Source organism: Lytechinus variegatus, chromosome 15 (genome assembly GCF_018143015.1).
Source record: "Lytechinus variegatus isolate NC3 chromosome 15, Lvar_3.0, whole genome shotgun sequence".
NCBI classification, from domain to species: Eukaryota; Metazoa; Echinodermata; class Echinoidea; order Temnopleuroida; family Toxopneustidae; genus Lytechinus; species Lytechinus variegatus.
Window position 1 is genome coordinate 8,630,071 of NC_054754.1, and position 117,426 is coordinate 8,747,496.

Sequence of the window (117,426 nt, forward strand, 5' to 3'; positions counted from 1 at the left end):
CGAAATAAGGTCCATTGTTCCGAAGGTTCTTTAGTCCGAAAACGAAATAAGGTTCTTTAATCATTACGTTTTTCGGACTAACGAACCTTCGGAATTACGAACCTCATTTCGTTTTCGGACTTACGAACCTTCAGAATTACGAACCTCCAGAATTACGAACATTCAGAAATACGAACCTTTGGAATAATGAAGCTTCGGAATTACGAATGTATGCGGTACAAATAATCCATAAGCCTACCCGTTTTTATTTCTTTAAGGTCAGCTTGCCCAAATCTCCTTCCCCGGCCAGTCTCCTACCCTATTCATGCTATGTCTCACTTGTCGACCCTCTGCCACAGACAGATTCTCATTAGCAGAGTATGGATTTTATTGTGTAATTTCAATCTACAATCACTGTAGCTTTTCTTGTCTACTGACCTACATTTATTTACTAACATTACTACTATAAATGTAAACACTTTCGTTGGTTAATGTCACCAAGCCAATGCAATGAAAGATTATAAATTAGTTTTACTTTCTTTTTTTTTATTGGTAAACTCACCATCAACACTAACAGTAATGATTATGAAATTGAATTGAATAACTTTATTGTCCATAAAGAAAATTCCTTTTCACTGGTTTACACACATGTAGTTACACTGTATATACACAGAACAAAACAAAAGATGATGAATACAACTCGGGTATCCATGGCTCACACAAAATTTACAATACACAAGTATTTGAAATACAAGTCAAAGTTAAAGTCAGGTTTAAGAATAAATTCATATTCTAGAATAATCATGTTTGGTTATACATATACTGTAGTTATCGGTAAGATAAGTAATGGATCGGATTTGATGCAAGTGTAATTGTAATTGAGAGTAAGAGAAGTGCAAGATTGTGTGTTTGATTCAACAAAAATCTCTAACAAATATATATGAAATGTCAAAGTTATCTATCGTGATTATTACAATCAGTCAAAAGAGTAGGGCACTAATTACGGGCCATGATACACCGACCTTCGGACTTGAGCGTTAAAGTGATGAATAGCATTAGTCCAGGATAGAAGAGGCATAACCTTGTTTTTTTATATATACAATATTTTTTGATGGTTTCTTGTCAATTCGAGGGTGCTGATTACGAATCTGAATGATGCCACTCGTGTAACCTTGAGCATTTTCCGCAAATTGGCAAAATCCAATATGGCCGCCAAAATATGCAAATTACCCATGAAAATCATAAAATTGTCCGCACATTGGCTGTGAAATGCATGAAATCGTGTGGCAGGAGTGAAATACAATCTTAAAAAATAATTTTTGACAAAATATTTATCTTCCTGATATTCAAAATGGCCGCCATAGGCCATTGTTTACACTATCATGTACAATATGAATAGGGAAAACTAATTTTCACAAAAATGAGCACTAAACTGCAAAAATCGCGATGTATGAAGAAGTAATATATGCATATTACCATTACTTATGAGATACATTACTTATTATGTCAAATATGGGAAAATTGCAGTATTTTGATATCTAAAATAGCCGCCGCTGGCCCAAACAGTATTGCGTACAATGGCAATGGGGGCCAAAAAATTCTCAAGAGTGATCACTTAAATGCTTATTATGAAGATTAAACAGTTGGAATACTGACTATAAACATAATCATTAACGGAATATATTACTAATATGCCATGTATGTGGTGAATGTTGTATTCTGATATTCAAAATGGCTGCCAAAGGCCCTAAAAGTATTATACAGAAATGAGAAATGGGAGAAAAGAAATCACAAGAGTGAGCGCTAAAATGCATATATATGTGATAAATTAATTGGATACTGTCTAAAAACTTATTTTCTTACGAAATATATCATTCAGGTTTTAAGTTTGTGTTAAATATTGTATTTCGACTTTCAAAATGGCCGCCATCGACATTAACCGTATTATGTACAATGCAAAGTGGGAATCCAATATTCACAGGAGTGAGTACCATAAATGCACGTAATAGTGATCTATGAGTAAAATATTGTCTGAAAGCATAATTTCTATTAAGATATATCATTTATTCTGCCAGTTAGGTGATAAATACGGTTATTTTTAAGTTAAAATGGCCGCTACAGTCCCTTACAGTATTGTACACAATATGAATGGGAACAAATCATTTGAACAGAATTTGGCTTTGCTTGGTCAAATGGTGATGTATGAGTGGAATGTTGTCTGAAAACATGATTTATAACAAAATATATCATATCTTATGTAATTTAGGTGATAAATACTGTATTTCAACATTCAAAATGGCTGCCATATGCCCTTTTTGTGAACATGATTTGTCTCCACCCAAAATGTATATTATACGATAAGTGCCTATGGTGGCCATTTTCAATTTAAAAATGCAGCATTTATCACCTTAATTACACAACATTATGATATATCTAGTTAGAAACAATGGTTTTAGACAATTATTCACCTTTACATCACAATTCACAATTATATGCAATATTTAGAGTCAAGCAAAGCCAAATTCTGTCAAAATTATATGTCCCATGTTACAATGTACACAATACTTTTAGGACCTATGGCAGCCATTTTGGATTTCAAAGTACACCATTTATTACCTCCACCATGTCCACGACCAATATGTGATGTATTTAGTTAGAAATAATGTTTAAGACAATATCTTTACCCATACATCACAGTTCAAACAACGTTTTACTCATACAACAGGATTATATGGATGTCATAGTCAAGCAAATCCAAATTCGTACAAAATTATATGTCCCAATTCACATTGTAGATAATACTGTTAGGGCCTATAGGGGCCATTTTGAATTTCATAATACAGTATTTATCTCATGCATGACAAAAGAAATGATATGTCTTGCTATAAAACATGTTGTCAGACAATATTATACTCATAGATCACAATTACATGCATTTTATGTTTCTTACACGTGTTAAAATTAGTTTCTCTATTCGCATTGTACATGATTAATATAGGGGCTATGGCGGCCATTTTGAATTTCAAAATACAGCATTTACCACATAAATGGCATATTTACAACTATGTTTTTAGTCAGTATTCCACTCGTTTATCTTAATAATATGCATTTTTAATGCTCAATCTTCTCATTTTTTGGCCCCGGCCATTGCCATTGTACATAATACTCTTTGGGCCAGTGGCGGCTATTTTAGATATCGAAATACAGCAATGTTCCCATATTTGACATAATAAGTAATATATCTCATTAGTAATGATGATTTGCATATATTACTTCGTTCATACATCGCGATTTTTGCAGTTTAGTGCTCATTTTTGTGAAAAATAGTTTTCCCTATTCATATTGTACATGATAGTGTATACAATGGCCTATGGCGGCCATTTTGAATATCAGGAAGATAAATATTTTGTCAAAAATTATTTTTTAAGATTGTATTTCACTCCTGCCACACAATTTCATGCATTTCACAGCCAATGTGCGGACAATTTTATGAATTTCATGGGTAATTTGCATATTTTGGCGGCCATATTGGATTTTGCCAATTTGCGGAAAATGCTCAAGGTTACACGAGTGGCATCATTCAGATTCGTAATCAGCACCCTCGAATTGACAAGAAACCATCAAAAAATATTGTATATATAAAAAAACAAGGTTTGGTCAATTTCCTATGGGGCCTATCCTGGACTACATTGGGGACATATGATTGTCTGAAACGTGTTTTAAGTAGGGGAAGGCGGGGTAAGTTGAGCATAGGGGCAAGTTGAGCCACCAGCCCCAGGCCAATAATGAATGAGTCAGACATTGTGGTGGTGTCATGTGTTGATGACCCATAGCATAACCCCTAACCCCACCATATTGTTTTCAACTTTGAAACAAAAAGTAGTTTTTTAGAGGGAAAAATATGAATTTCAGCCAAAAAAGTAAAAAAGAGTGTGAAATAGATAAGTGCTTTATAAACACACACGTCTTTAAATATAATAAAGACATGATAACAACATTATTAGTCCAGGTATGGATTTTCATTCTTGGCATAGTCTTTTATATGATGGATGCATAATAAATGTGTGGATACAAAATTATCGCACTAAGTTCGGACTGGGGTAAGTTGAGCCAAACGGCATGGGGCAAGTTGAGCCATGGTAATTCCTATGGTAATGTATCTTAAAAAACAAACAAACCATAAAAATCGCTTGAAATGCTGGCTGAAAGGAGCAAATTTACATGACTGCTCTTTTCCTTTTAAAGGATGTTAGTATTTATAGAGAATTAGCAAGTGAAAAGACTTTAAACAAAAAATTGACATGCTGGTTCCCCCTCATACATTTTGTACATAGTTTTTGTGGCTCAACTTACCCCAGAAGGTGGCTCAAACTTACCCCATATATGGGGCAAGTTGAGCCATTTGACATCGTTTTTTTCAAAGGTCACGATGACTTTCAGTGTGGGGATAGAAAGTTATATATAAGTGGAAAATATTTCAGAAGAATTAAATTTCAAGGCAAGGTACTTATTTCGACAAGATTATTAATCATATCAATTCTAACATGCAAAAAGTAAAAACTGTCACAACTTACCCCGCCTTCCCCTATGCATGGTGTACATAGACGAATGCCTGAACAGTTGAAAGTAAAATCATCGCAGAGTGCGGAGCAAAAAAAAAAGAAAAGGGGGGGGGGAGAAAGAAAAAGAAGCGAAAAGGGAGGAGAAAAAAGAAGGGGAAACATAAGAGGAGGAAGAGGAGTGAATAAAATAAGATGAGGGGAAGACTGAAAATAATTTAAAATCTTTCATGTCACTCTACAGTAGAAGATTTTCGCTCGCGCTCGCATTACCTGTTAGGTGATCTTGCTGAATATGGAGCTTAAATATCAAATTTTGTAATCAATAAACAAAACATATTTCATCTCGGATATTCGAACTTTCATTATTTTGTTTCATTTACAAACTGAGTTTCAAAAAGTGCTCTGTAAGAATTTCTGTTTTATCTTCTGAATATAAACATTTTCTGCTCGCGCTGCGCGCTCGCAAACTTTGATTTGTCAGGTACCTATTATTTTCCTGTATTCCATATAAAGTTTTAAAATATCCCTATTCAAGTCAAATTGTCAAAATGTAATAGCTAGCGCTGCACGCTCGCATTTTGATTGGTGATTTGATATGTATATCTTAATATTAATTCTATAACAACAATACCAATTTCATGACATTTTATCAAAAATTTCGGCTCGCGATTTGCGCTCGCATTGAATGATGAAAATATATTAACTCATGCATCTTGTTTTATAATTACAAAAGTGCTTGGGGTCCAGTTTTCAGGTCATAATAAATTAACAGATTTCACGCTCTCAATAGGCTTACTGAATTGATAAATAAGATATTAATATAATAAAGAAAATTTCTCCTTTTTCAAATTGGAATATCGACAAGTTTCATCTCCCGCTTAGGAAGAGAAATAGGAAGATAGTCCTATGTCAAAACTCAAAGTAATAATAATGAAACATATCAGATCCTCTTTTAACTGTGATTCATATCCACATAATTTTCCTAAAAAGTGCTTGAAATACAGAGCTTAAATTGACCCTTTTTTCAGATTGAAATATCAAATATTTTAAGCTCGAGCTTGGCGCTCGCTTTATTGATTTTCATGATGAAAAAAGGGTATTTAGAATGCCCAGATTCTTGGTCGAAATCTGTGACCCGCGCAAGCATGTTTATTCAGATACGCAGCTTGTTCTCTATTTCAATCATTATGAGCCTATATATCCAGTTTTAGATCAGAATATCACCATATATGTGCATTTGATTTTCATTAGCTTCAATTTGATACCAAACATGACATGTTTATTTCGTAAAATATGAAAGTCATATATAAGATAAGAGGTATGTGAAAAAGTGGGCGTGGTCTATGACGTCAATTAAAAAAAATGCACAAGGGTGCCCAAGTGGCACTCGTCGGATTCTTGAAGTAGATACCCTATACTTCAACTTTCAGTCAAAAACTTGCATAAATACCCAACTTGACGGTCGTTGTGGTTCTACTTGATTATCAGGAGTTGTGAATTAAGCAAGAAAAGTGTTCGACGTCACCATACAGCTCTTTGCTACAATTTCACTGTTTGCGATCCCTTTTCATCGTCGGGCTTCGCATGGACGGACAAAAAGTATTATGCAATCAAACAAAACCATTTCAAAGCTGAATGTAGCTCTCACAACGTTTCGAGAATCGAGAGGGAGAATAACAATACATACCCTCGCACCCCTCCCCCCGACCGTAACAAAAATCTCATGAAATCACGCACACACGTAAATGACAGTATGTACGCAACGAATGGATTATAGATTTTTATGCTCAAACTCTTCGCATGATGCTACCCGACGAGTGCTGTTCATGTAGGCTCGAGACAACCATCTAAAAAAATGCAGCAATGACTATGTATTGAAGCACCTGCGCCAAGGTAAGTTGAATAGTCAATTTGTTCCTTTCGATGAGCATTATTTCCTGGTTTATACATTCATTTTGGTTAATTATTTCTTTCATTCATTCTTGTTGCTGATTTTCTTCTCCTGATGATGATGATGATCAGGGGCCGATCCAGGATTTTCCGAAAGGGCCGGGGCACATTTTTCTAAAGAAAAATTTGACAAGCAAAAAGTCTTTACTTTTATAAGGAGGGGGGGGGGGGCACACTTCTGTTTTAACGGCATTTTTACATTACAATTTTAATTTTGCTTCTCAATTGGGGGGGGGGCGCACGGGCTGGCTTTGTCCCCCCCCCCTTGGATCCGCCAGTGAGGAGGAGGAGGATATATGATGATGATTTCCTAACTAGCTCCTACGCTGTCAAGTTATTAATGTTCAGGTCATCCTTGTGGCAATATCTTTTTTTAAAATCCTTTTCCCCTCCACAGGGATTTTATTGGCAATCAAAAATCAATAGATACAGAGTACAATGAATGATACAATCACTGATAAACAATGAACTGACAAGTGTAACAAAATAATTTTCCATGTGGAAGTCAAACCATAGAGATTTTTCAATCGACACCATTTTTTGTCAAATCTGTGTTGATTGAAATCCAGTTGGGCAATGTATTTCTCATGTTGGTAAAAATTGATTATTGAGGATTTAACGATATTGAAAAGAGGAATTGTATTGTTTATATTTTACAATCATATACAGTTTTTCTTACTATAATGAAAACACAATTAAGTGCACAATTGTTTGTTTTTCCAATAAATCCGAATATTTTATTTTCATATGAAAAATCACACTGGTTCTGTTCCAGTCATCTAACTCTTTCCAAATGTGATTAACATGCCTGCAGTCCGAGTATAGATGCAAAACCGTTTCAATTTCTTTTCGAAAGAAGGTGCATTAGTTTACTGAAACTAATTTCAATTTGAAAAGCAAATCATTTGTAAATAATATACGTTGCACAACCTTATATGAAACCAACACAATGTTACATCAATGGTACACTGAAATCCCATTGAGCAATAAGATTCCCACCTTTTATCGTTCAGATTGACTTCCATTTAAGTTCAGAAAGCTTTTGTCTTCTGTTTTTCGTTGTTTCAATAAAATGGAATAAATATGCGAGCATCCTTTTTTATGTTTAGTAACAAATGATAGCACATCTGGAATTAATGGTTAGGGATTCTATTGAATGTGGACCTTTTGTAGGCATTCTTGATAGCAACACACAGTGAATGATAAAAAAAGAAAATTTTATTTGACATCATAAAGATTCAGAATCTTTTAAAGATAAAAAAATGCCCTCCATCTAAAATATTAATTAAACGAATACCCCTTTCACTCAATTTCTTCATATAAATCGACAAATTTCTTATTATTATTCCATAAAGGATGAGAAGATACATTAACATGATTATTATAATAGATAGTTAAGAAATTACTATAAGCAAACAAAATTTCACTTCTGAAATATAGGTCTCTTTTGATGATTCTCGAAAGTAGTGACTACCCATATTATGTCAATGTCATATACAAAAGAACATCTTGTTGTCTTGGCAAGGATGACGTAAGAAAGCATAGAATGTAACTATCAATTGATCCGTTTACAATTCTAATCCAAGAAATCTTTGATGATTGACAGTGTGAATAAATGTGTGTGGGAAAGTTCATTTCAGTTTGTACACACACATAATTGGCCTTCTTTCTGAAAAACGAGCGTCACTACTAACATGCAAAGTGTAAAAAAGTGCCACCTGTAACTAGAATTTAAAAGGCTTGGTTTTAACACGTAGAAAATGAACTAAATTAAGGTTTTATTGAAGCAGTGGCCTTTATCAAATGAGGCAAATAACATAGAGGGTGCTGAATTTGATAACGAAGATTTTTTTAAATAATTTACGAGCGAGTATTAATTTAGAGAGTGCATATGACTCGATCATATAGCATATCTTGTATATTCTGTCAGAGGAATATGTTCCTCCTTTGTTTGTTTTTTAAGATATACATGACTAATGTTATCTTATGAATTTCAAAGTTGCACTTATGGATATTTTGAAATTAGAGTTTTATCCAAGTGGGTAATTGTTTGCCAAACCTTTAGAAACAGGGCAGTACCATGCAGGCCTGGTACCATGTCAATTTAATAGGGAAGGGAAATTTAAAGATGACGTTATTTTTCTCATTAATAGGATTATAGTCCGAGCGTATCTTTGTGATTTTTTCCCGACCTTTTTTCCCTATAGGTGACACGAAATTTGCTCCGGCGACAACTGCTCAGGGCTTAATTTACTTTACCTTTACCCGAAATTCTGGAAGAGTGCTGTGGATCCCAGCAGTCGGGCTTCCAGTTCTGTGCCATTTTCATTCATCTCAATGATTTGTGTGGTGACTGCTCAGTGTCATTTTGGCTCAGATTTGGCTCTTCTATAAGGGGTTTCCTACTCGATGCAGAACCGCTGGTCTGCCCACATCTTGTCCAGTCTGATCTTGATGGTATTCACAGTCTGAGCTGTAACTATCACAGGGGGGGGGGCGCGATCCCCCACCAATAAAAATATTGGGGGGAACAAACATATTGTTTTGCCCCCCCCCCCAATAATTCCGCATGTGCAAAAAAAGATTGTAATGTTACACAGAAATCAGCAAGTGAGCAAACTTGCTCATAATATCCACTTTTCCAATTGAAATGTAAAATATTTCAGCTCGCGCTTCGCGCTCGCATGATTTCTTGAACGAAAACCCATACTTTCATGATTAAATAGGTGAATAGAATGTCCCGTTTTCAGTTCTAAACCTCAAAAGAACTCAAGCTTCAATTTGCAATCATATTTTGTTGGATATATATCTTGTTCTTTTATTAAAAACTTCCATTAATTTCTTGTCATTTTTTTGAGATCGAAATATCAAAATTTTCAGCTCGCGCTTCGCGCTCGCATCTATTGTTCTTTTATATACCTGTCTTAATCATTGGTACCATAAATGCTTATAATATCAAGCTTTCAGATCAGAATATAAAGAAATTCAAGATCGCTCTCAGCACTCGCATTATCTATGTAGAGAGATATGTATGGTCCTCATGAGTTAATACAATCAGTCTTAAACAAGTACCTTTTATTTCCTGTTTGCAGGATAGTATACTAAAAAATTTTAGCTCGCGCTTCGCGCTCGCATTAATTAGTTGGTTAGATATGTGTCTCTTTCTCATGAGTCATATATATATATATATAGGCCAATGTGTGTGTGGGGGGTGTTTGTTTTGTGTAATCGAGCGCCTTTGGAACGTTGATTCATTGATTCAGATTGCCCCCCCCCCCCCATCTGAAAAATGGATCGACGCCCCTGGTAACTACTTCTTCAGGGAGCGAGTTCCAATCATTCACGTTCAGACTAAATGAATCTTGCCTCACTTTGGTCAAGCATCTGGGTTTAGAAAGCTTCAGACTCTGACCTCTTGTGTTGCCTGCTGCAAATTCAAAGAAGACATCACTCGTCCAAGACATATAGGTTTAGGGTTGCAACGTACAGGGTTTTATGTTAGGTTTAGGGTAGGGAATATAGTGTTAAATCCAGGGTCGAAGTAATTGGTCAAACAAATAGTGCGTGGAATTTACAGCGGAGCAAATGTAATGAAACCTTATCCATATTCCCCTATTTTCTTTTTTTTTTCAATACCAAGAATTCGGAGGACTAGCCGTCCCTTAATGTGTAGCCCTCGGCTGTATGTCGTAGAGGCACTTGGTAGTAAAGTTGGTGAACGCAATAATATTCAGTTGCAATCAATTGCCGCGCGGCTCAGAACGCAGCATTCAATATATCTCTAACATCAACATTTGTATTTTAGAAAGTTACCTGGTTCGGTGATCTCCTTGCCATACCTGAACAATAGCACCATGACCGACCACGAATGCGATGACGACGGTAACCTTGAAATAAAGCTCAGCAGGCCACCAAATGACAGTGAAGACGATACCACTGTTGTTGGTTTAGGAGCGAGAGTATATGCATTGACCGTCCTGACAGTACTTACAATTACAAGGAGTATCCAAGAGTAAGTATTCGAGTAAGATTAGTGTATTCGAATATTAAATTTATTCTTAACAAGTCCATCCCAACAAAAAACTGATTTGAATAGAAAAAGAAAAATAAAACAAGCATATAACACTGAAAATTTCATCAAAATCGGATGTAAAATAAGAAAGTTATAACATTTTAAAATTTCGCTTATTTTCTCAAAACAGTTATTATGCATGCACATCCTATTTGGTGTGCAAATGAGGGGACCGATTACATCACCCACTCACTATTTCTTTTGTATTTTATTTATGAAATATGAAATATTTTCATTTTCTCGTCATTGTCATGTGAAACAAAGTTTCATTCCTAACTGAACACGTACAATTCCATTATTTTAACATTTTGTGGTTCCAGCAAAGGGTTCCTAATTGTCAAATTCGTAAAAATCGAAATATTGTATAATTCAAACAATAAAAAAACAAAAGAAATAGTGAGTGAGTGACATCATTGACTCTCTCAGTTGAGCATAGAACCGTTTTGTGAAAAAAGCGAAACTTTCAAATGTCATATCTTTCTTATTTTACACCCGATTTTGATGAAGTATTCGACGTTATTCATTTTTGTCTCACCTGTGAAGCAAAGTTAGACTATAGGCGCCGCTTTTCCGACGGCGACGGCGGCGGCGGCGTCAACATCAAATCTTAACCTGAGGTTAAGTTTTTGAAATGACGTCATAACTTAGAAAGTTTATGGACCTAGTTAATAAAACTTGGCCATAAGGTTAATCAAGTATTACTGAACATCCTATTAGAGTTTCATGTCACATAACCAAGGTCAAAGGTCATTTAGGGTCAATGAACTTAGACCATGTTGGAAGAATCAACATCGAAATCTTAACCTGAGGTTAAGTTTTTGAAATGTCATCATAACTTAGAAAATATATGTACCTAGTTCATGAAACTTGGACATAAGCTTAATCAAGTATCACTGAACATCCTGCATGAGTTTCACGTCACATGACCAAGGTCAAAGGTCATTTAGGGTCAATGAACTTTGGCCAAATTGGGGTATCTGTTGAATTCCCATCATAACTTTGAAAGTTTATGGATCTGATTCATGAAACTTGGACATAATAGTAATCAAGCATCACTGAAAATTTTGTACAAGTTTCAGGTCTCATGATTAAGGTCAAAGGTCATTTAGGGTCAATGAACTTTGGCCGAATCGGGGTATTTGTTGAATTACCATCATAACTTTGAAAGTTTATTGGTCTAGTTCATTAAACTTGGACATTAGAGTAATCAAGTATCACTGAACATCCTGTGCGCGTTTCAGGTCACATGACCAAGGTCAAAGGTCAATGAACTTTGGCCGAATTGGGTGTATCTGTTGAATTACCATCATAACTTTGAAAGGTTATGGATCTGATTCATGAAACTTGTACATAAGAGTAATCAAGTATCACTGAACATCCTGTTCGAGTTTCAGGTCACATGATCAAGGTCAAAGGTCATGTAAGGTCAATGAACTTTGGCCATGTTGGGGTTTTTTGGTGAATCTCTGTAAGTTTATTGGTCTAGTTCATAAAAAGTGGACATAAGAGTAACCATGTATCACTGATCATCTTGTGCGAGTTAGAGTAGTATTCAAAGTCAGCACTGCTGCTATATTGAACCGCGTGATGCAGGTGAGACGGCCAGAGGCATTCCACTTGTTTATTTTTCTATATTTAAATCATCTTTTTTCGGGGGTGGACTTGACCTTTATTAAGTTTCTTAATTATCTGCTTCCATCAAGGGTGGTGGCAAGATATTTTCATAAAATGTCAAGATCGACAACCTAAATGAGATGTCAAATTTCTCGTCACTATTTGAAAAATCAGAGGGTAGCCAAAAAGAATAGTGCCGCCCTGATCTCCAAATCTAGTTAAATCTGAATTTTGTTATTTCCATAGACTTTTGTACAAGGACCAACTTAAGCTTGTTCCGCTTGGAGATGAGCTAATACTGAGTTCCTATTAAATACATTTTATCACGAATCTGAGAACACATGAATCCAATGTCACTACCTAGTTGAGGTCAAGTTCATTCCTGATCGATATGTTTGGAACTTGAAGGAGTTTATATATATACACTGTTGGTCATAAAGGTGGAATAAAATATTTTTGAATAAAAGTCGACAGTTTTGTTGGTATTTGAAAGGCTACGCGTAGACAAAATGGTAATTGAGTGATTACATAATGTTTCCCCATTACACAGGTGACATTATAACATGAGAAATTTGGATTACGTAATGAATTCTTTTGTTGTAGACTATAAAAGCCTATGCATGTGATATTCTATCTCTTTCCCTGATTTGGCACTGTGTATAAGAAGGTTGCATTTTTTCGAGTTCCTTGCACCGTTTGAAATGAAAATCGGTAGAGACGTTCCCTGGACTATGCCTGGTCCAACGGCAACAGCAACACGCGAGAGAGTGGTAGCACTGCGACAGGAGGGCTACAAGCAGACTGATATCGCAGAAGTCCTAGGGATATCACAATGTGCAGTCTCTAAGATCCTGAAACGTCAACGTGAGGAGGGGAATGTGCGGCCACGGAAATCTCCAGGACGTCCCAGATTGACCACAAGAAGAGATGATCGCCAACTGTTGAATTTCAGTCGCAGAAACCGGAAATTGGCCACGAGTCGTCTTCGTCGATTGTGGAGGAAGTATCATGGGATCAACGTTTCCCGGTCAACCGTTAATGGCAGATTGCTCCAACATGGCTACCGAGCACGACGGTTGACCCAATGTCCACGCTTGTCTGTTCGCCACAGTGTAGCTCGTCTTCTTTGGGCTAGGGAGAACAGAAGGCTTCATCCAGGACATTGGCAACATGTGGTCTTCATGCATGCACGGACGAGAGCCGGTTCATCCTTGACCGAAAGGATGGGAGACAACGAGTTCGTCGATGAGCCGGGGAAAACCTTCGCGATGAATGTATCCACGAGACGACTCAAGGCGGAGGCGGCTCAGTGATGATATGGGCCGGCATCCATTATGGAGGGAAAACGCCACTGGTGGTTCCGGACGGAAACGCCGCCGCCTACAGGGATATCCTGGAGTTCCACTGTCTTCCATATGCAAGACGAGCTTATGGGCCCAATTTCCGACTGCAGGATGACAACGCTAGACCGCACAGGGCCGCTGCAGTAAGGGAATTCCTGGAGGCAGAGGGCGTCGTACAGTTGCCATGGCCAGCTTGTTCGCCGGATATGAACCCCATAGAGCATGCATGGGATGCCCTAGGCCGAGCCATCAATGACAGAGAGGTCATTCCTCAAAATCTGCAGGAGTTGGCAGATGCTCTGAGGGAATGGGACGCTATGCCTGTTGACGTCATCAACAAACTTGTGGACAGCATGCCACGACGTCTGCATGCGCTGGTTCGTGCCAGGGGTGGACATACCCGATACTAGCGACTGAGTAATAACAATGACTCAAGTTTGATGCAAATTTGTCCATGAAATCACAAAAAAGAAGTCATCTGGAAAACTGAGAGAGATTGAAAATAAATATTCATGATCCTTTAATTTACTGTATATTGTCGTCATTGTTGTTCTATGCTCATGACATCCATCCGGCTTAGGACATAAACTTGTCAAATATCACTGTCAAACGTGTGTAAAAGGTAGAATAATAAAGTAAAGTGGTTATCATGCACCATAAATGCCATATTCAAATCATGTTGTAGTAATTACGCTGTGAAAATTTGGTGAAAAAAAGTATTCCACCTTTATGACCAACAGTGTATATATATATATATATATATATATATATATATATATATATATATATATATATATATATATTTTTTTTTTCAAAAATATGTTTTATTACAAAGAAATTTCTGCAAAATATTCATCCAGTACCATAATATATCTCCAGGTTAAAATGTCATGAATGCTAAAGTGCTACAAAATGAATTGCGCAAAGTACCCAGGGTCCATATTCTAGATTTGTACGCAATTCCACCTTGGGTTTTGGCGCCCTTTTTAAATTCACCAGTAAATGATTGCTCTTATACGTTTTATCTATTATTTTTGAAGGGTTTGAGGGAAAGTAGATTCTACTAATTATGTGTAAAAATAAAATGACAAAAATATGAATTTCTACGGTCATTTAGCTCACTTCTTATTATTCTTAATATCACCGAATGGTGTCCTGACAGTACTTACAATTACAAGGAGTATCCAAGAGTAATACCATGGTCACATTTGTTCTACGGCGGCCGTACTGCGAGTCAAAAACAGCCGTTTTAACATTTTTGTGCCAGCTTAATATAGGTGGTTTGAATAAAAATGAATAAAACGGCTGTTTTCGACTCGCCGTACGGCCGCCGTAGAGCAAATGTGACCATGGTATTAGCGAGTAAGATTAGAGTATATTCGAATATTAATTCTTAAAGGACAAGTCAACCCAACACTTTATCATTTGGGTTGATTTTTTTTAATTATACTAATTTCATGTTCCAATACGTAATTAGATACCTCCTCATCGTCACAATATCTGGAATGGCAGATGAGTTGAAATTCGGGAAAACACAATGTCAGGTGATCAACGAAACAGCATCACGTGACTACCTTCGTGATCTCAACATGACCGGGGAAGAATTGTGCTCGGAACAAGGGAGGTAAGATGGGAATTATCTTCAATGGGTACTCCTATTTTTGTTACCTCTGGTTGCACCAAACGAATGGTTAACTTTTAAAAGAGTGAAATGAGAGTTTGAAAGCAACAAAATGAGCCCCTCCCCCAAAAAAAAAGAGAGAGAGAGAAAGGTCTGTAAAATCGGTTGAGAAAATACTGCATTTTAAAGGAATTGAGTGATTAATGTTACAAGATATCACTTCATTTAACTGCTCTGTTACTTGGTGAAATATCACACGTTTCCATTATGCATATATACAGTGGCGTAACTACGGGGGGGCACGTGCCCCCCCCCCCCATCGGCTGGCCCAAAAAAAATAACCGGGAAAAGGAGGAAAAGAGGGAGAAAAGAAGAGAAACGTAGTGGGAATGAATAAATTATGTTCATTATAAATGTTATATTGCATTATAATATATGTTATGTTATATTACATAAGACGCATTTTTCATACCTTTATGAAACATTATTTGCTCAGGGCCTATGTCTTTATTGATTCTGGTGCTCGCATAGACTGTTTAACGAGATATATAATCCTGTTGTACTAAAACCTTCCCTTTTCAAATCAATATACTGTACACCAAATATATTTCCTCGCTATTCGAGTTATTATTATTTCATGTAGTGACATTTGCTTCTTTTTCATGACTACTTAAAGTGATTGCCCTATTTAAGGTCTTGATATAAAACATTTCCCGTCCGTGCTAACGTTCGCATTAGTTGATTGGTAAGATGTCTGCTCTTCATGAATTCCTAAAATCAGTCCTTTCAATGTCCATTTTTCTGATCTCAATATCAAAAGTTTTCAGCTCGAGCTTCGCGCTCGCATCATTTGGTTAGTGAAATACGTACGATCTTAGTGAATTCCTGCAAACGAGCCATATAATGCCCCTCTTCAGGACTGAATTTCCTAAATTTTCAGCTCGCGCTCGCAATATTGCATTAGAGATGCGTATGATAATCATGATTACCATGTCTACAAAAAGTGCTAAATATGTTTGGATGTAATTCTGACAAAATCAGCAAAGGATGGTACTAGCATTAGATGAGGCTGAGATATGTATACTCTTAATGGATTCCTAAAATATATTCCCCGTTTGGGGTCAATATATAAAAATTTCAGCTCGCGCTTCGCGCTCGCATCGTCTGTTTAGCGAGGCATTATTATTACAAATCATATCATTACAAAAATTTTGCTTATAATGCCCCTATTGAGGTTTGAATATAAACAAAATTCAGTTCGCGCGCTCGCATCATTTAATCAGTGAGATACATATCCGTTTAATGGCACTGCATATCCTTAAAATGTCTCTATTAGGTCAGTAGTATACCTGGCAGCTAAAGTATTTCTCAACTCAACACCATAATTTCATTGTGTTTTATTTTTTTCTTATCTCACCCATCCCCTGCCATGTTTTAACGAGAAGATGCTCTGAAAACAGCACATTTTTCTTGCCTGATGTGTGTGGAATTCGATACACAGGACGAGGTACAACTTATGACGTATTAGCCGGACCAATCTATCTCACCGTTCAGGGTATTGTCACGGTGCCACTCATAGGCTTGGTTCAAGGCTTTTCCATGAGCCAGCCCATATCAATTTCGATGTTTACTATGCTTTCGACACTTTTCATCCTGCTGACAGCCTTCGTCCACGACTACTGGGCAGTGGTCTTACTCCGGTTTCTTTTTGGCATATTGTAAGAAGAAAACCTCTTTGTTTAATCCCTTTATTGTCTTTATAAATGTGGAATGTTTGAACAAGTAATGTGTGTAGACCATAGAGATATATACTAAGTATATATCTCTATGGTGTAGACCTATTTATTCTAATGTCAAAGCAAATTTATAAGTTTCACATGCTTTATAAGCTAGTGATGTGGATCTAACTTTTGATTATTATTATTATTACCTGCCCTCATCTCAAGGACATGAACGGTGTATTTTATAAGTCAGTAAGCTTAAATTATATACCCTCTTTAATACCATTTTAAATTAATACAATTTACGGAAACTCCAGGCGTAAATGGCCCTTAAAAACAATCTTTTAAAATAACACAAAATGTGACGTATATTGCCTTTGTTTTTGTCATTTTCAGCTCTGGTCCCATCGGTCCGCTTAAATTGGCTTACCTCACTCGAATATTCCCGAAGGTGAGTCTATATCAGCGCGGGAGGGGGTTGTCATCATGATGTGAACATGATCTAGGACCACCTTCAATAAATAAATCAAGGAATGGTGATAAATAGATATAATGGTAAAAATGAATAAATAAGTATCAAACAATACATAGTAATACAAACCGATTGATTAAAAAAGAATAATAATAATGATAAAACCAAAATAAAATTTGGAATCGCTTTTTAGTGAACATTGGCATCTTTTGTCCAGATCGAGTGTCGACTGTGCCAAAATGCAGGAAGTTGGAACAAAGCAATTACAGCATTGGAATTGTGTGTCGATTCATCATGGTCAACATGATTGCAGGGGCGGAAATCTCTCCCAAAAGGTAGGGGGGACAAGGGTCTGGAATATGTGACAAGCCAAAAAAAAAGGGATTACCTATAATTTAAGGTCATTTCGACGAAAATATATTTGACAAGCAAAAAAAAAGGTAATCTCGTCCCAAAACGCACGTTTTATTCTCATTTTCAGTGATATATTTCTTAGCATCACCAAAGACCCAAAATAGTAGGGGGGACATTTGATATTGTGTCCCCCCTACTATTTTGAGTAGGGGGGACACGACCCCCCTGTCCCCCCTGGGATTTCCGCCCATGCATGATTGTAATCACTGGCGTTGAGATCTTAGGACCGATGCCCCCCTCCAAAAAAAGGGCTCCACGACCGAAAAAGCTTAAGAAGGCGTTAAAGAAAATGGAAACAAAAAGGACAAAATGTAATTATTTCCTAGAAATTATGTCAAAAAAGCTATGTCGTCACAAAGTTAATTTTCATTTTTCAACAGGTAAAACATTTTGCTCACCAGCTTTACTTCGAGTGCTGTTTTTTGTCAGGAATTAATTATTATCATACTGCATTTTTAATCTCTACCATATCCGCTTGCATTCTGAAGTTCTCTGAACCTATATCGTTTCTGACCCATTACCTCTACAGGAAGTTCACACCATTGTCTTGGGGTTGGCAACCTACGGCGTAACCTTAGGTTACGGCGCCACTCTCCTATTCGCCTATGTGACAGAAAGCATCGGCTGGAGATTATGTTATGTAACCACTGGATCAGCAGGCATAGTCCTAGCCATACTCTGCTTTTTTATGGCTGATCCAAAAAGACCAGACTCCCATGGCAAGGTATGTTCATGAAAGTATATGGCTATAACGTGGACAGCGAGGAAGGGATAGGGGGTGGGTAAGAAGCCAGGGGGCACTTCCATTGACGAGTGGTTATCATGCGTGGACATGGGGTTTTGAAAAGCACTTTTAACAAGTATTTTCCATGTTCTGAAAATGCACCCCTTGACAGGTATTGGCGTGTGAAACCCCCCTTAATTGGAAACAAAGCGGTACCCTTGACAAGCATTCCCTAAATTTGACCACCTTAACAAGTACAGCGATAGTTAACAATCCTTTTCTAGTATGTGTATGCACATTTGAGTTACATTTACATTCAACAAACAACTAATAGAGTGATGAGTAAGTTTGCTATTAACTTTGTATTTGATTTGATTCCGTGAGGATCTGATGACATATCAACTAAGTTAATAACTTCAAGAAATTTCAAGATCACGTACGTCGCGTCGCAGACCGGCGCGACCGGACGTACGTCGGCGTTACCTTTTTACGTGTTTCTTTTGGTCTTGCATATTATCCACTCGTCAGAAGATGATCAGTCGAGGTACTTCTCCGCTTAAGAAAATACAATCCCATGTTGTTGATATATACATATATGTGGGAGTGAATATTACACGGAAATTATAAAGTACTTGATGAACAACAGTGCCGTAGCCTTTCTCAAAGTTCGCCCGGCAGAGCTGTAATTCCTCTTTAGCATTTTCTGTCAAGCAAAGGTTGAAGAACACTGGCATGTGGCTTTGAACTTTTATGGCTTGTAACCATAAAAAAATTAACATATCCCCAACCTTTGCCAAATTATTAGATGATTCTGCAAAGAAATTTGGTTGATGTCTGTTGATATTGAACAGTTTTATTGGTAGGAACCCGGGGGGGCCACTTCCATTCACGAGTGGATACCATGCGCGACCATGGGGTCTCGAAAAGCACCCTAAACACGTAATTTCCATATTCTGAAAATGCACCCCTTAACAAGCATTGGCGTGTGAAACCCTACCCTTAACAAGTATAGGAAACAAATCGATACTCTTGGCAAATATTCCTGAAATGAACCCCTAAACAAGTACAGGAATGTTTTATTGTTACGGGTCCTTTGGTCGTCGGCTTTACCTTACTTGGTTTAGTACGACCCCACCTTCTACACCTCACGCAAATCGGACTCTAAACACGAAGTGTTGGGGCAAAAAGGACATCCTTTATAAAACATTTTAATTATGTTTAATCATCCCCCCAAATTCGACCCTAAACACGTAATTTTCCTAGCGAAATAATACCCTTTTTTCATAATTTTCGTGTTTTTGACACCCTTATCACGTTACGTACGTAACGTGCCCTATCGTGAAAAAGACATCCTTTTTACGTGTTTTTTTGGTCGCGCATGGGATCCACTCGTCAATGTAAGTGGCCCCCCGGGGGTAGGAAATATATTATGCATATTCAACAACAGAACTTTACTTTGACCAATCCTGTACCTGTATTTATATTAGCGACGAATCAAGTTTGACTGTTCAGAAATGGCAAACCAATTCATTGCACCATTAAAATAATTCGAAACGATATCAGTTTTTATTCTTCCAGTTAATCGTAACAACTTAAATAAGATCATGTCAATATCATAACGAAGGATTACCGTTTACACGATTAAATATTTGTGTAGACTTGGTGAAACAATGTTTGTTTTGATAATTTTCTCTCAGAAACAATACGTTAACTCGTCGTTTCGGTGGAATCACTCCAGTTTACGTCAAATAGCATGGCCGTGCCTGATATGCATACTCCTGGCCAGCATCGGACGTTTGTCAGCAACTCGCATCAGCTCATACAATCTTCCAGTCTACCTGACAGAATATTTTCCAGAATCTGATTCCGCTGCTGCCATAGGTTTAATCACCATTGTCTTAGGCGCGGTTGCCACAATCGTCGGAGGCTGGACGGGTGATCGAATGCGGAAAGTTTTTGGTTTACGTGCGAGGCTTGGCTTCTGTCTTTTTCTGCAGGTAATGACCACTTCCGGTAAATGTCTTCTTTCCCTGTCACCATCTTCCCCCTTTAATGACCTCTTCATAGCGATCAAGTTAATGCTAGCCTGTGGTGTTTCATAAAGCTCTTTCATAAAGCTGTTACGAGTGACTTTACGAAAGATGAACATCTTTTTGAAGCGTTAAATCAATTAACATTAATGAACATATGGTGTATCATTTATCAAATTTAAAAGTCACCAGTCGCTCGTAAAGTCATTAGGATCATACTAAAAAAAAAAGCTTTATGAAACCCATCTGGGTTTTTTCTGTCTTTGAAAACGGTTTAAAACTGAACCTACATATATGAAAATATTTTAGAATACAATTAGGACATTTGACGAACGAAGCTTGAGAAATAAATTATGCATTAGTGGATATATAAATCTGATAAAGTGATAAATTAATCAACTGATAAGCCGCCAATAGTTTCCATGAATAACTAATCATCATTTACTCCAGTCGGCGACTTTAATTTTATTTAGATGTCAGATCGGACACTTATCAGATGATAATGTAGATGAAACGATCTCCCGATAGTTTTATCTTCGTTAGATATGAAAACACATTCCTACCATATTGGAGAATATTGATACAAACAGTCAGTCTTGTGGTTTTATCTTTGTTATGATATATTATTCAGCCACTCCAGCTCTCAGCTGATCTTCAGACTGGCCCTGCATAAAAATAGGTTGTTGTTATTACCCTTCATTATAATACGGCGAGCGCCTGAGAAAAATTTGAGCGGAGATAATGATTAAGTCTTATTATTATTCCGGGGATGGAACCCACAACGTCCGGTAGGCAGATGCTTTGACTGCACTCATGTCATTTTGTAATGCATGATCAGATTAAAGATGCTGTGTATTCCGCGGTATCACATCACCTTGGGTGTGCTGAAGTCGTGTACCAAAGAATTTACGCAATCATGATGCTTTGGCATTATAAGCTATACCGTATAGAACTTAAAAATCCACTACCGGCCGCACTGAATATTCTTAGCACTTATAATGTGCCAATTACAGGGGATCTGTTACAACGGGTAGGCCTAATGTCGTAGAGCGTCATAGCGATGCTTGATATTACAAACAAGACGTTTATTAACATCTTTGATCAACGTTTGACATCACAATCTTAAAGATAGCACTGGACAAATAACTGTCAGTGGTTTTTTTTTCACTATTAACGTTTCTGAGCGACCGCTACAGGTTGATGGAAGTTAAATCTTATACTATGTTATTCGGCGCGAAATCTAGAATTAACATCGCATGATCTTACAAACGTGTTACAAAATAGACTTCCTCGCAAAATGTAACTAAAACACCTATCTTTCTTTGATGTTATCATTATCCATTGTTAGGTCGTCATGGTGACGTTTTGGGCGGCGATGTACCAATGTTCCTTTATAGCTCTGCTGATCCTACTAAGTCTCACTCTATTCGTTGGTGATTGGATTTCAATCCTTATTCTGGCTATCGTCTCCGATCTGACGCCAGTCGACTCCAAGGCCCTCATCTTCGCCATTAACTCCTTCCTGAGCCATTCTTTAATCGGACCTGTCAATTTGGTCGTTACCCCAGTCGCCACCGCGACAGGTCTTCGAACAGCGCTCACATTACTGATTGGCTTGTTTGCAGGTTCCAGCGTCTTCTTTTTCTTCATCCCCTTGGCATGTTCACTTGTCCCAGGGATGAAACAGAGACATCATGAGGCAGAGCGAGTCGAAGAACAAGGAGACGTCATAGTCAGGGGGATGGACGAAACAACTCCTCTGTTATGACCGAAATTAAAGGGTCGTGATAATGCTAAAAAAAACTATTGAATTATTGTGACAATCATCTAAAAAGTTTACTTTCCCTGCTCTTTCTATGTGCTTTTTTAAATTGTATAATCTGTACAATATTCATGTTCAATATAACTTCTTAACTATGTGTGATAGGGGAAATTAATATTTTCTCCTCGGGGAAGTTATCTTAGTTTGGTTCATACAAAAATTACATCTAAAACCATTCGCAATTTATGGGTGCATTGAGTTACGGTACATTCATTCCATTTTTATTTCATTTTATCTATTCTTTAACTAAATTTAATTGATATTCATTTGGAATTTATTCAGCCGTGAACATGTTTTTTAATATCTATTCGTGTTTTCTATCGTTTTAATTTGTTGTTGTTTGGCATCATTGAGAAATATACCTTCTTGTTATGATTCCTGTGTTAAATTTTGGTTATAATTCGAAATATGCTTCAAAACGGTTGCGGAGCGGTTTTGAAAGTGAAGGGGGGGGGGGCTGAGAAAAAAGCGTGGGTTGGGTGGCTGTTCATGCCAAATACCACGACCAGGTTTCCATTTTTACGTTTTTGGACAAGACGGGGGGATGGGAGGGGCTGAAGTCCACCCAGTCCACTCGCCCCGTTTCCGTGGCCCCTGTTTTTTTTCTATATCTGATACTTAGTCGTCCCTCCACCCCTCAGTCTCCCCTTTTCTCTCTCCCACCCTCTCTGATCCATCAATCCATTTCTACCCTCTCTCACTCCCTCACTTTTAGTCACTCCCCCTCCTATTTTTCTATTCTGTATAATCATCTCCATCTCGTTCTCCCTTTCTACCCCCCCCCCCTCTGTCTCTTTCTCTCTACCATTTTCTCACCGCCTCGTTTTCCCGATCTTGGCTTACATCACACTCTTGTAATAAATCTGTAACGAAGATAAGCCTCTAAAATTCGAGATTATTTTGAAAGGTTTTATTGGTCGTTCCTTCGGTTTGTTATCGTTTTTGTTGTTCCGGCAAAACCAGTGTTTTCCGTCGATTTCACGAGAATGCGCCTTTATTGTCGTTTGTCCTCGCTCAACAACATAACTCAAGAATATTTGACTCATAATAAGTGATTCCTATCTTCCAGTTTATCAACGGTTGATATTTACCTTTCGCGATATGATACATTTCTCCATATCAGTTCATTCTAAGTAGATCCTAAACACAACGTAAGAATCTTCTCCACCATTTCCGTCTCCACCTCCCTCCCTTAAAGTCCCTGGATACCCCTTTCTCTGTTTCAGTCTTCCTTTCCTTGACTTTCTCCTCTACCAGGAATATGATCTTCACCCGCTCTTCCTCCTTTTCCATATGCTTTTCATTTTTTAGTACACCCTGCTCCAATCTTGACTCACTCTCCATTAGCACAAGTTTGTCCTTGTCCTCACCCTCCTCCTTGCTCTGCATTCCCTCCAGGAATTCCCATATTTCTTCCTCCTTTGCAAGTTTGTCCATCAGTCCAAACTTGTCTTTGTCCTCACCTTCCTCCTTGCACTGCATTCCCTCCTGGAATTCCCATATTTCTTCCTCCTTCTTTGCCACTTTGTCCATCAATTCAAACTTGTCTTTGTCCATATCCTCCTCCTTGCACTGCATTCCCTCAAGGAATTCCCATAATTCTTCCTCCTTCTTTGCCGGCTTTTCCATCAGAACAAATCTGTCTTTATACTCAACTTCCTCCTTGCTCTGCATTCCCTCAAGGAATTCCCATATTTCTTCCTCCATCTTTGCCGGTTTGTCCATCAGCCCAAACTTGTCTTTGACCTCACCTTCCTCCTTGCACTGCATTCCCTCCAGGAATTCCCATATTTCTTCCTCCTTCTTCGCAGGTTTGTCTATCATTTCAAACTTGTCTTTGTCCTCACCCTCCTCCTTGCACTGCATTCCCTCCAGGAATTCCCATATTTCTTCCTCCTTCTTTGCCGGCTTTTCCATCAGCACAAATCTGTCTTTGTCCTCGCTCTCCTCATTGCACTGCATTCCCTCCAGGAATTCCCATATTTCTTCCTCGTTCTTTGCAGGTTTGTCCATCAGCCCAAACACGTCTTTGTCCTCACCTTCCTCCTTGCTCTGCATTCCTTCCAGGAGTTCCCATATTTCTTCCTCCTTCTTCGCAGGTTTGTCCATCATTTCAAACTTGTCTTTGTCCTCACCCTCCTCATTGCACTGCATTCCCTCCAGGAATTCCCATATTTCTTCCTCCTTCTTTGCTGGCTTTTCCATCAGCACAAATCTGTCTTTGTCCTCAACCTCCTCCTTGCACTGCATTCCCTCCAGGAATTCCCATATTTCTTCCTCCTTCTTTGCCGGCTTTTCCATCAGCACAAATCTGTCTTTGTCCTCACCCTCCTCATTGCTCTGTATTCCCTCCAAGAATTCCCATATTTCTTCCTCCTTTGCAGGTTTGTCCATCAGCCCAAACTTGTCTTTGTCCAGAATCACAACCTTGTCATCCGCCTCGCCCACCGGGACCTCATCTCTGTCTGGCTCCTTCTTTTCCTCCTCCTCCATCTTCTTGCTGTATGTTTCCTGCTCCTGCTCCTCCTGCTGTTTATCCTCCTCCCCCTTCTGTTCATCCTCATCCCCCTCCTGCTCCTCCGGCACACCAGATATTAAGGTTGATGTTATAAGTGTTGCCTGGTCTCTGAGCAGTTTGAGGAATGCGTCAATTTGCTCGACGTTGATGTCATTGAGGTAAACGTACTTATCGAACTCGATGACATCTGACAAGCGATGCTCAAATATTGGTAACGCTCGATTTGCTGGAATAAGAATGAGAAAAATAAAGGAGACAATCTGATAGGAATATTGAGAATTGATTGAATGAATGAATGAAAGAATGAATGTGTGAAATGAAATGAATGAATATTCATATCGTTTCAATGCCGATAACAACATCAACAGTAAATCATACAAGTAACAAAGAACAAAAACTAAATAATTCATATTGCTAATAATTACAACTTTTTTCACAGTCGGAATATTACACCAGATAGAACTAACATGTTAAAGAGAACTTACATTATAATGGAAATGAGAAGAGTCTGAAATCAACCGTGTGATATTGATTATATGTATGTATAGTAAATATTTACATGAAGGAAATACATTTTGAATTTGACCAAAGTTACGTCGTATCGTATCATGCAGTTTAAAATAAACATAATTATTATGCAGTGGAACTCAAGTATAAAAGTATTGAGGTAACCATGCGACAAAACCCAACATAAACTATTTGGTAAACAATAGAAGGGGGTAGATGCTACACGTTTCTCAAAACAATGACAATGCCTTTAATTACCGAGTTTAACAATTGCACTGATTGGGGTGTTGGTGATTACTGATATTTCTTTGTTCTAGTCCGAGGTATATAAAGACGATGTGCAATTCTCAAGAGTCCAGTTCTTTTTAAAGATTTCAACCCCCCCCCCTTCCGTCCACTGCCTTTGCTGGCCGCCTCACTTTCAACGCCTGAAATACACCTACTTAGTCAATTAACAATGTAAATGAAATTATACAATATAATTTTCATGATAAATTCCAATATTCTTTTCAGTTACCCTGGTTACAGCAGTAAAAACTTACGTTCGTCACTCATAATGAATTTATATCGACTCAAACTGAAAAAAATCAGTAGAAAGATTGTGAACGTAGCTGCAGTAGGCCTGTGCGCACTCAATCAATAATTGATATGAATATGATGATGTTGAATGGAAATTCTAACATTTGTAACCAAGCGCATGTGCGCGTGCGCAAAACTGTCCCTCTGTTACGTCACAATCTCCCTGAAGTCAAGTACGCAATCAGACATAATTTTCTTGTATTTTCATTATTTACTCTCTAGACTATCACTGTAAATATTTTTCATCTCATTCTTGCTGTAATGTTCTGTATAAGGGGCCCCTCTCACAAGCTCTGCTTCTATGTGGTCCTAAACCTATCATGTATTCGCATTTTGTGTTAAACTATGTAATGTCTCTTGTTTTGATTGGTTTAGATAAACTTGAACTTGAAAAATTTGGATCAAATCTGCAAATCTGGGGAGTGTTTCATGAAAGGACTTGTCGGGTGTTTTATCCGACAAGTCCTATTTTATCGGACAGTTACCATAGTGACAGTGCTTCTTTGCCAATCAAAATCAAGCAACGTTATCAGATCTGGCAACTTTTCTCTGATAGAAATTTTTATAAAACGCTCCCCAGGTCGGGGGAAAGAGTTGAAAGGATTGGGTCGCACATTTTCAAGCCCCCCCTGGCAAAAAAAAAAATCGCACCCGGAATTTATCAGAAAAAAAGGGGCCTTCCTTTTTTGCAAATAACCCGACATGAGAATTTGGACAGCTCCGATCTGTTGGTATGAAAACCCCGAGTTTCCCCTTCCCACTGAATCTGTCTCTCCTTCTGTTTTTCTATTCTCTTTATCTCCCCTCTCTTTTTATCTCTCCTTCCCTATCAGTCTTTTTTTATCTCTCCTTCCCTATCACCCTTTTTTTCTCTCACACCATCTTCCTTCTTTTTCAACTTCCCCTCCCCCTCTCTCTCAGTTATCATTGTAACTTGTAAATCTATATAATCTAGGTCTACATAGCAAACTGGACTATATTTATCTCACTCATGTTACATCACAGATTTTATAATTGAGGCCAAAATTCCATTCAACAATCACTACGATCTCGTTTGAATTTATAAAAGAAATATTCACTTTACATGCAATCAAAATTTATATATATAATTTTTATTGATTTCATGTAGTACATCCATGTATTTATAGAAATGTAAAATTTCCAACAAAAAATACAATAAAATATAGAATTTATGATACATTGGCATAAATAAAATATCATCCCAAAAAGTAAGTTCTTAAATGGAACAATTTAATAAATTCTCATGATTGACTGGATCTGTCAAAGTGAAGTTGATTTTTTTTGCATCAAAATATATTATCATTTTTATGTTTTATAACAATGTTCCCTTATATGCAAAAAGGGTATTAAAAAATCCTCAATGAAATATGAAACCCAAAATGGAAAAAAAACAAGATAAAAAATTAGTTCACTCATAGTCCCTTAACATAATACATGTATAGTTATATTCCTTGAAAACGGTCCCAAATACAGTACAGCAATACAAAGCTAGTAACAGCTAAATAGCATCAAAACACACACAAATTTCCAAGGCATAATCTCCCATTAAGTTGGTGTGAATATAAATATATATATTTAACACATCATATAATACCTTGTGACCTCTTTAAGTAGATACATTTCCTTAAAAATAATTTCATTATGACATTTCAAAAGAGTAAAACGAATGGAAAAAACATCAAAAGTGATGTCATCACATCAACATTTTTTATACCATATTTTGGTAAAGCATTATGACATTTCAAAAGAGTAAAACAAATGAAAAAAAAACATATCTAAGTGATGACATCACATCAGCATTTTTGATACCATATTTTGGTAGAGCATGACCCAAACTCCGAACCACCACGATTTGGTGGGTATAGGTCCATGGGGCGTTCGATATAACCTCATAAATACATAATTAGCCCCACTGAGGACAATGTATTATTGGCCTGGTCCTAATGTCGTGGACCAGGCCAATAATACATTGTCTTCAATGGGGCTAATTGTATTCATGAGGTCATATCTTGGGGCTCCGTGGACCGATTCCTAACAAATTTGGGTTGTGGAGGACTTTCATCATGCTCTTCCAAAATATGGTATCAAAAACGCTGACATGCAAAAAGGGAACATTTATGACATCACACATCAGTACTCTATAGAATAAGAAACTGGAGAAGTATCATTCTGAAAAAAGATTATCAAATTGTAACAGATTAAAAAAGAATGACGCACACAAAATTGACAAGGCAAGCTCATGCATATTATTTCCCTATACGGCTGGTACACAAAATTATTATCGCTTTTAAACTAGAATGTCAATTAAAAAGCAATAATAAATTTGTGTTAAACATTGAGTGAAACTAAATATTTAGATCAGCATGAAAGTTAATCTAGAAAAATGAAAAAGGCGATATTCATCACCTATGCACAAACTAGACAATAATGGCCCTTTTTAAAAATTCACAATGTATCATCCTTTCCTTTATCCTTTCTTTTCTTTATTTCTTCTTCACTCTTTGGTCATTACTTAGTTCCTGGATATTCCATTCTGGCATATATTTATATTTGGTTTAAAATTTTTACAGCACCAAAAGTATCATCAGACATTTGTTACAGATCAAGGGGGGGGGGGGTTGCAAGAAAGTATTAACATTTGATTGCAAATTTCAGTTGTACATTTTAATACAGCAGAGTTGGGATTGATCCAATCAACCACAATTATGGAAAGCCAGAAATGTCAACATCTATTATGCAGGTTTGTTCAAAACAGTTTCTATGATGTATATCCATACATTCAACATTTTCTTGACAATGCAGTGCGATCCTCATTTTTCAAATTTCCTGTAGGAAATATTATGACATTGATGGATTTCCATAGTTACGATTGATTGGATCAATTGTAACTTGATGGATTTCCATAGAGTTACCATTGATTGGATCAATTGTAACTTGATGGATTTCCACAGTTACGGTTGATTGGATCAATTGTAACTTGATGGATTTCCATAGAGTTACGATTGATTGGATCAATTGTAACTTGGTGGATTTCCATAGAGTTACGATTGATGGGATCAATTGTAACTTGATGGATTTCCATAGAGTTACGATTGATTGGATCAATTGTAACTTGATGGATTTCCATAGAGTTATTGTAACTTGATGGATTTCCATAGAGTTATTGTAACTTGATGGATTTCCATAGAGTTACGATTGATTGGATCAATTGTAACTTGGTGGATTTCCATAGAGTTATGATTGATTGGATCAATCGTAACTCTTTGTAAGACGGGACCCTGATGTATCAATCAAAACTATTTCAAATAGCTTTTTACTTCTTTTTGCAAGAAGTAGAGACTTTCAATCAAGTACACATTGCAATCAATTGCCAGGCTTATGATTGATTTGGGTATATAAAATTAATGTGCAATTGATTAAAAGTTTCATGTAATGTCCCCAGCGTCAATAAGTCCAATATGCCATAGTTTCTCCTTTCTTTATTGTCTTCATTATTTTGCCAATGCTAAGCTACTGAATGTTCTATATCTTATTTTTGGTATATAATATTTACCTTTGGTTTTAATTCAAAAAGCACCAAAATATACTTTGGTTTCATCGATCTTCTGTAAATGTGTATGTGCTTACAAAAACCTTGCAACAACAACTAATGCATGTCCAATTTTACTGATTTATGTCTCAAATCAAGTTCTTCATATAAAGTGATATAAAATACAATGAACATTACAAAAAAGTACTACATTAAAAACATAATAATTACAATTACTATCACATCTAGTAGATTCTATTCATCATTTTTCCTATGATTATAGGACGGGTGTTTACCACATTTTGAAAAGAGTTAAAATCTGTTACATGTGACCTAATTAACATAACATTCATAAAATGATTAAGTAGAATGTACAATACATGTAAGTATGTTTGGATATACAACCACATTTTCTTGAGGCATAGCAATGGTTTAACAACATCAGAGCTACCAAGTTTCACGCATTATGCGTGAGACTCAAGCATTTTGGACTCTTGTTCATCCCCTCAAATCTCTGTCTCACGCAACTATCACAGCCTATCCTCATATACATTGTACACAATGTCTGTGATCTCACTCAGATTCACAGAAAATCTCACGCATAGCTGGTCTTTGAACTTGGCATCTCTGCAACATACATGTAGATGTATGGGTCTTGAACTTATGGAAGTATTTCATACAGTCCGAAAGGACCTGATACATAGTAATATATGAATCGTGTGAGACCTTGCCTATTAAAATGAGGTAAGAGATTTATATTTGGAATGTACATGGTGTTGTGGAATGTAGAGTATTCATATTGACTCTATTGCAATTTGAACACACTGATGGCAATTTGTACACACTGATGTTAATTTCAAAATGAAGATTAACTCAAGTTACCAATTTGAGATCATGAAAAACATTATCCTGTTATCCTTCCGAGTGAAGGGTACAACTGAAAACTTGCTACTTTTATCAACAGAGACAAGTTGGCCCGAATTCACAAAGATGGTTTTGAAAACCCACGGTTGAGTCCATGGTTTATGCAGATTTCCTGTCTAAATTACGCTTAATTTAGCGCGTATCAGGTGGGTGTCTAAAACATGTCCAATGCTGATGCGCGCTTTTGTCACAGTGCGTTACATTGACGCCTTTTACCATGGTTAGATACACTATTTTATTCATGAGTCCTCTCTTCAAACAGTGGTCTCATGAATAAAATAGCAACAGGTGTCAATTTGGTACACTGTAACAAAAGCGCCTCAGCATTGGAAATTTTTAATATACGCAGTAAAAAAGCGTAATTTAGACAGGAAATCTGCATAAGCCATGGACTCGACCGTGGGTTTTAAAACCATCTTTGCAAATTCGGGCCGTTGAGTCTGGCATTTTAATGAAGGAGTTATGCTGTTTATACGGTTGCTTTATTAATACATGATAAAGAAAAATTAAACAACTGTGGTATGTTTCTACTCAACTAGATATGACTGCATATAACTTCTATCAAGTAAAATATTTAGCATAACAATAATACCAAAGTTAGCAACAGGTGTGTGAACAATATGTAATGAACTCCATTGCAGTAAAATGGTAGAGAAAGCTCTATCATTCTTAAGTACAGAAATATATATATGGTATATAAATAATCATTTATTTTTTCTCAAACACATCTCTTATATTTCTTTTAAAGTAATATTTCCCTTACCAATAGAAAATATATTACAAAATCAGAATGAAGGCCATATTTCCTCTGCTTTTGCACAAATATTTCACACTTATGTACCTACATATTTTTATATTCATTAAAAAAATCATAATCATTGACTGCAGTATATTGATGACAGTCACTCCAACCTGAATATATTTTATTCATTGGGGGAAGCACTAACCTTTGGAAGCATTTAGGGTACTTAAGTACAAAAATATTCATCATTATTGCATCATATAAATAATACTGACTTATATCTTGGAGCTTTTTACCACTCATTGGTTTAACTAAATGTATAATAACCCCAAAACACAGGATTCAATTGTGACAATGGTTATTCTAGGGAGCATTTCATCATTGTCTGTCATCCATCCGACATATCAGATTTGATAACTTTCCTTGGATTTGATTGGCTGAGAAACACCGTTACTATGGTAATTACTGAATACAATGGACTTTGTCGGACACAACGTCTAACAAGTCCTGTCATGAAACGCTCCTTAGAAAAGGCAATAAATGTTTTGCTGGTGGACAAGAAGTCTAGGAGGGGAGGCAAAGGCAGCTCCTGCCTCTGTGCACACCTCCTACATCTGGACAAAGTGCCCCAGAGATTGTCCTCCTAAAGTACTTAGGAAAGCGTGCTACACCATCGTCTCACTCTAACGAGACAGATTGATGCCATCACTGCCGACAGTAGGTTTACCTAATGTCCTATGGAGCAGTCTAGCCAAAGGCTACCTACCACATACAAATTGAAAAAAAACAATGAAGTTCACTCCCTAAGGAATACCAAGTAGTTTGTCTTGCTCAAGGACTTAATTCACAATGCCAAAGCCCAATGCAATACATCTAAAGATGGATGATATACATACATGATTCCATATGTACAATACAAATGACATATAAATAATTTTATTCATGCATAAAAAGGCTCTTAAAGATTTGGTAAACGTGAGTTTTTTTCTGGAAGAATGAGTAATTCATAAACAGAATGAAAGATTTCTTCTTTGCAGTGGTGTAAAGCACCACATCTGGAACAGCCTCCAAATAAATCACAATAATTCTTGTGATTCCCATCGCTATTAAGCAATGTGTGCACCATCCCCACTTCCTTGAATGAATTTTATCTGGAGCTCCTTGCAAACTTCACACAGATCAAGCTGTAACATCTACACCAATAGCTGAGGCATCCTCTCTCCTGAGGTTTGTTCCGTCTCTTGTCCAAGTGGGCTCAATTCCATGCTATCGAGATTGTTATTTGCTACCTCCTGGCTGCGTGTAAATCCTATTCCCTCATCCGATTGGGTGAAGACCTCTTGGTTGTTATTCAAGGAGTCTGGCTCTGTCCGAGATGTCAATTGCTGTACAAATAAACAAAACAGAGTCAGAAGTTACAAAGGGATACTGGAAATAGGCCTCCATTACACTCATTGCAGTGGCTGTGAATTGTAGAGCACAGGTCGTCACCAATAGTGAGACAGATGATCATGAAATTCACTCGAACACTACTGGAAGCTTGCTCTCTGTTTCATATTTGTACTTACCCCCCCCCCCCCTCCACACACACTCCAACCACCCTCACACACAAAATCCCAATTATTTATCATCTGAGATAACAGATTATACAGCCAAATGTGATATTGCAATGGCGCCAATACTTTCGACATTAGATATTATCAAAATTTATACAATTTACATAAATATCCTACAAATCTATTACACTGGAGGGAGGGACGAACATCACAAATTACATTCACATGTTACAATAACACTGAATATATGGACAAGTTGCTCAAACAGGGAAAACAGTATTACACATCAGGTGAAATGTAAAAATAAACAAGTGGAATGCCTCTGGCCGTCTCACCTGCATCACGCGGTTCAATATAGCAGCAGTGCTGACTTTGAATACTACTCTAACTCGCACAAGATGTTCAATGATAGATGGTTACTCTTATGTCCACTTTTTATGAACTAGACCAATAAACTTACAGAGATATGATGGTTATTCAACAAAAAACCCAACATGGCCAAAGTTCATTGACCTTACATGACCTTTGACCTTGATCATGTGACCTGAAGCTCGAACAGGATGTTCAGTGATACTTGATTACTCTTATGTACAAGTTTCATGAATCACATCCATAAACTTTCAAAGTTATGATGGTAATTCAACAGATACACCCAATTCGGCCAAAGTTCATTGACCTTTGACCTTGGTCATGTGACCTGAAACGCGCACAGGATGTTCAGTGATACTTGATTACTCTAATGTCCAAGTTTAATGAACTAGACCAATAAACTTTCAAAGTTATGATGGTAATTCAACAGATACCCCCAATTCGGCCAAAGTTCATTGACCCTAAATGACCTTTGACCTTAATCATGAGACCTGAAACTTGCACAAAATTTTCAGTGATGCTTGATTACTATTATGTCCAAGTTTCATGAATCAGATCCATAAACTTTCAAAGTTATGATGGGAATTCAACAGATATCCCCAATTCGGCCAAAGTTCATTGACCCTAAATGACCTTTGACCTTGGTCATGTGACGTGAAACTCATGCAGGATGTTCAGTGATACTTGATTAACCTTATGTCCAAGTTTCATGAACTAGGTCCATATATTTTCTAAGTTATGATGACATTTCAAAAACTTAACCTCAGGTTAAGATTTCGATGCTGATTCCTCCAACATGGTCTAAGTTCATTGACCCTAAATGACCTTTGACCTTGGTCATGTGACATGAAACTCTAATAGGATGTTCAGTAATACTTGATTAACCTTATGGCCAAGTTTCATTAACTAGGTCCATATACTTTCTAAGTTATGACATCATTTCAAAAACTTAACCTCAGGTTAAGATTTGATGTTGACGCCGCCGCCGCCGCCGCCGCCGTCGCCGCCGCCGTCGGAAAAGCGGCGCCTATAGTCTCACTTTGCTTCGCAGGTGAGACAAAAACACACATTTTATCAAAGAGGGAGGAAAATCATATTGTATGAAATGCTTAGAGAGGTCATTCATTTCCCTCCAAACTAAAAAAAATTAACAAGATTAGAGTCCTGACCCACAGGAATACTAGTACTCTTGAAACATAAAGCTTGAGAATACTAATCTTATTTTAAAGTACATGTAGCACAAAATAAAAGATCTAGAGAACTTGCCCATGTTTTAACATATCAGCATGAGCTTCACTACAGTTCTTTTTTTCATAAAATAATCTTACAACTACAAGCTATATCAGTCTTAAAATTTGAGTCTATCCAATCATCACCCGGATAGCAATGAAGTCGTTTCCTCTTGCGACAGACTTCCATCAGAGCGATACCCTTTAGAAGGGCGATGCAAAGCTCGTTTCAAGAAACCTCCTGGCCCTCTACTGGCAGTCTTGGAAGACGACGACAGACGGGCAGCTTTAGACATAGCCGTGCTCAGGAGGCTCTGTACTGCTTTCATAGCAAAAAAGGTTTAGCAAGGAAATGTATCTTATGACTGTATTTTATTCTAAAAGTTGTTCCGTTAATTGGGTTTTAATGTGTGTTTAAATAAAGGACAACGTATTATAGCTAAAATAGTATTCAAAACCAATAAAGCATAAAGAAATGGAATGCTCCATTCCACTGCCGGTCCATCTTTTTTTTTCAGCTTTACACTGCACAACTGTGAAGCAAAATCAAACTTATGACATTTTGGGATAAATTTTGAATTGAAAGGCCTTTGAATATTGTGACATCATATACATTTGTACATTGGTATTGGTATTGTTCATGTGCACAATAATTGAAGATTTAATATGATTTTTTTTAATTGTATTGGTGGCATAAAGATTAAAAATGTGATTCTTGAAGTACACAAGAATGATTTTAATTTATCTAGCCCATAAACTTGCTTTAAATACATTGTTTTTATAAAGAATATAAATGTAATTAGTAAAATATGATATAAATAATGATGATGTGCCACAGTGAAATTGCTTAAAAGCCATTGTTGACATATAGATTCCAATATGAAATTTATAAGCAAAATATATTGCAGAGATAATGATTTCTAATCAAGCCCATTGAAGTTGCTTAAACATAATTGTTTGCATACCATTCAATATGTAATTAGCAAAATATAACATAAATATAAGGATTTTTTTATCTAGCCCATCAAAATTGTTGAAATACATGTATATTGACATAGGAGTAAATATGTAATTACCAAAATAAAACATTAAAAAAGCAAATTTCTAATCTAGCCCATTGAAACTGCTCAAAATCTATTATTGACAAATGATTCAATTTATGAAATAGCAAAATATAACAAATATTTTTTAAAATCCACCCTATTTGAATTGCTTAGAATTCTATTGTTGGCATACAATCCAAGCCCAATACAACTATGTCATTAGCCAAATAAGGTAATAATAATTTCTAATGTAGCCCACTTAAATTGCTTGAAATCTGTGGTTGACATATATATATGATTATAATTCAAAGCAAATAAAATGAAGATCTCTAATCTAGGCTATTGAAAACTGCTCAGATCTTGAATGTGAAATATTTCATGCATGTGTTTGATAGGTCAATCAATCATATATTATTTTGATGATGTGTTACGCTACTGGAGTGCCTAGTACACAAGGACCATGAACCTGAGGGTTGCAGCCCCCCACCTTTTTTTTTTCAATAAACATGAACAAAACTGTGAAAATCTCCTTGTACTTTTTAATGGTGAAAAGCAACTGAAAAATACCCCATAAGTATGCTATGCAAATGACACATTTATTACTTGATACACATACAGCAATTTTGAATTATCTTCTACCAATGCTACCATCAATTTAAAGTAATGCTTCTGACTCTCAACAGGCAATTATACCCAGAAGCAGCATGGCAAGGGGGTAGGGGGTTTACACTTGAACCCCCGTGAGTTTTTTAAGGATTAAAAACAGAATAGAAAGAATAAGAAAAAGAGGAAAAGACGATTATGAAAATAGGTCAGGGTCATTTCACTCTTCAGTTTATCTTCAATATTCCCCCCCCCCTGCCCCGGACATCATTATAACATTGACCTTGTAACAACCCCTGATGCCCCTGGTACCAGTAGCCCCATACAAAACCAAACAATGTACATCATTAATAAGAATATATAACAGCAAGATACAATTTTATTGACTTTGTGAAGCAAGTATAATCAAATGAAGATACATGTATACCAGTACTGAATAAGTTCTTTAAGCATTAAAGCGATTATAAATATAACTCAAATCATAGAGAAAAGAAAATATAAAAACTTACAATGAAAGCAAGCTAATGTTCAGTTGCATGTACTTCTTGCAAAAAAAAACACCCGTATGAGCATACAGCTTGAATGACAAAACAAGTTATTGTAACCATTATGTAAGCAAGGCTCCACACTATTTTTCTTGGTGGCCCAATCGGACACACCAAAATCATCAATTTGATATTTTTGTGGCCAGCAAAGCAAATTTAGTGGCCCTAAAACAATAGAAAAACATTACAATTTACCAAAACTTTGGTAGCCCAACCAGGCCACCAAGTGTTGGCTTTTACAGAATCTTGGTGGCCCTGACTGTTCATTTTTGGTTGCCCCAGGCCACTGCTTATATCGAGCCCTGATGTAACTCATGATCCATTTAAATATGTCAATATCAATGTCTACATTTCAATTAATGCAGAAATGAGCAGCATGTCCATATAATTATATAGTAATATATACATATATAATTATATGATAATTGTATAATTATATACAGATCCACCACATCCAGGCCCTGTCTCACAATGACTGTGATTGATCCAATCAATCCCAACTATGGAAGGCTGGCAATCCCATAATTCTTTTGACAATGCATGAATACTTGTAATAAACAGTCAACAATCGAAAAGGCATCATAGATTAGGGTGCTGCTGGCTTTCCATAGTTCAGACTGATTAGATTGATCATACTTCTTTGTCAGACAGGGACAAATGCAAGAAAAATCAGGCATGAGCCAGGAAGCTGAAGAAAACATTGGCAATAATAACCACTTCAACCATGCTACATAACCAAATACTTTGCTGCACTTCTGCATATTTGAAATCAAATTTCTCCACAATATCTAGGTCCTACTGCACATTATAGACTGTTAAGATACTATATCAGGAAGCTTGTCTGGCATGAAATATTGCAATAAAAAGTTGGTAATATGCAGAGAAAGGGTGAACATAGGCATCAGGTCTATTAAATGTAAATCTGAGAGCATAAGAGATGTTGATGAGGAATAAAGAAAGCAATTTTGTGTGACAGCAAGATGGTGAAATGAAAACAATATCATCGCTTTCCCGCAGAAAGGCGGTTAACACGCACGTGCACGAAAAGTACATTTTCGAGAAAACACAAATTATGTTTTGACATTATTTTTGTGCTTTAAGCAGCTAGGGTATTATTTTCTGTCCTAATTCTCATACTTTTTGACAAAGCAAGATGCTTTCTTCATCGATATTTTGGTTTTTTTTATTTGAAACACTCTAAACGCTTTTTAATCTTAAGAAGGAATACCTTATGCCCTTTTTAAGGGAAGAAAAATACACAATCTGCCCATCTAGTGACCACAGAAAGGCTGCTATCCCGAATCAGTCTGTGCACACACGCACGTTGAACAAGAAGTGTCTTGTTCCCACACTAAGGACGCGTCTATTGGAATGTTTTTGCTTATTGTGCCAAAATGACGTCACATTCTGGTTCGAGAATGGTACCAGAAGGAAGTTTATGATATGCTTTTTCCATTTCAGAAATAAAACATAATTCTTTTTTTCTTGGCGCCAAAATACATTAACGGCATTTCTGCGGGAAGGCGATGATATTGTTGATGGAGCAGATACTAATCAAGTGTTACTTGAATGCGCACTCATGGCTAGGCATTTATACACATATATTTGACAGATCATAGTTCTGAGATGAGGATGGTTTATGAAATAACAAGGATCCAAGTAACTAACTTATAAAAAGAAAAAAATAATAAAAATCAGTCATTAGTAATATCAACCACAAATATTACATTTGAAATAGTCCAAACGAGCTCCACTATGCGTCGGGCCCGTTAGAACTGTTCAAATGCACTGTCGCTCCAGCATGTACATGTAGTTCATACTATTGCCAGGTCACCGATCTGCGATTTTTTTTATCAACAATGACGCAGAAACATTCTATTACAAGGCACACATCCACAAAGTTTAGTGGCAAAGAAAATTGGTGCCCCATATGACACTAAAATGCATTGTGTTCATTGCAAATGTTGTGCCCAAATAAGGTAAAATAAGTGATACGTGAACATAAAGCACGATACACGAGCTTAAATTCAGCAACAAAAAAAAAGCAAGTGAAAAAATATTTCTTTTAAAGACTAGCATAGCTATGATACCAACTGCAATTCAAGCATTTCACAAAACCTGCGCCAACAGCATTCATTACATGATAGGCCTGCTTTTCCACTTGCGGGTCGATGACTATTTCTTGGATCGCACATGCTGGGAGTGAGAATGGACAAATTCACCAAAATACTGAACTGAAAGAGGAATCCAAATAGCAGGGAAGAAAAAGGATTAACCCTCAGTGCCTGGAAAATCATCAAGCTTGATAAAACCGAGGTTTGTAATCACTTGGGATAGGGGTAATCATGGGTGTTCAGCATACTATAGTTTACCAAAGGATTATTTAGGAGTGAAAGAAGGGTGCTGAGTAAGCGCATGACTGTGAAATGCTTGGATTTCAACATGGACTAAATTGACCAGCAAGGCTTGTGATAGTAATAGACCAATTTTCCCATTCATTTTTCAAGAGAGAAACTATCATTTATGGCCGGCAGTTTCAACAACAGGGGGCCGTGTAATAAAGCTGTTTGTAAGTTACAAATGATTTTACTAACAACCGAAGACCATTTCTTGTGCTACATCAGATCCCAACATTTCCCTGCTTCAAAAAACATATAATGAAGGTGAACTTTCCTTGACTTTGGTCAAATCCTGACGAATAACAAACTTTGCATAATGAGGCTGCGATGAATGCAAGGAATGCTCCCAAGGGAGTGGAAATTGTGCACTTTTCGCGCGGGATTGAAATGAATCCAATGACCGGGGTAATAATATGCTGTAACACGCTTTGGGCCATTCTGGGAAAAGCGTTTATAGAAATTGGCTATTATTGTTATTATTATTTGCATTTCACTGCTTGTTAATGAGAATTTCAATCTGAAAATTGGAATTCAATAAGATTATATGAGAATACAAATCATTGTGAATCTGATGTAGGGCAAGGAAAGGTTCACCAGTTACTTGTAAAATTTGTTTGGAACTTTACAGACAGCGTTATGATTCACCAAGCAGCACTTCTAGTTTTCCAGATCATTCAAACAAATATTTGACTTATCCCACCTTGCCTACTACCGGTATGATAACATTTTGGTGAATACATTTTGATCTGATATGGTACAACTGATATTTGGATCAATCATTGACTGGCCTTATAAATTGAGATAAACAACTTTTCATTTAATCAAATTATTGAATTATCTAATCGCTACTTTCTCTGGCAGTTTTTCTCTATTTTTGTCAAATGACCACTTGGGCAATTACCAGCTGGTCTAATTGATTGACTAGCATTCGGCCAAGTGGGTGCAAATCAAACTAAGCACAACCCAAACGTGAATTAGACCAAAAGGTGAATGCTCTATCTGGCAATTATACCAAATAATTGCGTAAAAAGCAAGTTAAGAATGCAATAAAGAGAATATGTGGGATAAGACAAATGGTCATTACACAAAGTGGGATTTAGGCCAACTGGTGATCTCACTTGGAAAGCATGATTGGTAGCACAAAGTTTTGAAACTGGTCGTATGCCTGGTTTTCATGATTGATTGTGCACAATGATCAACACAATCTATCAAAAATAGACCAGTCCCAGATCATTGAAAACTGTATGTCACAGGGCCAAAAAGCAACTTAAATCAATTAGGCTGATATGGACACTGAAAGTTAATTTATAATCATTATTACACTGCTTACGAATGCACTTACTGCGCATTTTAACAGACAAAATTAGCATCAAGGCAACCCATTGCTGCACAAATCAAATAAAACAAATAAGTACAGCACCATGACCCAAGCAAATGATTGAGAACATCACCCCTATTGCCTACAGGAACTGCTGGGTCCGTGTACAAAGTCTAAGGGAATTTGAGAATTCTATATTCAATGGGTTAATAGCCCGTGACCATTAGACTTTGGTCTATAGTGTTCATAATGTATAGCATCAGCATGACAGAGTTTGCTGCATGATGTACATGTATTTCTGTGCCAATGAGCATGCAAGTGCCTTTGAACAATCAGCTGACGAGTCCAATCCCCGACCTAAATTCCATTTTTTCCAGCCTCGTTTTGCAGAGAATGATTAATTTTACAATACTGACACACCAATATAACCATGGTTCCTTTTTGTTAACTGAAGATGTATAGTGGGATACAATTGTTGTGTATCACATATCTGATTGGCATGATTTAAGCAGGTTAATATATTTTACTATTAGCCTGCATAAAAATAATCAGTATATAAAACAAATAATGAATGCACTTTTATCTAGGCAATTTTAAAATCCATTATAGCCCTCAACAATCCTGAGACTATGGACCTCCTATTTACCCTTGATCTTTGACCTCGAGGGGCTATAGTCTCAATATCTTTTTTTTGGGGGGAGTACTTTTTTTACTATTGCCTTTATGAGCAGTCAATATTTGAATAATATCATAAAGTGACACTTTTTTTTGGGGGGGGGTTGAAGAAGAGGACTTGTCAGCAGATGGTCCACAGGATTTTTACCTTGATCATCATCATCATGATAATCTTCATCATGACTAAAGAAGTCTGATCTCATGTCATATGACGTCTAAGAAAGTGGAAAGATTACAAGAACAAAGCACTTAACATAAATGAACAAGAGAGAAGAATCATGTAAACCTACCTGGTTGCCCAACCTGGGAGTTTTTCAAAAGGCATTTTGTCAGTGATTTTCAGTGTGAAAAATGTCAAACTCTTGCACCTGATTGGCCGACAGTAAAGTTGTCAGTGAAAAATCACTGACTCGATGCTCCATGAAACACTCTCCTGGGTCTGGTAACACAAAGGTTAGCGACTGATCGTACGACTGATTTAAATGATTGGTTGTACATTGTGGTCAGTGTAATCAATCGTAAACAATTTCTTATGTGACCAATCGCTAAGCTTTGTGTCACAGGGCCATGATAATGAAGACATTGGATAAGATGACATATAATGTGAAATGTTCAGAAAAAAACATAAAGTACAACAATATAACAAACAATTCAAAAAAGGGACATTTCCTTGTGTTGTTGAAATATCATCATCTTCAAAAGCTTTGAAATATGTACATTTTTTTGGTGAAAATGCTGGTGTACACATGAGTTCTCACATATGCTCTGAATATGCAGAAGTCATAACATATCTTATTTAAAAGGGAAAACACACAATAGCATGAGAAAAAAATTCAAACCTTGGAAAATGGTATGCAACTTTTATATATGTTTGATGAATTCTTTTCAATATTTTGGTAAAATTTAAGTATCAAAGAGCCAAAGGACTAATTTTTATGAAATGTGAGATAAGTATATATCAAATGGATAAAGGTCATATTGGATCAGTTAAAAAAGGAGAAAGTTATGGCAAAATTTAAGTATCAAAGAGCCAAAGGACTAATTTTTATGAAATGTGAGATAAGTATATATCAAATGGATAAAGGTCATATTGGATCAGTTATAAAAGGAGAAAGTTATCACTATCAAAAATTTCTTGATCCTCAAAAAATATTTCTCGATACTCAAAAAATATTTCTCAAGTAGCAATATTGTCTTTAAAAAGGCAGTGTTTTGAAGATAATGTTTTTTAATCCCTCCAGATCAAGCTAACAGGCCAGCAATACTTTGTAGTCATCACTGATGTTATACATGTGATAACGTGTCAGTGTTGCATTTAAGCATGGCTCTTAAGTCACACTTAACTCCTTGAGATACATCTGCAGGCATGAAGGGAGGTGTGAGAAAATGAATGAGGAACGATACTTCAAAATAAGGATACTGATAAGAACTATATGGGGTGAAAGAGAATGTACTACTAATAAAGAAGGAAGACAAAGAGACTCACCCCAGGGGCACCGTTAGAGTAAGGCTTTGAATCATCACTGCTTGTCAACGTGATGGCATCGGAGGAGATGGAAGGCTGAGGGGGCATCCGTCTGACGATGATCATCATGTCTGTTACATCTGCTTTGAAGGCATCGGTGATGTTGTCCGGTGTCAATTCTCGTCGGCTTATCCCGTTCAGAGAAAGCACCTCATCACCAGGCTAGTATTGGAAGATGGAGAGGGAGGGGGGGGGGGGGGGGTAATTGACCATTGACAAATTGATCAGAATTGTTGTGAAGGTTTTTCATTTTGGAGGTTAAATTGAAGTTCAGTTTTTGAACAGTAATCTTATTTCGATAGGAAATGGTCGGAAGCAATCCTCATGTTATCACTCACAGAATGCTTCCTTAGAACAACAAAGTTAATTAAAATAATTCAGGCTTGCTAAGAATTATATATTCATTTCATCACACCACATGATTTTCCTGCTGTAGCAGAGAAAACAACACGTGGGACCACATAACAACCAAAGGGCATTTTTCAGTAAATTTTCTGATCTTCATTGGCTCATTAGTCTTTAATTGTACATTTTCCTGAAATATGAATTGGTAGACATTAATTATTGTTAGTTTTTACAATTCTGTTAAGTTTGGTTCGCTTCTGTGAACAGTTTATGCTGTTACCAGAACTAGAATTTACCTTTTATCATGCAAGCATTAGGCCTGGCTAGTATCAAGCATAATTTGCATTTATATTGGTGTATACATGTACGATCCACAACAAGGTTTTACAGTTGAAAATTACTGAGGTAGTTAGATTAATCAGGGCGCCCAAACTAGAAATTACGCAAATGAAGCTCCAAAGATGGGGTGTGGTTCTTTTTCCTTTACCTTTTCAATGTTTCCCTTCAATCACTTTTATATAATTTTTTTTTTTCTCTCAGTCTTCATCATCCTTTCACCTTCCTCCTGCTTGTCTCATCTTCCTTCTTTTCTCCTTCTCGGGCTTCTCCTGATACATGTAGATTCTTTTCAAGCACTTCCCGCTTTTCTTGCTCCTTTCATGACCTCTGACACTGTGACAGGTGTAAAGGACCATATCCCCTTTCAGAGAACATCCAAATCTCTCTCTCTCTCTCTTTGTTTCTCCTCTTCCCGCCCCCCCCCCCTCCTCCATCTCTCTCTCTGTTACACCCATTCACCTTTAGTCCACCATCCTGTCCAGCAGGGGTTCCCTTCATGACCTCTGACACTGTAATCGGTGTTTGCACAGGACCATATTCCCCTTTCAGAGAAAATCCAAATCCCTCGTCGGATTTCTTCAGGGTGATGAACAAATAGTCACACACAGCATCCTGAAAAAAAATAGAAACAAGATTTGGGAGAAAGTGAAGTACTGACATGTACTTGTTCACTTATTCAATCTTTGCAAATTTACTTAATTTTCATGAATTTCTTTATCATTATTGTCAGGTTATCAGGTATAATTTCTTATTATTTACTTCTACTTCTACATCACATTTCATGACATTCTTTATCATTATTGTCAGGTTATCAGGTATAATTTTGATTTATTTCTACTTCTACATCACATAGTCTGTTATGTGAGTGATAAATCCTATACAATATATGTCGTTCATTATTATAATAATTATTATCATTAATATAATTATTATGCATATTAAACTATCTCCCTTTCCTTCTTATTCTATTTCAACAAACTATGCATCCTATTGATAGTGACTAAGTTAATCTTCACTTAGGGAACAAAGATGGTGGTGATAGCTGGAAATCAATGTATCATTCAGGAAGATGTTGAAAATGTGCAGTTTTTTATTGACATGTTACCTTGAATATTCTAGTCTACTTGAATAATTCTCAACGCTGTTGCGTGAAACTTCCCAATCGATTGTATCAAAAGCAAAATTTACAATAGAAAGATCAATTTTAAAGCGACCTTACATTGACAAATCATGGGGATATCAAGGCTAATCTCAGAACAGAGAAGGGATTCAGGCTTTCACTCGCATGCCTGGGCTGTGTTATGTAATAGACGCCGGCATGTCTGGGAGGTCTAATCTTAGGAGAGCAATAGTTGGTAGACTAACCAAGCAGAAGTAGACTGCGTGTTTTCACTTTGAAACATGTAACTTCACAGAGGATATTTATTTTGGTTTAGCAATTAAGATATCTGCTAAGAGTCTAGGAATTGGGATTGTTGGAAATCAGAACTGCAACGACCTAAAATAAATAACCATCACGAATTCGGTCAAATCCTGCTGTCCGAACTTTTTTTGCATTAGTCCAACGGGCGTTCATGACGGACAGATTATATTATGCAAGTCAATTGGCCTTTTCGTATTGACTCACTTTCCCAATGATTTGTCATTTGCGGGGTGCTTTAACTACAGTGAATTGATCGCAAGAACCCGATAAGAAGTACTTAATAACAAAATCTTAATACATTGTGAGACTTAAGATTGATTTTTGGGGACATGCATTGCCTTGCATAGCACCCCATGATGTAACCACATGTTCTAACACACATACCTTGGGATCCACTTTAGAGGTTTTCTCTGAGGCACTGTTAAAAGGAAAAAAATAATAGAACACTTATAATTAAATTTCAAATTATACATTAGGCTAGTTGACAATCACAAGTTACAGCATAATAATAACAAAAGCAGTATTTTTATACTCATGTACACATTCAATAGACTTTTATGGTGCTCTAACATACAGAAACAAAACTGAAATTATGAAAAAGGGTGCAATTAAACATATATTCCATGTACTTTAAAACCTAACAACAATATTTAGAAATTAGGGCATATAGGAAAAAACTCCATTTTAAAAAAAGGTCGGACCAAACGGTTTAATTAGACCTTCTACCTCTAGACCAAGATACAAATACATGCTTACATTGCATTGTAGTGTTCAAGGGCAATCCTCCCTAGCTTGGCCGCTTCCATCTTTCCTGTCTGATCTACAAGCTTGCTAAAAGTACTGTTAGGATTCTGTAGTAGTATATAGGGTTGATCAAACTCTACCAGTTCCCCTGCATCCAAAACCTGTTTTCGATCAAAACAAGTTTCAATTTTGTAAGATGTTACCTAAACTACTCTCATCAGTCATAAACTAATGAGGAATTCTTCCAGAAAAGTGATGTTGATAATACTTTACAAGTTTGATGTACATTTTATGTTATGAGCATGGGTTATGCTTAAGTTTAGTTTCTTACAGCTGAAACTGGCAGTTACATTCCATTGATCAAGAAATATGCATGTACAGCAATCATCAAGACGTTTAATTGCTATCCTCCATATAAGTCACTCCATTGCAACATTTCATACATCATATTACAATTCATTTTCTCCCTCTCCAGTCATTCTTTCTTTTCCAAAAATATCTTGTGATATCTGTCTTTCTTTTCAAAGAGCCATTTATCTCTAGCTCTCTCCCTCTCTCAAATCCCTTCCTATCCTCTATCTCTATCTCTATCTTGTTTTACATGTATGTCTCTATTAATTTATAGCTTGAATTCATCACTTGTACTTCTCTTTCTCACAAAACTACCAAAGCAAAATTTATTATGAATTGCAACAACATCCAGTTTTGAACATGTTTTCTCAAAGGTTTTCATATATTCTTCCTTAATAAAATAGCAAATTCACCAGATTAAAAAAAGTAAAAAAGTAAACTCCTTTATAAATTTCCCCCAGTCAAATAAATATGATGGTAATAATAATATGCAACATTTATATGGCACTCAATGCTTATGTTTCTAAGCACCACATATTATTGACCCACCTTTAGCATAACAGCCAAAAGGCACTTTAGCATTTCACTGAATTACTTCCTACTGGGTACCCATTTACTACACCTGGATGGAGAGTGGCAATTGTAAAAAAAGATCGCCAAATGGCAAAAGTGCAATGGAGGGATTCGAACCATGGACCTTGTGATTCAAAACCAAGAGACTTATCCCCTGAGCCACAACAACTCTATATAAATGTTCCATATCGTAACCTAATACTAACCATTATTCTATCTGAATCCATGATGGTGTGAAGGCGATGAGCAATGGTAAGAACAGTGCAATTCTTGAACTTTGTCCTGATAGTTTCTTGAATCAAAGAATCAGTTCTAAAATGCAATCAAGCAAGAAAATCAATAAGCATTTGTTAGAGTCTCATAACAATCAAATCAATTTTCCTTCTCTTCCATTTTCAATTCTTTTGAATCCAATTCAATCAATTTCAATTTCAAATCCATTTTTTTTATATCAACTTTATTTCAAATCATTTCCATTTCAAATTCGATTTCAAATCCTTTCAACCTAAATTTTGACTTAATAGCTGTTGAAAGGTAGATATTATTTGAATTCAATTTGTATAGAATTAAAGCTCTGATACAATGGAGGGTAAGCATAGATATAAAGCCAAATGCAGAGTCGCAACAGGAAATAATAGTGTAGTAGGTTTCACGGTACACCATGTATCTTTCTTGGGCAAGTGTTTCGATAGACCAAACTACATCACTCAACCACAGGAGGGCGACACTGACCTCGGGTCAACATTTGCAGTAGCCTCATCTAGAATGAGAATGCGGTTTTTCTTAAGAATGGCTCTGGCAAGACAGATGAGCTGGCGTTGACCGACGCTGAAGTTTGATCCACCCTCTCCGACCTCCATCTCCAGCTTGGCCGGGTTCTCCCTCACTGCGCGCTCTAACTGAACCTGGTCGGAAAATAGGGAAACAGAATTTATCTTCTATGATACAATACAACAAAGAAACTAACATTCTTGATTCTCTCATATACTATGCATACCCTTGCATGCGGCTTTACCAGTGAAGACAGATTATTTCAAGTATGTAGACTACACACTTTGAAAATGTGAGCGTCAGAAATTGCCTTAGAGTTGTGAAATATATTTAACATTTTACTTCTGAAATGTCCTAAAACTCATTATGTAATAATTTGACATTCAAGTTAGAATTCATGTAACCGATGTCTTTTGAGCTAATTTTTTTTATTCAACTAATAATATAATCAGATAATTTTGTCCATCTGTATGAATCTTCAATCAAAGCTTGGTGATGATCTGACAAATAGTTTAATTGTGAAAACAGGCAGTTTTTGTATTTGAAATGACCTGTATGATATTGGGCAAGAAATTACAGTAAATGGAAAAAATATGAGAGACTACTAAAGAATAAACCTGATACATGCAGATTGCATCTTGTAAAACTAATAAGTTTCATGTATTATTACATTTCATATCGTTTTTATTGATAAGTTAAGGTAAGCTTTGAAGCATGGGATAAAAGCAATATAGAAAGTAACAAGTCAAACCCAAGAAAATAACTTTAATGAATGAAATATACAATTGTGAAAATTATTTCAAATAAAAGAAAAAATTGTCTATTAAATTGTGCTTTGGGAATAGATAAATCGAATATAGAACATCAGGGTAAAAGGCAAACCTCTTCCAATACACTCCACAGCATGGAATCGGTCTGTTCACCGAATGGATCCAGATTCCTCCTGAGGGAGCCAGTAAAGATGATGGGATCCTGGTGGCAAATTTATCATTAAAAACCATTAGGTAATCTCTTCAGAAATGAAGAGAGCATACTTGCATAACAGTCTGAATTCAATCAATCAATTCCATTTTATTGATTTGAAAAACATAAAATTGTTCTCTGACTCTTGATATGTAAATGTAGGTGTAAAGAGAACTGCAGAAGATCAGATTATACAACATTTGGAACACAAATCACAAAGAAATAAATTAGAAATGGAGATGATGATATCTAAATAACAATACCCCATTCCCCTCCCCCAAAGCATGATTTCACTACATTAAGCAAGATGGCAAACAATGCAACTATACTGTGGGTACTTAAGCATGCGCACAGTACTAGAAGATACAGACAAATCAACAAACCTTTTTCCCACCAACTAGAGTTGACACTTTACAAGAGCAAAAGAAATGGTGCCAATGAAATGATGAACGACAAAAACATACTGAAGAATTGTTTCAGTCCTCAAGAAATCGCAAGGGTATCGAACCTAAGGTAAAACTTGGAAAGGTCAAAGTTTAAAGGTCATACCTGAGGAATAATTGAAATATTCTTCCTAACATCATGAAGTCCAAGGTCGGTGATTTGAATGTCATCGATTCGAAGTGATCCCATTGGCTCAGCGAGTCTGAATAATGATGTGATCAAAGAACTTTTCCCTGCTCCAGTTCTGCCGACAATTCCAATCTAAAGATACAAACAAGTGAAAAAAAAAACCAAAGTTGAATTTCACTATGGTGTATAATAACACACAAGTGGAATGCCTCTGGCAGTCTCACCTGCATCACGCGATTCAATATAGCAGCAGTGCTGACTTTGAAAACTACTATAACTCGCAAAAGATGTTCAGTGATACTTGGTTACTCTTATTTCCAAGTTTTATGAACTAAACCAATACACTTACAGGGATATGATGGCAATTCAACAAATACCCCCCCAACGTGGCTAAAGTTCATTGACCTCACATGACCTTTGACCTTGATCATGTGACCTCAAACTCGCACAGGATGTTCAGTGATACTTGATAACTATTATGTCCGAGTTTCATGAATCAGATCCATAAACTTTCAAAGTTATGATGGTAATTCAACAGATACCCCAATTCGGCCAAAGTTCATTGACCTTTGACCTTGGTCATGTGACATGAAACTCAGGCAGGATCTTCAGTAATACTTGGTTAACCTTATAGCCAAATTTCATGAACTAGGTCCATATACTTTCTAACTTATGCTGTCATTTCAAAAACTTAACCTTCGGTTAAGATTTGGTGTTGCTGCCGCCGCCGTCGGAAAAGCTGCACCTATAGTCTCACTCTGCTATGCAGGTGAGACAAAAATGCCAAATTCACTGATATTGATACAGGCAAAATTTTAAAACTCAATTATTCAAAATATAGCTCGATTCAACAAAGTGAACTCAGCAACACATCTTTTTCTTTATAGATCAGAGACTTACGTGTAGTTACCTTATATGATCATTATTATTATCAACATTAGAAACAAACAAATTTGTTATCAGAATGAAATATTGGAGGTTTCCAATTTGATCAATGTACCTATTGTAAAATATCATCCTCCATTTGGAACATATGTTCAGTGGGGTTTTATCTTAAGGGTTACCCTTTCCTTTATAAAAGGGGTTCACCTTGCATGTGAAATCTTTGCAAACATTTAGGGGTTTGAAGGACACTTGAATGAATAAATAAATTTTACCATTTTACCTTTTCTTTAGGGTTGACATCGCATGTGAAATCTTTGAGGACCTTGGGTGTTTCCTTGGAGTAAGCCAGAGACATACCATCGAAGGTGATCCCTCCCTTGGGTGGCCAACCAAGAGGGGCTTTGGCATCAGGTTTCTCCAGTGGTCCTTCAGAGTCCAGATGAGTGTACTCGATAACACGCTCTACGGATGTCATCTGAATTATAATAATGAAAGACAATAAAATAATGATGATAATATATAGCATTAATGAGGCTTTGATTATCTAGTTGCCCATTCAATGGCGCACTGTACAGCACCCCAGCTATAGCTCGGCTATAGCTCCATCTGCTAAGGTGCTTGGGGCAATCAAGGAATTTATCCTGCGGGGTACCCATTCAACTCACCTGGATTGAAAACATCATAGCCGGGATTTGAGCATGTCTCTGTGATTGAAAGTCGAGAGTCGGAACCACAAAACCATGACAACCCCACATAATTTTTTTTGTAACTTTGCAGCCAACGTCACTCTGGCACTGCACAGTGACTGCCAGGTCCTACGTTCAATTTGGCCAAATGAATTTTCAGAATATTTCTATTTCCGATTTCCATTTCAGACAACATGTCATTCATTTTAAAATTCAAGCATTCACAGTGAGAAATGATTACTATTTTTTTTTTCAAATACAGGTCAATTTTTGCATTTCTTAATTATGTTGTGTACAATTTGTGCCCTCATTACAATAACACTAGTTTCTTAAAGACGACACACTCAACCTTAAAGTAAAATCTGAAAACAATTATTTAGGTTTTAACACAGGTCACTACAGAAATCTGTAGAAACAATACTGGTGTATTCGGGCACACTTGCAACAAACATTTTGGATTTAATGTTGTTAGATTTACCTGATTCTCTACAAGGGCACTTTGCCTTATACAGAACTGGAAGATACCTCCAAGTGCAATACAATTGGTCAGGATGAGACCGACTTGACCGCTGTCCAAATTTAGATCTGAAACGAGACATGGAAATATGATAGAGAATCAACCTTTTAACAATATACTTCTTTTTTTGTTTTAATCACAAATTGCTTTTTTCAAAATTACAATATCATAATATACAATAATAAAGAGTTTCAAGACATTAATAAAGATAATATTGGACAAGACAGAGAATAATTTTCCTGGTATTGCATTTAGCTTCACATTTTTAAAAGAATGCTATGCATGAAGTCTTTTGTATAGCATATTTTTACATAGGACTATATATTAATAGTTGAGAGCTTTTCTCCTTTTGACCAAAAATGCTATTCAAATTTGTAAAGCAAGAATAGAAACAGGGATATTGTCATCAATAACTTAAAACAACTCTTGGCTGTGCACTGTGCTTCGTTCGGGCAAAAATATCTGACATTCATTTGAACAGGTAGAAAACGGACACGCAAGGAGAAACTTACAGTTTTCCAATCCAACACAGATGAAAGCGACAGCTGAAATGAAGACCGCTACAAGGAGATCCAAACGAATTCCAAACCATCTGTTGGTGGCTAAGTACATGAACCAAGCCTCTGAGTGACGATCCTGATAATCGTGAAACTGGCCCACAAATTCCTTCTCTTTTTTGTAGGCACGAATGGTCCACAGGCCCTGGAGAGACCCGGTCGTGTGCGAGAAGACGGGGCTACGAGCTGAAAAAAGGGAAATGATAGACGGATGGATTGTTTATTAGAATGATCAATGTGAAGAGTTATACACATCAGCCATGAAGGAATGATCAATACAATGTCAGATGACCACAAAGATCAGGCTAATTACTAGAAGCATACATTTGTATTTTTTAATTCACAAGTCATTTTTGTCCATTCTATCTATTCATTGACATGTACACTGTTGGACTATAAATTTATTCTGACATTTGCTCATCTCCCATATCTTGATTTTTTTTTCATGTGTTTAATTTACTGTTTTTTCAATAAACCATTTGAATTTCTATTCATAAGGGGGATATCTGGATAAAACCAGTTTGTTTTATATGCATACATGTACTGTCAAATGTGAGGAATATGGTGCACCCCAAGGATCCCTTCTCTCACCACTACTGCTCTTACAACAGACAGATCAAGAGGTAGAGATGAAAAACGGGAGAATATGTGGCATTTTGGGTTACTTATCTGAATAATCAGATATTAACCCATCGCCAACTGGTCCCTGTACAATGCATATGGGAATTACAGAATTAAGTAGTAATTGGCTTTATCATATTAAACCTCTTCAGATGCATGAACTTTCTAACTCCCCAATCAAACATACATGTGAGCCACTGTAAGCAGGGGCCAAAAAAAGAAAGGGCAAAACTCTCTTACAGAAAGTGATATGAAACAGGAAGAAGTTGGGAAACATGATGTTATTATACAGGAGTCTGCTCCAAGGCAGTTAAATGTATTACGAGGGGGCAATTACAGGCTTGCTTTTTAATAAAGTGGGTTTAAAATGCCAAATTGTGGCTCAACAGGGAGTATGTTCCTGCCCCTGTGCCATTCCCTCCCCTGGACCCATGCCCCCAATGAAGACTTCTTACTTGTTCCATCCAGCCTCTTGACGGCGGTTGTGGCTCTGAGGGCGTAGCTGGTAATGAGAATGAGAAAGATGAAGAGAGGGAGCACTGCAAAGACGGTAAACCATGCCATCACGATGGTGATAATGACAGTACCCACAATCTGAAGCAATATCTGCAACGGGGGGAGAGAAAAAGACACAAACAATTCTGGTATTACGGCATAAGCTGGTATTTTCTGGACAATTTTTTTTTTCTTGTTTGCTTGTGTCAGCACATTCAAGAGTTGTGTTTACCATTCTGAGATTCATAACACATGCTATCACTAGACGGCAATCACCAACCGAGATCACCGTTTCATATGCTTTAAATTCACAACACTGACCAGGAACCAATCAGGATCTTTCTTTCATATTTTGCATATTTGCAATCCTTTTACATTTACATTACAAGGCCCTGACGTACTGTCCATATGAATCCCTGACATGTTCTGAAGGAGGCTATATTCAGACAAAACACAAGATTTCACACAAAATTGAAATAAATTTAAAGTTGAAAAATTAACCGGCTTACCTGGATGAAATCAAAGAACGTAAGCGGTAACTGGTCATCCATGATACCTATATCCTTGGTGAAGCGATTCTGGATCCTTCCTACAAAAACAAAGAAAAAACAAGAAATTAATACTAATTCTGTAGCTACACATTCGTGAAGGCAGGCCTTTGAAGTATTCCTGTAATATTGAATGGACATAGATTTAAGTCCACAATCACAATCTTTTTACAAAAAGATTATGCAGGGCCAACTTCCAGAACAGTTCATAAGAATCAATATGGCTACCTTTGGCAAATAAGACATTATCATCATTTACATTATTGTTATTTAAAAAAATTATTATTATCATTATGATTGTTGCAGTTGCCATGGTTGATGTTGTTGTTGATGATTTTATTATCATCATTATCATATCTCCCAAACCACAGTTCGGGCATGGAGTTTTAGGGGCTCGTATGAATACGGTGTCATCATGCTGCATCTGCCGTAGACATTTTCTTGTGAGCACTCTACCAGCTGCAGTTCAAATTCGCTATGAAGGTGTCGCGGAACATCACCAGCAACACCCCCCCCTCAAAAAAATAGGCAAAAAGAAAGTGCAAAAAAGCGAGTCCTCTGGCTTGACACACACTGAGAAGGATCACATGGTATCAGTAGAGAGGAGTAGAGAAGGATTCAGAGTGAGGTTTTATGGCTTCATGAGCAACACTTTCCCTGTTGGTAATAAATACAAGGAAGTAACCTCACAGAGAATCAAACAATCCATCTGATAGAAGCTGTAACCTGTAACTTCCCCTGAAGCTAAAACGGCTCAAAAAAAGGAACAATATGGATACAGGAAATTTTGATCTAGGTCCTTCTAGAGAAGATGATGCAGTGACCAGTAGTATCAGTAGGGAGTTGCAGAGACGGCTTAAGAGAGAGGCGCCGGTCAAAGACATCAGAGATGAATGTGATATGTTCTTGATAAGAAGGTTCCATGGCTTCGTGACACTTTCCCTGGTGGTAATAAGGACAACACTATCCAGGGGAGCATTTCATGAAAGGACTTGTCGGACGTTTTATCTGACAAGTCCCATTTTATCCGACAGTTACTATAGTAACCGTGCCTCTCAGCCAATCAGAATCACGGAAAGATGTCAGATCTGACAACTTGTCAGACAAAAATGTTGATGAAACAGTCCCCAGACGCTGTCCAAAACAGGATTCGAGGCACTTTTCGAGGAGAGTGGAGCTTTTGAGAAATAAACAGAAATGCGAAATGCCTTGTATATTTGCAACGCAGGCAATTTGCTTCTGATGTCAATAATGAGAGTACAGGAGATGGTCAAGTCTCATTACAGAGGAGAAACATGTCAGGAGAGGGCTCCCTTAATGATGCCCATTGCCTCTTGCTAACATCCCTTGTCTCTCAGGAAGTCTGGCCGCAAGTCCCCTGTAAAAGGAAAGCCATTTATAACCATGATCGAGAAGCCAGCTGTCATCTCACCACTAGGCTCCCCCTTGAGGATCAAAGAAGCTGACGAGCCAGATCCCATCTCTACTGCACCACATGACACACACAAGCTGCAACAAACAAGTACGCCACAAATCCCACCAATGTGAGCCACTTGACTCAGTCAATTGTTCACTCAACCTGCCGAACCCTACAGGCAGCACCACCCAAATGGGCCATTCAAACCAGAGAAGCTCCCTGCAATAAAGATTTTACAGCTTAATTATTTAAACAAAAAAAGAACGAGCGATCATTTTGTAAGGGGCAAAAAACATTCCCACTGGGGATCTTCCTGGGCTTTATATATAAAACAAAAAAAGTTTTGAGATGTCATAAGTTTTTCTTTGTAAATCTCAAATACTCTCAATTTTGAGCTGAATATATAAAGAATTTGAAACGTCAAAGCAGACTTTACTCTTTAAGAATCCCCCTTTCCCCCGGCCCATTGCACAACTGCTATTATGTTATAAACTTAACTTTCTAATGTTAACCCTGGAAATGATACTCAATAGCCAATCAAAATCAAGGATTTCCCGCAAGTCATCGATAGATGCCAAAGTTATAGCAACCATTCATTATGCAAAGGGCCATGGTTAGCCCGACATACCGGTAGGAGTGGTGTCGAAGAAGAGAACGGGAGCTTTGGTGACGCAAGCAAACATGCGATTGTGGAGGGTCCTGGATGCGTTGATCATGATGTTGAATGTGATGAAGGCTCGCATGAGACCAAACAGCATGGTACCACCCACCAAACCACCATAGATTCCAGCAGACTGTCCTGTAGTCAGGTTCCAATTGCTGAAGATGGCATAGTAGGAGTTGTTCAACTTTGAATTTAGAAAAAAAAAGCAGAACAAAGAGATCAAATTGCTTTAATTGGACTAAATAGTCCTGGGCACCATTGCATAAAAGTCACTATTATAGTACATGTAACTTTACCATCCAATGGGAACTACCATGTAACGATGTCTAACAGCCAATCAGAATAAAGGATTTAAGGGAAGTAACTTTTATGCAACAGGGCCCAGTATGAGAAATAAAGCTGTCAAAATTCAAAATGAAGTGACAGAAACTAGATAAAAGTTCGAATTTATACCATCAAATTCTTATCTATAAATGTGTAAACACATCGTAAAATATATAATCGGTGATTTTCACTGACGTTTTAACGTTATAAGCTACTGAAATCCTTCCGTCTGACTGGCTCAGAACCACTTACATGTTGTCGGTAAAATCGTTGACTATGTGCTTCACTTGCTTCATGGGAAGAAAATCCCACCCAATATCTGAACGATTATGGTTTAATAGGTTCAGAATGGCGCAGATATTCTTCTACAAATGGGAACCGACGTATTTCATACACTGCTCACTAATACTGTATAGTGACCAAAATGTTGTTATTACTAAGGGTAATATTGTTAAAACTACAAAATCTACATTTCTTGAGTTTCTTTTTGGGGAAAAGGGTTTAATAAAAAATCAGGTAAGAATGATTTCTCTGACATTCCCGACTTACCGGTTGTTGACCACCTTCTTCGTAGTCTGCCCAATAGCCAACCCAGAAGTCTGCCAACAGGTACACCACCTTCATACATAAAAATAAACATGACACTAAGTGATTTCAAGTTTAGTGTTGACCTACTGGTGTTGGTGTTAAGTCAATTTCAATTTCAACATAGCACTAAACTTAATCTGCAGCTGGTATAGGGATGAATGGCACTAGGTGTTGAGATGTCAGTAATGTGTGTTGGAAAAGTTTTCATAACCCCATAACAGGTTTTGGAATGAGGGAAATCTAAGTTTCTGCTTCTAAAACAAACAAAAGCGCCCCGCTGGATAATAACTTTTTATATTATCCAATATGAGACAAATGCTGCAGGATTATGTGGTATGGTTTATCATAGAGTGATGCCCATTTACTTATAATGCAAGCAATGGTAAGAAAACAATGAAATTAAACATTTGTGTTGAAAATCATTCAGCACGGTATGATGAATAAAATTTGAACTGGCTTGTAAGAAAGAGAAACTCTAATTTACTCCATTCTGTCAAAATTGTCATGTTAGACCAGAGGTGAGATACAAGGGTTTCTTGAACACCATTTTGCCAGGATTGATAGAAGTTTAGCGAAGCTTGCAAGGTATGAACATGCCGTGTTCTACAAACCCTAAACTTCAAACCTTGTTTACTCCTTCTTTGCAACTCTCAATAAAAATCTACTTCAGTAAATCAAGTGCTCGAGTGCTTATATCTGATCAATTTTTGAGCTATACATCATTTTTAAGTGAAAAATCTGCTTTTAAAAACTTGTTTGGGGGATTTATTGTGGGTCTTGAGGTGAAGGATCACTTTTTATTTTTCAACATACCTGTGCTCCTAGAAGAAACACCAGCATCCAGAATAAAACAAAGGGATTTCCACCGGCTCGGAAATACCCAACGTATGTACCTTTGGAAATACCTCCTTTCTGAGTCTGCTCGTCTTTGAAAAGCTTCCCAGTTTTTGTAGATTTCTAGTAAAAAAATGATATTGGCAAGGAAAAAGGGTGTATCGCAATATTAATGATTTTTTTTTACAGATTTTTTTTTATTATACTGTATTGTATGTGTTTAACATTAGAAAAATACATGAAGTTACATAATATAAACCCACACAAGCAACTACAGCAGTTCATTCATTACCATGAAAAGCGAAAGTATGAATATTCTGTACCTTTCCGCTTTTAAACTCAGGTGTAGTAATAAACCAAAATATGACATAGATTTGATAAACAGCTCCAAATCTCCCCCTGCTTCATCATGACCCCACCCTCACACATTTTGGCATTTGAAATACTAATTGGGGGCACATGTGACCTTACAAATAGGTACTGACCCCCACCCCCTCCCCTTTTATCATGTCTCCACCCCCTCCCCCGATACAATTTTAGCACAACCACATTGCAAGAGAAATGTGCAGCTTTATAAATTGCATTAATCACTACCCCCCCCCTGTTCCCTTCGCCACCCATGAAACTCACTCAAATTTCAATCATTTACCGATTTTTACTCAAACAAAAAAGAACATTCTCAATTTTACAAAATGTAGCACACATCAATTACAAGGACAAGCATCAATGGAACTCTATGAAACAAACTATGATACGAACATGCATTTTTATACAGTGCGTCCCAGAAAAAAGGAAAACTGGATTCCCACATCTTCTTTCTTCAAAGGCAAATTGATTATATTTCACTAACAACATCATACAAATCAATTATTCCTCTACATTTTGATACCTAATTACCTAACGAACACTTCATGCATTAATGAGAAAGATGAGTTTGAAGTTTTAATGTCAAAATCAGGTTGCACAGAAAAATTGGACAAGATTGGTTTGTGATACGTCAACCGTGCTTATTCGACAATTGGCTCATAAGAATTTCTTTTGCATCCTTTGCTAAGTTTCTCTCACTGATCCATGAAATGAGAGTTGATGCAGATTAACATGCAAGTTTCTGCGCAAATCGTTCCTGATAGGCATCAATAGTTATTGTTTGTAATCTGCCATGCGTGAATAATTTGCTACACTGTTGGTCTCAAATTGAAGATAAAATTCCACTCTTAACCAAGCATCAAGTTAATGGTAAAAACGTGTTTAATAATCGTGAAATCTCTGAAAACGGTTTCCTTTATTTGTGGGATGCACTGTATAAATATTGACTAAAGGAGAGTGACAGACAAACATTACAACAGTTACCTTGTCTTTGACGGAACCCTTTCGTCCTGAGCCGCTCCTTCTGAACGAACCGCTCCTCTTGAAAGACCCTGATGCCAGCCTGACCAGAGAAACTGTATCCGTATCCACCTCATCCATGCTATCATCATCCTCCTCCTCTTCTTCTGGCTGATCCATCAACTTGGAGAACTCAATGCCTTTGTCGTGGAGATCGGCCAAGGTTCCAACTGCCTCCATTTGACCCTGATTAAAAAAAATTCAAAAAGCATTAAACGTATAAAAATATTTCGAAAACTTTAAAAATATTGAAATATATTAATAAATATTTTGACAAAGAGTGAGAATTACTGGAAAATATTTAAAATATTTACAAAAATGAAAATATTGCACATGTGTGTTTTACAATCTTGTTATTCGTTTCTTTTGTTTGTTTTTTCAGTACTAGATATTTCTTTGATGTTTAAGTATTTGATACCCTTGACAAATAAATGAATATTGTGTAATGAAACCCTTGAAAATGTATGCTTTACGGTGACCAGGGTCCCGTCTTACAAAGAGTTGCAATTGATACGATCAATCACTACTATGGATGGCCAGCAATGTCAACATCTATGATGCATGCTTGTTCAAAATATTTTGTAACTATGATATTTAATTCATGCATTCATTGTTCTTGAAAATTCACTATGCCTCTGTGTTTACAAAGGACATTGTGCAGATTTTCTGTAGAAAAAAATATGACAGTAGTGGATTTCCATAGAGTTACGATTGATTGGATCAATCGTAACTCTTTGTAAGATGGGGCCCAGGGGCCCGTTGCAGAAAGAGTTGCATTTAAACGCAAGTCAAAAAATCAATCGCAAGTCAAAAATGCGCGCTGTTGATTGGTTAAAAATCAAGTTGCGCATGATTTTTAGAGTTACGTTTGATTCAATCAATCGCAACTCTTTATGCAATGGGGCCCAGGTCTCAGTAACCTATTATGATTGATTGTGGAACTGATTTTATACATAGTAATCAAAGCAGTCAGTCAGAGAAATCAGCTCCAAAATCAATTGCTATGCTTTACGTTGCAGGTCCCAAATTATATGACTACGCCCCAGGGAGTGGAAATTATATAAATAATGCAGCATTTGCTGAGAGAATAATCGCAATGAAGAAAAGGTAAGGGTATTAGAGCATCTTCAAAACAATTTATTGATGCAGTACTTTCATGAAGAACTGTTAATAAATTCCTATAATATCCTTTGGCAAGGCTTGTATCTACATTTGAAATTCTCCACCCAAGTGCAGGAAATGGGTATGGGTATCTGGGAAGAAGAATTCCTCGAATGCTCGAGCACCCAATCAGTTAAGCCTTGCTACCGCGAGGGTAATGGTACGCAGCGCTTAAAAAACATTACATGAAAAAGCTATATAAATGTTGCATATTGTTGTTATTAGTATTATCATCATTATATGTGCCTACCCCTTTCTTTAGGACCAAGATCTGGTCAGCCTGGCCCAGGAACTGAAGTTGGTGAGTTACGAGAATGCGTGGTTTATCAGCAAGGTATTCCATAACACACCTAATACGAACAAACAAAAACACAAATTCATAAACCATTACATCAAAATATCAATAATTAGATCTCCATATGAGTATTAACAAATGAAGTGATGAATTTGTAAGAGGATAAACATTCACAACAAAAATTTTCAAACTTTTCCTTAAAATTTTTTTAACAGATTGAAGATCATGTACATTAAGAAACAGAGATTGAGGATTTTAAACAAAAAAATATGTTGGAGAAAAACTATAATGAAGGAATAATAACACGATAAATCCAGTACAAAGATCTAGAATAGAAAAATAAAGATTACAAATAAGTGCAGTTAGAAATAACAGGGAGAGTAGGTTGAAAGAACATAGAAAAGAAAAAAAACAAAAAAAAATGAATTGAGCACTTTTCAATTCATTTCAATTTAATCAAATTTAATAAGGTTTACTGACAATAAAATGGATGTGCAGCTCAAAAGCTAAGTTGTTTATTTAACAGAGAATACATAAAATTGCTTTTAGAAATGAACACAATGAACATAATTAATAAAAGAATGGTTTATCAAAATTACAATCGAAGAACATATCTGCCAAAATGATTGAAAATTTGAGATCTAAATTAGCAGAATGAATTGGCAGTATAGCTTTCAGATACATGAATGAAATTTTTGTAATTATATTACAACATCCACATATTTTGGTTCTATTTCAATGGGAAAGTATATTCTTTTCTACCAAAAATTCCCACTCACTTGTCAAATATATGTCTGCTGACCTCACTGTCGACAGCGCTAAGAGGATCATCAAGAAGATATATGTCTGCATCATCGTAGAGTGCCCTCGCCAGGTTGATCCTCGCCTTCTGACCTCCACTCAATGTTACACCCCTCTCTCCAACCATAGTCATATCTCCATCTGTAAGCTGCTGAATGTCCTATACAAAGGGTATACACAATATAACAGTAATAACAATAATTATAATAATATCATAGTTACCCAGGGTAGCCACTTCAATTCCAAAACTGTTATCCCATCAGGCCCTACTTTAAATGATAATCTTATATTGACACACATTTTACATCCAATAAACCTTGACAATATTTTTTATTTAAAACCTCTTAAGACCTTTTTCATAAGAATTTACAACAATAGTAACTTTGCCATTATTCAACTACAAAGGAAACTCAAGATTACAACAACAATGTTTGTTACAGAAAAAATGCTGAGTTGGTACTGTAAGATCCACTTTCTTTCTGATAAAACAGAATATTTTATCCCAGTGAGATAAAATAGGTTTAAAATCTCTCCAAATGGGTATTGTGAGATCCCTTTGGAATTTATACATGTATAACACATTGTCATGTAAGGCACGCTTATTTCTGCAGCAATGTCCAGGGAGAAAGGCTGTTCAATAACAATCTCATCTCATTCAACCAAGCAAACCCAAACCACCCGGGGTCCGTTGCAGAAAGAGTTGCGTTTAAACGCAAGTCAAAAAATCTATCGCAAGTCCAAATTGCGCACTTTTGATTGGTTGAAAATCAAGTTGCGCAGATTTTTAGAGTTGCGATTGATTGCAATTCTTTCTGCAACGGGCCCCAGATGGGCCAAAGTTTATCATTCAAATGCGGTTGCACTACATGCTAATGCACCATCATTAAGTTCTTTTTTTGGAAACAAAGAGAGGAATAATTTTGTCAATGTCTTACCACATAATTACATGCATCATTTCAAGCTTAGAGGTACATTGTCCATCAGTAAAATTTGAAATATTTCATCATTCTACAGGAATGCTGTGAGTGCATCAATGAATTTGACTTTGTAGGTATATATCATCAAGCCAACAGCTGAAATTCAGTGGAATTTACATCACATAATTAAATACAATAAAATTTAATTACATATACAAATCGTCATCAAAGATTGATAAGAATAAAAGTAAAAAGGATAGAAATAAAGAATAAATAGAAGAAGGGGACAGGTAACAACACAAGGTGAGAGGGGTAGGCTGTGTAGGCAGGTTAAGAAGTTTTCGAAGTAGAGGTTAGCAAACAGGTGAAACAGGTTATCATTGTACTATAGACCCCTCCCTTTTGTCCAGTCGAAAGAGAATTGACTGTTACCGTACCTTGGTGAGTGCGCAGACTCTGACGATGCTCCTGTACTTGGTGTCTGAGAAGGGCCTTCCGAACGTGATGTTCTCCCGTACCGTTCCACCGAACACCCAAGGTTGCTGGGAGGCATACGCAATTCGCCCCCTGGTCATCATAGAGCCTTGTAGAGCGGGAAGCTCCTTCAAGACGGCCATCAGTAAAGAGGACTGGATGATTAGCGAAAGGCAAATACTAAATTATTTCATGGGGGGAGCTGCATTTCACAACCCACTGCCTTAATATAGAACATTGGATTATCTTTTCCCAGTATTCTGTACTTTGGAGAACAGAAAAAGTTCACAGAATCCTGGAAGAGCACAGAAAACACAAATTTTCGAACCAGAAGGTCTGAAAATCAGTGAAATCAAAGCAAAATCCAATAAAACAAAACCGTGCTTTAGCAGGAAATCTGACGATCAAACTTTTAGATAAAATATTCAGACACATTTATTCATGATGTGCGCTTTAATATTTGATTTGCTTTTAAACGTAACCCTATTTGCAATGAATGGGCCTCTGAAATGTAATGGTATATGTAGCTAATACCTGGGTAAATGAATAATTTATCCAGCTAAACTTACCTTGCCAGATCCAACTGGACCAACAACAGCCAATAATTTCCCTTTTTTGACTCTGAACGAGAGGTCTGACAGCTGAGTTGTGTTCTCCTCCTATGAATAAAATGAAAAAAAAAAACAGAAAAAAACAAGAAAAGTTTGTAAAAGTTATTTAGTTTATTAGTTCCTGTTTGAGGAAAGAGGACTGAATATGCAACTTAAAGTGTCTGCCAATGTCTTATGTACAGAGGTCTCCCTCTCTGAAATTGAATCAGCAAGTTTTATTTGTGTCAGTGAAGACTCATTTGTTGATAAAAATTTCAATCAGGGTCTGTGCCTACAGACTAGTTAGTTGTGATGAAAGTTATGTTATGTAACCACACATACCAGATTCTCACAAGAAATATTTGGGATTTTCTTTGCTCAATTCACTTTTGAATAATCTGCTTCATGTAGGATTAACACAGTGACCAATATGTTCCCAGAACCTACAGCTTAACCTGAACAAGACCGTAGATTTCATACTTTAGCAAAAGACTGGGGTTTTTTAATCGTATCATAGGGGTTTTTTCTGCAAACAACTTACATGCATGTAATAGCTGTCAGATCTAACAACTTCTTTTATTCTGAATGGCTGAGAAGCACTGATACTATGCTGCCGTACTTTGGCAGAATGAAGTTACAAATGTATCATTTGTTGAAAATAAGCAATGTGTGTTCATCATTTACATAGGCGTCAATGCAATTTAACAGCATATTTTCTTCAAAATCTTTCCATAGAACGATCATTTCTTCCCCAGATTTTGCCTGAACGTGCAACATAAAAAGGGCGTTTCAGAAACAACAACAACTCAAATTGGACTGATGTGTCACTTGCCTCCTTTTGCCAAAGTTGGGCAGTCACTTGTCAGATAAAACAGGACTTGTCAGATAAGTCTCACAAGTCCTTCCATGAAACACTCCCTATGCTATGAGCTATGCAAAATCTGTTAATGTTGTTGTTACTGTGGGTTACAGCTTACTTAATACACCTACCTCTTCCCATGAGCAAGTGAGGTTCTGCGCTAGTATCCCATCATCCCTCTCCATCCCTTCAATGTTGTCTTCTCCGTCAACTTCCTCTTTCTCCTCCAGGAGCAGGTATTTCTGTGGTCAGACATAAAGAACTGTGTCAACCTTTAGCGCACCAGGGGGCCATTTCATAAAGCTGTTCATAAGTTAAGAGCGACAACCGCCAGGTGGATGTTTCACAAAGCTGTTCGTAAGTTACTGTATGGATGACTGGTGAACCTTACCAATGAACATTTACTGGTGAATATCATTTACCACAAGAAAGGATCACCAGTCATTCTTTAAATCGCTCTTAAATCACAAACAGCTTTATAAAATGACCCCAGGGGATACATGTATTTCACAAAGATTTCAGTGTGACTGAAAGTTGCTCTTCAATTTCTAGCTGCATGCGGTATAAAATACATCACTGCATTGGTCAGATCATGCATGCCCACGGAACACACACTACCGCGTATATTAAAATCAACAAGATTGAGGGTTGAATATCACATGCACGTAATTTGTCACACTTAACTCATTGTGAAACACCCTCTGGACTTCTGTTTGTTTGTTTGTGGTAACTCCCGTCGGAACTCGGCAGGACAGCATTTTGCTGGTAAACGCCAAGCTGGTATATAACCAATTACCTTGGAAACATTTTACGTCTAAGTTAATCAGTCATAGTGGCTGACGTAATAGACGACAGATATCACTCTTGGGCCTTTTTATCAAAGTGGAGACAATGGCAAAGTTGGGATTCGAACTCACAACCTTGCGATTATGAGTCAAATGCTCTGACCACTGGACCACACGACTTAAAAATATCCTGTAAAGTCTGTACCCAAATTCGGTATAAATTGTGCATCTTATAAAGAAATACAGACAGGAAGTTTGCTTTAATCAAATTATTGAAGTAATCAAACAGTTTATCACTGTTCTTCACAATCAAAGGATGAAAAAGGCAATTCTTGTCCATATACAGACATGACAATCAATTAACAATTATGCGTTTTTTTTATACTTTTTTAAAAACAATTCACCCATCGACACATACAGTAACCCCTTCTTAAAAACCTTTCCAGGCTGAAAAATACCAAAACTGTGGAAACAAATCTCTAACAATACAGGCTCAAACCATCAGCTGTTTCAACATGCAAATCATTCATAATTGTCTGGCAATAATTATTTCAATAGTTTTATTCTCCACTAAAGCATTAGTAAAGACCAAGGTAGTCATAAACAATGTGAACAAAACTTTCACATTTCGGTATCCCAGAATTGTCTAATCACAGGGTTATAGACATGGTCGAAGTCAAACTGAACTCCAGAATATGGGTGGCAGACCAGAGTTTTTCACAAGCGTCAATACCTCAATACGATTCAGTGACACCGTGCACTCAGAGCGGAACTGTATGGCACGAGGGAACATCCGTAGAAAAGACGTGCGCAAGGCATTGCAGAAGCTGATAATGGCAAAGACGGTAGCGGTTTGTATCATATCCGGCGTAGTGAGAGCGTAAACGATGACCATCCCCACATCTAGCAGACGATTACCGAACAAGCCGAGGGTCACGTTTACCGCCAGCGGATACGAGGCTGTCACGATCTTCTGGATCTCGAGTCTAAGATATTTTGTATGAAGAATATACAAAAAAATAAAGGAAAAGAGAATAATGTACATTGACAAATGAGTAACAAAACCTATGTTGCAGAATGAAAATGTTCTAGTTCCACATTGAATCTTGGTAGACGTGACAGTGACACAACATTTACTCCTGCGACAATTACTCCGCACTTAATTTTGTCTATTGTTTAGGGTTAGGGTTGCAATAGGGGTTCATGTTAGGGTTTTGGGTTAGGTTAAGGGTAAGGTAAAGTGTTCAACCCTTGGTTGAAGTTGGTCATTCCATTAGTGTGTAGTGTATAGAGCAGAGCAATTGTCGCCAGAGCAAGTGTCGTGGAACCCATCTGACTGATATCCCGCCTAGTGACAGGTAAACATTCACCCATTTATTCATCTATTTGCCATAAAATTGCATACACAAGATATTAACAGAACTTATCATGGATTCAAAACTATATCAAGGTACAATAAAAATGTAGAGGTTCAATAAAAATCATCAACACCAAAACGATTTAGCTTGTTGAAAGGGAAGGAGGTATTCTGGCCCCTGTAATCTCAGTAACTTTAATGACATCATGTTAGAATCTAAAGAAGCCGTCAAATATCAAGTCAATTAGTAAAACTGCCTGATATTGAGATGATTTTTTGTTAAATTCAATTCATTTATCAATTTCATAAAATACAGAGCCATTATGTCCAATAAAATGCGGCTGGGGAATTACAATAACAGCCTATGGGCTTGCAAAAACAGTGATTCCCCCAATTCACGCTTATTAAATGTACACTGTAGATCACAATGTTATTCACGATATCAACCATTAACTTACATTCTGAGTTTCTTCACCACATTAGCAAAGGGGATCTCCCAGGCATACATCTTAATAACCCTCATTGCAGTGATGACCTCCGTCATAACCGCAACCCGTTTGTCCGTAAACTGGGCCGTCTTCCGCCTGCAAACGAGACAAAGGTAGATTGAAAGAAGTACGACTCTGAATGCCATTTTCACACAAGAAGCAAATGTATACATGTATAACAAGTTGGTAGACAAGTTCAGCATTACTAGGGCTTGCATTACGTTCATCAATATAATACTTCATTCCTCAGTGTCTTTAACCAACCCTCATAACTGTCAACACTGAAAGCAAAGAAATAGTAGGGCTTGCAATACGTTCATCAATATAATACTTCATTCCTCAGAGTCTTTAACCAACCCTCATAACTGTCAACACTGAAAGCAAAGAAATATGAATTAAGTACATGCAAACACTTTCCAGAAATAGGAATATTTTTGAAAGGTTTTATTTAATTATACAGAAAATGGAAATTTTCATTTCCCCAAAATAGGAATAGTGGGCAGGTATGAATACATGGCCATACACAGAAATATTTTCATGGGGGGGGGGGGGAAGAGGGGGTAATAAAATTTGAAGAAACTCAAAACCTAAGGAGAAAAGAGACACAGCTTGTCATAGGGGCGCTTTCGCATTTTCTAAGGTGAAATTGAAGGATCTTGTGCAAAGACTAGCATCTTTCCTGCAGGGAACCCACCATCGACTTTTCATTACCATTTCTCCCTTTTTGCATGACAGACAAAACAATGGGGTATGCAGAAAATCATAAAGCACTTTTAGAGCAGGGTTCCTGCTATAAAAATACATGGCACAAACTTTTGGACAAGGTGTCTAAAAAAAAGGGCAGAAAAAAATAAGGGTCCTGTTTCCTAAAGAGTTGTTATAGTGACAAATCCATCAATTCTATAACAAATTACCATCAGCCAATCAGATTGAAGGATTTTAGTAGCTTTTAACTGTTACTGTTAATTTGTTATTATAACAAGGTTTATGGAAAGTGCCTAAGGTGACTGACAAACCTTAGAGTGGAGAACAGCCTCCCAAGACACATATTGATTGGGATGAGGAGGATCATTATGGCAAAACCCGGAGCAGCGGCATAGCCTATGTCAAGGTAGAGAACAAGGAGAAGCAGTACTGCAACCGCTTGAAGAGGACCCAGCCAGAGGTAATGAAGGAAGACAAACAGCTGTACAAAAATTAAGAGGAAAAAAGGAATCAAAGAATTATTTATGCAAGAAATTCAAATCAATTCAATTTTTTTAATTTCATTAATAATATACATAAAACATAACATATTATTTCTAAGCAAAGATTAAAATGAAAATGAATTAAAAGCTTGATAAATAAAACCAAGACAGACAGACAGACAAAGAGACAGGTGGACAGAAAGACAGATAGAGAGAAATAAACAAAGAGGGAAAGAGAGAAAGACAAGGAGACAGTGAGAGCTAAAGATTATACAGTATTACATGTAGATGTGCTCATACTCACACAATCAATGAAAAAGCCTGGTATCTCTGATCTGGGGTCCGTAGCAGAAACAGTTGCATTTAAACGCAAGTGAAAAATCAATCGCAAGTCCTAAACGCGTGCTGTTGATTGGTTAGAAATCAAGTTGCGCATGATTTTTAGAGTTGCGATTGATTGCAACTCTTTCTGCAACAGGCCCCAGGATATCTACCCAGATCAAAAATATAAGTATTTTGCAAACTTGAGGAAAAAACAAATCATTTGTAACATCCTCAAAAAAAAAAAGTAAATGGGTACTTTTCTAAGCCACAAGAAATTTTTCAGAATTTCTCAAAGGTCACATAGATTTTCAGTGTTGAGGCAGGATAATTATTCATTCTTTATGTAAAAATATAGTTGTGTCTTGTTGCTGCTCATAACCAAGGGAACTTCTATCTTTTTTCAGTTTGGTGTGAACACACTAATATAACGATCAGGTATTTGAGGCCTGAACAAATAAGTTCTCAGACTGTAATTGTATATTTGTGATCAACTGGGTATGAAGATTCTATTGTTACCTGATCAAATCTGTTAACATCATTGGTCATCAAGTTATTGACCTGTCCAGCTGTGGTCACTCGGAGGGAATTGTTATTCAGCTTCAATGTCTGCCATTGAAAGTTAAAAATAGCAAGCGATTTAATAGCAAGATGAGATATGAACAGGAAGAAAGAAAAGGAAGTGTACAGTTTAGTTTCGGGATCAAACTACGCAATATAAACCACTCGATGATTGAGGTCTCGATTGGTACAAATCAATTTATTCATCATAAAGCAGTATGACAATGAGTACATGTACATTAAAGGCTAGTTTGACTTCTTAGATGGAAATGTGAATGCACAGATTTAAATAAACACGTATGCCTACATCACTAAATTGCTAGATCTGGGCCCCATCTTACAAAGAGTGGCCATTGATCCGATCAATCGCAACTATGGACGGCCAGCAACGTCAACGTCTATTATACATATTTGCTCAAAATATTTTCTAGCTATGATGTATATTCAGGCATTCATTGTTTTCTTGAAAAATTCCTTTTGCTTCTTTTTGTTTACATAGGCTATTGTGCAAATTTCCTGTAGAAAAATATTATGACACTGATGGATTTCCATAGTTACGATTGATTGGATCAATTGTAACTCTTTGTGAGACAGGCCCCTGAATATCGCAGATTGAACATCTACAATTTCAAAATACACTGTACCATAATATGCATACTTGTTTGTGTATTTTACCTCTGCCATTCCTTCATATGCGTACATGTACATGAAACAGATTTAAATTTGATTTAATCATGACCTATCAATTTTACTGCCACAATAAATATTACCAGAATGGACCATTTTATCATTGACCTCATCCTTCTTTCTCTCCTCTTATTTCTCTATTCACAAATCATATGGGTGTGGTAACACCCCTCCCCCCCTCCTCACATAGCGCTGTCCCTAACCCAACACAAACCCTAGTTTCAAACCTCTATGTAACCCTAATCCGTAGCCTAAACTGAAAACCCTTTAGCAACCCTAAGCACCATAATAAAGTTTACAGTATTTTGAACAATGAGCCTTATCACAACTCTAAAACCTACGATGAATCCTAACTGTCCAATTTTTATTAGGTGATAATAGTAATAATCTGCAACATTTATAGTGCAATAAACAATGGTTCTAAGTGCTGCATACTACTACCCCAGCTTTAGCACAGCTACATGTACACTGATGGGGCACTTGGGCATTCAATTCCTTACTACTGGATACCTATTTACTACACCTGGGTGGAGAGTGGAAAATGTTGATAAACACCTTGCCAAACGACGAAAGTGTTGGGGAAGGGTTTGAACCCTGGACCTTGTGTTTCAAAGAAAAAAAAAAAAGGATTTTTTTTACCACATAAAGCAAATGTAGTCTCCAAATCCTACATACCTTTTTATAGACCATGGTGCACAAGGCGACACGGACGTGCATCCCGAGGCGTTGTATCCCCCAGAAATTTGGCCCGTGGACTAAAGCCAAGGAGATGGACGACAGGGCCAGGCCCATGGCCCACAGGTAGGCATCTCGCTTGGACATGAGGGAGCCATCGGCGTTGCTAGGTGAGAAGTAGGACGTCAATTTCATGAGAATGATGGGCTGCACAAGACGGAGGGACTCCTGTAGGAGAAGACATAAAATCATAAGAAAATCTACTTAAGGACGTTTCACAGTTACGTTTGCGCGCACGTTGATCAGCGCATATTTTTACGCTTTGCACAATGACGTCACAGTGATTGAACAGGTGATTCATCAGCTTCATATCTCAGCTGATATTTCCTGTGGTCTGCACTCTGCAGATCTATTGTATCATTTTATGATGCTAATTCTACGAACCCACTTTCTTAAGAAGCTAATAATCCACGGACCCACTTCCAAAATTCCTTTACAACTTCAGGTTACTTTGTCTGCAGAGCTGCAAAGTATGACAAATACGGCCTCGAATTTGAATAAATGGGAGAGTGGTTTGGAATTTTTCACATGGAAACAGGCCTTTGGCGCATTTTTGTGTGTTTTAAAATCACATTAGCTCCAACAATGTGCTGATACATGTAGTTTTAAAACAAGCACATTAACCCTCTCTTTTGATGTTTGCACCTCTTATAAAGTACATGTACTCTTTCCTCTCCTCTACAACTTTGCTAATTTTGGTGAAAATGACATGGATTTTTATTTAAGTGCTGCATTTATTGTACTTCTTAAATTTTGTTATAGAAATTTCAAACATTTTGTATATGATTTTTTTCATTTTTCACCTCATTTTTTTCAGCAATGAATGTGCTTCTAACTTTAAAAGAGCAAATGAATATCAATCTAAATTAAATTGCCATCTTTGGTATACAATCCTGAACTGCACTATAAAATTTGATGAAATTGATGTGGATTTTAAGAAGGTAATATAAGGTTTAAACTCAATGTTGTGATCCTGTGAGTTCTAAAACTGCCATATCTTTTGATTGTGTAAGATATGTCAATTTGGTGAATTTCAGAGCATGATAGCATAAAATCAAAATTTTTCATTTTTGGAATACTAGTATTTAGATTCTGAAGTAATTCGGTGCAAAATTTTGTTAAAAATCACATGGATTTCATGTTAACTGTGGAACGTCCTTTAAATCGATAATTCATAATTTTTCAACAAAAGTGTGATACAGCATTATTAATTCATGGCAATGCGATATTGTAAAATACTCAGTTTTTCATGCAAGAATAGTAAAATGCCCTCAAATCCACTCAAAAAGACATTGCCAAATTATCATCTTTATAGCTAAGTCAATATTAGACAGACACAATTATTTGCTTTCATATAATTATGCAATTATCATCAAATGTTTCCTACTTTATAGAATTTAAGAGAATTGTTTATTGAACTTTAGACATTACATGTATATTATTTGTTTGTTAGCTGATAAGTATATGTTGGATCCAATTGTTGATCTGATTTGCAATGTAAATAATTATTGTAAGATGCTTCATTGTCTACATACATGTACACTAAACATAGAGTCCAGATTGCTTTAGGGCAATTCCATAAAATATAAATCAACCCTTTTGCATGTCTGACCCCCATTGTTCTCAATACTTCACTTCATAAACTGACCAAGTCAATAGAACAAGATATCAGAGACAGAAAATTTCATGAAGGCCCCACATATATAAAACATTTACAGCAAGGAAAAAAATTGTAGTGGTGACTCTACATGAATATGTACATGTACATGTAGGTTTTCAAATAGAGGGGGTGCAAAGAGCATATTAAAACTACAACTATCACTGAAGGTGATTAACACCCCCATCCTATGCTTTTACTATGGCAACAGTTTCCAACACTTGAAACAAAAAATATGTATTATCCATCTTTACCCCAAGACATACATGTATGTCTTAGCAAATATCATGAAAATGGGTTAAAAACTGATTAAGTAGTTCGAGCCGCAAGATTTTTACCTAATTATTGACATAAAGTACCATGGCAACACAATTTCTGGAACATGCAAAAATAGGTTCTGCACATCTTTACCTCAAAACCAATTTGTGTGCCACATTTCATAAGAACTGGTTAAAAACTGATAAAGTACTTTGAACTGGAAGGTTTTTACCTAATTTTGGGCATATGCCATAACCATGGCAACACAATCCCTAAACACACGTGCGAAAAATGCGTCTTGCACATCTCTACTGCAAGACTGATGTGTGTGCCAAATTTCATAAGCATTGGTTGAAAACTGATGAAATAGTTTGAACAGGAAGATTTTTACCAAAGTTTTGGCATATGCCGTTACCATGGCAACACAATTTCCAGCACATGCGAAAAATGTGTTTTGCACATTTCTACCCCAAGACCAATGTGTGTTCCAAATTTCATGAGAATTGGTTAGAAATTGAGGGAGTTGTACAGACAACGGACCGTCCAACCGACTGACCATCTACATGTACATGTTAGATCATTAAAGGGTTATGTCATTCACTTCTGACCATCCATCTTTATACCCAGTTCCCTGAACATCCTGTTTTTAATTCCCCGACATTGAAGTGACACAAAGATTGGGGATGTCATTTAATGATGTCTGTTCAGCTAATTACCGGCGGTATCATGGCCTTCATGGGCTTAAAAAGGGGCTCAGCCAACTGCAATCAATCCTATAATTTGATTGGCTGGCTGGACATTTCTCACAGATATCTATGGCATATCATCAATAGCAAATACATGTATTTTACAAACCATTAAGTGTTTTGCTCCTGTTAGGAATATTGAGGCTCTCATTAAAGGACAAGTCTATCCAAACAAAAACTTGATTTGAATAAAAAGAGAAAAATTCAGCAAGCATGAACACTGAAAATTTCATCAAAATCGGATGTAAAATAAGAAAGTTATGACATTTCAAAGTTTCGCTTCATTTCACAAAAACAGTTTTATGAACGAGCCAGCTAAATCCAAATGAGAGAGTCGACAATGTCATTCACTCACTATTTCTTTTGTTTTTTATTATTTGAAAAATGAAATATTTTGATTTTCTCGTCATTGTCATGTGAAATGAAGTTTCATTCCTCCCTAAACACGTGGAATTCCATTACCGTAAGTAACGGTGTACATGTATTAACCGCACCCGTGTATTAACCGCACCCCCAACTTTGGACTAAAAAAAAATTAAAAAATAAATTCTCACATTTACATGCATACATGTATTTGAGGATACGAAGAAACAAAAACTAAGTTTAAGATTTCAAAGTTAAGTATCCAAAGAGATTACCGGTATGCGGAAATCTGCTGTTCTTGATCAATTCATCTACAAATGTTAGAAAGAAAGAACGGTCCCGACAATATTGGCCACTTACACACTCACTCACCTCACAGTCACAGTGTACACACACACAGAACTGCCATTACATTGCAAACTACATACAGTAGCAGTCATGCCAGTACATCTTATCAAATTATGATCTGTGTCTTTCCCAGCGTAGGAGGAAGAAACATTCACATTTCTTGCATCACAACCTCACAATCACTTTCAGAAATTTGATGTCTTAGCATGAATTTTGGATACGGGATTACAGGAAGGTTCAAGAAACAAAGAAATTGACATTTTTTCCAGTTGTTTTTTACGGCTTCGTGCCGTCTCTCTCGTGCGCGGTTTACATGGTATCTTATGAAGAGCAAACAGGAAGGAAAAAAACAAGCTGGTGCGAAACAGAACTTTGAATAGCGCCAGCTTAAGTCGCACTATAACCATATTACAACGCAGACTACTAAGCTCACTCAACTCCCGCTCAGCGGTGACAAAATTTTACCGAGTATGCTTGGCGTCTCTTTTAACTTAGCCAGGGAACTTCACTACTTTGAATTGAGAATAAAGTCAAAATTAGTGTCATGAAGGTGGGTGCGTTTGTTTTGGACAATATCTAATTAATTGCTTCCCATTACCCGCGGCTCATACCCCTCCAAACGACATTGCCTGGGCGGCTACGCCCGGCCACTCGATGTGTTGTGAACTGGCAGACATCGTACATGTACGGGAGGGGTTACAGCGGGCCGGCTCAAACCCGTCACCGTGTATAAACCGCACCCCCGACTTTTGCTTCTATCCCGCCGAGAAAAAGGTGCGGTTAATACACCGTTACTTACGGTATTTTAACATTTTGTGCTTCAGGCAACAAGGTCCTAATCATCAAATTTGTAAAAATTGAAATATTGTATAATTCAAACAATAAAAAAACAAAAGAAATAGTGAGTGAGTGACATCATCGACTCTCTCATTTCGATGTAACTGGCTCGTTCATATAACTATTTTGTTAAAAATAAGCAAAACTTTGAAATGTCATAACTTTCTTATTTTACATCCGATTTTGATGAAATCTTCAGCATTGTGCTTGTCTGATTTTTCTCTATTGATTCAAATCAACATTTTTCTGAGGTGGACTTGACCTTTTAGTATGTTTTTTTTTATACAAGATCGTTTAAAACAAAAGCTGAAAGTTGGAGTTGCAAGGGTTGGTATTATCTTAATCTGCCCATTGTGTAATTGTGGCTAAAGGGGCATTGCAAGAAACTTGCGATCAATTGCAAGTCTCATATCGTTCCTGAAATCAAGCATGCTATGTATGCCGTGCAATTGATTGCAAATTTGTGATTGATTGCTAATCTGCTCCATGAAACAAGGAGTGTAATCTGATTTGCTACAGTTGAAACTGATCTATCAATTGTAAAATTGCAGTAGAATATTTATAATTGATTGCAAATATTTCCTTGCAACATCCCCTAGACTGATACTACAATGTTTTTGTGTACAATTCCCCCAGGCCAAGGTGCACATGTACATTGTTATAGATAAACACAGTGATTACATCAATGCGCATAAATGTTATGCCTCTACATGTATAACATGCATATTGGAGGCGTGATTTAAATGAGTTTGCACATTTTATTGTTTTGAATGTTGGTGAACTTCCACCAGCAATTGTGAGTACTTTTTATCTATATTCATGTAACAGAGTACAAAGCACTTTATATTGTCAAACACAACGTACAAAGTTTATCAAGATAGAATCTTCCTCATGAATAACATTGCAAGCCAGCAGTACAGCTATTAAAATGCACTTGAGAAATTATAAACAAAAAGATTCAGGACATTGTAGGACACTTTCGATCAATTACAGTTTATGTCTGTGACTTATCTTTTATTATTACCAGGAATCCCATATAAAACTACTGCACATTGCACACTGGCTTTCTGGCATTCATTGTTATTACAGTATTTATGAAACATAGGGATAAGATTAAAGAGTCTTTGACATTGGCATTCTCAAATTTCCTACATTCATTTATGATAAAATATTGAAAATGGTCTGAATTTTGAACAACACTTAGCACCTTGTGATCCATGCTAGTATCACTCACACCAAATTATATGAGCCTAGATTATAAAGTTAAACTAAAGTTATCGTGTTTACAAGGAAAAGTTAACGGACGGACACCGAGCACGATACCATAATATGTCCCGTCTAGATGGGCGTATAACAAGTATAAAACAAGAGGAAAAATGAAGGAATGTTCCTTTACCTCACAAAGAAAGAGAAAACCATAGAAAGCATAGGTCCATCCAAAGGTGCTCACAGCAGCTCTAATAAGACTTGGCCTTTTCCCTCCTTTCTTTTTTTCTTTTTCCCACTCTCTGTAATGGAAAATACATAAAAACATTTCTCTATCACATAAATAATTATAGAATACGAGTTGTTTTTTCCTCCAAAATTTTAAGTTTGTGACATTGAATGCAAAATGCTTGTATACATGTACATCTTGGAATTAAAATGCAATAAAAAATTATGATAAATTTTTAGAATACCGGTAATCTACTTTTATAAAAGTTAATATGAAATAATGAAGCTGAACATATTTAGGCTGTGGGATGCACAACAGCACAAGTAAAAATAGTTTTCAATATTCAACATTCATTTTAACAAAAATTTATCTATAGGTAATAACAGAGACAATATTGCACTTAAATCTTTGGAATCTACTCTCCTGTACACATGATGTAGATCAGACCGTTTCATGAAAGTTGACAGCACTGCCAAGTTGTCTTTCTCTGACAGTTTCCATAGTAACAGTCAGAGGCAAGTGCCTTTCAGCCAATCAAAACCAAGGATTTCACTGAAATTGTCAGTACTGACAATTCAGTCAGTGCTGACAACTTTCATGAACACCCACCTAATTACAATTAAATTTGCATGCATGCATCATACAATATTAATTCGATAATTAGATAACTTTATATTGCATTATGCTACACCTTCTTTATGTTAAATTTCAATTCATCATTTCTCTTTGGAAATCTATGTATTGATGCATTACTGATTCATACAACATACAGTTATGAATGTTTTTGTTTATGTTATCATTGTTTATATTTTAAAACAAAATACATATGAATGAAAATTGTTAATAAATTCAAATTAAAATTCAATCACACAAATATCTGATGTAGGTTTCCCTTTATTACTTTCGCCAATTTGGTCTCATAAGTTCTGCAAATCTTTCCTTGATCTACATGAATAATGTATGCTGGGATGCTGTCATCATGCTGCTCATTGAATTCACTCGATTTTGCTTGCAAACATGCATGTACTTTTGCCACACCCAGGGGATCATTTAACTGGAAGGTTCAACCTGACGAAAAGTTTGTTGTCAAAATAGCAAAATAATAATAATCTAAATTTTGGTAAAGGTTTGAGGAAAGTCCATTTAATAATTAGAATTTGAAGGTTTGGATTTGTGATGTCATAAATGGGCAGCTTCCCCATAAATATAAAATGCATATATATAATTTTAATGTTTTGTGATGACTTAATTTTGTTTTCTTTTTAGGAACAGGTGTGAAGTGATATGTCTATTTTTACCCTCAAGGTACAATATAAAGCATTTTCAATTTTCTGAGAAAATGACATTTCATTGATTTATTTTACCATACAATTTGAAGGAAAGCTGATCACATATGACATCACAAATCAAATAATTAAAATTCTAATAACTCTTTTATTCTTTGCTGGATTTTTCTCAAACCCTCGGCAATATTTTTATACTATTTTCACAATAAACTTATTTGTCAGGGTGAACTTCCCCTTTAAAGCCAGAGACATACTGACATGGGGATTCATGCCATACTGACACACTACATGTGCCCAGGGTTGATTGGTTCCTAGTCATCTACTGAGCAAAATGCACATCCAAGGATGATCTTGATTGGCTACTTCATTTACAGTAATAGCAATTAATCGCTATTAGGGGTTACGAGAGCCCTGGTCTCATTAGAAAAGCCCTAGAGCCAGAGGCACATTATTGTACATACCTTTCTAAGTTTCCTCCAAGATGTTCAGAGGAATCCTCTTCCATAATCTCATACAGGTCATTGGTCTGTACTGTTTTCTTCTTGAAGGCAGAGTAAAAGACGGGTCCAACCCAACTGCAGAAAAAAAAAATGTTATTGAAATAAGTGGTATTTGAATTCATTGATTAGGCCCTACTTCTGCTTTTTTTTTAAATAGAAATCTACCTTATAGAAACTACAATACAAAGATGTACCTGTGCCCTGAAATGGCCAGCAACAGCCCATTCTACATAATGGTAAAACCAAAATAAATTGTAATGTAAAATTGCAACAGCAAAAACACTTCAACCGTGGACTAGAAGTTCTCATTTCATACATATCATAAAAATGTCACACATCATGCAATGTAATGAACTACAACAGTGATTGACACTGGGGATTTCACCGCCTTTGACATGTACAAGACCTCCTTTTGTTTTAATGTCATTATTTTGTATCAAGTGTGTGAGTGTCTGATTTTTTCTACTATGAGTAGATCTACAGTACACGTTCATGTACATGTACAAGTAAATATATATATAATTATATATTTGAGAATTAAAATCTGCAAATTGAATTGTTCTATTTTGAACTTTGCTCAATATACCCTGATGGATATCCCCTTTATAAAGGGCAAATTGAATTGTCTAAAAAAAAAGGGGGGGGGGAATCCCAACACTAAAAAGCTCCACTTTCAATCGAACACGTATTTTGTCAAGCCCTATACAACATTTAGTATGCTTATAAAATCTGTCTGGGAGCCAACATACATTTTTTATGATGTTATATAATCCTACCAGTACCTTTTCAAAGCAGTATTAGGTTGAAATCACTGTCTGCCATATACATGTAGTACAATTTTATACTGTATTGGTGTAATATAATCCTATCTTGCACTTTTGACTTATTTGTGATTTTTATGATCTCGTATGATTTCAAGAGGTTGAAAAAAGAATTGAGTAGGTCAACTTTATAAGGAGGTATAAATATGAGGGGGGGAGAGAGAGAATGGTTAGGGTGATGGAGAAGAGAGAGGGAGAGAAAAATAGGGGGAGGGTACTGGCCCAAAGGTTACATTACAGACATACATGTTAACCCCCCCCCCCCCCACAATAACATGTAATACCCCCTGCCCCCCCCCAAAAAAAAAAAATAAATAAATAAATAAATAAACAAAATAAATATTAAATAAATAAAAATAAATATATAAACAAAACAAATAAAAGAAAAAGCTTAAAATCTAACATCAAAATATGGTTGGGAATGCACTCTTGCCTAAATGTACATGTACAGTAGATTGAAACCAAAAATTATCTAATCATATTACATTTACTACATGTACATGTACTTTAAATAAAGCTCTGAGCAACTAAAAGGTCTCCTACTACATGTAAAGGACTGAAGCCAGTTTAAGCTCATTATAAAGCAAAGAAATCATTTGTGTTAGGGGTGCTTTCTGAGCTGCCAAGTCTTTCACACAATCCGAGGATTCAAAAACCTTTCATAAGAACCACCACTGTATGCAGGCTGTACATGTATGTATGGTTGGGCGATGATGCCTACCAGTTTTCATTTCACAGATCAACAGTTGTACCGTTCCCTACATGTACATGCAGGAAGAACTTTGTTGAAGCAAATGAAGTCCTCAAGAAAAAACCTTTCACATCGATTGTGTTTCTCTTTTAAATAAAAAAGATGATTATAGTGCAATTTGTTTGAATCAGATGACTGCCCTAATGTGGAAGGTTCTGCCAAGTGTCAACACATTTGAGGATTCACTTTGGTTTGCTTATAAAATCAATCCTTCTGCGAAAGAGTTTATGGTTTAATGGCTGAGAAAACTCTAATGACCCATGTTGTTTCCCACTCCTGGCACATGCTTATTAAGGGATCTAATTATTTAATGCACAAGTCAATCAAATATTTTTTTCCATTCATTTTTTCCATAATTTTTTCCATACATCTGCAAAAAAAGAAAATGAAACAGAAAAGTAGATGAATAACGACTTGCCCTCTATTAAGATTTGTAACGGGGAGGGGGGGGACTCATAAAGCAACCTTTTTTCTCTCTCAACAAAACAATGTTTCTTTATATTTTTGTCAGGAAAAACAAGTCTTTAATAAATATTACAAACATTTAACTTTCCTAAAATGAGTCTTTTTATCGGATGAAAGTACTTACTGAAAAAAGAGCTGCGAGAGAGGGTTTGCAGTAGCAAGGAGATTTGGCTTCACCCGGGGCTGCTCCATTTTGAATTCCCTAGCTCTCACTGCTAATTTATCAAGAATCCAGATGACCAGTAGCCTGTGGAGTGTCTTTGCTCCTTGGAGTTTTAGAATTGCAGATCAGAGTACAAACTTTGCTTCAGTTCATGTGGTAGTACTGTGATCTCTGTAGAGCACTCTTGAGTCAAGAACCAAGATGGCAAACTTCCGAGTATAAACAGAACTCTTTGACTAACAGATCAATGTACTTCAGGACGAGGTACAACTACAATCGATGCAGAATATCAACACCATGATGATAGTCTGTTTTATCAAGAATTTTGGTAAAGAATCATGATGGCACTCAGCACATTATTCCAACACCCAATGGCTTTTGTAGATCACCAAGTATGAAAAAAGCTGTCATTTCAAGATGTAGTGATGGTGACTAAAGATGTACATGTAGCTCTTGTTTCTTCATGGAAGTTATCTTCTGCCTTCAGAGTATCTTTAATCCTCCATGTAGGGGCAAGATCATGGACAGGGATGTCACAGAACCTCCTCCATCCTTTTTACCTGGTCAATGCAGTACTTGAAGAATCTGTTTACAATATTGAAAAAAAATCAGTTATACATTAGCTAAGATACAAAGCCGCAATATAGTTGTAATTCCCAGAGCCATTGATTAAAGATACAAATACAACATTTGAAGAGATGATTATCCCTAGTATCAGAAAAATTTCAAGATTCGCTCAACAGTAAGGCAAGTGAAGGCCTACATGTATGCTCAATGTAGTGAATGTTCTTAAACTGAAAAAAAATGGAGTGTTTATTACAATTGAGGTAAAAAAAAGTGATTTTGCCGGTAATGCAACATCTCTGCAGGAAGTGGGGAAGTTCCATTAGATATCGTGCCAAATAGCCAAGTCCTGCATTAAAATAAAAGTGAAACAATGGCATTTGGAAAATGAAACAATAGCACAGAGTCATGAGGCCTTAATACACAAGGGGGAATTCCCTTATACATGTATATGTATATGAAAATATGTATATGAAAGTGCACCTATTCTCATTGTCCACTTGCACCTGCTGATCCAATTCCATGGTTTATCATTTAGCAATCTAGGGTAGATTTGCCTATTAACCCTGATTCGAATAATTTCTCATTCAGCAGAGTTAAAATTTGATCTCTCACAGTTGAATTTAAGATCCTGCATGAATGTTCGGCTATTTTCATTGTCAGGCACGCAAAAACTGGATAATTGCTGACCCAACTTCATGATTTATCATTTACCATATAGGGTAGTTGCCTATTAATCCTCACCTTGAATTAGTTTTCAAAAAGCAGAGTTAAAGAGAAATGCCAGTAGTTGCAGTAAACACTGATTTCATGAGAAAGTCTGTAAAACCAGGCTTAATTGTCAGTATATCATTGAGGATCTAGATCTGGTACAGTTACATAAAATGAATTTTGTGAAATCTTGAAATCTATGCTGAAAAATGTTCACACTGAAGATCACCAATGTCACAGCAAGAAGCTCCTTGGTCACAGATACGCACACATGGGACAGTGTATTTTTACTGCTGGAATAAAGATCCGACGGAAGTGACCGAATCCGCGCTTATTTTGCTTATTTCTCAGCAATTGCACAATTTCTTCCAGAATCCTTTGGCACATATTTTTTATTCATACAAACAGACACTATGGTGGTCATTATATTAGATTCTGTAAAAAGTAATTTTGAGATCGTTACCAGAACTGGAATTTTTTCTTTAAAATTTGATCCTTCAAACAGTTATTTGTGAACACAATACAATATCAGGCACAAAATGACCTCTGTAATCTTTCATTCTGTGACCTGAAAATTTAATCAGATCACCATCCCTTTGATGAACCCTGTTTCAAGTTGACCCCTCAAACAGAACTTTGACCTTGATTCCCCAATGGCCCAAAACTAATCATTTTTAGGAGAATCCTATGATCAACATCAAGATCATTGTCACTCCTTGGACCAACTTGAAGTATAATTACTACTAACTTTTATTACTATTTCAATTCTTTCTTTCCTCATCTCTCTTTTTCCTACTAGACCTTGTTATTGATTTGTTCCTTTTCCCTATCCAAGTTTTTTTTCTGTTTCATCTGTTCAAAATACTATATTTTTGTGTTGTTTTAATAGTGCATTTTATTATACTTTTGCTATCAAATATGTGTTTTTATCAAAAGGGACCTGAATTCCATGCTTTGTTGCTTTATCCCTATCCAAGTTGTTTTTCTGTTTCAAATACTATATTTTTGTGTTGTTTTCTTATTAGTGTATTAACAGTTTTGCAATCAAATATATATGTTTTTATCAAAAGGGACCTGAATTCCATGATCTCCACTTCAACAAGGCTCCATGTATTTTTTATCTTCTTTTTATATACACTCCTATTTCATACGTGCAGTGGCTATTTTATGTGTTCCTATTTTTGGTTTATCTGTTCAATGTTTGAAAGACAAATTATAAAATAAAATATAATTTTTTCAATAGTGAAATTGGGACAGACAGATGGCAGTGTACAACATAATTATTGGTGTAGATAAAGTCAAAATAGAACAAGGCTGAAAAATAGAACAGTTTCAGCATTTTGAAAAGGTCATTTTTGGGAGGTACGTTTTTCACTTCTTTCAGATCAGGATTACATCATGATTTAAGGGCTATGACATGTAGTATTTGGTCACTGTTATACCCTTTTTACACAGGATTTTCTTAACCCCGGACTAACGCTAACCCCGTACTATCCTTAACCCCGTACTATTTTTTTCCTTTTCACACATGCCAAATTGTTATTGCTAACCCCGGATAAGGAATGCTGGCTTTTCACACAAGAAACTCGCTAACCCCGGACTAGTGGTTTTTGTCGATCATTCGTAGTACAAGTACTTCACTCGTACACTTTTTACACATGCTACAATTTCCTTAACCCCGCAATACAAGTGGGGCCAAATTGCCATTTAGCCCCACCTATAGTACGGGGTTAAGCTTAGCCCACTTTCGTTTTACACTAGCGATCTTAACCCCGTACTATCGCTCTTAGCACCGCAATTGGTGGGATAACCCTGCTTTTTTGCAGGGCCAAATAATCCCGTACTATAGGTGGGGTTAGCCCACTTTGCGAAAATGCTGTGTAAAAAGAAAGTGGGCTAAGCTTAACCCCGTACTATAGGTGGGGCTGAATGGCAATTTAGCCCCACCTACATGTATAGTACGGGGTTAAGGAAATTTTAGCCTGTGTAAAAAGGGTATTAGCTGGCCTTACATAAAGGACAGATTTAGCGTTATCTAACACATCATTTGTGTCCTTTTTGAGTGGATCTTTGTAAAGAGAGTTTCATGAAATATGTAGAGGTTACCAAACTTTAGGTTTTATTATAATGTTATATGTAGAAATGGCCACGTTAATACTAAACAGATCTACTCCTGACCTTGATATGGTGTGAGTTATATTTTCCCATTACTGGTATACGAATATACGTAATGCTCAGGAGACAACATCCAATTTGAAAATAATTGGGTAAATCTGAAAATTTGTGTACAAAAAAGTGGAGTTGTTCACAAAATCTGTGATTCTGAAGCATGCTGGCCAATTTAAGGATTCCCATAAAAAGCAGAACAAGACTTTTAAAAAGTCCATAACTTGCTTATTTCATAACCGATTTTGCTAAAACTTGTTATAAACTGTTCCCCTCATTTTACTATTTCCAATAAGATAGCTACTCTTCTTGGGTTTTGGTTTCCTTTAAGAGCATGCCTTGATCACAAAGTGCCATGGCCAGGACGTCTGTGTGTCTAGTCTAGCACCTTACGGTAGACCACTTGGCCATGACACCTCAACAGTTTTTCTTTATTCAAGGGGGTAGCCCCCCCCCCCCCCCCGTTCTGCAGCGCCCGCCCGTAGTATAGCGATAAAAATGACCCAAGAGATTTAGACTTTCTGATCTTGTCATTGTTGGTCTTCTTACAACACCCCCCCACAAAAGTCAACTTTATATGAAAGGGACATGCCCCCCCCCCATCGTCCCAGACACAAACATGTACATGTATGTATACTGCTTCATTTTTTTACAGATTCAATCTAAATGTACATGTATCTTTAATACTCAAGCTCAATTGTTTGAAATCAAAGCATTAATTGTTACTTATTTATAATCTCATCAATATATCATTTGAATATTTGCCTGAGGAAGGCAAAAGACATTACTCACACTTTAAATTCTATAAGAAACAAGTGGAATGCCTCTGGCCGTCTCACCTGCACCACGCGGTTCAATATAGCAGCAGTGCTGACTTTGAATACTACTCTAACTCGCACAAGATGTTCAGTGATACATGGTTACTCTTATGTCCACTTTTTATGAACTAGACCAATAAACTTACAGAGATATGATGGTTATTCAACAAAAAATCCCAATTCGGCCAAAGTTCATTGACCCTAAATGACCTTTGACCTTAATCATGAGACCTGAAACTTGCACAAAATGTTCAGTGATGCTTGATTACTATTATGTCCAAGTTTCATGAATCAGATCCATAAACTTTCAAAGTTATGATGGGAATTCAACAGATATCCGCAATTCGGCCAAAGTTCATTGACCCTAAATGACCTTTGACCTTGGTCATGTGACGTGAAACTCATGCAGGTTGTTCAGTGATACTTGATTAACCTTATGTCCAAGTTTCATGAACTAGGTACATATATTTTCTAAGTTATGATGACATTTCAAAACTTAACCTCAGGTTAAGATTTCGATGTTGATCCCTCCAACATGGTCTAAGTTCATTGACCCTAAATGACCTTTGACCTTGGTCATGTGACATGAAACTCTAATAGGATGTTCAGTAATATTTGATTAACCTTATGGCCAAGTTTTATTAACTAGGTCCATATACTTTCTAAGTTATGACGTCATTTCAATAACTTAACCTCAGGTTAAGATTTGATGTTGACGCCGCCGCCGCCGTCCCCGCCGCCGTCGGAAAAGCGGCGCCTATAGTCTCAAGCTCTATGGTCTCACTCTGCTTCGCAGGTGAGACAAAAATGATAAGCAATGTTTGCTCTCCTACCAGAGGCTGCTAAATAAAACCACAAAAGGTCGAGCAATAGAAAGAAACCATAATTGCAGTCAAAACACAATAAAGAAATGATAATTGGTGAACCCACAATCCATTTATCACACACTTGGCCCCAGAGAAAGAGGTCTTAATTCTTTGATACCCCTTTCATAAACCTATCCTCCAATTAGCCGCCTAAGAGTAATATGGATAATTCAATAAAATTGCATTCATAAACTCAGAAAATAATCCGCACTATTTTTACGAGCGCCCGTCCTGAAAAATGTGGATAATCGTCATGACAACTGGACACGCCCCCTCTGATGCGGTGGTGTTGGAAAAGGGTGACCTTGTGACCGCACCATGGCAATTATCCGCATTATTTGAAAATGCATTCATAAAGTCAAAATCTGGTCCCGATGCTGCTATTATGCAGATAATAGCAGCATCAAAATAATGCGGATAACTCTGGTCCTCCTCCCATTTTACGACCACAAGCCGCATAATTGGGTTTATGAAAGGGGTATGAGACTCATTAAACAGGAAGAATACCTATTCTAGGAAGTGTTTAATTTGTCATTTCAAGCTAACATTTACACAAAGCAAGTCACAATCGATTAGTGTACCTTCAACGTTCCAAGCACAGAATTACTCATCATTTGAGTTTGTACAAATTTCATTGATACCGTATTCAAATAAACCTGTCACATTCATCAAATCATAAATTTCAAAGGGACAAACAGGATACTGTTTCTTAAGAAAATAGAGGAAGGGAGGGGGGGGGTAAATCGACTGTAAGACTAGTACACTTGCATGGCCATACATACAATGTACACCAAACATGTAGGTGTTCAAAATCAATCACAAAAATACCCTTTTCTGATTACATTTTTCTTTGGATTATTCCTAAAATTTTACAAACCCTACACCCTAATCAAGGAAATGTATATCATGAAATTCCAAACAAGTATGGAAAATTGGAAGGGAAGATACATGTATATAGCCTAAATGAAACTACATTTAAAGGTCAAGTCCACCTCAGAAAAATGTTGATTTGAATCAATAGAGAAAAATCAGACAAGCACAATGCTGAAAATTTCATCAAAATCGGATGTAAAATAAGAAAGTTATGACATTTCAAAGTTTCGCTTATTTTCAACAAAATAGTTATATGAACGAGCCAGTTACATCCAAATGAGAGAGTTGATGATGTCACTCACTCACTATTTCTTTTGTTTTTTATTGTTTGAATTATACAATATTTCAATTTTTATCAATTTGACAATTAGGACCTCCTTGCCTGAAGCACAAAATGTTAAAATGGAATTCCACGTGTTTAAGGAGGAATGAAGCTTCATTTTACATGACAATGACGAGAAAATGAATATTTCATATTTCATATAATAAAATACAAAAGAAATAGTGAGTGAGTGATGTCATCAACTCTCTCATTTGGATGTAACTGGCTCATTCATATAACTATTTTGTTGAAAATAAGCGAAACTTTAAAATGTCATAACTTTCTTATTTTTCATCCGATTTTGATGAAATTTTCAGTGTTATGCTTGTTGAATTTTTCTCTTTTTATTCAAATCAAGTTTTTGATGGGGTGGACTTGTCCTTTAACTCCTGTATCTGTACCATTTTCCCCTTGATTTTTGCTTTTTTTTATAAACAAAAATACCCAGAAATTATTGGTTAAAATGTGTGCAGCAATATAATGTAATTGAGTGATTATAAATGAGACAACCTTCAAGTCAACCTTCAGTAAGTTCCAGTAAAGTAAAACCTGCATGTTGTACAAACTGAAAACTGGTTTAATGGTTAAATTTGCCGACTAGGGCATTTCCCTGTGCACCCTGGTACAGACTTGTCTCAGGAAGTATTTAGTTCACATGTTCATAAGTAAATTTTCATTTTAAAAGACTTGCGACACCACAAACAGGATACAGGAAAAACAATTCGAGGAAGCAATATTGCTTTGTCAATTTATTCAGATCAGAGTTCAAAGCGAATGCAAATGAACGGAGCTATGGTTTGTGGACCAAAGGATAACATGTGCTTGTACCCAAAATGTCAGCCGCAGCAAGGACCTAAATTCAAAACCCATTGGAGGCTTTGGAGCATCCTTTTGCAAGATCTACATGTGCTCCTCTATTATACCACCTTTCCTTTATTGGTACACCTGTAGCAAGGCTTTTTATAAATATGGTGAGCGTAGTAGAGGTTAAGAAGTTGCACATTAAAAAAGAAGGGGGAACATGTATTCATTATGAAGGACACATGAAAGATACCTGGTAACAACTTTGGGAAAAATAAGTTGACAAACAAAATCTTGCACAAACAGAGAATCAACAGAATTAACAGTTCCCTTGATTAGCAAGGGAAAGGCTTGTACATGTACAGTAGGTAGAGAAGTGATTGCCAAGAATTTGATGTCATATGACTTGTGAACCTTAGCTTATTGCTGAGAACAATGAAAGTCTGGGATTTGGCCTTCTGGACAGATTTCAAGAGTTTGGGAGACACATCAAATTTTTACAGCAAACACCGGCATACAGGAGAGTCATGACAAAGTATTAAACATGAGGAGTTTTCTTTTCTTTTATTTTTGAAACTTTGATAGTTTCATTCGACTTGATACTATTCCTTTTAGAGATACTCTCAAGGCTGGACAAAAACATTTCCTGAGAAATTTCTAGCCTAGTTTAGGGCCTACATACATGCATATCCTGATTTCTTACTTTAATACTTGTATCATTATTTACACAATGGCATAAGTTGAGAACAGATTTCTTATTCAGCGTTTTAGAAATTTTGCCTCGGCCATATATGCCAATTATTACACGTACATGTCTGGTGCCTTGACATTGTCTCATTTATGCTGACCAGATCCATATTAATATTACCAAATCAGATACCTACAATGAATTTGATATTCATGAACATACAAAAACAAACACTTTCCAAAATGGCAAACTGCTTGAAAAGTTTATCACAAAGGTAGATCTAAGTCCATGTTAAAACCATGCATGCAAATATTTTGCCTCCGGACTTTCATCTCACTGGAAGCATGTACCAAATGACGTCATTTAAACATGTTTACTATCGCGGTCCTGTTTATACTTCAACAAAAAGCCAGATTCTGGTCAAACGACGTTTAGAAACGCACCTTTTTGTAAGTTTACGATCAACGTTCTGAAACGTCGTTAAAATGAAAGTAGATCCAAGCATGGACGCAACCGTGTTTTGGACTGATCACGTATGAAAATGCTGATTCTGCCTAAACTAGATCTAGGCCTAGACAGTCCTAGATCTTAGTTATTAACAGTGTTAATATTAAGATCTAGATCTACTTTAGTTTAGGCACCGTACAGGTATTCAACAACTGGTAAATATGAAAGCGTGAGACTTGACCGCTGAACGCCAACATCCTCCTGAAACAAAGAGATATCATCAACATGAAGACTTACCGTCTTCGGTAACAGTCAGTCCTTACTCCCCAACTGAGCCGATGTCTGCACCCTTGCTGTGATGCCGATTGATAAGGACGGATTCCCAAACACTGGCACAGGCATTCACAGCCACGCCAGTTTACAAATTACAGTTCTCTTCTTACAAACCGAACAATAAAGTTAGAGTAAAACATTCTTGCCCTTCATCGACACTCAAAATAAATTACATCCTCAAATCTGCAGTCAATAAATCACAACTAAAGCCTTACTCTAGACAAAAGTTGCTTCTAATATAAACACAAGCGGTTTCGCGGAATCCGTCGCGGAATACGATATGCACTACATGTACGTACAGCATGCATGCAGCCAAGTATTGTGCAAAATTATATAGCGCTTGAATGGCTTGAATGCATCGCACGCGAGTTGTTGCGTAATACTACTTGCAATGGTTTCTTGCTTTTCGAGGCGTGGCCTGGCTGATCAGTGATGAGCATGATAATTATGAGTCACTGCGTAAAGGATGTTTTCGCTCCAAGGGGATGCCTCTCAACCCCCATCTGGCCCTCCACCTTATCGACGAGAACTAGTAAGAGGAGGAGGGTAAAAATACAATTATGGTGAAATAAGAAAAGAGAGAGATCACGGTGGTAATGTAACGTCATACTACCCATCAGTGGCGTAACTACGGGGGGGCATGGGGGGGCACGTGCCCCCCCAATCGGCTGGCCAAAAAAAAAAAAGAAAACGGGAAAAAAGGAGAAAAAGAGGGAAAAAGAAAGAGAAACGTAGTGGGGGAAAGAACAAATTGTTGTTTATCATAGTGTTATATTATATTATGTTATGTAACATAAGCATTTTTTCACAACTTTATGAAACATTATTTGCTTAATTGTGTCTTCATTGTTCCTGGTGCTCGCATAGACTTTTTAACGAGATATAAACCTGCTGTACTAAAGCCTCCCGTTTTCAAATCAATATACAACAAAATAATATATTTCCTCGCAATTAGAGTTATTATTGTTTTAAGTAGTGCTATATTCTTCTTTTTCATGACTACTGAAAGTTATTGCCCTATTTTAAGGTCTTAATATAAAACATTTCCTGTCCGTGCTAACGTTCGCATTAGTGGATTGGTGAAATTTTTGCTCTACATGAATTCCTAAAATCAGTCCTTAAAATGTCAATTTTTCTGATCTGAATATCAAAAAAAATTTAGCTCGCGCTTCGCGCTCGCATCATTTGGTTAGTGAAATACGTGGGGTCTTAGTGAATTCCTACAAACAAGCCTTGGAATGCCCCTCTTCATGTCTGAATTTCCTAGATTTTCAGCTCGCGCTTCGCGCTCGCAGTATTTCATTAGTGAGATGCGTATAATAATCATGATTACAATGACTTCAAGAAGTGCTCCATGTGTTAAGATGTAATTTTAACAAAATCAGCAAGCGCTTGGCACTCGCATTAGATGACTATTGTGAGATATGTATACTCTGACTTAATGGATTCGTAACTATACTCCTTAAAATATCCATGCTTGTGGTCAATATATACACAAATTTCAGCTCGCGCTTCGTGCTCGCATCATTTGGTTAGTCAAATACGTAGGGTCTTAGAGAATTCCTACAGACAACCCTTAGAATGCCCCTCTTCAGTTCTATATTTCCTAAATTTTCATCTCGCACTTTTGCGCTTGCAGTATATGATTAGTAAGATGCGTATGATAATCATGATTACATGACTACAAAAGGTGCTTCATGACTGTGTTTAGATGTAATTCTAACAAAATCAGCAAAGGATGGCAATAGCATCAGATGACTATGGTGAGATATTTATACTCTTAATGGATTCTAAAATATAATCCTTAGAATTTCCTTGTTTAGGGTCAATATATAAAAAAAATTTAGCTCGCGCTTCGCGCTCGCATTGTTTGTTTAGCGAGACAGTTCATGATTACAAAACAATTCGCTTATAATGTCGATTTTTAGCCGTCAGTATCAAAAATTTTCAGCTCGCGCTTCGCGCTCGCATTATTTAATCAGTGAGATACATATCCGTTTGATGGCACTGCATGTCCTTAAAATATCTCTATTAGGTCAGTATACCTGACAAATGAGCGCGCTTCGCGCGCTCCCTAAGTGACCCGAAATTTTTGCTGGTGCCCCCCCAATGCCGTGACCCACGGTACGCCACTGCTACCCATGATATTCTCTTGACCCCCCCCCCTCCATGCAAACACAAACCGAGATCCTTTTTTGTAAGGAGGCCTATAAAATGTAGCCTAGAAGCGATATTGAGCCTGCAAATCAGTCGAATAAGCTTTTCGTGTATAATGTATATATTTAGATTCTTAATACTTAGTTTGCCCGAGCCATTCGAGACTTTAGTCTAGAATTCAAAAGAATTCGTCATTACTATATTTTCTAAAAGAATTCGAAAACGAGCACCACCACTTGCCGAATCATATTATAATATCTATACAGTGTGTATCAAAAAAAGTTTTCACTGAGAAAAAATCCTGTAAAATTATACATTTGTAATATCCTGAACATATTTTCACATTTTAACATTGGTACAGGTCCAATTAATCAAATGACGATATAACTGTCGAAAAATATTTCCGCTTGAGTGATCACCACTTACATTTGAAAAGTTAGTGAAAAATGATTTGCGCAGAACTTTGAAATAGTTATGCGAATAAACCTTAATCATGAAGAACACGTTGAATTTAGTTAGTAAAATTGATTTGAAGATATCTTTTACCTTTTCAAACTCGTTTCCTTGCCCGAAACACTTCGAAGAGTGCATTGCACCCCATCACACTCCCCCAAACAGTGGCGTACCGTGGGTCACGGCATGGGGGGGGGCACCAGCAAAAATTTTGGGTCACCAAGTGAGCTCAGTTGCTAATTATGCTGACCTAATAGAGATATTTTAAGGACAGTGTCATTAAACGGATATGTATGTCACTGATCACATAATGTGAGCGCGAAGCGCGAGGTGAATTTTTTTTATATCTAGACCTCAAAGGGGAAATTATAAGCAATTTTTTGTAATCATGATATGTACCTGTTTCGCTAAACAAACAATGCGAGCGCGAGCTGAAATTTTTGTATATATTGATCCCAATCAGACATTTTGAGGACTATATTTTAGGAATCTATTAAGAGTATACATATCTCACCATAATATTCTAATGCGAGTGCCAAGCGCTTGCTGATTTTGTTAGAATTATATGCATCCAAACACATAAAGCAATCGTCATTGTAATCATGATTAAAATGCGCATCTCACTAATCAAATATTGCGAGCGCGAAGCGCGAGCTAAAAATTTAGGAAATTCAGACCTGAAGAGGGACATTTTAAGGCTTTTTTGTAGGAATTCACGACGACCCTACGTATTTCATTAACCAAATGAAGCGAGCGCGAAGCGCGAGCTGAAATTTTTGTATATATTGACCCCAAACATGGATATTTTAAGGACTATTTTTAAAAGAATCCATTAAGAGTATACATATCTCACCATAGTTATCTAATGCGAGTGCCAAGTGCATGCTGATTTTGTTAGAGTTACACCTAAAGACATACTTTTTGTAGTCATTGTAGTCATGAATATCATAAGCATCTCACTAGTCAAATATTGCGAGCGCGAGCTGAAAAAATTGGAAATTCACACCTGAAGAGGGGCATTCTAAGGCTTGTTTGTAGGAATTCACGAAGACCACTAACCAAATGATGCGAGCGCAAGCTGAAATCTTTGATATTCAGATTTAAAAAATTGACATTTTAGGACTGATTTTAGGAAATCATGAAGAGCAGACATATTATCTCACTAATCCACTAATGCGAACGTAAGCACGGACGGGAAATGTTTTATATTAAGACCTTAAAATGATATGAAATGATATTTCACTACATAAAACAATAATAATTCGAAGTGCGAGGAGACATATTTGGTGTATATTGACTTGAAAACGAGAGGTTTTAGTACAACAGGATTACAGACAATGCGAGTATCAGGAACAATGAATAATAGGCCCTGAGCAAATTATGTTTCATAAAGTTATATATATTTTTTTATTTTTATGTAATATAACATAACATAATTATAATATAACATGATTAACAAATATAATTTCTTCCTTCCCACTATGTTTCTTTCACTTTCTCCCTCTTTTTCCCCGTTTTTTGGGGGGGCCAGCCGATTGGGGGGGGGGGCACGTGCCCCCCCCCCCATGACCCCCCACCCGTAGTTACGCCACTGCCTCCAAACACCGAAGCCATCGTGACGATATTTGCTTTACACTGAACTGTGATTTACATGAAATGGCTTATAGCTCGACTTTCATTTTGTTAATCATTGTCAAGCTTGGTAAAAGACAGTGTGGAAAACCAAGTATTAATGAAAAATGAAATGTAAACCTACTAAAAATGATAAAAACTTAGTGAAAAAAATGCTGGAGATGTCTGATATAAACATTTGTTCAGATTCAGTTATGTCCTCATACAGCTGGCACAAAAAGGGTAAAGGTTGTGAATATTTGAGGTCTATTTCGAAAGGGGATTCCAGGGTATATTGATAGGGAGACGTCATTTATTGAAAAGGTCAAGTCCACCCCAGAAAATGCTGATTTGAATAAATAGAGAAAAATCAAACTAGCATAACGCTGAAAATTTCATCAAAATCGGATTAAAAATAAGAAAGTTCGTTATATGCATAACTCAGTGATATGCAAATGAGAAAGTCGATGATGTCCATCACTCACTATTTCTTTTGTTTTTTATTGTTTGAATTATACAATATTTCAATTTATACAGTAATGACAATAATGCAAAACTTGAGTTAACCAAAAAAAAATGTTTAAAAAATGTGAATCCACATGTTCAGGGAGGAATAAAACTTGATTTCACGTGAAAAGGAGGAGAAAATAAGAATATTTCATACAACAGAAGTAGTGAGTGGGTGACGTCATCAGTCTCCTAATTTGCATATACCGATCAGGATGTGCATATAACTTTCTTATTTTACACCCCTGATTTCAAGTTATAAAATACTGGCCAAGGGGAATGATTCCAGTGGCGTAGCTAGGATTTTTTCCCGGGGGGGGCACTGTGAGGTTCTTGCTTTTTCAGGGGGGGGGGGCACCGGCCAATTTTCCGGTGTGTGTATGTGTCACAAGGGCGGATCCGACTTTTGCCAATAGGGGACGGGGCCCGAAATTATCTTCACCTATATTTTCCCCGATCAGTCACTTCTTAGTTTTATTATTATAAAACAACATAAACATGAAATAATCTTATAAGCCTTATGGAGGTGCGAGCGATTTTTTTTCCTTTCATGTATTTTTTTCATGAAAATTTAATTTTCTGGGCAATGTTATGTGTGATCCTGAAAAAGATTCGTATGTAACTAGATGGTTACTGCGAACGCCAAGCGCGAGCAGTTTTTTTTTACATTCCGACCTAAAAATTGGTCATTCTAATTTTTGTATTAATAAATGGGATAGGTATGTAACTAAACAATTGATGCGAGCGCGAAGCGCGAGAGGAAGAAAATTGAGATTTTAGACCTAAAAGTGGGACACTCTATTCATATTTTGTAAATTATAAATAAGATATAGTCATTGTCATGTAAAATGAAGTTTCATTCCTCCCTAAACACATGGAATTCCATTATTTCAACATTTTGTGCATGGAGGTCCTAATTGTCAGATTCGTAAAAATTGAAATATTGTATAATTCAAACAATAAAAAACAAAAGAAATAGTGAGTGAGTGACATCATCGACTCTCTCATTTGGATGTAACTGGCTCGTTCATATAACTATTTTGTTGAAAATAAGCGAAACTTTGAAAAGTCATAACTTTCTTATTTTACATCCGATTTTGATGAAATTTTCAGCATTGTGCTTGTCTGATTTTTCTCTATTGATTCAAATCAACATTTTTCTGAGGTGGACTTGACCTTTAATAATGCGATCTTGAAGGGTGAGCAGAAAATTGATATTCTGATGTGAAACTGGATAATTTAAGTACATTTTAAATAAAGAACATGCAGGCTATCGCGCATGTTTTAGACTTAGACCGAGGATCAAGGCATTCTGAATAAATTTGTTTAATGGAACATTATGGAATACACGTAGAAAATATGAACTTGGCAAATCAAACAATGTGACCACGCAGCGTGAGCTGAAAGGGGAATGAAATCTTTGGAACAAATAGGCTTGTGTAGAAACAGAAAAAATCAAAGAATAAGAATAAAGAAAGTTTGAGAAAAATCGGACAAATAATGAGAAAGTTATGAGCATTTGAATATTGCAATCACTAATGATATGGAGATCCTCACATTGGCAATGCGACAAGGATGTGTGATGTCACTGATTAACAACTTTCCCTTTGGTGGACTATTAATACCCTCAAAATGTCTCCTTTTGCTTTTTCTTATGATGATACAAACTCTTTATCCATGATGTATTCTTAAAAAATATGCATTACATGCCCTCATGACAGAACACATGATTTATGGATAGATGTGATAAAAGAGGCAATTCTAGTGAAATATATACTAGTGTAATTCAAGTTCAAGTTTTATTTTCCATTTCCATTATCAACATTACAAGCAAATACAAATCAAACATACATTATAGATATAAACAAAAACAAATGAAATGTGATAACAATGATTACAAATCAATTACAAGTTACAAAATATTTGTAGAATAGTTTTAACAGAATCTGATATGGAAATGAGGGGATCCACTAAAAAGCATTACTTGTAGAGAGTGGATCCCCTAATATTAAACATTTGAGAAATGGGACTCATTCGCAGGTGTAAATACAATAAGTTAAAGTAGAATATTGGAAATAATAACAAGATGGTGAGTGATAGCGAGAAATGATAAAAAGATGACAGAGATACGGGACGATACTAAAAACTAAAAAGAAAACAAAGACATGATAAAGAATAGAGGGAAGAGAGAAGGAATAAAGTACTTAAAGGGGAGCGAGAGGGAGAGGGCAAAGATAAGTAGGGAGGGGGAGAGAGAGAGATGGATGCACACACACACAGACAGACGGACAGACACAGATTATGTGGAGAGAAAGGGTCAGAAAAAGAGAGAGATAAAGGGGGGGGGCAAGACCGAGAGTGCAAACGTGGATCACCGAGAGTGTGACTCAAATAGCGTGCTTCGATAGTACTAAAAATATGCAAACTAATTGATTACTTTGGTAAGACAGTAAAAGAATTATTTTAGTTTTCTCTTAAAGGAGTGGATAGAGGGGGCCTGTTGAACATCTTTATGGAGTGAATTCCAAAATTTGGGGGCGGTGAAAATAAAAGTATTTTGCGCAAAACGAGTTCTTAAGATAGGCAGATGAAAGTTATCGGCTTGTCTGGTAGGATACCTATGAAAATTGTTATTTTGAGAAAATGGGGAGAGTTGTTTACAAATAATGACATCACACATCTTTGTCGCGTTGCCAATTTGCTATCTCCATAGCATTAGTGATCGCAATATTCAAATGCTCATAACTTTCTCATTATTTGTCCGATTTTTCTCAAACTTTCGTTGATCTGTTTCTTTGATTTTTCTGTTTTCACACAAGCTACTTTGTTCAAATGGTTTCATTCTCCTTTAAAATACTGATATGTAGACCAGAAAACGGATATCTTACCGACCACTTAAATTTGTAAATAAAAAAAATAATGAAAGCTCGATGTCCGAGCTAAAATATGTTTTGTATATTGACTTCAAAACTTGCTCCATATCAGCCTATCGAACAAGATACGAATCTCATCAAACAGGCAATTCTGGCGCGAAGCTCAAGATTTTTTTTTTATATAGTAACATGAAAGATTTGTTTTTTAATTTCAAGTCTTCCCCTCCCATTATTTCATTCACTCGTCTTCCTCCTCTTATTTTCCTCTCCTTTTTTTTCTTGTCTTTCTTCTTTCCTTTTTTCATGAATAGAAATAAAATTAAGTCATCAGGAACCATGCAAAATTTGAAATTCATGCATTATATATTACATAACACATGGGGCAGCTGCTCGTTTATGACGTCACAAATCCAAAACTTTGAACTCTAATCACTTTCTTGCTCTTTAACGGATTTTCCTCAAACCTTCACCAATATTTTTTACTATTTTTTCTGCTATTTTTGCAACAAAGTTTTCTTCAGGGTGAACTTCCCCTTTAATGGTACACCTGTAGCAAGGTTTTTTATAAATATGGTGAGCGTAGTAGAGGTTAAGAAGTTGCACATTAAAAAAGAAGGGGGAACATGTATTCATCATGACGGACACACGAAAGATAACAACTTTGGGAAAAATAGGATGACAAACAAAATCTTGCACAAACAGAGAATTGACAGAATTACAAGTTCCCTTGATTAGCAAGGGAAAGGCTTGTACATGTACAGTAGGTAGAGAAGTGATTGCCAAGAATTTGATGTCATATGATTTGTGAACCTTTGCTTATTTCTGAGAACAATGAATGTCTGGGATTTTGCCTTCTGGACAGATTTCAAGAGTTTGGGAGACACATCAAATTTTTACAGCAAACACCGGCATACAGGAGAGTCATGACAAAGTATTAAACATGAGGAGTTTTCTTTTCTTTTATTTTTGAAACTTTGATAGTTTCATTCGACTTGATACTATTCCTTTTAGAGATACTCTCAAGGCTGGACAAAAACATTTCCTGAGAAATTTCTAGCCTAGTTTAGGGCCTACATACATGCATATCCTGATTTCTTACTTTAATACTTGTATCATTATTTACACAATGGCATAAGTTGAGAACAGATTTCTTATTCAGCGTTTTAGAAATTTTGCCTCGGCCATATATGCCAATTATTACACGTACATGTCTGGTGCCTTGACATTGTCTCATTTATGCTGACCAGATCCATATTAATATTACCAAATCAGATACCTACAATGAATTTGATATTCATGAACATACAAAAACAAACACTTTCCAAAATGGCAAACTGCTTGAAAAGTTTATCACAAAGGTAGATCTAAGTCCATGTTAAAACCATGCATGCAAATATTTTGCCTCCGGACTTTCATCTCACTGGAAGCATGTACCAAATGACGTCATTTAAACATGTTTACTATCGCGGTCCTGTTTATACTTCAACAAAAAGCCAGATTCTGGTCAAACGACGTTTAGAAACGCACCTTTTTGTTAAGTTTACGATCAACGTTCTGAAACGTCGTTAAAATGAAAGTAGATCCAAGCATGGACGCAACCGTGTTTTGGACTGATCACGTATGAAAATGCTGATTCTGCCTAAACTAGATCTAGGCCTAGACAGTCCTAGATCTTAGTTATTAACAGTGTTAATATTAAGATCTAGATCTACTTTAGTTTAGGCACCGTACAGGTATTCAACAACTGGTAAATATGAAAGCGTGAGACTTGACCGCTGAACGCCAACATCCTCCTGAAACAAAGAGATATCATCAACATGAAGACTTACCGTCTTCGGTAACAGTCAGTCCTTACTCCCCAACTGAGCCGCTGTCTGCACCCTTTGCTGTGATGCCGATTGATAAGGACGGATTCCCAAACACTGGCACAGGCATTCACAGCCACGCCAGTTTACAAATTACAGTTCTCTTCTTACAAACCGAACATAAAGTTAGAATAAAACATTCTTGCCCTTCATCGACACTCAAAATAAATTACATCCTCAAATCTGCAGTCAATAAATCACAACTAAAGTCCTTACTCTAGACAAAAGTTGCTTCTTATATAAACACAAGCGGTTTCGCGGAATCCGTCGCGGAATACGATATGCACTACTATACATACAGCATGCATATGCATGCAGCCAAGTATTGTGCAAAATTATATAGCGCTTGAATGGCTTGAATGCATCGCACGCGAGTTGTTGCGTAATACTACTTGCAATGGTTTCTTGCTTTTCGAGGCGTGGCCTGGCTGATCAGTGATGAGCATGATAATTATGAGTCACTGCGTAAAGGATGTTTTCGCTCCAAGGGGATGCCTCTCAACCCCCATCTGGCCCTCCACCTTATCGACGAGAACTAGTAAGAGGAGGAGGGTAAAAATACAATTATGGTAAAATAAGAAAAGAGAGAGATTGTGGTAATGTAACGTCATACTACCCATGATATTCTCTTGACCCCCCTCCATGCAAACACAAACCGAGATCCTTTTTTGTAAGGAGGCCTATAAAATGTAGCCTAGAAGCGATATTGAGCCTGCAAATCAGTCGAATAAGCTTTTCGTGTATAATGTATATATTTAGATTCTTAATACTTAGTTTGCCCGAGCCATTCGAGACTTTAGTCTAGAATTCAAAAGAATTCGTCATTACTATATTTTCTAAAAGAATTCGAAAACGAGCACCACCACTTGCCGAATCATATTATAATATCTATACAGTGTGTATCAAAAAAAGTTTTCACTGAGAAAAAATCCTGTAAAATTATACATTTGTAATATCCTGAACATATTTTCACATTTTAACATTGGTACAGGTCCAATTAATCAAATGACGATATAACTGTCGAAAAATATTTCCGCTTGAGTGATCACCACTTACATTTGAAAAGTTAGTGAAAAATGATTTGCGCAGAACTTTGAAATAGTTATGCGAATAAACCTTAATCATGAAGAACACGTTGAATTTAGTTAGTAAAATTGATTTGAAGATATCTTTTACCTTTTCAAACTCGTTTCCTTGCCCGAAACACTTCGAAGAGTGCATTGCACCCCATCACACTCCCCCAAACAGTGGCGTACCGTGGGTCACGGCATGGGGGGGGGGGCACCAGCAAAAATTTTGGGTCACCAAGTGAGCTCAGTTGCTAATTATGCTGACCTAATAGAGATATTTTAAGGACAGTGTCATTAAACGGATATGTATGTCACTGATCACATAATGTGAGCGCGAAGCGCGAGGTGAATTTTTTTTTATATCTAGACCTCAAAGGGGAAATTATAAGCAATTTTTTGTAATCATGATATGTACCTGTTTCGCTAAACAAACAATGCGAGCGCGAGCTGAAATTTTTGTATATATTGATCCCAATCAGACATTTTGAGGACTATATTTTAGGAATCTATTAAGAGTATACATATCTCACCATAATATTCTAATGCGAGTGCCAAGCGCTTGCTGATTTTGTTAGAATTATATGCATCCAAACACATAAAGCAATCGTCATTGTAATCATGATTAAAATGCGCATCTCACTAATCAAATATTGCGAGCGCGAAGCGCGAGCTAAAAATTTAGGAAATTCAGACCTGAAGAGGGACATTTTAAGGCTTTTTTGTAGGAATTCACGACGACCCTACGTATTGCATTAACCAAATGAAGCGAGCGCGAAGCGCGAGCTGAAATTTTTGTATATATTGACCCCAAACATGGATATTTTAAGGACTATTTTTAAAAGAATCCATTAAGAGTATACATATCTCACCATAGTTATCTAATGCGAGTGCCAAGTGCATGCTGATTTTGTTAGAATTACACCTAAAGACATACTTTTTGTAGTCATTGTAGTCATGAATATCATAAGCATCTCACTAGTCAAATATTGCGAGCGCGAGCTGAAAAATTTGGAAATTCACACCTGAAGAGGGGCATTCTAAGGCTTGTTTGTAGGAATTCACGAAGACCACTAACCAAATGATGCGAGCGCAAGCTGAAATCTTTGATATTCAGATTTAAAAAATTGACATTTTAGGACTGATTTTAGGAAATCATGAAGAGCAGACATATTATCTCAATAATCCACTAATGCGAACGTAAGCACGGACGGGAAATGTTTTATATTAAGACCTTAAAATGATATGAAATGATATTTCACTACATAAAACAATAATAATTCGAAGTGCGAGGAGACATATTTGGTGTATATTGACTTGAAAACGAGAGGTTTTAGTACAACAGGATTACAGACAATGCGAGTATCAGGAACAATGAATAATAGGCCCTGAGCAAATTATGTTTCATAAAGTTATATATATTTTTTTATTTTTATGTAATATAACATAACATAATTATAATATAATATAACATGATTAACAAATATAATTTCTTCCTTCCCACAATGTTTCTTTCACTTTCTCCCTCCTTTTCCCCGTTTTTTTGGGGGCCAGCCGATTGGGGGGGGCACGTGCCCCCCCATGACCCCCCACCCGTAGTTACGCCACTGCCTCCAAACACCGAAGCCATCGTGACGATATTTGCTTTACACTGAACTGTGATTTACATGAAATGGCTTATAGCTCGACTTTCATTTTGTTAATCATTGTCAAGCTTGGTAAAAGACAGTGTGGAAAACCAAGTATTAATGAAAAATGAAATGTAAACCTACTAAAAATGATAAAAACTTAGTGAAAAAAATGCTGGAGATGTCTGATATAAACATTTGTTCAGATTCAGTTATGTCCTCATACAGCTGGCACAAAAAAGGGTAAAGGTTGTGAATATTTGAGGTCTATTTCGAAAGGGGATTCCAGGGTATATTGATAGGGAGACGTCATTTATTGAAAAGGTCAAGTCCACCCCAGAAAATGCTGATTTGAATAAATAGAGAAAAATCAAACTAGCATAACGCTGAAAATTTCATCAAAATCGGATTAAAAATAAGAAAGTTCGTTATAATTATGCATAACTCAGTGATATGCAAATGAGAAAGTCGATGATGTCCATCACTCACTATTTCTTTTGTTTTTTATTGTTTGAATTATACAATATTTCAATTTATACAGTAATGACAATAATGCAAAACTTGAGTTAACCAAAAAAAAAATGTTTAAAAAATGTGAATCCACATGTTCAGGGAGGAATAAAACTTGATTTCACGTGAAAAGGAGGAGAAAATAAGAATATTTCATACAACAGAAGTAGTGAGTGGGTGACGTCATCAGTCTCCTAATTTGCATATACCGATCAGGATGTGCATATAACTTTCTTATTTTACACCCCTGATTTCAAGTTATAAAATACTGGCCAAGGGGAATGATTCCAGTGGCGTAGCTAGGATTTTTTCCCGGGGGGGGGGGGCACTGTGAGGTTCTTGCTTTTTCAGGGGGGGGGGCACCGGCCAATTTTCCGGTGTGTGTATGTGTCACAAGGGCGGATCCGACTTTTGCCAATAGGGGACGGGGCCCGAAATTATCTTCACCTATATTTTCCCCGATCAGTCACTTCTTAGTTTTATTCTTATAAAACAACATAAACATGAAATAATCTTATAAGCCTTATGGAGGTGCGAGCGATTTTTTTCCTTTCATGTATTTTTTTCCTGAAAATTTAATTTTCTGGGCAATGTTATGTGTGATCCTGAAAAAGATTCGTATGTAACTAGATGGTTACTGCGAACGCCAAGCGCGAGCAGTTTTTTTTTTACATTCCGACCTAAAAATTGGTCATTCTAATTTTTGTATTAATAAATGGGATAGGTATGTAACTAAACAATTGATGCGAGCGCGAAGCGCGAGAGGAAGAAAATTGAGATTTTAGACCTAAAAGTGGGACACTCTATTCATATTTTGTAAATTATAAATAAGATATAGTCATTGTCATGTAAAATGAAGTTTCATTCCTCCCTAAACACATGGAATTCCATTATTTTAACATTTTGTGCAAGGAGGTCCTAATTGTCAGATTCGTAAAAATTGAAATATTGTATAATTCAAACAATAAAAAACAAAAGAAATAGTGAGTGAGTGACATCATCGACTCTCTCATTTGGATGTAACTGGCTCGTTCATATAACTATTTTGTTGAAAATAAGCGAAATTTGAAAAGTCATAACTTTCTTATTTTACATCCGATTTTGATGAAATTTTCAGCATTGTGCTTGTCTGATTTTTCTCTATTGATTCAAATCAACATTTTTCTGAGGTGGACTTGACCTTTAATAATGCGATCTTGAAGGGTGAGCAGACAATTGATATTCTGATGTGAAACTGGATAATTTAAGTACATTTTAGATAAAGAACATGCAGGCTATCGCGCATGTTTTAGACTTAGACCGAGGATCAAGGCATTCTGAATAAATTTGTTTAATGGAACATTACGGAATACACGTAGAAAATATGAACTTGGCAAATCAAACAATGTGACCACGCAGCGTGAGCTGAAAGGGGAATGAAATCTTTGGAACAAATAGGCTTGTGTAGAAACAGAAAATATCAAAGAATAAGAATAAAGAAAGTTTGAGAAAAATCGGACAAATAATGAGAAAGTTATGAGCATTTGAATATTGCAATCACTAATGATATGGAGATCCTCACATTGGCAATGCGACAAGGATGTGTGATGTCACTGATGAACAACTTTCCCTTTGGTGGACTATTAATACCCTCAAAATGTCTCCTTTTGCTTTTTCTTATGATGATACAAACTCTTTATCCATGATGTATTCTTAAAAAATATGCATTACATGCCCTCATGACAGAACACATGATTTATGGATAGATGTGATAAAAGAGGCAATTCTAGTGAAATATATACTAGTGTAATTCAAGTTCAAGTTCAAGTTTTATTTTCCATTTCCATTATCAACATTACTAGCAAATACAAATCAAACATACATTATAGATATAAACAAAAACAAATGAAATGTGATAACAATGATTACAAATCAATTACAAGTTACAAAATATTTGTAGAATAGTTTTAACAGAATCTGATATGGAAATGAGGGGATCCACTAAAAAGCATTGCTTGTAGAGAGTGGATCCCCTAAGAAAGTATATTAAACATTTGAGAAATGGGACTCATTCGCAGGTGTAAATACAATAAGTTAAAGTAGAATATTGGAAATAATAACAAGATGGTGAGTGATAGCGAGAAATGATAAAAAGATGACAGAGATACGGGACGATACTAAAAACTAAAAAGAAAACAAAGACATGATATTAAAGAATAGAGGGAAGAGAGAAGGAATAAAGTACTGAAAGGGGAGCGAGAGGGAGAGATAAAGGGGGGGGGCAAGACCGAGAGTGCAAACGTGGATCAACGAGAGTGTGACTCAATAGCGTGCTTCGATAGTACTAAAAATATGCAAACTAATTGATTACTTTGGTAAGACAGTAAAAGAATTATTTTTAATTTTCTCTTAAAGGAGTGGATAGAGGGGGCCTGTTGAACATCTTTATGGAGTGAATTCCAAAATTTGGGGGCGGTGAAAATAAAAGTATTTTGCGCAAAACTAGTTCTTAAGATAGGCAGATGAAAGTTATCGGCTTGTCTGGTAGGATACCTATGAAAATTGTTATTTTGAGAAAATGGGGAGAGTTGTTTACAAATAATGACATCAAACATCTTTGTCGCGTTGCCAATTTGCTATCTCCATAGCATTAGTGATCGCAATATTCAAATGCTCATAACTTTCTCATTATTTGTCCGATTTTTCTCAAACTTTCGTTGATCTGTTTCTTTGATTTTTCTGTTTTCACACAAGCTACTTTGTTCAAATGGTTTCATTCTCCTTTAAAATACTGATATGTAGACCAAAAAACGGACATCTTACCGACCACTTAAATTTGTAAATGAAAAAAAAATAATGAAAGCTCGATGTCCGAGCTAAAATATGTTTTGTATATTGACTTCAAAACTTGCTCCATATCAGCCTATTGAACAAGATACGAATCTCATCAAACAGGCAATTCTGGCGCGAAGCTCAAGTTTTTTTTTATATAGTAACATGAAAGATTTGTTTTTTAATTTCAAGTCTTCCCCTCCCATTATTTCATTCACTCGTCTTCCTCCTCTTATTTTCCTCTCCTTTTTTTCTTGTCTTTCTTCTTTCCTTTTTTCTTTTCTTCTTTCTCCCCCCTTTTTTTTTGCTCTGCCAATTTTTTCTGGGGGGCACCTGGGGGGAGGCACACCAAATCTCAGGGCGGCACGTGCCCCCCAGGCCCCCCGTAGCTACGCCACTGGATGATTCAGTTTTATATCACCATCAAATTCATGAGCAATTCATCCACAAGTCTACTGTACAGTGTTCGATGTTTTATATACTTTTTAAGTACAGCTGTGGTGTTAATCGGTGGATATAGAAGACTACATCGGTGTTAATACGATGTTAGTTCAACACTCCATGGTGTTACATTACAATCGGTTGTTACTGTAACATTCTTTAGTGTTATGCTTTTTAAACTCTAAAGTGTAAGTTCAACACCATAGGGACACCAGTTGGTGATCAGTTTTAACATTCCAATAAACATTGCACAATAACGATAATATAGATCAAGTTTCGAGTTTATTTTCATTTCAACTCAACAATGTTATAATGATTTCGTTTACATAATAAATAGATGACTAGAATATCAGCATGACCAAAGTCTATCATTAGGCAAATTTGAGTAAATCTGCTGAATTTTTAGCTACAGGCACGGATCCAATGAGTGGGGTGACGTATAACTTGAAAATAAAATGGCGCATGCATTACATTTCTTATTCTCGATTAACTAGAAATAGACTACGATGAACCTGGATCTTTTTTTAAATGTATGATATACGCAAATAATGATTCAATACATACAATATTATACAATTAATGCACATTTATGAGTGTGTTATGACGATGCAGCACACTCGAGGGTATTTACAATTATGCGAAAGCAAGAGGCGCTTGCGCCGAGTGCTTTTGCATAATATTGTGAATGCCCGAGAGTTGCTCGCATCGTCACTAACATCACGAATCTTAAAATGTGCATTAATTGTTTTATAAAACGGGTCGGCAAAATGAATTTTTCATGGAAATCTTGTTAAAATCCCTCCAACTTGTGTACGATCGCACAGACGAAAAGATCACAAGACTGTCAATTATGACATCACATGCGTATCTACTATGCGCGACTAAGTAAGCGCATCAAAATCCTAGCCGGCCTCTTTTACTGAACGCGTATCAGTTTTTACGTGCTATTGGAACTAACGCTGCACAAAAATTGCACAGTGCTGCACAAGAAATGCACAGTGCTGCACGAAAAATGCACGACTGGAAGGTTGCGCATGATTAAAGCATGAACACGTGACTTGGATACGCACTCACCATTGGCTACATGCTTGAACCCGTTTTATAAAATACAATAAAAATCATTTCGTGAGATGATCGGAAACAAGTTTGATGAATTTGTAATTCTTTTATATCTCTTTTTTTGGTGAAAATTTAAAGCTGAGGAAATGGAGAGGTCCATTTAAAAGCAACACTTGAAAAGTATCGCCATAATTCAAGTAACAAGCACAGAGTGTATTTACATTATTCTAAAATATTTCTTTATAATTTCGTAAAGAAAGGCAAATGTCTTTGGTTTCACACCAAAGGTAAGGTAAATGCAATATACACATGTAAAATATCAAAAAGAGAAAGCAATTCATCGATACGTTTAAAAAAAAACAAATAATAAAATCGAAGGAATTTGATTTGACTATAAGAAATTATGTATTTCTTAAACAGTTATTCTCTGTTGATGTTGCTCTTGCAGTTCTTATATTTCATGATGAATTTCGGACCATTCAAATTATTCTGTGAGCAAGTAGAATGCGGATAAAACAGTGAAATAGTGTTGTATAAAATTGTCTATTGTATTGAGAACATGCATGTTATTGAAAGTACAGTATGTATTATATCTTCTAGTTTGAGAGAGAACTAAATCAGAGAATTTTCAAAATTTCGTAAAGGATCAGAGCCTTAAGAACCCCTACAAGGGAGATCAATCATCCATTCTGTGCCAAGATCAGTTTCTGGCAATATACCGATTTTCTTTAAGACCTCGTTTTCTCTTCCAAGTATCTCCGCAATAGGGGTCGGGTCCCCACTGACACCCAGCTGAAAGACGCCATCTTTATTAAATTCGATCCAGTAAGAATCAAATCCTGATGTATCACAATGCACGTTGATATCACGTGATCTAGAGTACGCAATGACGATACCCGACTTTATCATGAATAACGTAGCAAAGAAATGTCCAGGATCACCTCTGCAAAATCCTATACAGGCAGAAAATAAAGTATTAACCGTTACAGAATATTGTAGGAAATAAATTCGTTTGATTTCACATTATTGGTTTTATTAAAAGCCCCCCCCCCCCCATTCGGGTAATACGTTGTCGGCCACCATCGCAACATATCGAATGTAGGCCGTATTCATACATTCATTCATAATAATAATCATAATAAAAGTTCTTGTATAGCGCATAACACATTATGAATAACGATCATATGCGCTTCCAAGGGACTTGGATATTATTACCCTTGTTGTAGCTCAAGCAGCTTTTACGCGCTCGGCATTTCAAGGAATAGATTCCTGCCAGGTAACCACTCATCACCTCACCTGGGTTGAGTGCAGCACAATGTGAATTAATTTCTTGCTGAAGGAAACTACGCCATGGCTGGGATTGAACCCACGACCCTCTCTTTCAAAGTCCGGAGACTAATCCGCTTGGCCACAACGCTCAACGCTTCATATATTATTTATTTATTTTTATTAATATACTTATTTATTTGTTTATAATCATTTCAAAGAACCTACTTTTTGAGGGGGCCCAAGTGACACACTGTAAAAACGTTGTTTAAAGGTTTAAGCGCGTTGTTTAGAATTCATAACTTCTTCTTCAAACGATTTATTTGAAAAGTTTAAACAACTTGACTTCTGAAAATTTTAAACAAAATAGTTGTTAGAGAGATGGGCTTAATCAACTTGCAAAAACAATTTAAACAACGAGCGTTTTATATTGTACAGATAAGTGTAAGGTTTCAGAAGATGAAGAAGGCATATTTTCATACTATTAATGGCTCGTATTCCGAACTCCGGCTTAATTTAAACCTGGGTCTAAGTCTGGTCTAAAAATATGGGAAGCTATGGGTGAAAAAATTAAACTTTAATGGTTATAATGTGTACTAGGATGCTTCCCGTGGTTTAAAAGTGAAGAAGTCTATTGTGATGATCATTTCAAGATTTTTTTTTCGTGATGATGCATTGATTATCTAATTATAGAAATTGAATTTACATTTGGCACCCATAGTTTAGATTTCCATACTTTAGATTACGGTTTAAGTTAAACCAGAGCTCAGAATACAGACCAATGAGTCAATACAGCACAATGTTGGTTGTAGATACTAGGGAGTTGTTGTTTCCTCTACGAACGACGGATTAAATGTATTGTCAAATGCATTTCATAACAATGAACAACCAAAATGTTTTGTCTAAATTGGTGAATCAAAACAATTGGTTCGTCCCAGACCATGGACAAACGACATATTTGCAATTTTTCGTCAATTCCGAAACATAGGACGAAATTGCTGCTCCAGTCCACCGATTTTCGACAGACAGCCAAGCTACTCTTTATCATTAATTGATGGCATGCCATGTTCAATACATTAAATGTGTTTTAAAATCCTTCAACAATGTAGATGCGAAAACTCACTACTTAAAGGCCAAGTCCACACTAACAAAAAGCCGATTTGAATAAAAAGAGAAAAATTCAACGAGCATAACACTAAAATTTCATCAAAATTGGATGTAAAATAAGAAAGTTATGACTTTTATAAGTTTCGCTTATTTTTCACCAAAAAAAATTATATGCGCAACTCAGTGATATGCAAATGAGAGAGTCCGTGATGTCCCTCACTCGCTGTTTCTTTTGTTTTTATTGTTTGAATTGTACAATATTTCAATTTGTACAGATTTGACAATAAGGACCAACTTGACTAAGCCCTAAACTGTTACAACAATGGTAATTCCACATGTTCATGGAGGAATAAAGTTTTGTTTAAAATGACAATGAGGAGAAAATAACATATTTTTTATACTTCATATAAGAAATATAGTGAGTGGGGAATATCATCAGTCTCCTCATTACCGACCAGGATGCGCATATAACTGTTTTGTGAAATTAATCGAAATTTTCAAATGTCATAACTTTCTTATTTTACATCCGATATTGATGAAATTTCCAGTGTCATGCTCCTTGTATTTTTCTCATCTAATTCAAATCAACTTTTTGTTGGTGTGGACTTGTCCTTTAATAGCTCATATGCAGCCGTATATCGTTACCGTAATAATAATGCTGTAATTCGTTGGTCAGACTTGGTCGCGCAATTAGCGACAAGATAGTCGGCCCTCCTCGCATCCTGAACGAAAATCGGGATTTCCCTTGGATGACACGAACATGAGTGACAATCAATAGATGAGATTTTGCTGTAAATGACTTACAAGCTAAGTAAACAAGAAGAACAAAATCAGATGTAGTTATTACAATTACACAGACTTTCTGATTCATTGTGACTAAGGTTTTTATAAAGGCCTATTTGACAAACTCGTGATGAAATATTCTTTTTGTAATAATAATGTAACATGTTTTTTTTTCCTTTTCAACATCACTATATCATTCATTATAACTACATAATTTCATCATGATTGATATTTTTTATATCGATATTCTTTTCATTAACCGTTGGCGACAATAAAAATTATATTCACTTAAAGGGCATATTACACCAGAGTCATAATCTAACGTCTCCGTATGCGTCGAAATGTCTTTCGACAGTATTGCTGGGGCTATTATCATTAGATCACGATGATGATGTGGATTTACTCAAAAAATCTGTATTGCGGGATTTCTTTTCGGGACGCCAGACGGATTCAAGAACACTTTAAATGTATTGAAAATGCCCGTGAAATGAATGAGCAACTGAAAGGAATTTAATAGAAAACGGATGAACCGGAAGACCAGTTTCGTCCTAAATTTCAGACATGACGAAAAATTACAAATCATGTCGTTTGTCCATGCACAGTCAAGAGCGGAAATGCTGTTTTGATTCACCAGTTTTCGACAAAGACTTCTTGGTTGTTCATTGTTATGAATGTCTTTCGACAATACTCATGTTCTTGAATCCGTCGTACGCGGTGGAGGGAACACTCCGTGTCATGCCTACCTTGGCAGAATTCACCTCCATATCTCTCCGGACACACGCATCGATAAACACCGTCTTGGACCGTTCGAGTTCCTCCATTCATACACGGGTCTGGGTATGAAATAATATACACATCTCATTGGTCACCGAGGGCATAAATAAAACTTACACACGCGAGGTAACTTTGAAACGGCTTATGCCGAAAGGGTGAGTGCTGTCGCGTTAGGGGTGTTGACACTAACGCGAAGATTCGTCCAAAGCCCCCCCCCCCCCCCCCCCCCGGTTTGGCCGAAAGGGTATGTTGGGAGCGTTAGGGCGCGTCAGTGTCGACAACGCCCCCAAATGACACAACCGGGGGGGGGGGGGCTTTTCCCGAACCTTCGCGTTCAGTACACTCAGCGGCTAATTGTGAAGGCGTACGGCCTAGTACAGTACGGCCGGACGGCTAGCCAGGGCGGCAGGGCGATGGCACGATCCGCTCATCGCTGCAGAAGCATATCTGAACAGTGGCGACAGAAATGATCCGAGTTTAAAGAAGCTTAACTTACCTAGAATCAAAATGAATCGTTGAAATGTCTTAAGAATATTTTCAAGCAAGTACTTGCATCACTCTTTCTTGACAAATGCATGATTCTGCGGAAAAGGAACTGAATTTCGTCGTATCACCGTTTCGACATTATCGTCACCAGAGACAATGTAGCGCGGCGTGCGTTCGGGCATTGCGCAATACCAGGGGATATATACTTAGAGAAGAAAAGACCACGACATGGCTGCAATGCACGAATAGCTCAATTGGTTGAGAGCGGCGCCTCGAAACCGGTGGTTGCAGATTCGAACCCTCTCACTTCGCTCGATAATTTTGTTTTTTATTTTTATTTATTATTATAATTCATTATTATCATTATTGTCATTATTTTATATTATGTTGATGATGAAGATTATGATGATGATAATCATCTGTGATATTTTATTATTATAATGATCATTATTATCATCGTTCTTATCTTTATTATTATTATTATTGTTATTATCACTATCATTATTATTATTATTATTATTATTATTATCATTATTATTCTTTTCATTATTGTTATCATTATCATAATCATCATTAAGTATTATTTTTATCATTATTATTATAATCATCATTATAATTTTTATTATTTTTATTTTTATTATTATGATCCATAGGAGAAGGAGCATGCTCTTATTTAGATTATTATTATTATTGTAATTAAAATAATTCCTTCGTTTTTTATTTTCTTCTTCCTCCTCCTCCTCCTCTTCTTCTTCCTCGAACTTCTTCACCTTTTTCTCCTTCTTCTTTTTCTTCTTCCTCTGCATCCCTCTTCCTCTCCTTCATATTATTATAATTACTATCATTATAATTATTACTAAATTATTTTTATAATTATCGTTGTCTGTGATATTTTTTTGTTATTGTTGTTCTTCATCATTATCGTATACTCCTTCTTTTTCTTCTACATCATTTTCTTCTTCTACTACTACTTCTTCTTTTTCTTTTTCTTCTTCCCTCTTCGTCTCCTTCATATTATAATTATTTTTTATTATCATTATTAATCATTGTTGTTGGTGACATTATTTTTCTTGTGATTGTTGTTGTTCTTCATCATCATTATCTTATTCTCCTTCTCCTCCTCCTCCTCCTTCTTCTTTTTCTGCTTCTTTTTCTTCTTATTGTTATTGTGATTATTATTATAATTATTATTGATATTACCATTATCATTATTATCATTATTATTGCAATTATTATTATTAAAAACAAAATAAAACGCACCCTTTCGGCACTTCCGGGGGGGGGTTGGACGAATGGATGCGTTCCAGTGAACGCGACTTGACGTAACACTCGAGGCGCACCCTTTCGGCCAAGCTGGGGGGGGGGCTTTGGATGAATCTTCGCGTTAATGTCAACACACCCTAACGCGACATCACCCACCCTTTCGGCATGAGCCCTTTGAAACAATATCTTAACACACTTGGAGGGGTTTTTGACCGTTTCAAAGGTAACGAGTTTCATGACCGTACGCAGAAGGGGGGGGGGGCAGGGGGCAGTCCCCCAATCCCTTTGGAAAAAAAATCCTAAAGATTTTCACAAAATTAACCAAAAGTGTGCACAAAATCATTCAATATCACCTTAGAAAATGAAAAAGCACCCCCATGACAAGCTCTGTCTCTTCACTACCGCAACTTCAAGTCTCGTCGAAAAAAAAACACTTGCCGCCCACCCCCGCCCCTAAAAAAATATTCTAATGCCCGAGCAAAATGATGTGTATTATGTTTTAGGAGATGTTCATATTTTAGCTTTCGCCGGATTTTTTCGAGAAATTGAAAACTATATATGTTTGGAAAGGTTATTGAATAAAGATTAATGTTTCCATTTGCACCGTAACCTACTTGGTCGCCATCTTGAATTTTTCAAAATGGCCGCCAAAAACAGAGTTTTCGACAATATCTCGGCTTCTGAGTAATCATGATTTTGTGAGGTCAAGGAATCTACTTGTATTAAAATAATCAACTTTATTCAAGAAAGAAAATCATTTTCATGATATTTTCTGTCTTTTTCTACCCATTTCCAGACTAGAAATCACTTTAAAGTCCAAATTATTATTCCAAATCAAGCGACCTGAATATACCTTTCAATAGGGAAATGATAAACCAGTGTGTCATACATGCTTTTACTAATCATTTAGCATGTGTTTCAGGTAACGTGATCAAGGTCAAAGGTAACATAGGATCGCTGAACTTTGACAATGTTGGGGTATCAACTTGAAATCTTAAGCAAGCTTAAGTTTTGAAGATCATTAGAGAGGGTATGGGTATAATGCATAATTTTCAAGTCACATGATCAAGGTCAAAGGTCATTTAGGTTTTGCACTTTGACCATGTTCTGATTTCACTTCTCAAAACTTAACCAATGCTAAGATGTTGATTGTTCAAGCGAGGCCTAATTTAGAAAGCCCCTATTCTTAAAAATCCATTTATTGGCCATCAAGTCTCAGAAAATGGATACATGATTAAGTTCTCCATTTGAAGGTAGAGTGGTCAATTAGGGGTCAAAATTTAACAAAATTAAAAGAGATAAGGTTAGATTTTACCTTTAACAAAATGAAATTATCATTCATGATTAACAGGTATCATGAATTAGATTACTATGATGTAAAGTTACTGGTCCAAGGTCATTTCAGATTATATTTTGCTCATAGTCGTGAAATACTTTCAGTATAATTGCAGTCTATGGCCCGTATTCTGATAGCAGGTTTAACTTAAACTCAGGTTTAAAGTTGTAGTTTAAGTATGGGAAGCCAAAAGTATCAAAATTTTTATTAAGTTGTATGTTTCTTGTATTTACTGTGCTCTTTCCTGATCCATTGATGGTGAAGACAATCATCTATTCATACTTCCAAGACAATCATGAATTATTTGAGAGCCAAGTGAGCTGAAGTATGATATCTTTACTGTTAGTGATTTATGTAACAAATGGCTATCCATACTTAAACCACAACTTTAAACCTAAGTTTAAGTTAAACCTGCGATCAGAATACGGGCCAATGGGTTTTAGATATCACACATGATATGAAATGAAAAATGCTATTTTTCTCTTTTTTAATAATCATTTATCTTACATGAAAGTATTTTTTAACTTAGCACTGATGCTATATATTGACTTATTTATTGCAGGTGATGCTGCCTGAGGCATTCCTCTTTGTTTCAGTTGAAAACAATATACCCCCAAACATCCTTTTAGTTCCTAGCGACCTTAGATTTCTCTCATCAATTTACTTGATAACTTTTTAGTGAAATTTTTCCTCCACTTTCAAAGTTTCGATGACACTTTAAAACTTTACCTTGGTTATTAAAGATTTTAATAATGATATAACGAACATGGTCGAAGTTCGTCTCGATCATGTGACAGCCTGAAAATCATGGAAGATGATCAGTGATCATGTTGTGCTAACAACATTTTAATCTTAACCAAGAATTATGATTTGAAGAAAAAACACAACAGGGACTTTCGTAGATAATGAAGGTGATTTTGATGACATAATTGCAGGCTATTTTGCATACCTACCACATTTCTAGGGGTGCAGCATAACACCCAGCACCCCTAAGTTTGCACCCCTATAGCACCCCGCTTTTCAGTGCCATGGCTACTTAACTATAAAATAACGATAAGCACTGATTATTCTCTTTGGAAGAGTCAGCCACTTTATACCTGGTGTAACGCACGCTGTTATTCTGGAAACGGATGAAAGATCAGGTACCACCCCAGATTCCGGTATTTGAGACTTCTTGATATCTTCTAAGGCATACTTCTCCCGGGGGTGCCACTCATCTCCTTCTCTCTCATTGCCGCAGATAATCCGTACTGACGCTGACACGCCATGGATACCTTTTAAAGATTATGATTATTGTAAGAGTGAAATGTGGAGAAAGGTATCTAAAAAGTTTTGGAAATGTGGAATCACAATTGGCAGTGAATGTATGGGATGTGGAGCCAGGGGATAGGGTGGGGGCTTGTTCAGGGGAGTGTTTCATCAACATTTTTGTCCGACAAGTTGTCAGATCTGACATCTTTCTCTGACTCTGATTGGCTGTGAGGCACTGTTACTATGGTAACTGTCGGATAAAATGGGACTTGTCGGATAAAACGTCCGACAAGTCCTTTCATGAAACGCTCCCCCGGCCATCCCCCTCTCCTAAGGCGACCGCACACCTTATGATTGGTCTGTGACCCGATTTCAGAATAAAATGTAGAATTTGATGCTAACATTGAGACATGGAATATCTTACTGTGTAATGTTCTGAATCATACGAATACTTGTCTTCAAATCTGTGACTGTGCTATCATCCTTCTTAGAATAAAAGGGAATTTAATATCTAGTCGTAATGACGTCATAGCAGTCGTACGATTGGCTACGATTTGAAACAAAATTTGGCCTTTACTTCAAAATAAAGGTTTGTAATCTTTCAAAATGGTTATATTAGTATTGGTTCAAGGAATCTAAACCTCAAATAATATGATATGTTCCATTCACATTTTCAGAAAATGAGCAAAATGCGATTTGTTCCAAAATCGGATCGCGAGCAGTCGTAAGGTGTGCTGTGGCCTTAGATAGTATGGAGATATCGTAATCCGTTTATGCAATTATAATCCATTGTCCGTATGCAAAAAATATGTAAAGTGCAATCATTTCATCTGCAATACCTGAGGAAAATGACAGATTATCCAGAAAACAGAGCTGATTTATATGACGGTCGAAAAAAAATCATTTTATGAAACGTTGGTTATAATGTCCTATACAGTGTATACGTACAGAAAAACAAATAGGCCCATTGCAGTAAAAAAAAAGGCGCTTTAACGGCTTTAAAAGACCCAGGTACACGTAAAACATAAAATACAAGAAAGTGACCTTAATTTTATATTGAAACCTTTTTTAATTTCCTTTTTTTTTTGCTCTTCAAATTTGCCGAGATCAATTAGACCTCCATTTTGTATTGATCCCCGCCCTTTTTTTTCTATTTTACAAATAATTTCTCGGAACAAATATGATCTCTATTTTGTACAGCGAAATCTTTTTTTTTTTTTGCTTTTCAAATTTACATCAGCACCCCGACTAAAAAAAATCGTCCCAGGGCCCTGAATAAAATTATGTTGGACCGATTGGAGAATATACGAAATGGAGATAACTTTCATGTTAGTTAAGGCAAAAGTAGAACCGTTCATGCCTTCTTTATCCGACAAGTCCCATTTTATCCGACAGTTACCATAGGAACAGTGCCTCTGTCAATCAAAATCATGGAAAGATGTCAGATCTGACAACTTGTCGGATGAAAATATTGATGGAACGCTCCCCATGCAGGTGCCGCGGAACGGTTTTCAAAGTGGGGGGGGGGTGGGAGCTGACCATGCAAAAAATCACAATCATAATTATGTTAATTTTTACGTTTTGTACACGGTTTTGGAAAAGAGTGGGGGCTGAAGCTCATCCCTCCCCCCGCTGCTGCGGTCCCTATTTCCAATGTATTATATTGAGAAAGTTGCGGCCTTTTCAACTGATTCGTCCTTCCCCGACTTTTCCAAGCTCTGTGAAACGATAAATCATAAATTTTTTATTTCATTAGCTCTAATAAAATAAAATTTTATGATTTATCGTGTCAAAGAGCTAGGAAAAGTCGAGGAAGGAGTTGAATAGTTAAAATATGAAAAGTTTGATTCCAAAAGGGGCTAAATCCACTTTTGACCAAATTTGATTTAAAAAATACAAATATATAAATCTTAGACGTAGGAATCAAATGCAACATATCGCATTTTAAATTCTTTTTGAAAAGTTGTCAAAAATTGATTGCAAGTTTTTGTTCCAAAAGGAGCTAAATACAAACCAGTTTTGTTCCAAAATGCGCTAAATCCACTGTACGGTTATTTAAAATTTGTTAGATTTCCTATTTTACATAAAGTTATGCATTCAATTTTATGGTACATGTGGTGGATATAATAACATCCATCAGTGCAAATTTTGATGAAAATAACAGAATTTTACAATTTTTATGAATATTTTTGGATTTAGCTCCTTTTGGGATTAGATATCGAAAAGTCACCGTCCCTACAAAAGAGGACAAAATATCATTTGTTTTTCTTTTTGTAATTTTCAATGGATAAATATCAGAAAAGTTGTGAAATGTACTCTGCCAGCCGTATTTATGTGCCTTTCGTGTTCAATTTCCAATATCAAACATGTTTAAATTGGCAAAAGTTGACATTTTTCTAAGATTTGTTCCAAAAGGAGCTAAATCCATGCCAAATATAATTTCAAAAATTCTTTTAAAAAAATGATAATGGATGCTAGATTTTTGAAATCATGATTTAATAAATCCAAAATGCTAGTACTATCATATATATCAAAATAAAACAGCAGTGGCTAAGGGAAAGTGGTGAATTAAAGACCTTGATTTTCAGAAAAAATACCAAAAATGGATTTAGCTCCTTTTGGAACAAAACTAGTTATATATAACGTGTGGTGTCCTGTAAGGTATAGCCTATTAGGTCAATTATTGATTATTCTTTAGGAAAACAATTTCCATCATATGTCTGATAAGTCTCTTTCATTCATTTCCTCTGCTGATGATGCTAGCAAACAGATGGTGTTATTGTTGTTGTTTTTATGTTATTAATGCAGAGTTGCAAAACATATTCTAGTCGATAAGGATTAATAAATCTTGAATCTTCAGAAGACGAATTACATATGGTTTAGTAAATAGCCTCATTTTAAAATACTCCTGTAATTCAATTCATTTCATTTATTTTCCATTTCCAACAATCAGTTACAATAAGTTTTGTTAATACATCTTGATATAATTATAATCAATAAAACAAGGAAACTTAATATGTATAATAATCAAGATAAACATGTATATAAAGAACAAGTCTTTCGTACCAAATTTTCTAGGCATTCTAGTAGACGATAAACTTTCCTGGAAATTGCATATTGAAAGTATATCTGCACAAATAATCAACAAACTTATACGAATCACAATGATCTTGCATATTACAGTCATCTTTGTTCATGTTGCTTTCTTCTCTTAACCATATTTGAATAAATTATAAGGCCTTCTTGCTTGGGGCAACTCACATAATATTCGCATAAAAAATATTACTATAAGAGAATCGTTCGTATCTTGTGCATTGCACGCATTCGCGTTTAGGTGTATTCCCTCTTCTTGGCGTTGCATCTTGAATATTAAAGATCACCTTTTATTTCAGCTTCGTGAATTTTATTTTTAAATATAATTCTGGTATTCTAACCTTTATTTTAAGGATACGTTTACCAAAATCAGTACAATTCATAAATATCCATCTAGATACTTGGATTATTTTCGATCGCCGCATTTAAAGCATTTATGCCCAAAAAACGTTTATTTTTGAAGGACCCTAGATTTTGGAATACACAATGATCTTATAAGCCTCGCTAACAATCTCTAAAAGAAATCTGAGCAAAAATATTTTGCTTTTGTACAAAATTCTAGATTTGTCTTTTAACTGAAATTAATTTTGTTTACATTATAATTATAACATACAAACGCCAACATTCCTCAACAGCTATTGTTTTCATTTTTTGTGATCTAAATGCTTTGTGCGCTATCTTCATTCTTTTTCTTGTATACATTACCAGTCCAAAGGCATGCATTCCTCTCTTTATTCGCGTACATTCGTGATTCCGAAGCTTCGTTGTTCCGAAGGTTCGTAATTCCGAAGGTTCGTTAATCCGTAAACGAAATGAGGTTCGTAATTCCGAAGGTTCGTTAATCCGAAAACAAAATGAGGTTCGTAATTCCGAAGGTTCGTTAATCCGAAAACGAAATGAGGTTCGTAATTCCGAAGGTTCGTTAATCCGAAAACGAAACTTAAGGTTCGTTAATCCGAAGGTTCGTTAGTCCGAAAACGAAATAAGGTTCGTTAATTGATCCGAAAATTAAATAAGGTTCGTATTTCCGAAAATAAAATTAATTCATTTTGGTAAGAAAAACGGTGTTGTCCTTGCAAATTAACAGGATATTATGAAATAATAGTAATAACGAACGGTGATACATGTGTGTGTTGTGGCCAAAGCATGTATTGATTTAAGATAGGCGCCTGAATCTGAGCAATATTGGTGCCCAAGCAAATGGTTGAAAGATCAGGGGATAAAATGTGTTGGTCGCGTGCGAGCAACCTCCAGATAATAGGATTTGTATTGGAGGGGATGTCAGTTTTAAGAGCTTCTGCTGGTAATAAAAATAAAAACAATACTAATGATGATCATATTAATCCCAAACGATGGTCATAATTAAAATGGTGATAAAGAATATAAATGTTAATAAAATTTTATTGATCCTTACGCCTAGTGTTAACAATGTTAATCCGTTTTTCATGATTAAAAAAATATGCTCGGAATGTTTACTTTTTATGTGGGGCGTTGTGGCCCAGTGGAATTGTCTTCTGACTATGAAACAGAGGGTCGTAGGTTCCTTGAACAAGAAATTTATCCACATTGTGCTGCACTCAACCCGGGTGAAGTGAATAGGTACCCAGTATGAAGAAATTATTGATTAAATGCCTTCCT

At 36.4% G+C, this 117,426-nt stretch overlaps 4 protein-coding genes across 12 annotated transcripts; 1 reads left to right on the top strand and 3 right to left on the bottom strand.

Annotated features, from left to right (window-relative positions):
- Nucleotides 1–6,246: 6,246 nt before the first annotated feature.
- LOC121428743 lies at nt 6,247–22,680 on the top strand. 3 transcript variants are annotated; one of them, XM_041625558.1, is made up of 9 exons: nt 6,247–6,434; nt 8,699–8,948; nt 10,297–10,503; nt 14,998–15,144; nt 16,587–16,859; nt 17,259–17,313; nt 18,278–18,472; nt 20,170–20,469; nt 21,851–22,680. In XM_041625558.1, the coding sequence occupies exons 3-9, from the start codon at nt 10,346–10,348 to the stop codon at nt 22,268–22,270; spliced, it is 1,548 nt and encodes a 515-aa protein (XP_041481492.1). In that variant the 5' UTR covers nt 6,247–6,434; nt 8,699–8,948; nt 10,297–10,345; the 3' UTR covers nt 22,271–22,680. The 3 variants fall into 3 exon arrangements, with proteins under 3 accessions (XP_041481492.1, XP_041481491.1, XP_041481493.1); XM_041625557.1 differs by lacking the exon at nt 8,699–8,948; XM_041625559.1 differs by lacking the exons at nt 8,699–8,948; nt 10,297–10,503 and having other exon boundaries at nt 6,248–6,434; nt 21,851–22,643.
- A 784-nt stretch (nt 22,681–23,464) lies between these two features.
- Nucleotides 23,465–25,904, bottom strand: LOC121429003 (golgin subfamily A member 6-like protein 22). Its single transcript, XM_041625899.1, has 2 exons — nt 25,892–25,904; nt 23,465–25,068 (listed from the first exon to the last, which is right to left on the bottom strand). Exons 1-2 carry the CDS (start codon nt 25,902–25,904, stop codon nt 23,465–23,467), a joined length of 1,617 nt encoding a protein of 538 aa, XP_041481833.1.
- Nucleotides 25,905–32,140: 6,236 nt separating this feature from the next.
- Nucleotides 32,141–97,223, bottom strand: LOC121428321 (ATP-binding cassette sub-family C member 4-like). 7 transcript variants are annotated; one of them, XM_041624883.1, is made up of 34 exons: nt 96,878–97,223; nt 78,820–79,443; nt 76,620–76,733; nt 74,834–74,945; nt 69,169–69,396; nt 67,765–67,854; nt 66,754–66,923; nt 65,708–65,833; nt 64,626–64,878; nt 63,239–63,349; nt 62,228–62,317; nt 61,622–61,813; nt 60,246–60,427; nt 59,422–59,521; nt 57,975–58,196; nt 56,604–56,747; nt 55,752–55,820; nt 54,843–55,062; nt 52,759–52,838; nt 52,210–52,360; nt 51,089–51,319; nt 50,538–50,644; nt 49,654–49,848; nt 48,465–48,620; nt 47,835–47,924; nt 46,914–47,086; nt 46,388–46,493; nt 45,270–45,418; nt 44,898–44,931; nt 43,550–43,702; nt 42,368–42,568; nt 41,030–41,096; nt 34,446–34,617; nt 32,441–32,529 (listed from the first exon to the last, which is right to left on the bottom strand). In XM_041624883.1, the coding sequence occupies exons 2-34, from the start codon at nt 78,885–78,887 to the stop codon at nt 32,523–32,525; spliced, it is 4,563 nt and encodes a 1,520-aa protein (XP_041480817.1). In that variant the 5' UTR covers nt 78,888–79,443; nt 96,878–97,223; the 3' UTR covers nt 32,441–32,522. The 7 variants fall into 7 exon arrangements, with proteins under 7 accessions (XP_041480820.1, XP_041480817.1, XP_041480814.1 ...); XM_041624880.1 differs by lacking the exon at nt 96,878–97,223 and adding an exon at nt 87,412–87,779; XM_041624882.1 differs by lacking the exon at nt 96,878–97,223 and adding an exon at nt 79,906–79,930.
- Nucleotides 97,224–104,477: 7,254 nt separating this feature from the next.
- On the bottom strand, nt 104,478–109,148 carry LOC121429163. Its single transcript, XM_041626095.1, has 4 exons — nt 108,856–109,148; nt 108,329–108,418; nt 107,448–107,609; nt 104,478–105,382 (listed from the first exon to the last, which is right to left on the bottom strand). The coding sequence occupies exons 2-4, from the start codon at nt 108,408–108,410 to the stop codon at nt 105,084–105,086; spliced, it is 543 nt and encodes a 180-aa protein (XP_041482029.1). The 5' UTR covers nt 108,411–108,418; nt 108,856–109,148; the 3' UTR covers nt 104,478–105,083.
- Between the last annotated feature and the right edge of the window lie 8,278 nt (nt 109,149–117,426).

What these genes read in the sequence shown, in the direction of transcription:
- LOC121428743 (XM_041625558.1), top strand. Translation starts at nt 10,346, where the DNA reads ATGACCGACCACGAATGCGATGACGACGGTAACCTTGAAATAAAGCTC. An exon ending in ATTACAAGGAGTATCCAAGA is followed by an intron (nt 10,504 to 14,997) that starts GTAAGTATTCGA and finishes ATACGTAATTAG; the next exon opens with ATACCTCCTCATCGTCACAA. An exon ending in GCTTCTGTCTTTTTCTGCAG is followed by an intron (nt 20,470 to 21,850) that starts GTAATGACCACT and finishes ATCCATTGTTAG; the next exon opens with GTCGTCATGGTGACGTTTTG.
- LOC121428321 (XM_041624883.1), bottom strand. Translation starts at nt 78,887, where the DNA reads ATGGAGCAGCCCCGGGTGAAGCCAAATCTCCTTGCTACTGCAAACCCT. An exon ending in GTCCAGTTGGATCTGGCAAG is followed by an intron (nt 61,814 to 62,227) that starts GTAAGTTTAGCT and finishes CTAATCATCCAG; the next exon opens with TCCTCTTTACTGATGGCCGT. An exon ending in TGTTTCTTCTAGGAGCACAG is followed by an intron (nt 55,821 to 56,603) that starts GTATGTTGAAAA and finishes TTATGTATGAAG; the next exon opens with GTGGTGTACCTGTTGGCAGA.
- LOC121429163 (XM_041626095.1), bottom strand. Translation starts at nt 108,410, where the DNA reads ATGAATGGAGGAACTCGAACGGTCCAAGACGGTGTTTATCGATGCGTG. An exon ending in TGGAGGTGAATTCTGCCAAG is followed by an intron (nt 107,610 to 108,328) that starts GTAGGCATGACA and finishes TTGTTTACTTAG; the next exon opens with CTTGTAAGTCATTTACAGCA. An exon ending in ATTACAGCATTATTATTACG is followed by an intron (nt 105,383 to 107,447) that starts GTAACGATATAC and finishes CTGCCTGTATAG; the next exon opens with GATTTTGCAGAGGTGATCCT.